The sequence below is a fragment of the Mastigoproctus giganteus genome, chromosome 6 (assembly GCF_048544385.1).
Source record: "Mastigoproctus giganteus isolate SK-2022 chromosome 6, ASM4854438v1, whole genome shotgun sequence".
Taxonomy (NCBI): Eukaryota; Metazoa; Arthropoda; class Arachnida; order Uropygi; family Thelyphonidae; genus Mastigoproctus; species Mastigoproctus giganteus.
The window spans coordinates 1,942,633-2,086,811 of record NC_143580.1 but is presented as its reverse complement, the minus strand read 5'-3'; the positions used below and the strand labels follow the sequence as shown (position 1 = coordinate 2,086,811).

The following is a 144,179-nucleotide window of genomic DNA, read 5'->3' as shown; positions in this document are numbered from 1 at the left end:
AAGGGGGGGGGTAACTGTGATAGCAATAAGTGATTTTTATTAAGCACTGATGTAAGTGATGAAAATAGCAATTGATTTGAGAAGTTATTTGATAGAAATAAGTGATTTGTACTAAGAGACAACTGATGTAAAGCGATGTGTTAACCTGTAAAGGAAGAGAAGCAGCTTTTCCTAAGCAATAGTTGGAATTTATTAATGGTCTATGAGAGATTTGATTAAGGAGAAAGGAAGGTTTGTGTTATCCAACGCAAATTGTGCATACATATGAGGAATATTTGAGAATAGTTGGTGATGTTCTTGAGGTGGTAAATTGTCTTGTATTAGTTCCTTTGTATGTAAATTTAAATTTGGAATTTGTATGTATATAACGTAAATTGTGTTTATACAAGTCTCACAAACAAATGTTATTTATGTAAATTTTGTTATATAAGGTTTAGTAAAGGTTTGATATTTGTGTCATCACCATGCTCTGCTGCCGTATCGCTTTACACAACCTAGAAGTTGGGATTTTCTGAAAATTTCAGTCATTGCGATTGTGTGTCCGCCCGTGACTTCAGTAGGGTGGAAGTCAACAACAAATAATTAAAGAAAGTAAATAAATAAATATAAAATAACGGGCGGGTACAACGTAATTGGTTTTTAAAAAGCATCCACAAAAGAGGTTTTTAATGAATAGAAAGCAAGCGTTCTCCCATATCTAAAAGGCGTAAATGTGGAAGAAAAACAATACTTTAAGAGCGAAGCCATCGTATACTCTCAGGAGAATTGTATGAAAAAATAGGGCATCCAGTGTGCGACAAATAACATCGAAATTCAACTAAGTCCAGAGCTGCTCTCTCAACTATTAAACCAAGTGCAGGAAATTGAAGAAACTGGGTATTGGCAAGTGACTGCCTATTCGGAACCCACTTGTTTCAGAGAAAAACAGAAAAATGCGCTTGCAGCGTTGCCGAGAACGTCATGATTGGACAGTGGAACAATCACGATGCAAAACCAAGAATTATTGATGACACGAATCACGATACTGTTTGTTTTGCACTGCTGTTATGCAGAGAGTGTGGCGAGAACCTCACAACGCAATGGACCGTGCGTGCCTTGTTAAGACAACCCAAGCATTGGAGGTGGTATCATGGTATGGGGAATGTTTTGTTGACAGGGAGTAGAACACAACTCCGCGAGAATTAGAAACATTTTTTTTTGAACGACAGTGCCGCTCTCTAAGTCCTGGATGAATAATGGTAAGCTAAATAAACAACAGAAATAGAAAAAAAAATAAGTAACTGGGGATTACCATTCAACAGAGGATATTAGAAATTTCTATGAATTCCCTGATGAAATCTTCCTTCGTCCTTCCTTTTGAAACGTCATCAGTTAATTTGAGAACGAAGGGATGGAATCTTAGTGTGTTTTTACTTTAACATACGTTTTTGTTTTATTTGTTGTACATGAAAGCTGATTCTTCAAAGTTAAAATCATCGAAAGGGAATATCGCATCAAATCCCTGGTGAAGTAGGAGATGGCTCTATGATCTGGAGTTGTAATATTGAATGCATCGTGCAGTCATGAATTATTGAAACCAAATTGTTCAAAGATAATGACACATCCGTTTTTGACTCTCCTAAAGAGCTATAAAAATGAAGGAAGATTTCGTTCTTTGAATTGGTGAGTGAGAAAAATAAAATCCTTTAGAAGGCGTGCAAAGGATCCAGATGTAGTAAGAGCAGATGCAGTAAAATGATATCGATTCCATCTCTTCAGTGATTGAATTGGTATCGTTTTTAGAGTTAGTCTCTAAGAAGATTGCCTAATTTTCGATCATCCTAATCACTTTTATTTTAACTTTTTTTAAGTGTATAAATTTATAAATATTTTTTAAGTGTATTTATACATTTTTATTTAACGTGATGACTAACTACAGGAAGGTTCAGAAGAATCAGATGCCTTTAATAGAATTAAGTTCTGCTGGCGTCCTTATAATTAGATTGTATTATATAAAGAGGCCTCCGTAGCCGAGTGGGCAGCAGCGGGAGTACAGTAGCACACGCTCTTTGAGTAGACCGGGGTTCAAGCCCCTGACTACTGAATACGGTCGATCTGCCAACCCGCACTGGACCAGCGTGGCAGATTATGGTCCATTTCCCTCACCATGGATTGTTGAGGAGGCTTCCATCCTGCAGTGGGTTGATAATGGCTGCACTTTACTTTTACTATATAAATGGTTACTTACCCCAGAATAAACTCATCCACCGATCTTGAGGGAAGCAAATAATTTAAGATGCTAATGCGTTTATTTCCAAATCTACTACTGGCCCGTTGGAAAAACCAAAACTATATCGTTAAGGTACAGCCGTTCAAAAAAATGCACAAAAAATATTACAGCAGTCGCGCGTTGAGTGGGAAGTTTAAACAGTCATCACCGAATTACGTATCGCAAAATTTTGAAAGGACACTCGCCAAGTCTAGACGTACAGGGTATGACCTTCGTTCTTCTCGTACAGCTCATATATCCACAAGAATATCTATCAGAAGAAGGAGCGTGAAATATATGTCTAAAAAAGGCAAGACGCCACCTATGGACTCGATGAAAATGGACCATTAACACATTACCTTAAAAACACGTTTTCTACTCACACTTCATGCGCACCATTATAAGGAATCTGCCCTTTTGTCGCAATGACTTTTTTTGCAGCCACAGTATAAGGTTACGCAGTGATTACCATTTCAAAAATGGTCCGATTACTTGCTCTCTTCTACAGGGCTGTCCTAAAGTCCATTGCATTTAATACGTTATTCTCAAATATACTTTTACGTTCTCACATATTTTAATAGAACTTCAAATAACTTTAAAACGAGGAAAGTAGAAACTGTTGACTTTACGCAGGCAGAAGAAATTTATATTGCTACATTTTATATAGACATATATATTTATATATGTATAAAAGAAAAGTGTGGGGTACACTTGGCGGCTAGACATTATACACGTAGAGGGGATCGACAGGTAAGAAAATGTACGCCTTTTTGTAGGGAACCGTATATGCCGTGAGTTCAGTGAACTTTCGGTCAACGGTCAACCTTGTCAAATGCCTACACTAGGCATTTTACCTCCAGTGGAGCCATCTCGTAACCCTTTTCCTCAGCAAATAAAAATGTGTTAAGCTCTTCTGTTGAGGCCGGAAGTTTTTGTTTATCCCCTTGAGCAACGATATAACCCTGGTGTACACTGCAGCATAACTGGGAAGCACATCCGTATCCAAAAGAAACGATTCAGAACATGCAGTCCAAGCACGACGTTTTGCCTCATCAGCGGTCGTCCAGAATCACTCTTTAAAGATAGCATAAAAACCTTATATATCTTAAGGTTTAAGGTTTTTGTTGAGATTTTTAAGATGTCTTAAATATCGTAAAACCTTAATACGAAATACAATATCATGTCCCATCTCCCCCCCAGAGCGTTTAAATTTCGGATTTTGGTTCTACCTACATGAGATAAATTATTTTGTAAATCAAAATCAACAATGGGAATTCGAGTAGATGGACAATGGCCAGACTTTAATGAATTACGGCAAGGTGATGTCACTTTTCATATGAGGATTATCCTAGAACAAATTTATCCGCACGTTAGTATTATGTCTGTAAATTGCGTGGTTCTCTGGTCGGCTTGCCTGTTTTCTGGATGAAAGACCCGACTTCAGGGGGGAAATCCTCACTCAACTCACATGAGCGATTAACTCAGCTACGAGCGAAAATCACCCTTGAACATTCCTCGCATTGTTGACTGGATTTGAACCCAAACTTTTTCCACCAGGTATGAGGAAATGATGAATATAAACGCTTCACTACCGCAAGGACACAAGAGGGGCATCGGTCAAGTATGTTGATCAAATAGCGCCACTTGCCGAATGAAGTCAGGAAGCAATCGATGCACTATTTTTCTGCCGGAACCAGGATGTTCAACACTGCAATGCGTGCGCACTGAAAGCTATTTATAAATTAATAATGACCGTCTTCGGCAAATTGAAGCATAAGTGGAATTTTCCTTCGATAGCCCACCATGTTTGCTCTTCTTCTGTTTCATAAGGCGCGAGAAAGTAGATACAGGTGTAATTTATATGGGGAATTCTTCGATGGGTTTAAAGTAATTAGTTTTATATATAGAACAGCATCTCGGGCCAAAGTAAAACGGATTCGAACGTATATGGTGCCTGAAAAATATGGATTCGAACGTATATGGTGCCACAGCCACAACTGCCACACGGGCAGTTGTGACTGTGGCTCTGAAAATGAATATACTGTGCATGCAGACACGATGAATTTGTAACCCCTTCGAGTGAATACGTAGAAGCTTATTTATTTCTTTATTTATGAGCAGAGTGGATGACGCATATCGTTCTGAACTACGACCGCTTTTCTCCGTTATTTGAATCTGATGAAAAAAAAAAAAAGCAGATACCCTTTTACTGTTATTTATTATTTTTGAAATGGTTCACTTCCTTCCGAAAAAATTAGTTTGTCAGATGAAGTACGTATTTCATTAGTTTAGCTGAAATGTGTGCAACCCAAGTGTGTAGTATAATCTCTATAATTACTTTAAAGTTTCCTTTCGCAATGAATTAAAAATCTTACTCGAACTCCATTCCTTACTGTAATATGGAAACGGAGCATGGCTGGTAAAATTACCGTCCTTTCCACACCATCTAGTATAGAGAGTGTGGACAGGACGGTTCGAATCTCGTCGGCGATCTAAAGAATATCTATGGGTATTTTTCACGAAGTGGCTGAGTTAGTCGGCCTCGGGAGAGGGGTAGGAAACACAGTTTTGTGTTCCTGCAACTCGGTATTTTATCCAGTAAACAACAAGCCGACCACAGAAGACAATTTACAGACATATATATTCATATCCACCTATCCTCTAATAGTTTTTCTGGTTCTTTCTTGAATTAATTAAAACTATTCACTTCCACAATAAGGATGGTACTTGTTATTGCTATCAACTACCCGTTGGTTGAAGGTGAAACTTCCACACATGCAGTATATCCTGCAACAATCCTTCCTGAATTTGAAATTATTCTCCTCTTATGTGCAATCTAAGAAAGAGGAAGGAAGCCATCAGCTTTGTTTGTTCGATCCATTCAAAGTTTTGAAAACCTCGATCAGACCACCTTGCGGGTGTGTAGTCTCAAGACGCTGCAATTAGCAGAACTGAAGCCTGCCTTCGTAAGACCACCCTTTCATTTCTTTCCCCAATTTCGTTGCCCTCCTCTGTACCCGTTCCAACAGAACTACATCCTAAAATGCTCTTCTTCGGCCTTCGGTCTCGTATTCAGTACTCAGATTCGACCTAACCAATGCCTTATATTACGAGATAATCACTTGCTTGTCCCGACTAGCAAAGCTCCTGTGCATCATTGACAAAACTCCATGAGCTGTCCTGGAAGCCTGTTTGATACCCTGGGGTTATTTCTACCCATATGCATTACTTTGCATTTTAATATTTCTAGATTTTTTGCCGTAGCATGCCGTCATTACTGACATTAACCACCCTGCCAATCTTTGTGTAATCTGCAAACTTAGACATCAAACTTAATATACCGTCATCAATATCATTAATAAATACTCAAAACAAAAATGGTCCCAGCACAGAACCCTGGGGCTCTCCGCTGATAAAATTAGTCCATGAAGCGTCCATTGATTATCACTTACTGGCTTCTTCCGCTCAAGCATCCCTTTATTTACAGCAGCAACTTTCCCTTAATGCCACATTGCTCCAGTTTGTACAGCAGCGTTGTATATGTGATGGTATCAAAAGACTTCCAGAAATCCAAGTATATGATATCAAAGCTATTTTTTGCATCTAGTTCCTTAGTTACCGTATCATAGTGTCCAATCAAATTTGACACTCTAGATTTCCCTTTGACAAAGCCATGCTGTGATTGCAGTATAATTGTATTCCTGTCTATACGGTCTTGCATTAACCCTTCATTTGTTCTCAACCTCTTAGGTCATAGCCTATTTTGTCATTTCCTGTATTTTTTTTTTTATTAACACAAGGTTCACCCCCTGTACAGCAAGTGGGCTAGAAGGGTATACAGAAATTTTAAAATATACATTATACACTTTTGTACAAATTTTCTGAACTTTACAATATAATTATTGTATAATGAAAACTATTAAATAGATATATACATTTACTAAATGTATTCCCTTTGAATTAACATAGATCTAGATAATTGAAGAGTTAAATACATAGGTTGACTTCTTTATCATTAACTAACATAACAGATTTATTTATTCATTACATTATTGCATTTTATTTGGTCATATCATCAAATTTCTAATAAAAACTGCTCAATTTTCACAGCAATCCTGGTGATTTAGTCCAGATTTGGTCTATAATTTGGCTTCTGTAGCTTTTGTTGACTTCAAACTTTACCGGATCAATGGAGAAGGTGTTGAAGTGTTCAATTCTTCTGTGGTCTATGCTATTTTCTTATATCGTCTCAATTTGTTTGTCAACTACTGCTTAGTTGATAGGCCTATTCTAAGCCAATAAGATATCTGTATGGAACTATGTATAAATCCATTGGTAATATTCCTGCAATGATTTGAAATGGATTGGTGGATAGCGTGCTGTGAACCCGACACAGCCAATAAAATATTTCTTTGTAGTGTTAACAGTTTATTACTTATTAAAAAAAGTGTAACATAGTAACACATAGTAACATAATAACACGAAGACATAGCTGTCCTGGAGTTGATAACCTCGAGGGTATTTTATTAAGCGACTACACAAACTCCATCCATCTGTCTTTGTCACAATGTATAATAAATGCTTGAACGAGGCAACTTTTCTTGTCCTTTGGAAGTCGGCATTGTTAAAATTAATTCCCAAACCTGGTACTCCTTTCTCTGCTAAGGCCTGTCGTCCTATTGCGTTATTGTCCAACTTGGGTAAAACTCTTGAGCGACTTATTGCTGTCCGTCTAGATTGTCTATTTACTGAACGTTCATTAAAATCCTCCGACCAGATTGGCTTTCGTACAGGCCGTGGAACTAAGGAGACCTTGGTTGAACTTCCCTCCAGAGTAAACAACAGCACTTTTAAATATGCTATGGCTATTTTCGTAGATTTCTCTGGAGCCTTTGACTCCCTTTGGTGGGACAGCTTCTTTGCTCGCCTAAGGGCTGCTGGATGCTCCTCACAACTCTACAACTTAACCTGCAACTAATTTCTCCTCCGTTCTGTACAAGTCATTTCTTGAACTCAGCAACTTAGTCGTTCTGTCTCTCGAGGATGCCGACAAGGTTCGGTGCTTGGTCCTCTCGTCTGGGATTTGGTTCTAGATGAGTCGCTTCTCCATTCAACTCCCAATGCTTCTAGAATAGCATACGCCGATGATCTAACCTTATTTGGTAAGTCTCATGCTTCTTTGGAAAGTACTGCCAGTAGCATTATGAATGACCTGTACTCTTGGTCCGCTATTAATATAAACTTACAATTTCTCTTAACAAGACTAAACTTCTTTATCGTAAGGGCAACCTTAACATTTTCAGGCCTCCGATTGTTAAACTTTTTGGTCGTTCTCTCTCTCCATGGTTGTCTCGCATAAATATTTGGATATTATTCTAGATCGTAAGTTAAACTTTCAGAAACATATGTTGCATCTTCATGATAAAATAGCCAAGTATACATCGATGCTTGTCCGTCTTTCGCATCAATCCTGGTGTATTAACCATCATACTATCGAGAGTAGCCTTGTGCAGGCGAAGTTTTTACGGCTGAGGAACATAGAGAAGTTTTTTTCTCTATTAACGTAACTTAAGTTTTATTAACTTCAATTGGCATATTAACTTATTTTCTAGAGCAGCTCTATATTCTTAGATACGATACTTAGTTTAAATTTTAACGTAGTTAGAGATTTTGAAGGATATTAATTGGTATCGGTGGGTAAATGTATCCAATCCACGTGTTTTACAAATTTTGCAGAGCCGACGAACCGGAAGTTTTCTAGCTATAGGTAGCCGTTTTATTGACCAATTGTTATATTAAATTATTTTCTGTAAGTAGCTTATAGATCTAGGCAAGTTCCTTGATTTATTCTGAATTGAGACAGCGAGATTTTGGAAGTTAATTAATACTTAAGTGTCCGTAGATTTACCGTTCGTAATTTGCCGCCATTGTTATGCGACACAACGTTATATCCCGAACTAGAAAGCGTTAGCTTAGTATATAATATTATCAATTCAGTAAAATCTATTAATCTTGTTAAACTTCATTATCAATTAAATTGTACTTTTAATTAAACACACATAACGACTGGAATTATATGAACGTAACATAATTAATTTTTTTTAATTAATACATAACTTGATACGAAACTTACATAAAGAAACTCGAAGATAATACTCGATACTGAAATATATATATACCGTTAAAACTGTGTTGCGATACAAGTTTACGGTTATAATTTTGTACTGAAATTCAAATTTTATTGAAATTAAATCAAAATCTTGACTCAGAACAGAGCAGCAAAGCAAAAGGTTCAAGCTAATGGGAGTGCTTGGGATCAGAGAAAAACTGAGGGGGACAGTTGCCCTCTGAATCATAGCCTTTTAAAATGCACCGCTTGCTTGATGTTTGTGGAACAATCAGGTACGGGACATGATGATGCCAAGCGGGATGTCTTTGTGTGTGAGCGATGCCAGGAGTGTAACGAAATCAGGCAACAACTCAGTCTTGTTATGGGTCTATATGAGAGCTGGAAGGACAGGGTGGATACCCTCGAAGGATCTAAATTGAGGGGCCCATCAAGCTCTCAGCTGCCCACCTCAACGCCAGAGCTTGCACTTGATCATCACGCTACACGGCGGTAACCCCCAAGGCAGAATGCGCTAGTCCCACAGGAACTAGTAGTTGATGGTGACTCTATTGTCAGGGAAACGAGAAACATTCTAGGTAAAAAGAATAGGTGGAACAGGACCAGGGTATGTCTGCCGAGGGCAAAGGTTGATGACATTGTAGAGCGGATAACATCTTTTAAGGGCACAAAGGGTGATATAATTGTACACGTTGGCACTAATGATGTTAAGAGTAGGAGACCGGCAGAATTACTTAACAAGTACAGGTCACTGTTGAAAAAAAGCCGTGAAATAGGGTTGAATTTGAAAGTGTCTGCAATTCTGCCCAGACACGATAGGAGGGAGTATATGATGAGAGCCTTGTCGATCAATTCGGCCCTGGAGGGAATGTGCAAGACTCAAGGGGTAGACTTTTTTTACAGCCTGGTCTGTATTTGTTAACAGAAGGCACTGCTTCTACAGGGATGGGATACACTTAAATAGAAAGAGTGCAAGAATATTTGCTGATGCTATCGAGGCAGTGTTAAGTGGGTCGGAAAACTGCTAGCTTGGGGAGATACAAAGACTAATAGATTAACAGTAGCCACTGGCAGAGGTGAAAGTGATTCTTGCACTGCTTCTATTGGAATGAGCAGCAGCCCGGAAAGCAAAGTAATGGAGATTTCCAAGACTGCTGTTAGTCGTATTGGGACAAGTAAATACATGGGTTGTGTTAGGGTAGCTAAGAATAGGAACAGGTGCATGTATACTTGCGTGTACACCAATGCTAGGAGTTTGGTAAATAAATTTGATGAATTTGAATATTGTTCAGAGCATCAAAGACAGATAGGGTTGGGATATCAGAGACGTGGTGTCACACAGATATAAGGAATGCAGAACTGGAATTTGTGGAGTTCATCTGTACAGGATAGGAAGGGATGAGGGATTATATTATTAGTTAAGAAACACATAAAATCCAAGGAAGTGAATCCAGTCGACATCGCTGGACAGTGCAGAGTCGAGTCAGTTTGGTGTGACATAAGCACTGGGAGATCAAAATTGAGAGTAGGAGTGTGCTATAGGCCGAATGACTGATGAGTATAATAAGAAACTGTACAAGGAAATAGAGTGGGCCAGTAACTCAGAGAGTCTTATAATGGGGGATTTAATTTCCCAGATATTGAATTTGTGGGTTGGTCACTCGCACAATAGCAGGGCTTTTGTGGATTTATTGGATGATTGTTTTCTACATCAGCATGTTCGGGAGGCAACTAGAGGGAGTAATACTGATAATCTTGATCTGATTATCAGTAGTGATTCTTCATACATTAAGAATCTGCAGATAAATGAACCACTAGGTGGCAGTGACCACAGTGGGCTGAAGTGGGATTTACTCAAAGAGGTAACTACCATTAGGGGTAAAGGGAAGGGTTATTGCTTTCGTAAAGGCGACTACGATGGTCTGAGACAGTATTTAAATTCTATACAGTGGGACCAACTGATGATGTTACCAACAGCAAACTCAAAATGGGAAGCATTCAAGGAACTAATCTTGGAAGCTACTAGGCTTTACATACTAACAAAGGAATATTGTTCAAGGTTTAGGCCTAAATGGATGTCAGATGAACTAATGAGACGTGGCAGAGAAGAAAACTGCATGGGATACATATAAATTAATGGGTGATATAGAAGCCTATGATAGATATAAGCTGGTCTGTAACAAAGTCACAAAGGAGATTAGGTAGACAAAGGCAAATTATGAGAAATCTTTGGCAAAAGATCCAAAGAAAAACAGCAACGAGTTCTATAAATATGTAAACTCTAGAAGGAAAGGGATGAATCAGATTGGTCCACTTGATATCGATGGTTCAGCTGTTGATGATCCTGCTCAGGTAGCTAACAAACTAAATGAGTATTTTGCATTTACATTCACCCATGGAGGGGAATGCCAGAGGTGAGTTAAACTCTGGCAGTGAGTGGATGATTTTGTAATAACTGAGAGGAAAGTGCAGGTGAAATTGTTGAAGATAAACATAAAAACGGCACCCGGGGTGAACGGGATCTATCCAGTTATATTAAATGAGGCAGCAAACCATTAGCCATAATTATGAGCTTCTTTGGACTAAGGGGAGGTACCCATGGACTGGAAATGTGAAATGTGACCCCAATTCACAAAGAAGGATCAAAGGGCAACACAAGTAAGTATAAACCTGTTAGTTTAACTTCTATTCCAGGAAAATTAATGGAGGCACTGGTTAAAGAAGCACTGCAGGATCATCTAGACAAGACTTCAATTATAGTTCGGACACAGCATGGTTGGTTTTGTTAAGGGAAAGTTTTGCCTGACCAATTTGTGTGGATACTATGATGTGGTCACAAAGGAACTGGGTGCCAGTAATAACTTTGATATCATATATTTGGATCTTAGAAAGGCCTTTGATGCTGTTGCACATGAAAGACTAATGCACAAATTGGAGCAGTGTGGCATTGGGGGAAACTTTCTGCTATGGATAAAGGGATAGTTGAGTGGGAGAAAAACAGAGAGTGGTAATCATTGGACACTGCTCATCTTGGACTAATATTATTAGTGGAATCCCTCAGGGTTCAGTATTGGATCAATTGTTATTTTATATATTATAAATGATATTGATGATGGTAAATCAAGCTTAATGTCCAAGTTTGCAGAACGCTGCTGCAACAGAATCTAGAAAAGTTGAGCAGATGGGCTGAGATGTGGCAAATGAAGTTTTAACATTGACAAATGTAAAGTACTACATATGGGAAACAGTAACCCCAGAGCAATATATTAAGTCTGTGGTACTACACTGACAGTGGTAGAGAGTGAAAAGAACCTGGGGGTGGTTGTGCAGGCAGATATGTAGTTTTCTGAGCAGTGCAGACGGTCTGCAAGTGTAGCTCATGGTGTTTTGTCAATGATATACAGAAATATTTCTAGCAGGGATAAGGAGGTGATTATTCCCTTGTATAAGGCAATGGTCAGGCCACACCTTTAATACTATATACAGGTCTGGAGGCCTCATTTCAAGAAGGATGTAGAGCTGCTGGAACGAGTACAGAGAAGGGCAACAAGAATAAATGCTTAAATTTTGCAAATTACAGTGTCTGGAGACTAGGCACCGGCGATGTGATGTGATCTGATAGAGGTGTATAAACCCTTGAATGGTTTGAACATGCTCAGTGCTGATGGAATTCTTCCGCTTTCTCAGAATAATCATTTGAGAGGGCATAAATTCAAATTGAGGAAAGCCAGATGTAGGATAGATGTGCGGAAGTTTGCCTTTAGCCAGCGGGTGGTTGGTTGGTTGGTAGAACAGACTACCATCCTTTATTGTGGAAGTTGACAGCCTAAATAAATTTAAGGTTGAGCTGGACAGGTACTTGGAACGAACGGAGGGGTGAAATGGCGGCATGTTTTTTTTTTTTTTTTTTTTTGGCTGATGCTGCATAAACTTGCTTTCTTGCATCATATGCCTCTACTAATGCTAATGCTAATACCCTTCGTCTTTTGTACAAAGTGGTGTTTGTTCCGATTTGTACCTATGGCGCTGGTGCCGGGTGTTGGCATACTAAGAAGATTTCCATCCAAAAGGAACTCTCCTCTATCCAAAGACGTATGCTCTTAATGATGAGTCGTACCTGTCGCACTGTCTCGACAGCTGCGCTCCAGGTTTTAAACGGTTGCCTACCTCTGGATCTCCAAATCGCTTATCGAGGTTTTTGCTATTACCTTAGTCATGACATTCCAGTTGACTTTTTAGGCTTCACTGATAATATCCACTGCGATCCTAAAACCGAAAAAACTCGTTGCTGGAACCACCTGGTTCAACTCTGGCAAGATCGGTGCTCTTCTTCTTCAAAAGGTATGGTCACAAGAAAATGTATTCCATCTGTGTCCTTTGCTTTACAAAAGTCTATTCTAAAATGGTTCAGTCGGAGTCTCCGCACTCTTTTTTTTTTTTTTTTTTCTAACTGGCCGTGGTTCCCTTCGTGCTAAACTTGCTATGTTTAACCTGTCTGATTCATCCCTCTGTAACTGTGGCAGCCCAGAAGACTGGCAGCATGTTCTTTTCACCTGTCCATATCACTTGGATCTTCGTCAGCCTCTGTCTACTCTGTGTCAACCATTCTCCCCAGGCAATGAGTCTCCTCTCTTGGACTCCAAAGAAAAATTTCATCTCCTGAAAGATTTTGCACATGCAGCCTTTGCCAGACTTGGACAAATCATCAGTAGTGTCCCAAGTTCTGGAACTACTCCTATTCCAGCTCTACCTCCAGTCCAGATCAACATCTCTATCATCGCCATCTCGTGATACCACCACCATCGTCACTACCACCATTTTTTTTTTTTTGGTCAAGTACCATCTTCGATTTGGACCGTTGGTTAACAAACGTGTATGACGCCGAGTCACATCCCTGACTTCTTGACTTCTATTTCCTGCTAACCTCAGGCTGGTTCCTGAGGGGGGGGCGGTCTGCATCCTTACACTGGTGCAGGATGATTTTTTATTTATTTTTTATTTTTTTCCCATTTTATTAATTTATTTTTATCTTTATTTTCACTGAATTTTATTTAATTTTTTTATTTATTTTTATCTTAAATTTTTTCGATTATTTTTTATTATTATTATATTTTTTAAATTTATTGTTAAAATGAACTTTATTTGCTCATACTTTGAATGATTTCGACATTCAGTACGTGACACTCGAGGTTTGCTGCGGTTCGCGCTCAGTTGTGGCCCGCCTCTTCGCTGCGTAGACGGGTATCAGGACGCACCACCTTGCTTGTTGAGTAGGATTTTATGATTTATGCAGTCAAAAACTTTGGATATGTCTAGAAACAGTACTCCTACATAGTGACCCTTTTCAAGGCAGTCCGTGATCCTAGAGCAGAAGTCAAAAATTGCCAGGTCAGTGGATCTTTTCGATTACTGTTGTTGATGGATAAGGTGATTGACTTCCAGGAAGCCCATGAGTCTGCCATGAAGAATTTTTTCGAATAATTTTGCAAAAACTGAGAGTAGAGCTAATGGACGAAAATTGTTGATAGATTTGAAGTGTTCCCCCTTAGGAACAGGAACAATGACTACTTTTTTTCAATTGAGACGGGAATTTAACAAATTGAAAGGAAAGATTGTAAATAAACTTCAGTGGTGTTAGAATTGCGTTAAGGACCTTCTTCAACAGAGCAAGAGATATTTCATCAAAGGCAGGGGCTCCCTTTACTTTTAATTGATGTCCTGCTTCTTGATCTGAGAGCGGAGCGAGAAAAAAAGAGCCCCTCATTGAGTGCTTGCCAGATTCTCTCGTTGCATTATCTCTAGAGTCAAATTCAAATTCGTCTTTAAAAAGGTTATTCACACTTGAGATAAAGTGATTACAGAAGACTGCGGCTTTTTCCTGATCACCTGAAATGAGTACCTCGTTCTCAACTACATCTACGATGCAGCTCTGATTTCGTTTTCCTTCCAGGTAGCAGCTTGTCCAAGACTGTCCACTTTTCTTTGCTTGTAATGATGCCTTTAAGTTGGGAACTATAATATTTCCTTTTCTTCGACCGAATACTGTCTGTGACTTTGTTTCTGTACGTTGTGGGTTTGTTTTTATCTGCCTCCCTTCGTGTTGCTCTAGCAGTTCTTGCAAGTTTGTCCCTTTTCTTTAGCGTGTTACAAATTTTGTTTGAGATGAATGGGCATAATTTCCGTCTTGGCCTAGTGGTCTTTTTATTCCCTTGGCTCCTGATGTATGACGCGCATTTTTCGTAACTATTTAGGATATGCTCAAAGAAGAAGTTCGTCGCAATTTCAGGATCATCTGTAGCAATCACCCCATCCTACGAAGACTGCTGGAGATCATAACAGAGCCGATTGAGAGAGCCTGGAGTGACAGAACTGTAAGTGTGCATAATCTCTTCCAGAATTTCTTCATTTTAAATTTCCATTAGGATGGGGCGATGATCAGAAATGGCTGCATCCAGTACTGCATAGGTCAGTGAGCATTCCCCAATTGCGAAGTCAAGAAGGGAACTGTGGGACTTTCCCATTCTAGTCGGGATAATTCCGTAAGTCAGAAGAGAGAAAACATTGGAAGAAATGACATCTATGAGGTCTTCCACTTGAGGGGAAGAGCTTTGAAGTATGTTAATATTGAAGTCTCCCATCAGTAGAAGACCTAAGGGATTTGCTTTTGAATTGACATAGAATATTGTCAAGAGTTACAAAGAAGCTGTTGAATGAAGCTGAGGGAGGTCAGTATAGACACCCAATCACCAGATAGACAATGCGGATAAAAGGGATTTCACAAGCTTAATCAGGCAGATTTGTGATAGGAAAGGCAGAGCATCGCAGATGATTGTGAATGTAAATAACAACTCCACCTCTTTAGAATCACATCTGCAACTGTGAAAGAGAGCATAGTCTTGAAATCGGATTGAAACTTCAGGAGAGAAATAGGTTTCTCAGTAAAAACCATCAGGTCTGGATGGAGATTCCATGATGTCAGTTGAGCAAGGATTTCATTATTATGTTTTACAAGAGTGCGTGCGTTCATATAGAATACAGTAATTGCATATTTTGATGCTGTAGTAAGGCATAAGTTGTTTGGCTTAATTGTTCGCAAGTGGCATAGCAGAAAGGTGTTTTTTCAAGAGTTAGAGTCATTCAAATTCTGGTAGGATGAAGAGATAGATGAATCATTTATAGAAGTTCTTCCCAGTCGGGATTCCAGAATATCTTAAAAAGGCACGAATTATCATTCACGTTGACTAGTTTCGATAGCTAGGTCACTAGCTGATGACCTAGTACCTGGAAGAGAGGGGCATCCATAGAAAGGCCGAATAAATGGCTCCCTCAGGCCAACAGTGATCCTCTAGTAATAGATCAAAGTCCGGGTTTGACGCTGAATATTGAAAGAGCTGTACATATCGTGTTTGGAATTCATTTTTATTATTTTTACTTCTATCTGCAGTTGAGTTCTGATATGCTGCTCTACTTCTGTACCGCACAGTTGGGGTTCGAGTCGCGAGACGAAAATAACCTTGGTTGAACTTTTAGTTCTAGGGACTGCTCTGATTCAAGATTTGGTAGCTGTTCCCACAACAGTAGGAATCTGTCGATGTCTTCCTGTCTGATTAGAAGCAGATTGATTCCGTTGTCCTCTGGCGTGATCTGCCTGCCTCCTGGAGGAAATGACATCTCCTAGGAGTGGAGTGACAGATCGATTGCCATATTTACACGCTTTCTGAGATTGACTAGTAACCGGAGCATATACTGGAGGATATGGAGGTTGCTTTACAATAGATGCGTAAGTGGCTTCTGCTATAGGAGTAGGAGTCTGTTGAAATGTGGGATTTTCCATGGATTTCGCCATCATGGATTTTTGAGAGGCCATCATGGATTTTTGAGTGTCCAGGGTTTGAAAAAATCATTTTCGTGGCCATCTCATTTGGCTTTTCAACTTGTGAGACTTCGTGGTTAAGAAGGTGAGAGAAGGATTATCAGAGCAATTTGTCTGCTCTGATACCACGTCGTGAGGTATGACCTCGGATAGCCCACTCTGTTGAGTGCCAATTGACGATGAGGTGAAACACTGAGATTCACTGTCGGAAAGTCTAAAGAGATCCGTTGGGCTTGATCCTGAGTTATTTTAATTTTTCGTCTGCTTGTAATTTATGCAACACAATAGCTGCCTGTGACATCTTTTTCCAGTTTACCGTTGACAAATGTATGCATTTTATGCAGCACACAAGCCCGCATTCAGCATTGCATTGGAGGAAGTCTTTGCATTTCTTTTTACACATATGGCAAATAATTTGCACTTGTATTGCTATTGTAATTAACAGTAAAAACGATAAATTTCTTTTTATATTAAAATGAAAATTTAAAATGCAAAATATAAAATATGCAATATTCAAACCAATATTATTGCTATCTGAACTAATTTTGCAGTAAAAGTATCAGAGAATTGGTTGAAATACTTTAGAATTCTACAATCCTAATTTGAACTACACGCCACAGAGTGGTAACGTCCAGAGTGGACACTCCCATAGACGACAATGGCAATTCCGGCTACATGTTAAAATCGCATAGACAGTAGAGGCCCCACTTTCGGAACACAGAAACAGGCCGGAACATTGTGAAGAAATTAGCGATGTTCCTCGAGTATTTTCTAAAGCTTTATTATTGCGTTGAACGATATATCAATTCGCAGATTATTAGTATATAATTTTCATAATTTATTGTTACTCCAATCCAAAAATAAGAACACTAAGAACGGCCGACGATTAGCAAACCATAACATAAGTAAAGGTTTCGGCAAAAAGAGGTCAGCGATTACAGCGGCCGTGTGGTAACGTGCCGTGTTGCTATTTTCTCTTTCCGCGGTTCGAATCCCACGCTTTCCTCACCTGGTATTTTCTTTCCCCACTTGTTAATATTGAATGATATGGAATTAAAATCTAAAGAAGGATTATCAAATAAACGTGTGGAACAGCTTACCCGAATTCTGTAGACAGTGAAGGCTTGAGACTAAAGTGTCCTTTAGATTTTTACTTCCATGTGCTCCCTCGCCCTCCTCTTCAAAATTAATTTACCTTAAGTTTCGGTATTTATTCTGTATTCTCAGTTAATTTACCGTTTTTATTCTGTACGCTGTATTCTATATTAATTTTCACTATTTATTTTGTATTCTGTTTTAATTTTTGTCCCGCTTTTTTTGTCCTCACCTCTCTATAACCCGAGATGGTCCTCCTGGTTTCTAAATTTAAATTACGCTACATTTTCCGAAATCTCGCCTTAATCAAAAATCATAGGGGGCGCATAAGTCGTTGCATAGCGTCAACTTCGAAGCCTACATTCGGCCAATTATTTCGAGAAGACGAAGCGGTAAGTAGGCCTTTCGTCTAACTTTTCTTTCTTTAAAATTAGGCTGTCGATAGCGACGTAGTTTTAAACAAAATTAGCCACGTTTACCGTTTTTGAATTTTGAGTATTGCATTCACCACTCAAATATGTTATTCTTTGGTTACATGTTTAGCTGATGACGAGGCGCATAGAAACAGTTGCTATCATTCTACTTATTATTTTCAACTTGGGAGGCGTTTGTTAATCAAAAAAGACTAATTAGGTTTTATTTCTTTTTTTTTTTTATTATTTTTAATGTGATCGCTTCCATTTTGGTTAATTTAATATTCATAGATTCATATCTTTACATATTCAGTTTTTTTTTTCTTTTTTTTTGCATATTACCGTACTACTACATTATAACAATTATAACTTTCGCGTTATAATAATTTACATCGCGTTATTACCAGATAGTGATATTTCTGCATGCGGAATTTTGGATGTTATAGCATTTTTCCCTATTTCACATAAATGAGTATTTTTCATCTACGTTCACACATGAGGAATTCTGTAGGGAAGTAGAAGATAGAAGCTTATTTAAGTCTAACGGGGAGCTTAATGATTTTGTAATAACTGAGAGCAAAGCGGAGGTGAAATTGTTGAAGTTAAACAAAAGAAAGACATCTGGGTTGGATGGGATCTACCAGTTATATTGAAAGAGGCAGCAAAGGAAGTAAGCAAATCCTTAGCCATAATTATGAGAGCTTCCTTGGACTAGAGGGAAGTTCCCACGGACTGCAGATGCAAATGTAACCCCAATTCGCAAAGGGGGATCAAAGGATGGCACGAGTAATTACAGACCAGTTAGTTTAACTTCTATTCCGCGGAAAATAATGGAGTCACTGGCTAAAGAAGCAATGCAGGACCAGGATCATGCATAGGTTTGTTAAGGGAAAGTCTTATCTGTCAAATTTGATTGGACACTACGATGTAATTACAAAGGAACTGGATGCAGTCAAAAATTAATTTTGATATCATATCATACTTGGATTTCAGGAAAGCGTTTGATACTGTTGCATATGGAAGACTGCTGTACAAATTGGTGCAGTGTGGTATTAAGGGCAAGTTGCTGCTACGGATAAATGAACGGTTGTGTGCAGAGAGTGGTAATCAATGGGCACTGCTCTTCGTGGACCACTGCTATTAGTGGAGTTCCCCAGGGTTCGGTGTTGGGCCCATTGAGCAGGTCATGGGGTGTTGTCAGTGATATACAGGAATTTTGTTAGTAGTGAAAAGAAGGTGTTGTCCCTTTCTATAAGACAATGGTCATGCCATGCCTTGAGCACTGCTTACAGGTCTGGAGGCCTTATTTTAGGAATAATGTAGAGTTCCTTGAGCGAGTACAGAGAAGGGCTACAAGATTGGTGAGGGGGAACGAAGGGGTTCTCTTATCTTACAAGGATTTCATATAATCCTCTTTATTTACACTAATTTTGTTTCCAAAGATTTCTTTATAAAGAAGCGAGTGGCAAGCCATTTGATTTCTTTATGGAGTTAGTTCGAAAATTATTTCTCTTAGTTTATTTTATTTCTCTATGTGGTTTGGGTTAGCAGCAGCCGTGATGGGTGGGAAATTTAAAAAGGCATAACTTCAAGACAACTCAATTAATTACCGTAAAACTTTGAAAGGTAACTCACCAATTTTTTTTCCGGACATGTTGTGACCTTTCTTCTTCATGTACCGCTTGTATATTCACAAGAATATCTGTGAGAAGTAGGAACTTGAAATAAATGCTGAACGAGGCAATGAGCTACCTACCGACTCGATGAAAGGCCATCCATTGACCTTTACCTTTAAAATATGTGTTGTACTCGTATTGTTATCCGTACCATTATATTCTCCTTCTGTGGCCTTCAGTAACTGAAGGAAGTGTCTTGTTGCGTCTCGTCTCAGCAGTATTCCGATTACCAGCCCTCTTATAGAGGGTGATCATAAAGTCCATATGTTATTCTCAAATATGCTTTTATGCTCTCGCATATTTTAATACATTTTTGGGGGAAATGTTACTACTATATTATTATTATTATTATTATCATTATTACGTTCTTCAGAATTTGTATTCGCACAAAAAATTTCAAAAAATTTGGTTGAAGCTGTTGAAGTTAGCGATGAACTTTCATGGAAACGGGCATCCATGTGAGGCAGCTTGCAGGACGGTTTTGTCTCTGCTTCCAATTATTATAATTTAATAATTATAATTATTATATTATAAGCATTCTTATAATATAATAATTATTATGAGAACAGTGAGCAGAATCCACCTAAGGTCGTGCTATGGTCATTAATTTCATCGGATCAGTTAAATGCTAAATTCTTCCACATTCAATTGACAATGGACTGGATGAGATGCAGAAATGGTATGGAAACTCGGAGCTCCTATTTGATAAAATGCGACAATGCATTTCGGAAATTCTATAAAAAGAGATTTCTTAGCTGCTGAAGATCTGCAAATAGACAGGCACCAGGGAGTGTTTTTTTTTGTTTTTTTTTTTCATGATGTGCAATCTTCAACGTGGAAGACAATCTCAAACGAACATGTAACTTTTAATTAAATTATATCCAGTAACTGCAGCAATGTCTGGAGACACAAGAGCATCACGATAGCTATATATCCCCATCATTTATGAATACACAAATGTTTTCGTATGTGAGAAGTAAAGTTTGTGGTGATTTTGAGTGGAAAGCTGAATATGAAAATTTCATGGGACGTACGGTATTAGGACGACAGGAAATATATTTATTCTGTTTATTATATGAATTGCATATTTATTATGAATTATGCCCATAGCGTGACATATAGTGGATTCTGCTTACTGTTCTAATAATAATGGAAGCAGACACAAATCCGTCTTGCAAGCAGCCTCACGTGGATGCCTGTCTCTATCAGAAAGTTCATCGTCAACTGCTGATTAAACAACTTCAGCTGTAATTAATACGAATTATACGAAGGCCTCCTTAGCTGAGTGGTCAGGAGTGAGAGTACAATAACACGTTCTTCAAGTAGATTGAGGGTCAAGCCCCTTACTGTTAAATACTTTCGATCTGCCAACCCGCACTGGGCCAGCTTTTCAGATTATGGTACATTCTGCCAACATGAATTGGAGGCCGCTGTCCTGCAGTGGATTGACAATGGCTGCAGATTTATTATTATTATCATGAATATTCATGATATATGGTTCTGTGGAGAAAGTGATCTGTGTCCATCAAAATTGGAGTCGAGAGAGGTCTTCTATAGAAGAGTTTTATAGTCAAGTTAGAGATTCACAATAATAATAAACTAGTAATAATTTATCCGGTAAATCAATTTAGAAAATCGATAATCTGAAATTATATTTAAATTATTGTAAAAATGGTAGGATTTAGATGCTAAAAAAGTAAAAATAACCTGAGTTTTGCCTACAACAGAATATCTCATTTACCTAACAAATGCACGAATTTGTCACATTGAATACATTCCATTTTTTAGAATGTGTCATTTGTTTCTTTAAATTCGTTTTGCAATCTTAGTATTGTTTGTTTTGTTGGTTTTCTCAATGTTCTGCCAAGTTGCCCTTAGCGGAACATTAGGCCGTTAGCATAAAAACAAGTGCCTTAAAATTTGTAACGCAAGTGTTTTGTGTCCGCCCATAGCTTCACCAGGGTGGAACACACTTCCATACAAGGAGAGTAGAAAATATTGGCTTTATACAGCCGGGAGTTTTAAAAATATATTTATTTCCATATAAAATAACAGCGTGGGCCACAATTGGAGGTTAACCATTATAGTCAGGTTAGAGATCACAATAATAATAAACTATAATCGGTAGACGTATAAGTAGAGGCGATCACAGACGTGTCACAAAGAAACTAAGAGAACGGACGGCAACATACATGCTGTCATTGCTCAGAATAGGGAGTTTTCGGCCACCCTGTACACTGTGCATTTTATTTCCAGTGGAGCCACCTTGTGACACATTTCTCAAGTCAGCCGATGTGTGTTACGCTCTTCTGTTAAGGTCGGATGGTTTTGTTTATCCACTTGAGAAACGAGGAAACTCTGGTGTAGACTCCAGGATAACCTGGTGAAGCGCATCCGTATCCATAGGACACGATTCCTAACACAGTCCAAGCACTGCGTTCTCGCCTCATCAACGGTCCTCCGGAATCACCCTGAAAGTAGCATAAAAACCTTAAATATCCTCGTTCTTAACACAAAATACAATATCATGTCTCATCACACTACCATTTTTGAATTTTGGTTCTACATGCCAAAGATAAACTGATTTCTAAACAAAAATCAACAGTGAAGGGTTGTAGACGAACAATGTTCATGGTCCGACTTGGATAAATAGACGTGCCATCCACAAGCGGACATCTTTTCACATTTCATATTAGTAATATCCCAGATTTATTTCCAGAACACATTGATCCACCCATGAGTATTATGTCTGTACATTGCGTGTGTTCTTTAGTTGGGTTATCTGTTTTGATGGTTAAAAAAAAACAAAAGAACTCGGGATTGAGGGAGGAAAAGAAAAACATACTATTAATATTACTTATTATATTTTAGTTTGAAATAATTAATTTTATTTTCAAAAATTTAATTGATCCGAGTAAGTGAGTATTTCATTATTTTAGTTTATTTTAATTTTTGCGATAAATGTGGGAGACCCAATTATTGTATAGCATAATTTTTATAATTAGTACAAAAGTTTCCTTTCCCAGTACCCATTTTTAAAGGGTTGCGAAACTTGTTTGAACCACCAGAAGCGCGTTCAGTGTTTATAGAATTCGTCAAAGTAACTTGTTCTTTGTCTTGACTCGCCCTCGTGGATAGCAAAGTTGGTATAAACACCATCCTTCCCACCTTGGATGGAAAAGTTCGGAGTTCGAATCTCATCAATGGCGTGAGGAATATTTATGGGTCTTTTTCATAACGCGGCTGTGTTAGTCGGTCTCAGCGAGGGTAGCATGGCTTTTTTCTCCCAGAAACTCGGGTTTTTCGTACAGAAAACAGCAAACCGACCAAGAACACGAGCAATTTACAGACATATTATATGCGGCGCAATATGGATTAAGTTGCTGATGCGCCTAAAACCCTACAACAACTAATCAGCGTCATGACTCCTTGTACGGAATAACTTAAGCATCCACTCTTGCACACTACTCACACAAACCTACACCAATCATATTTTTTGCACTTTTCAGTGGATTCTGTTGTTCAGAGCGACACGAAGTGGAGTTGAACAGCCGTTCCATGGGCCACCCTTTACACATACAGGCATATTCCCGCCTATTCCTTCATATTCCTTTATCCATATAAGGCATATTTCTTCATACAATAACCGAAGCCTGACTAAGAGAGGATGTGGATGCAATTTGTATCAATTATGTCACCAACTAAGACTTCCTAGAGGAGTTGTCGTTAAAGGACGGATACTTCTGCTGACAAAAGTGAATGAGGCAAGTCTAATGAGGAGTTTCCTACCAACGCTTTATTTATTTACTCCTACCCGTGAGAGATCAAAAGTGATGGAATATTATTTGTAGTTCGATATTACTCAGTTCACCCTAAGGTCAGAATAACCAATTACGCCTAGGAATGTGTTCTCCTATCATAAACTTTCTCATTTCCTCGTTACACTGACATTAATTTTGTTACAAAAACCCTGAGCTACCCTCATTTTTAATCACATACGAGTATGAATAAGGCCCTCGCTGTAGTACAGTGGTTATAATCACCGTTCTTCCACATCGTGTCGAAAAAGCTCGACTTGTGATCCCGACACAAGCAATTATTATCAGCTTTTCCGTGGCTCAGTTGGTCAGCCTCCGAAAAGGATTCGAAGGTAAGATTTTTGATCCCGAAAACTGTTTTTGTTCATCTAGCAAACAGCAAACTGACAGAAAATTCATCCAATTACGGACACAGTATATCAGCACCTCATAGCCTTAGTTGCTTTGGTGCTTATCGCATTTATCTCAATATTGTACGCAGAAGTAACGAAAAAAACCGCTATCATTTTACCTGGCAGGCATCTTTTCCTCCTTCTGGCAGCCCTGCACATAGTTGGTGGCTTCTAATTGCTCCTGGTAATTCTGGGAACGAAATCCGGCTGTAAGAATTGTTGCAATCTTTATTTGAAACTACTGGAAGGGTTACTTCTTGCAGCACTTTGCTGCTCATGCCACCTGGGGGGAAAAGGAAAGTGATTGAAAGAGTGTCATGGTCACGGAACAGCTGTTACAAATAATTATCTTTATAAACAGGTCTCTGTTATCCCTCCTGCACACACACACACTCACACCAAATTTTAAAATCCCCCTTGATTCCCTCTTTATATTCTCCCTTAGCGAAAAGTATCCCTCCTGAAAGCCCCAACATGAGTAATAACCTTACCACATTTGTACGTTTTTGCACAGTCCAATGATGTCATTCGCGGTGCAGCAGCACCCCTGTGCAACTACTGAAGTTTCGGTGAAAGCTGAGTAGTTGTACAGGGTGCTGGCGAAGTTTCTGTGAATACTGTTCATTGTACACTGACTTGGGTTATTGTAGAACGAACTAGACGTGTAAATTGCACAATGGTAAAAGTACTTCTGGCAAATTCAACGAAATCGTTCTAAGATGGTGTCCGCTTCTGTGCTGTTAAATCGGTGGAAAGGTAAGCGATCTGTTGACTACGAAATCCAACTTTCTACAATATTAATTTGAGGCAGTTCCATAACAACAAATGGCAGACAGCACAGAAACGTATTTGTGGAAATGTGGCTTTATGGAACATTTATCAGGAATGCATTTAACCGTTGTAAAATGTCAGTCCCGGTTCGTCCTTAAAATGTATTTGGTGTTGTCTCTTGTCGGGAGACAACATCAAATATATAATAAAATATATAATATTCTCTCGTCACTGATGAGAGGCTGCACGGGCAGAGTACCTGCTGGCACCACCTACCGAAGGATGTGTCGCCCCAGCCTGTGACTTTCACGTTCCGACCAGTTAAGTTCGTTGTAGCCATTTTTGGAGTGGGCAGACAAATGGGCTTGATCCTGTTGGTGTATTGGACGTTGTCTTTGAGGCGTATCAGTGCGATGTCGAAATAGAATTGTCCGTCGTTGTACCTTTCGTGCTGCTTTATGCTCTGTACCTCGTAAGCAGTGCCATCTTGAAGAGTGTGTGCTCCTAAACGCACCACAAAACGAGAGGGATTTCTGGAAAAAGGAAAACATCAGTTAGTAAATATCCATCGGCAAAGAAAGAATGCGCAGATCCACAGCAGGATACTGTCTGATTCAATTTGTTTAATTAACAAACATTCACATCACGAGGGAGGTAAATTCTGAGGACAGCGGGTGGACACTTCAACACGCGCATAATAAACTATAAATCGCTGCATTCATGGTAAGATAAAGAAGAAACAAACAAGCTGATCTCTGTAATAAAACATGGTTTCGCTTCGCGCTCGCTCATTCCTTTTGAATTAATTCCCTAGCTAGGTGCTGCATTGCCCACTTGCGCTTTTCTTTTTAATCTTCCGATGCCTCTTCCTATTTTTGTTGGATCACCAAAATGCCAAAATGTCATTACATCTTCAGCGATTTCAGATTAAATTTTATTCTCAGAAAAAAAAAAAAAAAATCGGATCAAGCCAAATCAGAAGAGTAGAGAAGGTGAAGAAAAGGTACACGTGCTGGCCAGAAACTGTGACTCATCCATGTTAGATTACAATTGTGCTGTAATTGAACAATGATGAGAGAGAGAGAGAGAGAGAGAGAGAGACAGAGATGCTAGTCAGCGAAAGTCTCATTATCCCAGATGTGTTCGTTGACCGATATGTTGCTCAATGAGATCAGGAGACCTAAGGCGACCCGGTGAAAGTATGGCCAAGGAAGAATTTCATAGCACATAGTCACTGTCGAGATATTGGAGGGTCGTATGTGGGAGGCAATTTTCTTCTGAAAACAGTTTCTTTTCTCTATAAAGGCAAATTCACTTGTTTTAGAACAGTTTCGACAGAATGAATGGATTTACAAGGTAGCGCCCATACCACGATTCGTGGTACTAGTCCGAGGATGATGCAGCCTGTTGAAGGCTGGATTGCCTCTATCTCCGGCATGGTTTTTTCTTCTGGAAACTCAGTTTTTTTTTTTTTTTCGGAAAACAGCAAATCAGCCACAGAACATTCAGTTTACAGACATATATATGACCTAACACCGTGAAACAACCAACCAACAGAAACCAAAGACCAGCGGTTTACCCTGTTGACCATCTATCTTCTGACAACCCAATGATCAGACCCCTTTTAAAATCCCTAAAAAATAAGGTAAAGTGCAGCCAATATCAACCCACTGCAGGATGGAAGCCTTCTCAACAATTCATGCTGAGGGAAATGGACCATAATCTGCCACGCTGGTCCATTGCGGGTTGGCAGATCGACCGTATTCAGCAGTCAGAGGTTTGAACTCCGGTCTACTCAAAGAGCGTGTGCTACTGCACTCCCGCTCCTAACCACTAAACTGTACCTAAAGTTGCCGTTCGCGTGTTAAAGACATTGCACACTCTTATTGAGATCGACCTGCTAATTCGTTACATCCACGGCACCATTAAGCAAGAAAAGTTTCGTGTAAATTCGTCCGTTCCTTTTACGTAGAGCAATTGTAATGACGAACAGAACAGCTGAAATTTTTTTTTTTTTTTCATTGTTGTAAATTTTGGGAAATGGAAAGTTTGACAATCTACAGCGACCGAGAATCTTTCAAAGGCTGAGAACGGCGAGAACCCTGCCCAGTCAGACCATGAACAATTGCTTCATGAGGCACTTACTAACAGCTGTTCCTACAATGAACTAACAGCTGTTCCTACATGAACCTAGGCTGTTCTGAGTCCTTCGGACAGCCTAGGTTCATTGTAGCATGGACTCAATGAGTTGTCAAAATGATACCCCGGATGCTGGCCCATGTTTACTCAATTGCTTCATACAGTTGTAATAAATTGGATGGTTCCGGATCTCGGACAGGAAAATAGGGTTATGTTTGTACCATGAAAGTGAAGGGTGGAAACAAGGAGGATTAAGAACAAGAGCCTGGACTCATCAGACTGCATGAGTCCGATGAATTCCGGTTTTGTAATTTGCGGTTTTCAGTAGCGATGGAAGATTGCACGTATAGAGTAAAGTTCAAGTGCTACAAGAAAGTACTGCAGCCATTCTGACGGATACCGACGTTGCAGGTTATTGGAGGAGTGCTGTGCCGTATTTTCGAGGCATGATCATAACCACGTGAACCCAGAGGATGGCCCTGTGAACGCCACAGGTATCTTACTGTCGTTGGGTTTCAGATAAACCAAGCAAAGTTGCATGTTTATTCCTGCGGACGTTCAAAATGATAATGAAAGCATCCACCGAGCACAAAACCCGGTAATTTTAGGGGCATAAAGAAGATGTCCGTCGTCTGCACTGGAGAGCGCTAAATCGCCGGATGTTATTCCTGTTGAGCATTTGTGAGATGTCGTATTCGTCAGAATAATCATCTGATCCGCATACTTCATTCTAGTAATTGAGAAGAGTTTTGTTACACGACTGGTCCAGTAATATTCACCTTTCTACACTTATTGACTCCTTGGCATGTCGTTGTGGGGCAGAGGTTCAAGGCAATGACAGTACAACATGATATTAGCTAAAGTGGCCAAGCAGTCTCAAATGTGCATATAAGCGTCGAGCTTGGGGTGCACTTTGTAATCTGGTGAGCAGAAAATGAATAAATATCACCTCTGGCTTGTAGTTGTGAAGGGTGTTGTGCATGCGTGCGCCTGTGTGAAAATATATTTTAAAAATAACAAAAAATAAAATAATATAAAATAGAGCGCCTTATAAAGTGCACTTACATCGTGGATCGATCACCAAAACAGTGCGCAGCTGTGAGGACATACTTTTTACCAATGAGAACACCCCCACACTCTATTTGTCTGCTTCCCACTGTCAGAATAGCCGCCTGAAATGAACAAATAATAAATAAATAAAATAATAATAATAAATAAATATAATAATAGTAACAGATAAATAAATAAAAATAAAGCATTAAAAATTTATATTTAATGATATTTGTAGCCAAATGATTCTGTTCGTAATAATTTTGTTGTGAAACTAGAGTCAGCAGTGTTACAACAAATGTAGTGTGACAGTAGAGTCTGCAGTATCACAGCGTTGGCGATGAAGTGCATGGGCACAGTAGCACCAACGTTGGACCAACATGTGGAAATTTGTCGCCTGGAATGATGAATTCCATTTCCAACTCTGTCATGCTGATGGGAGTATACGCAGTTGGAGAAAGTAACATGACCCCATGGCACAACTGGTAAACGGTTGGTGTTCGGCAGGATGTGGGTGGCGGTGTTGTGGTTTCGGCCTGTTTTCCTGGCATTCTTAGATTCGGGTGCGTCTTTTGAACCTTTTAGCACATCGACAACTTTGGCCATATTGCGCCGTGTGTAATATGTCTGTAAATTGTGTTCTGTGGTCGATTTGCTGTGTTTCTGTTTTCCCCTGTTTTCCCTCCAGAAAAGCGAGAGTTTCCGGGAGAGAAAATCATGCTGTCTTCTTCTAAGCCTCGTTGTGGGGAAAACACACAAGTTCCCTGAGTCCTTCACCATTGATAAACGGGTCAATGGGGACTCCTACTTTTTTGTCACCGCTGACCAAGTACACCCCTTCACAGTGTATCCAGAGAATTCTGACGTCTATTAAAACAGAATGCGCCATGCGATGAGGCCCTGTAGTTTACTAACTTGTTTTCAAGAACCTCATAATGAATTGTCCGTTTTCCCATGGTCGCTTGGCCAATCCAGCCGCTCCGACTCAATTGAGCATATTAGGGACCTCCGGGAAAAGGACATTCGATGCTACGACCATTTCCCTTACAATGTGCGGCATTACCGGACATTGTGTGCAATGTTAGATAGAATTAACACTGGACGCCCAGAAACATCCTGTGGAGTCTATGCCAAGACGTGTCTCGATGCTTTTCTGGCTAAAGGTGGCCCTAGAACCCATTGGTGGGTTCTGCTAATGCATTTCCAAACAATAAATATTTATTAAAGACTTGACTCTCCACACAACTGTCCCGTTTCGATTTGAACTAAAATGAGACTTACCATCCAAGGCCATGAGTAAGGGACTGCATTTTGGCCACCAACTACGAAAGCCTGGTCAACATGAGAACCTGGAAAGAGAGAAAACGCAAAATTATTGATTTAATTTTGAAAAATGTTATTGATCTTAGTGTGCTCATATATGCCAAATTAAGTAGAGAGTAGAAAGAGAGAGGATGAGCCTCCTGATACATTTACTGTCCAAATTTTCTAGAAAAACCTAGAATCTCAGAATTCTCGCTTCTATTTCGGAATGAGATCGAATAAATAGTATCCGCATATCAATCGTTTCTGCGGGGTCTTCAGACCTCAAAACCAGCTAGCAGAGATCGGGACACCGTACCTTCTCAATTAAGATTGTGTTGACCGTGTATCCTTCTTGACGACTAGCTCTGGTGTTAAAGCGTAAAACCAACCAAAAGGCGCAGTCGGGAACATGCCGCCCATTACTGTCTCTGAAAGTAAAGAGAAACAGGCGATTTCATTGAACGCCCCTCTGAGAGAGAAAAATCATATCTAAACGTGCTCAAGCTAAACCTTCCCAAGGAAACAAAGGGTGGTCATGTGCCACCCGACGAAGTTAGCCCTGATCTGTACATAAATAAAAATGCCACATCAAATGCCTTTGGGTGCCGAACTGGGAAATATCCAGACTACCAAGTGCAAAACGGCCAATCGAAACAGTTTGAACAAGAAGAAAACCACTTCACACCGTACTAGTCTCGAAGCTTCGGCCTTTCAATCAGGTTGGTTCAGCATCCAGACTCCTCCAGAAGTCTGTTTGTCCGGCGTTTGGCCCTAGACACGTCAGCACAACTCGTCACAGATATACTGCTTGAGGAATTTCAGTTAGGCTTAAATATTCAGAGGATGAACACTCGAGGCACATCGTATGCTTCTTTTCGCGTCTATTGTGATAGAAGTCAGTTTGAAGGATTGGAACCTGCACCAAATGGCCCATCGGAACCTCATCAGGCCATTTTATGAAGCACGAAGCAGCAAAGAAAGTGATATCCTTAAATTCCCCTGAGATGTGTCCACAACAGTCCAGACTCTTCTCTTCCAACACGCAGTATGACTGATGACTTTTGAGGTTATGATGGACATCATGGCGAAATCCAATCTTACTTACATTTTGAGGCTCTAAAACGGTGTTTACAGGTCGGTCGCTAGTTAGAACACCGGACCGAACCTATTGGTAACTCTTTAGGAGGCTTCCAGATCAGCTAGTGTATAATCTTGCTACCTCTACTCTATCAGATAGTAACTGGAGGGAGTCCGAGTAGTGTGTATACGGAGGGCATTATCGAGGTCACATTATGTCAAGGATCTGGGTATACTCTTACCATGTGTACGCCATATCCAAAAATTTCATTACTTCATACAGCATTTCCCCCCCTCCACACTTTTTCTTACTATTGAATACACCATGAATTATCAAACTAATAGAGTATCTGCGAAAATATCTAAAACTCCCAAACACTTCCTAGTCCTTTCAGAAATATACGTTGTCTCAGTTCCAATCTCAATGATTGTCCATTTCCACTTGCAGTTTTCCAAACTCCATGTACTTTTTCTGACAGAAACTCAGTTATCGGTTGATTCAACTACTGCTCACCTCAGTTGCCCAAATTATTCGCTGTATGGTTCCTTTCGCCTGAAAGGTGGTACTTGGGCATATGTCCGTTCCGATATTCCCTGTCAGAGACTTGGTAATTTGGAATCTCCTCTTTTCGATCTTCTCTGGCTTAAAATCTATCTCTCTGTACCTCATTCTGTCAAATTCATCTGTTATCTCTACCGTTCTCCCAACTCCACTAATCACTTGGAGCTCTTTGACTTCCTCTATTTGCAACTTGAATTTCTCCAGTCCAACTTCCCTAACAGTGAGGTAATTTGCTTGGTGATTTTACTGTTCACAACTCCAGCTGGCTTCTATTTTCTAGTCACACCGACCCAGCTGGTCGAAATGCTAAGGTTTCTGCAATTACTAATGACCTTGCACAGATTGTTCATTTACCTACAAGAATACCAGACAATTATAATCATACAGCCAATACGCTTGATCTTTTTCCTTACAAAAAACTCTTCTAAGTACGCGGTCGAAGTGAATGGTCCTTTAGGCGCCTAAGATCACAACTTTGTGATTGACCTTCTCCAATGAAGCCTTTATCTCATGCCTATTCCCAACCTCGCGTTGTTTGGCATTAGAAGAATGCAAAATGGGATGACCTGCGAGATTTCTTTTCTTATTTTGCTTGGTCAGATTACTGTTTCACAACTGATGTCAACGTTTGCTCAGATCGTGTCAGTGAATTATTCTTGCAGGAATGGATTCCTTTATCCCATACTCCACTTTAAAATCTCGTCCTTTATCTAAACCTTTGTTTTCCAATAAATGTGCTAAGGCTGTTCAAGAGAAGAATGTTGCATATCGTAATTGTATTGTTTCTAATTGTTTCATTTTCTGCCTACACCAAAGCTCGCAACAATTTTAAACCAGTTATTAATTAGTCCAAACTAGTGCTGGTGTCTCCCTAGATTTTGAGCAGGCTAAGAGTAGAAAATTTGCTTCTGGTCCTAATGGTGGCCGAGCATTATGGTCTCTTAACAAAAGTTATTGGCCGCAACTTTTTCCCATCTCTGCTTTCACCTCTGTCAAAACCAGATGGTTCTGTTTTCACTTCAGCCAAGGATAAAGCTGACCTGCTAGCATCCCAATTTGATTCCAACTGATGTATTACTGATCTTGGTAAAACACCTTCCATCACACTAACACAATCTATTCAAAGCCTCCCGTGGTCTTCCGTCAAAAGGATGTCAGAAGGATTTTGACGAATCTTGATGCTAAGAAATCTCGAGGTCCTGTTGGTATTTCTCCACTTGTGCTCAAAACCTGTGATCCTGAGCTTACTCCTCTTCTTTTCCGCCATTTTCACTTTCTTATTCCAAAGGTGTTTTTCCTTCAGATTGGAAATTTGCTCATATCCAGCCAGTTCCTAAAAAGGGTGAAAATCCCTCCCATCCAATTATAGTCCCATTCCAATTATTTCTACTCTTTCTCAAGTAATGAAGAAACCAATTAACCGCCAACTCTTAAACTACTTAGAAACCTTCCGTCTGATCAACAATCGCCAGATGGATTCAGTGTCGATCGACTGGTGATATTCTGGCTTATGTTACCCATTTATTGACTAATTCAATGGAAAGGTTCGGTGAAACACAAGTAGTTGCTCTTGACATCTCAAAGGCTTTCGATTGTATTTGGAATAAAGGTCTTCTAAACAAGCTTCCATCTTATGGTTTGCCAACTGTTTTTTTGTAATTCATTATCCAGTTTTCTCTCTGTTCGCTCACTGAGGATGATTGTAGATGGCTCTCTGTCTTCTAACTTCTCCATTAATGTGGTGTCCTCCAAGGTTCAGTTCTTTCCCCCACTCTTTTGCCTCTTGTATATTAATGACCTTCTTTCAACGGAAATCGTATCCATAGTTATGCTGATGATAGCGCATTGCATTCCACTTTACATTTTGAAAAACCTTGCCTTACTCAATCAGCTTCAACTTCTCGAATATACGGTACCAATTCCTTAAATGCCGATCTCCAGTGGGGCAAAGACAACTTAGTTGATTTTAATCCTTCTAAAACTCAGTCTTGTCTTATATCTCGCAAAAAGGATTCTTCTGCTCCTCTGTTTATCTTTGGTGACACTCCGATTCCTTATCAAGATGGTACATCTCTTTTGGGGTTTACCCTGACTTCTAATCTGTCTTGGCACAAGCACATTACAAATATTGCTTCCTCTGCATCTAAAAAACTTGGTTTTCTCTTTCGCTCTCGGCGTTACTTTTCTTCCAAACAGCTGCTCACTCTGTATAAATCGCAAATCCGCCCTGCCATGGAATATTGTTCCCACATCTGGGGTGGTGCCCCCAAAACCTCTCTCAGGCTTCTTGATTCCATTCAGAAGAGGGCAGTTAGGTTAATTAATGACGTGTCTAACAGAGTCTCTCCACTCGCTTTCTCATAGACGCACTGTTTCTGCTGCATGCCTCTTCTACAGATACTTCCATGGGCACTGTTCTTCTGAATTGACTTCTATAATTCCTGCTCTCTCTTTCAAAACAGTCCGAACACGTGCCACCACCAGCCAACATTCATTTACTATCCAACTTCAAACTCACAGAACCAACTTTTCATCTTCCTCATTTATTCATTCAACTGCCGTTTTCTCAACCTGCAACCCAAGCACGGTACAAAATTCTATAGGTTCTAATACCTGTTATGTTTGGGATTTTCATAAAAAAAAAAAAAAAAAAAAAACACAGACTGACTAGACCAAAAATAAGGGGAAGCCTTTCCATAGAAGCCAATCAGAGGACGCTCTTCACTCACTCAATCTGAGCAGTTCGCTCAACCATGCCGCTCAGCCATGTTTATGTACGTATAAATGACTTCTATGTTTGCTGTCTAAGTTATAATGTGCAAATGTATAGTGGCACCTTCCTAGCTGTAGGCTGTTCAGGGGTGAGGCGTACGCAGAGGCGGATTTAACGGCGGGCGCACTGGGCGCGCGCCCTGGGTCCCGACTTCTGAAGGGCCCACGCAAACCCCAACAAATTAGTTGAACATATTAGTTCAACTAATAGTTGTACTAATATGTTCAACTATTAGTTCAAAACTTTGTGATTATTATTATGCTATTTTTAATTCTATTATACATATATTATATTCAAATTTTATTGGAAATAAAACATTAATAATACATAATATTTTTTATTTATTTTAAAAAATGGTTAACATGTATTTTTATGTTCCCTGTCTCTCTCTTTTTTTTAAGGGACCCAATATTTTCTTCTGCGCCCGGGGCCTCAACCGACCTTAATCCGCTCCTGGGCGTACGCAATAAATTGAATAATAATAATAATAATAATAATAACCAATACGACGCATTTTAGAATGATTTGCGCCGGGGAATTATGGAAATTCCTCCGCGTAATTTAATTCCTCGCGGGGAATTATGGAAATAGGTGGGCCATATGGAAATTTCGGCTTCCCCCTGCACCCAGATGGCGGCAGCTCTCAGTATCCAACGTCTTCCTGCCATCAATCACGAGAGAAGAGTCGTCCTTGCCATCAAAATGATGGTGGGCATTATTTCAGTACTAGATTTCTGGGCTAACTGCGGATGGAGTATCCCGATCCCAAGCCTTAGGGCTGGGCTAATCCAATCCTTCAGGCCATTCCAAACCCGATAAAGTTATCTGATCGCTTCTTACCGGTGCAAATGCTGCAGGACATATACACTCCTTGGACGAAGACCTCTACAAGCTCGCAGTCGATAAGAAATATAGGCAGAAAGTTCTCGGTCGACTTCCATCCCAGGATTATGTCACAGGAAATTAGAACCTGCTCCCGAGGACCTATCCATCATTACCATGGATCAATCACTCCAGTGTTCAAACCTTTCTGGAGTCATAATGCTCTTGTTGTTTTTTTTTTACCATCTTTGTTTATTGCATTGTGTTATTTCTTTTATGTAAACCCCTGGCTTGTAGCCGTGAAGGGAGTTATAAAAGGCAATGTACCTTCTGTATATAATAAAGAGTTCTTCTAAATATTTAAACTATTTTATATTTGAATGACAAGGCGATGGTGTTTAATCAGAAAAGATGCTCTCACTGCTATGAATAATAATAATTATTCATAGCAGTGAGAAACTATGAAACTAGAAATCGCTACCAAAAACAATAAACTTCCCGTGTATAAATTGTATTATTTATCGACTCGACGTATACCACGAGTCAGGAAAAAATTATTCCAGGCCCAGCTCATTTGTATAATTTGTCTTAATAAGGAAGAAACGGTAGTAAATGCGCTGGAGATCTTTAATTCTCGTAGTAAAATAAACATATTTTATTTTATTCAGTTTAGCTTTATAAGGCTCGTGAACGGCCATCATGGCTGGGAGGGTGATTATACCCTACTTGTATTTTAATATTGCAGTATGTTACCACAATTATTAATAAAATTACAATTACTTCAATTATTCAAAGGCAAAAGCTGCCTTTATTTAAGCGATCAGCGCAATACTGACATGAAAGCCGATTAATTTATACAGAAACGGAAAATGACCCCCCAAATCCGACTTTGGATGGAACTCATGATTCTGACCAGAGGTTAGCTTAAAAAAATGTGAATAACACTCAGAACCATAAGAAAATCAGAAATATCAAGACTCGTAAGAAAATCAGAAATTATATCATTAATTATTAAGATATAATAAAACAAACGATGTAATAAATTTAAAACTAATACACTGGATTACTATGATTATTACAGGCTTCGTGTTAATCTATTGTAATCCTAGCGATAGATCACTTTAATAATAATCCTAATAAGGGGTGAATGCATCCCAAACGTCGTGGAGAAAATATTATAAGCTGAGTACTGAAAACGTGGAGATACTTACTAGATGGACGTTGGCTTGGCTGCCCACCACCAGGTCTGGGACGAATTCCACACTCTGCACAAAAACATAACAAAAACATGTTTGAGCACAACGAATTATGGTAAATTATGCAAATAAACGCATTAAAAGACAGTTATTTACAGAAACGCATGGCGCAGCTACTTATATCAGACTTCCCCCATCTCTTCCGATCCTTTTTTCCAATAATATAAGAAATAACGTGCAGACTTGAGAAAGTTAGCAGTCTTGAAGATTCCGCTTTTTAGAAAAAGTCATCGGGCATAGAAAAACAAAGAAATATGAAATGCAGAGCCGCAAAAAACCTGAAGCAACTTTCCTGCAAATGTTAAAAATGCCAGTTCCCTAAAAGGGTGTCCTCGCGGGTAGCAATGTTCATAGGAACGCCGTACGATGGAAAAGACCAGAGTTTGAATACTGGATGACGGCAGGAATTTTTATGGGTTTCTTCTGCAACGTGGCTGAGTTAGTCGGTCTCAAGCATGGTTTTTTCTCCCGAAAACTCAAGATTTTCGTCCAGGAAACAGAAAACCACGGAGCAGCATGGCCTTAGAAGACGATGCTCCTAAAATCCCACAATAACAACTACAACTAAAACGATTCAAAAAACTAGGGATCGAACAGATTTCAATGGAATTAAAATTGCTTTTCAACCAACTCCTGGATCTTTATGAAGTAAAGGAAATGTGCTACCAAAGCAGAAATATGTTGGTTGAATGTACGAGGCTCAAAATTGTACTAAATTGAAAATGTAAATATTGTACTTCGTCACTTTGATTGTAGATACTTTGTTGTTTTATAATTGTAAAAATGTTCTCAATGTAATTGTAACTAGTCTTATAAACACGTAATGAATGTCGACAGCTTATTATTTTATCACTCTTTCCACCTTATGATTTATTTATTTTTCCATCCAGCGAGGTAATGGTCCCTGGTGCATGGAATAGTTGTTATGGTCGAGGAACTGTCTTACTGTCCCACAGATGTTCAGGATTGCGGCTTTCTGGAGTTCCCTCTAAGCGTTTTCTGGAGTTCCCTCTAAGCGTTTTCTGGGAGGCCTATTGTTGCTAGGTTGTAATGGATGCTCTTTGGCACCATGCCAGTGGTTGACACGGTCATCGGGGCAGTCATTACTCGTTCCGTATGCCTTCCTGCCTTAGGTGTGTGTACTTTCTGATCTTTTCTTCTTAGATTTTATTATTTTTGAAGAAGATGCGAAGTTGAGAGGGTGGTAAATGATTAGCACCAAGCAATACTCCTTCAGGATGACTTGGACAGACTTCAAGGGTGGTCAGAAAAGCCACAGCTGTGAATGCAGCCAAATGCAAGATCTTTACACTTAAAGAAGTAGCAACCCCAAAATAACTTGCGCTTTCCTGGGCTGCAACTGAAACCGATACGAGCGGAAACAATGTTCTCCTTTCGATGATTTATCGAACATTTTATTATGAAGGTAGCGAAGTCATAATCCATCTTTATACTGTAAATGGCGTGTAAGACTGTATTTGGAATACTGTACTGTGTTCAGGTATGGAAACTGCACCTAAAGAAAGACATTGGGTTTCTTCTTAAAAGGATTTCAGAGCAACATACTTGGTGAACTCGGCAAAAGGATATCCATATGAGGAAGCGCTTCCAATATATGGGCTACAGATTTGGGCTATGTGGGCTTGGGAACCATGCGCCATAGATGTAATCTGGCTGAGGTCTATGAGCCTCTGAGAGGAGACAGTAAAATGAATGCGGGGAAAATTTTAAATGTTTTAAATGATTTCGGAACTAGGGGCCATAAAGTTAAATTAACGAAGGGTTTTACACTGGATTGCAGAAAGTTTTATTTTAGCTAACGAGTTGTAAATCGCTGAAATTAGTTGCTTTCGTGGGTTGTTGATCTGATAGCTTGTAAAGGTTCAAAGGCCAGATGGATAGCCTCGTCGCTCAAGGAATAACTTGAGCGATCTACGTGACTAGGGAGTCAAAGGGGTAGTTTATTTTATTAATTATTTATGATTATTATTTGTAATTAAATAATTAATTACTTTTAGCTTCACACGATCTGAGAAAACATTAGGATCGCTAAGATTTAAAACAATGATTCCACCAGTGAAAAGAGAAATGTTAATCAAGCTGGTAATCCAGCTCCATTAACTTTAGGGTTAATTAGGGTCTTTGCAATACAGTGGAAGAGAGTTAGCAAAAGATTGAACTGTGTAGTACGAAAGGTGAAAATTGCGTCCACGTCATTTTCTAATAAAATCTCTCGGAGTTGTCTTAGCATTGACCTGCACTTCAAATAAAAAACTTCCTGCGAAGGAGTGTGTTTCTCTTTATTTGAAATGCTATCCTTTTGCCATACGACCGTTTTAATTAAGTATAAAAACAACATCTCAAATCATTGGAGACAAAAAATACCAAAGAGGGTTGACAATTTCTTGAGTCAAGAATTCGCTGCCTGAAACTGAAGAATCGTTATTTGTTATTTGGTTTTTAGGAGCATTAGCAACTAAGGCCATATTGCTCCGTGAATATGCGGTGGTCATTTCTGACCTTTCCGCATCCTCCGTATTTGGTGGTGACGGGCTCGAACCCCGGTCTAATCAAGAAGCGTGTGTTATGCACTGCTGCTCCTTCCCACCTGGCTACGGAGGCGCCCTGAAGAATCTAAACTGTGCCAATCTCAGAGGTGCTAAATGGCGCAAAAGTTTAACACTCAAGTCATTTAGAGCAAAAGCTTTTAGCCATACAATGGCGCAAAAACGGCACTGTAAATCTGCCATCATAAATGCAATTATGATACCATAAATATTTGCATTTTTACAATTTCTGTTTCAAAGGTGATCGCAGCGAAATAATAATTTCTTTTTCTTTTTATCCGGGTCCGTTTATGCAATTCTGGTTTGTCCACTGATAATGGAGGTTTCCTAACTATCGAAGATACACACGCCTCCGTGTTTCAGCTATTATCTCTTAGAAGTCTTCCAGTTTTACAGATATGTATTGGCAGTAACGTATTCCGTAGAAGTAGGGACATACCTTGTGTAGAGACGGTGGCACGCATCCAAGTAGTTGCAATTGCTGACGTCATCATAAAAAACCACGTGGTCTTCATCTTCTGTCCTGTAAAAAAAAAGTTCACACCAGTACTCAACGGCAGTTTCGATAACGAGCTATTACTATTATTATTATTAAGCCTTAACCCCAACAGGATAATAGGGCTAGAGAGATTTATTGAAACGGCTACATGTGAAAATGCCATTTCTCTGTCATAACTATAACTACAAGTTCACCATACACAGCCCTCGTGGGTAGCACAGTTGGTAGACCTGCCGTCCACCCACACGCAATTTGCAGACAATATACACGGAGTAATATGGCGTTAGTTGCTAATGTTCTTAAAACACAATAACGACAACATCACCATACACCTAGGGTGTATGGTGATGTTGTCGCAAAATTTATGATTTATGACGATTTATGTCGCCTGATTTATGACGCAAAAAAACGTCATAAATCAGGCCTCCGTACTCTATAAACGTACGTCTCACCGAGCAAACAGTCCTACCGAACGATGGACTGACAGAAGATATCGTTCAACTGGGTACTCACTAATCAAATCAGGGTAAACTCGCTCAGTGAACCTGTTGAAAGGATTCTTCTGCAAGTAGCTCATATTAAGAAAATATCCTTGAAAAAAAAGGCTGGCTCCTTAAATTTTAATGCAATCAATGTGATGTGACAAAAGTATTATTATTATTATTTTAGGGTTGCCCGTAATTGAATACATTAACCCGTATTTGTGTCTGTTAATTGCGTGTGTTCTCTGGTCGATTTGCCTGTTTTGCTGGACGAAATAACCCCCGTTTGTGGGGAGAAAAACGTTGCTATCTACGCCTGAGACCGACGAACTCAGCCACGGAGTGAAAAAAGCCAATTAAAGTTCCTCGCGTCATCGACCGGATTCGAACAGTGACAAAAGTATGCTGGAGCTGGAGCATCCTGGAGCACAAAAATACTGCGAGCCAAAAAAAAATATATCCTCTCGTAACGCAGGCACGTTACTGTTGTCGCTAAAATCAAGGCAAGAATTTACATAGATTTAATCAACCTTTAAAAGAGGAAACCCAGTAAAGGAGCAGATGGAGTGTTAAGGGTTAGGTCTGCTGCTACAGAACCCGAAGAAGAGAAAAGACCTGATGCCCAAGTGCTGATTAACATCGCAGATTAATAAAGAGTTGCTCTCGTCTATCAGTAGATAAAGGCAAACTGAAAATCAAAGCTGTTGCCACGCTTGATTAGTGTGATGGCCGCGTCTTATTCATAATGTACAAAGCTGGGGAAGGTTATTTTAATGCAACGTCGAGACATTCAAGAAGATGCTTTAGGCAACCCGTGGCTTCAAGTATGAGGATATCGCAATCCCTTTTCCATTCGAATGATACGAAACATTTTCCATGCGAAAAAACATTCTTCCTGACTTTGGTCATGACACAATTCGTGAAAATTTTCTGTATTTCGTGAGTCAGCAAAGTATTGCACTTTTACTATACAAAAATGGGCAGCTGAATCTTCAAGTACAATTCGAAACGTGTTCTCAGTGCACACACACACACACACCACTCGCAAGCACCTACGTTCAGTTACTTACCTCACACTAAGGTTCAAAGCTTCTACATAAGCGATCACGTCGATTCACCTTCGAATACCTTTCGTGATGCACGTTAAGTACTTTATAGCTTATCCGGATGTATCCCCCCGCCCTATCAGGCTAATCAGAAGTTTCCCATTGGAGAAGTCTTGGCAGGTTTTTTGGCGTCTTGTTAAGAACGTGGCACGCAGCCCCCTCAGAAGACTTTCCTGTTGCCTAATAGAAAATTGCCATATTCCTTCGAAAACAGGAAGATTTGAACACATTAAGAAAGATCTGGAGATAACATCTGATGATTTCGAATTTAGAAAATAATTCTGCACTAACTTTGTTACTTGAACAAGCATGAGATTTTACTGCATTCAAAGGGAAGCTTCAAGCGTTCTACCTAATTAATAAGGAAAAAGAAAAAAACTTGCGAGCAAAGGTTTGGACGTAAAAAATGCTCTTCAGGTATCAATAACCACTTATCTTAAATATTAATATATAACTTCTCCCAATATCTCTCTTAATCTAAATCCTTATACCCCAATGTACGCCGCCATGAGGCAAACTTCCAAACTTTGTTTCCGAAGAAGATTTGTGGTTATTGTTTAAAACAGAATGATTGCACGCTTCGGATGACTTCTTCAATGTGGGAAAAAATTTAGTACCCATGGAAATCATTTTAATGTTTCGTAGAAATCATTGGTAATCAGAAGTGTTAAGCCCTTCCGGACTTCTGGAGAGATGGGGTAGCGCCACAGACTTGTGACCTCTCAGAGCGTTCGTCGCAACAACTGGAAGTGCGCGAAGAACAGCCTGAAAGAAACAAAATCCATCACTCCATCTGGAGTGATGGATTTTGTTGCTTTCAGGCTGTTGAAATGTACACCTTGACACGTTCACTTTATTTTATCCTTTATCGCATTCATTTCCAGGGACTTTGTATGTAAAGAAATTCACATGAATACAATTTTCTCACTATCTCTGAAGAACGACTTTATCATAAGTTACGTTTAAATCATGAGCATAGTTTTTTTTTTTTTTTCATATTATTACATTGAGGAATAGTATAAACAAAATCAAATGAGATTCCTCGAGTTTTTCATCCATCAAAACAAACAAACCAACCGTACAATACACGCAATTCATAAAACAGCGCATGGACGCCTCCTGGCATTACTTAAACTGGCGAAAAGTTAAAACAGTTAACCTACAGGCACGGCCTTCTTGCACATTTTGATGACGTGTTCAATCACGCGCAAAACACAAAAGCAGTCCTAAAAGAAAAATGATGCCCTGGATACACATTCACATGAAAACAAGACAAAGATAAACAAATTTTGAGGTACTTCCACATAAAAAGACAGCTGTACAGATTGGAGCAGTGTGGCAGTAAGAGAAAATTGCTACGCTGGATAAATGGATGGTTTTGATTGCGAGAAGACAAAGTGGTTATCAACGGACACTGCTCTTCATGGACTAATGTTATTAGCGATTCCCACGTTTCAGTGCTGCGCCAATTGTTGTTTTCTATATTTATTAATGATATTGATGAGAGTATATCGAGCTTCATGTCTAAATTTGCATATGACACGAAAGTTTCAGGGTGATTAATCAGAATAATCAACGTATGCGACCGCAACAATATCTAGAAAAATTAGGCAGGTGTGCTGAGAAATGGCAGTTGAAGTTTAAAACCAAAACATTCATGGTATTGCTTATGGGTAGCAGTAATTACAGAGTAACTTATCAATGGTGTGATACTACACTCGGGGTAATGGAAAATGAAAAAGACCCGGGGGTAATTGTGCAGTCAGACATGATGTTCTTCGAGTAGCAGACAGGCAGCCAGCACAGCTCATGGGGTTTTGTCAATGATATACACTGAATTATGACCACACTATGAAAACTGAATGTGATCCGTTGACTACGTGAGGTACGAGAGTGCGCAGTTAGTCGACCTACGTAGCATAGATAAGGCGTCAGTGGTTCAGTAGGTAGTAAAATTTCGAGGGTGATGGCTAAAAGGAAGGATTTATCGGACTTTGATAAGAGACAGATTGTGGGTGCTCGACGAGCTCGTGCCTCAATTTCCCAAACGGCTGAACTGGTGGAGTGTTCGACACCCGCCGTAGTTAAAGTGTACCAGGACTGGCGGTTGATGTTAGAGGTGAGCTCCGGGTCCGACAACTCGTACAGGCGAACAGGGGCAGCACTGTTTAAGAGTTGACAATCCAATACAACATGGGCCAACCAGGAACAATATTTGGCATGACCATGCGTCGCACGCTCTCACGTTTGGGCTATACCAGCAGACGACCCCTACGGCATCCTCTCCTAACCAAGGTTCATCGGCGTAAAAGACTCGCTTGGTGCAAAACGCATGCAAGTCTGACGTTAGAAGGCTGGAAGATGTGCTGGTCGGATGAGTCACGTTATTTACTCCACACCATGGATGGTCGTGTACGGGTTTGGCGTCAACAACATGAGACTCTTGATCCATCATGCATGGTATCAAAAGTGGAAGCCGGTGGAGGCGGTTGTATGGTGTGGGGCATGTTTCACTGGCAGGAACTTGCCAGTATAGCGGAGACCACTATCGTCAATTGCTTGCTGACTATGTACACTCCTCTATGTTATACTTTTTCCCGAATGGCGATGGTGTCTTCCAAGATGACAATGCGTGTTTTGCAGGAATGGTTTGAGGAACACAGTTCTGACTTCCAGCATATCGATTGGCCTCCGAACTGCCCCGATATCAATCCCATAGAGCACTTGTGGGATACTATGGAAAGGCATATCAGGAGTCTGGATACACCAATCACCTCCATACCTGCATTGCTGACCACATTGCACACAGCTTGGTTGACCATACTCCCGAACATTTTCGACATCTTGTTGAATCAATGCCATGTCGGATAGCTGCTGTACTGAGGGCAAAAGGAGGACCTACGAAGTATTAGGTAGGTGGTCATAATTCAGTGATCACTCAGTGTACATCAACTTTGCGATAAGTAGATGATAAGGCAATAGCTAGACCACATCTTGAATACTTCACGTGTCTGGAAGCGTCATTTTAAGAAATATAGGGATCTCTTGGAATGGGTGCAAAGAACAGTAATCAGATTAGTCAAGAACGGAAAGGAGTAATCTTACCAAGAAAGATTTCGGTTCTGCAAATTCAGTGCTTGGAAACTAGACACACGTTAGGAGACCTGATTGGGGTGTTTAAGCGTTATAAAGAATTGGGTAAACTGAATGCTGATTGTATCCTTCCTCTTACTCAGTTTACGCACGTGAGGAGACATAAATCAAACTGAGGAAGGAAGGAAGGATGGTTGCAGATCGATAAGCGCGAAATTCGTCCTCAGGCGAGGTGTAGGTTGGTTGTTGGAACAAACTTTCATCTGGTGTTGTGAAAGTGGGTTATTTGACTAACTCCAAGATAAAACTAGATGAAACTGTTAGAAGGGATGGACAGGTGATATGGAAATTGTTTTTTTTTTTTTTTTTTTTGCTAACGTTCTACAAGCTTTGCTCCTTACATTATTTGCCACTACTAATACTAATACCAATTTTGTCTCTGGGTCTCCTTAAAGAAAAGCCCTTTAAAAGGCCCTATTTAAAAGACCTTTAAATACATTTCTTGGAATGGGTGCAAAATAGTTGAAGTCTGATACAGTATTTAGAGGTTTAAATGTGTGGAATGCTCGCGCCAAGTTTTGGCAGCGTTAGTTAAGTCTGGATGATTCGTTAAGCGAGATCGAAAATAAAAACAAAATGGGTAATTACAATTACAGGCAACTCTCGGTTTACGAACGTTCGACTTACGAACATTCGCTATAACGAACGTCACAATCACTTAAAATTTCTTAAACTCACCAATAGATAGAGTTCCTTATAAAACGAAATGCCAAACGTATAGTGAACAGAATTGTAAGATTTAAATAAATAAACTTTTACAAAATGTCTTTATTACAATAATTATCAGGAAGTTGTTGGATTGGGCAATAAAATGGACCTCGGCCTTGATGCGACTGAGAAGCTTTTGGACTCGCATTTTGAAGAATTAACAACCAGTGAAATAATTGAAATAGAGACACATCTAAATTCCGAAGTATCAGAAGAACCTGATATTCCACAGCCTCCCAAATGGCTGCAGCTTTTAAATCAATTTTTGAGGGGTTGGCAATCATTGAAGAAGAAGACGCAAATATGGAAAGAATTGAAAAAGTGAAAAGAGTCATTTATGAGTGTCTACTACATTGAGATTTTTGAAGAAAAAAAGAATCTAACTGTGAAATCTTCTATAAAAACATATTTTTAAAAAGTGGAAAACCCAGCTAATTCTTCATTATCAGACTCCCTTCCATCTACCTCATCTGCACCTCGTGTCACTTATGTGGAAAATATTAAGCTCTGATGAAGATATTCACGAATAAAAGTTGAATACATATGTATGTACAGTACATATATTATGTTAGTACTGTACTCATTTTATTTATTTCTATTTTATAACTCTTTATGTTTTTAATTAAAATTAACGAATACGATATCTTGTTTTTTTATTCTTTTTTATTTAATTTTACATTAGGTACGAATGTAAACATCGAATGATCTATACTATAGACCATTCGATGTTTTGTACACGGTTTTAATGCTTTATACGTATCGTATAAAGCATTAAAGCTGCTAATTTATAAAAACTGAGGAATGTGAGATGCACAAACCGAACAAAACACGTATAACGAACAACGTCTTGGAACGGAACTCGTTCATAAACCGAGAGTTGCCCGAGAAGTTTTTCCTTATTTGTTTCCAAGAAAGATCCGGCAATAACTTATGGAACCTGTTCTGATACATCCTCGACACTCCTAGGACTCGTTTACTTATCCCGAGAAGAATGAACTCTTTTTCTTTTTTTAATCTTTTTGCGATTTTTATTTTCTTATATTTTTAAATAAATCGAGTATTTGTAATAATTCGCAAAAAGGGACTTTAAAAAATCCCTCATTTTAAAGAGCGAATGGATGTGCCTTCTGTCTCTTGCTACCAGAACGATTCTTTCATTAATAAATTGCGTGGCTGCCTCCCTTTCTTCTTACGGTATTAACCCTGAAGATGAAATGTGAAATGGCTTTACTTGTCACGAAACATTTCCAGTAAGACGGGCCAGGGTCGCTGCTAGAAATGCGCTTGTGCCGACACACCTTGAAATAAAGGGATCCCACGAAGTGCGTCGATTTCACTCTCGCTTTCAAAATAATCTCCATCCAACGTCAAGGGGATGTTTACTGGAGTTTGACTTCCGTTTTTGCTAATCATATTGCGAATCTCGACCGCGTTGAGTTATTCAGTCATTAGCCAACAGCACTTTGACGTTTCGTTCTGCGTTTGTGTTCGTCCAGGCACAAGAACAGATTTTTCCCACTTTGTATGAATATCTGTTCCTCCGTTATGGATATGTGGAAAGCAGAAGGGAGAAGACGGAGAGTGGTTATCAGTGTGCAGTTGACTCTGCTCTTCAAGGACTAATGTTATTTGCGATCCCCCAGGGCTTGGCCCCCATTTATCCTACGCAGATTTTGAAGGAGGATTTATCTTTATTTCGAAGAGCAATTAATATATTTTAGGATGGCGCATCTTTCACGATCGTTCTCTTAATCCATTGGGAAGTGTGAGAAAGAGTACACAATTGACTTATTCCGACAAAATTTCTGAAAAACTGTTGATTTGTCAGCTGAAATTGTCGACCTGATTACAGCCCTTCGGCAGAAGTCGCTTTGAACGACGCAATTAAGAAATCCATATTGAAATGCGCGTTGGGAATAATCGTTAATTTTAGAGGGCATTCGATAATCTGCGATGGGATGGCATCTTTAAAAGGTTAAAGTCTTCCATTTGCGCTTTTAATTAAACATTTTAGGGATTATATCGAGAACAGAAAGCCTTTGTGAGAACTAAGTTTATAAAGATCGGAATGACTCGAGGTTTTCCAGGGCGGTAGGCCCTTTGGACCTCATCTCTCGAATGAGGTCCAAATGATATGGAAGATATTTTAAATGAATTAGAAGAGCGATATTAAGCATTGATTACGCCGGACTAGGAACGCGCTATTGAAAGCATTGATTACTTCGTACGAAATGCGCAAGTATTTACACAGTAAATGCACTGCTCGTAAAACAGGCATTTCTGTTGCTGGAGGGAAAATCAAGTGAATATAGATGTAGTGAAGTGACAAGCCGCAGAGTGTCAGTCGTTTACCAAAAGAAGGAAGCTGGAAGTTATATTAGATTATCGTTTCGCTAACGTATAGGTAAGTGCAAAAGCATCAGTTTTAATCGTAGCCATCTACCGGAGTAGTTAAATTAATTAATTAAATTGGCAACGTTTTTATTATCTCTCATATTGTGAATACCTTCACAACGAGTTACCATGGTATTGTACTACCTCGAATAACTAACGCTTCACTAGTGGAGAAGACTACTGTTCAAAACTTGTTGGCTTCTCTTCGGTAGGTGGGCAGGTACCCTGGTGTTGCAATAGTGACAAAGTGTGAAGGCATTCACAATATGAGATACAATCAAAACGAAGCCAATTTAATTAATTAAATTAACTACTTTGGTAGATGGCTACGATTAAAATTGATGATTTTGCGCTGACCTATACGTTAGCCATTCCACCTCGTAGCATGAGGTCTTTGACCTTAAATGTTTTATAATCTATTATCGTTTCGCTTAAGTGTGTTTAACTGCCAGGTACTGGTCGGAGGAAAAAATATACAGGTCCTTCGAAAACCTACAAACAACTTCATGAATATGTTTTTATCGTGCAACACTCATGAAAGCGGTAACTGACGATACAAAAGTGAAAGTACTCGTTTCCCCTCTTTGGTGTCTTTCGAAAACAATTTAATTTCAATGTCGAACGAAGCTTAAGGGAAAAATGTCCCGCAGACATAACAGCCTGGATATCTTCTATCAGAATGCTTGTAGCATCCGTAATAAGCTTGAAACTATAGAAGAGCTTTTACTCTCACTCAATCATGATGTACTTCGCATAACAGAAACTTGGCTTGACGGTAATGAAGAAGATTTTCCATTGGCAGTTTCGGCTGGTTATAATGTGATTCTTTGCTCCCGACAGGACAAAAGAGGGGACGGAGTGGGACTCTCCTATAAAACATAAATGCTCGTAACTAAGAATTTGAAAAGCCATTCCAGTAAGTTCGAATTTCTAATTGCGTCATGCCAATTTAAATCGGCCGGCATTGACATTGCAGTTAACTAACACCCCCCCCCCCCGGGACCTGATGCTGAAACCATGGATGATAACAAATTGGCTCATTAATGGGCTTCATCCTTCGCCAAGGCAAATCTCCGCAAATGTATTTTGCGCAGATTTCAAATTATCCTCTCAACTTGTGCATCTTCAGTCCAGATTTCTAAATAACCATCATCCGTTAGGAATCCATCTAATTAATAATCTCCCGACGCTGGGGTGACAATCATTTTGATCTTGTGCTATTATCAAGCGACTGTGAACTTGATTGAACAGCAGAAACGGCCTTTAAAATCTGATCATATGCCAATTTTAATTAAATTGTCTTTTCCGGCTGTAAACTACTACGTCTCGACTCGGGTCCACACTAAGGTAATAACAAGCCCGAAATTAATCAACATTAGTAAATGCCTTGAAGCAGCTACTGAAATTCGTTGGAATGCACCTGAGCAGTGTAATAGTCAACTTGCCTTGGATCTGTTAACCAGCTGGTTCGTCACAATTTCTAACTTTTCAGCCTCCAAGAAAATATGGATCTCGGAACGCACGAGAGGATGGTGGACCCCTGAGCTCAGCAACAGCTTTAAGCTTAAACAACAACTCTACAAACAATGGAAAAGGACAGGACAAATTCCAGACGCACTACATGTTCCAACGTACGAGCAAGCTTCAAGCGCCTCAAGTCTCAAGCCATAAGACATCACGTTGAAGTAGCACTTTTTAAGGGCGCCCCATCATACCCACAGAAACATTGTGATCTCTCTTCGGAGCTCGATCCCGATTTCTGGATGGACTTTATTGCGATTTCAGCGAGGTCACCATGAGTCCAGTGATATTCCCATATGTAATGATGATGATCTCAGAGATGCACTTGCAACCATCTTAATCACAAGACATATCTGCGACTATTCAATTGTGTGCAACTGGTACTTCAGGGATTGACAAAGTTCCACAGTTTTTCATTAAATGTTTGAGCCCATATCTAATTGATCCCTCTTAACAATTTTAATACCATATTAAAAAAATGGAGAAATTTTCCCTCCAATATGGAATATGTATTCTGTTAGGCCACTACCAAACGTTTCCCAGTCACCTGAAGCCAAGCACTTTAGACTCATCTCTCGCTCCTCGTTTTTACTAAAGCTGCTTGAGAAAACAGTACTGAAAACACCTATCACGCGCATCCTCCCCCAACAGGCCTCAGCAAATTCGTTATACTTTGCATGATAGAGCAACAATTAGTAATCTGCTTATGACCCGCTAATGCTATCCTTGGATCGTTTGAGAAGAAAGAAGAAATTGTTATCTCATATCTGGCTCTACAAGCGGCGTTCGATAGTGTCAACATCTCAACCTTGCTTGAGCTCCTTCAAAATTACTATCATATCACAGGCCAAGTATTGAAGTTTCTGACATCTCATCTTTCGAGTCTGCGTGGTAGCACAGTGGTATCGTCACCGTCCTTTTCCACCTGATGTGGGGACATCAGGTGGAAAAGGCCAGCGTTCGAATCTCGTCGATGAGGCGAGGAACTTTAGTGGGCTTTTTTCACTCCGTGGCTGAGTTAGTCGGTCTCAGGCGTAGATAGCAAGGTATTTTCCCCCAAAAAAACTGGGGTTTTTTCGTCCAGCAAAACAGGCAAATCGACCTGAGAACACACGAAATTTACAGTCATAATACATATATTATTATTATTAAATCCGTTTATTAAAAAAAAATAGCAAGTGTTTGCTTTCACCCCTTATACACTGCCGACCGGCTAGAAGGGTGTACAAAATGCAAGAATTGCAATTATATACAATATAAGAAGGGTGTACAAAAAGCAAAAATTACAATTATTTACAGTATTTACAATATAAGAAGAGTGTACAAAAATCAACGAATACAATTATTTACAATATTGTTTACAAATTCACTCATTGTCAAGATTATAGTTGAAGTAAGCTGTGCGTTTTTGAGAGAGGCTCTTCACTCTGTACTGCTTGCTTACTTTCGGAGTATTTCACAGGGTGGTCTGTTGTCAATGAATTGAAAAGGTTCACTGCGTTGTTTGGGAAGAAATTCTTCAAACAGCACAGGTTGCACAGTATAGAATGCAACGGCAGGTAGGGATTGTCATTACTGCGTCCAGCACGTGGAGTAGAAATCACCGGTAAGCATCTGAGAAAGAATATTCCTGGATGCAATGTGAACTCTCCAGGGAGTGATATTTAAGTTGGTTGGCATATAAAACAGCCCTGGAGTCAGATGGTGAATGCGCTGCCCGTGACCCTGTTCATCCAATCCATCGCATTACCCAGTACTCGACTGCCAGGAATCTGTTTACATACGACGTCGAGGCAGAAGACCAGATTGGTGATGCATACACGTGATCACAATAGGTTGTAGGCACCGCTGGACGTATCCACCGACTACACTGACGTGCAGTAACCCCGTCAGCTCTTGTCGAATTGCCCACATCGCCGAGAAAATGTTACTTTTCATGTTAGATATGCTACAAGGCTGTCGATCAGGACGGAGACTCGCTGATTAGTCAGGTGAGTTTGTTCAGCTTCTTTAGATGTTATGTATAATTTGAGGTCGTCTGCATACGATGAGAAATCAGTATACCTTGCGAGGAAGGGTTCAAGGGCGGCGGCGAACGGTACACAGGACAGGACATCTCCCTGTGGTACTCCTCTCGTTATAATGCACTCCTGTTGGAAGGATTTATAGCTAATGATGAGTTGTCTTGGTGTAAGGATGCGGTTGATGGTTTTTAGCAGGCTTCCAGTAATGCCAAAGTACTTTTCCAGAATGTAGATGACAGCGGGAATTGAGAGCCTATCATAAGCAGATGAAATATCCAGGAAGCTGACGTCTAGCTGAGATTTACTGTTGAGAGCAGTTTGAATTTTAAATAGGGTGTCCAGTAGGTTCGTATATGTAGATCTTTTGGGGATCACGGTATGCAGATGTTTCGGTCTATGAGAGAAGCATTGGTCGATCAGTGCTAATAAGATAGCTTTCTCAAACACTTTTAATAGAGAGCAACCCACTGAGATCGGTCTCAAGTCCTTAGGTTCCTTTGGGTTTCTTCTTTTGGGTATGGGTTGTACCCTGTAGTGATTCCACATTGTCGGGATTGATCCGGACTTCAATATGCGATTAAAGATTACAAGAAGGGGCTCCACAATGAAGGCGCTACGCACTTTAACCATGAAGAGAAGGAAGCCGTCAGGACCAATTGTAGATTTATTAGGAAGTCTATTGATGGTATTTATAAGGTGTTGTTTTGTTAGCGTTATAGTTGAAAGGGGCTGTCTGGAGTGCATGATGAAATCACTTAGGTTTGGGGTTTTTGGGTCTAATGGCAACTCATTGAAAGTCACAGATACCCATTCCTGAAATACCTTCTCATCGATATGGAAATCTTTGTTGCATTTGGATGTAATACGTTTCGAGCGGTTTATTCTGTTGAGTGCCAGCTGCCGGATTGCATTTCGTTTACATTTGAGGAAGGTTGCCCGCTCTTTCTTGTACATCTGGTAGTCAGCTGAGTTATGGTACTTTTTCCATATTCTGAATGCTTTTTGTTTCCTCTTGAATGCTACATGGACTTCGGCATTGAACCATGTATTGGATCTATCAGAGAGTTTTAATTGTTTGGAAGCTCCTTGGGAGGCAATTTCAAGTAGCTGGTTGGCCAGGTTAGATAAAGCAAAGTCTATTGATTCTTGCTGAAGATCCTTCCAGTGTATTTCTATGAGACGTGCAAGGATGATCTCTGGGTTTAAATATTTGATGGAGAATACTGTTTTGGTAATCTTCTCGTTCCTGAGAGCTTCACCAGCGTTTGAGTTTACAGTGACGTTGAACTCAAACGTGATGGGAGAGTGATCAAAGAGGAAGCTGTGGTGTTCAGTGGTCCGACCTAGGTGTGGGAGATTGTGGAATAATAGATCCAGCATCTGGTTTCCCCTGGTAGGAGGTATAGTTTGGTAAAAGAAGCCAAATGTGCCAATGGCTGATATGAGATCCTCAGTGGCCTCATCATGTCTAGGCGTAGGCATGTTGAAATTGCCTATAATGAAGGTGGGGATATTGGGGGCTAGGTTGGCTGCTATCCATGCTATGAGTTTATTTCGTGAATCTTCTGTGTGGTCAGGGGGTAGATATACAAGACAAATTTGGAGTTGTATGGCATCCTTTCTTAATGTGGCACATAGGGCTTCGAATTTATCTGATGTGGTCACCTGAAATCTGGACTGCTGCAAACTGAATGAGTACAGTAACGCAACACCTCCACCGCGTCTGCTATCCCTGGAATTGTGGAGGCTGAGGTAATCATCAAGAGGCTGACCTATGACATCCAGTTGCCTTCCGTGAGATAACCAGGTTTCAGTAAAGCAAATGAACTGATATTCAGCTAGTAACATGATGGTTTGTACGGGGTGTAGTTTATTGCTGATACTGCGTACATTTTGGTAGAAGCATTTAAGGGGAGTTATTGAGACAGTTTGGCATGAGGCTGACGTTGGTTGCTATCCCTGTGATATTGTCGATGTTGTGCGGTAGGATGCGGAAGATGTCCGTTCTTTGTACATTTTTATTAGAGTTCCTGGCGGCCAGATGCTGGTATCTAGCACTTTTAGTTCATCCTGTTTTTCACAAGTAATTGTGAATGAAGAATAGGAGGGATATCTTGTTTTCACAGGTTTCACAGCCACCTTGATCCCTATTTGTTCCTCAAAGAATTTAGATATATTTGCATCGGTTGTGGACGGTCCAAGTCTCGATATGAAGAGTTTCGATTTTGTTTGGATGGATGTTATATTGTATATTTTCTCCAATACGTTGGATTGGTTGACTGGTTTGGCTTTGTTGGGGTATGCTGGTGATGTTTCTTGAGTGGGATATATAGACAGCTATATATGGATATATATAAGAGATTACGGGGTGGCCCTAATAATATAATTAGAATTAGAGCCCCTTCTTCAGAATAGAACCATCAAAAATGTCCATAGGAAAGCAGACGTACACTAGGCAAATAGAAGCAGGCGTGCCACAAGGGGGAGTCCAGTCTGACATTCTTTTCACAGCTATAATTAACCCGCTAATACACAACAGAACAGATATGTTGTCATATGCGGATGGCTTAAAGCTATTGACAAAGGTGAAATCAGCCGATGAAGCAAAAGACACTAAAGTAACCATCAACAAGACTTTATCAGAAATGCAGCAGTACCTCACGAGATTGGACTTGCAAGTTAACCTTGAAAAATCCGCGATCATGGTCTTCTCACTTATGCGCACATCAAGCATAATGCAGCCGGCGATTGACGGAGACTTGATCCCCTGCTTCGAAAAGCAAAAGGATTTTGGTGCGATATTTGATCGATAATTAAGATTCCATCATCATGTAGAAGAATTCTGTACTAAATTCAACAGGAAACGGTGGGTTGCCAAGCAGCACTTGTTATATGAGGACATCTGTGGGCATGTGTTGTGTCTTACGCAAGCAGCTCCCAAATGTTAGTTCATCTCCGCCATGGTTTTTTGTGATGATATACAAGACTCTGTACAATGGCCAGAAATGATTCTAGTGATATGGTCGCGTACTGTGTGTTGTTGTTGTTTAGCTGTTTCTGTCCGATCTGCTACCAGGAAGACTGCTTCCCAGTACCCGTCCACGCCACGAGGAGGCGGGCCCAACTGTACTCGTACTAAACTAAGTGTAATATTTCCGGCACCCATAGGCAAGTCCTATTGGGTGCAGCAGTCTCCTATAAACACGTAACGTAATGAATACCACAAAGATTTACCGCATCCACTGCAGAAAGTGTAATAGCAATGGATCCTACCAGTTCCCGTACCCAGGAAGCCCAAATCTGGGTTTAAAATCCCGTCTCTGATGAACTGGAGACCAGCGAATCCTGCCCCCTAAGGGACTCGCAAAAAAAAAAAAAAAAACCTGTTCCCAAAGGACTAGCATAATTAACAATTTTAGGAAAGAAAAAAAATTATAAATAATAATATATTAATAGACTAAATATTATTACGTTTCAGAAAAAAATAAAATTTATAAAATAAAAAAATATATAAAAAAATAAAAATAAAAACAATAAGTAAAGAATAGCAAAAATAATAATAATAAATTTAATTAGATAAAACGTTAAATAATAATTATTATTTAAAAAAGGAAATAATAATCAAAGAAAAGAAAGAAAGAAAAAATTAGCTTTGTTGAGGTGAGAAGTGAGCTCAGCAATCCACGTCGTCTGTTGAAAACCTGCGTTTCAATTCAACCTATCCACGACGGGTATCTATCGTGGATAGATTGAATTGAAGAAGACGAGCGTTCAAAGAACCGTGGCCAGTTAGAATGTATGATGTAACAAGGCTTGGGTAGAACCACAACTGATTACTTTTTGAGGTAGTGAATTTAACATCAGATATAAAACATCTGGTCACTGCTCCTTTGGTCGAGGAATTCCATCTCACTCGACATCTTTTATTAAGCTCAGTCCAACATTTCGCTTTTTCATTCTTTGGATCGGCAGTGGGATCATAGGTCATATGGAAAAAGTTAGAGGATGTCCTTTACGAATATAGTAAACAAAACCTTTGTACATAAGATACAAATCCAGAGGTAATAAGCCTGCGATGGCTTGCAAAGATAAGGTTGAAACTGTTCTACAAGTTCTCAGGAGGGCTAGCAAGAAGGTCCGTTGGACACTGTCTACTTTGGTTTGAACTGTAATAAGTTTGGTTCTGTGAAACTATATGCTGGCTGCATATGTAACGATTAGAATAAACACTGTGTAGTATAAAATTCTGAGGGTTCCTTTTTTAAACCCCAGTCCTGCCGAGAAATTTAGAATAACATGGCCGCAAAATTTTTTCACTTTTTTTTGGAAAGATTCTGGATGTGTGGTAAGAATCACAATGTTTAATCAAAAATAATACCAAGATGCTTCTGAGTGGTAACAAGTCGCAGAGATATTCCATTAAACTTGACAACCGGAGGTCTATTATGGTCAAGTTTTCAGTGAAATATCATCATCTTAGTTTTAAATGGTGACACTCTTAATTTATTTTTCAGAGTCCAGTCCAGCAAGTTATGGAGTACAGAGTTAGCCCGTTGCTCCAATTGGGACGTGGAGTTACCATGTACTAATATGGAGAGATCGTCGGCAAAGGTAATCATTTGCACATCGGCCATGTTGGAGGGAGAAGGCAGCCCCAATCATCAAGGATGGAGTTTCACACAAGAGGGCCAAGAATGGAACCTTGGGGACATCCTCGAGAAACAGCTTTAGATACCGACTGATGTTTGGTTTGGATGTAGGCAGTACGTTCAGAAAAGTAACTTTTGAACAAAAGGAAGAGATGTCTAGAACAACGAGCGATTCTAAGGTGCCGTAAGACACTTTCCCACTTGTTACATATTCATAACACAAATACTATAATATATTCAGGGATATTCATGTATTGTTGTGGCGGACCCCAGTGTTCTCCCCATTAGCCGCTGTTGTACTTCTTGTTTTGAAGCTTTAGCCTTGGAATTTGAAAATAATATAAATAAAGCAAGAAAGAAGAGGAGAAGCCCAACTCGCTTCTCCAACCTCCACGCTAACCTCCATAGCAAATTACAGTTATTCCCATGTTTCAGAATTTTATTGAAGGCGAGACTGTGCAACGTCTCTGGGCCATACCTTCAAAGATACTTCTTCAGCTCTTCAACACCTGTCTGAGTGAGTGCAACTTTCCATCACATTGGAAGCATACTAACCTGAGGCTCTTACCTAAGGTTCCCACAGGTACCTCCAAGCATACTGCCGATTGTGCTGCTTCCCATTCTCAGTAAGGTTTTTGAGAGACTGCTGCTCTCCCGCTTCCAACCCCGATATGAAGCCAATGGTTTGGCATCCTCGCTTCAATTCGGATTCAAACAAGGGCGCTCCACAATTGATGCTCTATCTAAAACCCCCAAATCGGCAGAACAGTCGGATGCAACTTATGTATTGGCAATCTTCATTGACTTCAAAGGAGCTTTTGACACAGTGTGGTGGCCGGGCGTTCTTCAGAGGGACAGAGTCTCTAACTGTACCTGGAATTTCTACCACTGCCTCAAACGCTACTTCTCTAACCGCAAGGTCAGCATCAAAACAAAATATCACTGCATCACCCGACATCTAACCGGAGGCCGTCCCCAGGGCCCCATCTTGGGGCCAGCTGTCTGGAATATGATACTCAAAGACTGACTCCTGAGGGACCACCCACACGCTATTCAGCTTTCTTATGCCGACGACACGGTTATCATCGTCGAGGGGCCCCACCCACGCCACCATAGACACCCAGGCTGCAGTCGTTCTCTCTGCTCTGTCTGTATGGATCACGGAAAATAAACTCTCTGTCTCCACTGAGAAGAGCAAAACTCTCCTATTGAAAGGCAAACTGGACTTCTCCCGACCTCTTACCATACGTTTTAATAGCCGCCCACTGAAAAACTAACAATCGGTGAAGTACCCAAGAGTAATTTTGGACGACCGAAGAACTTTCATCTCCCATATCCAACCTATCAAAGGAAAGATAAAAAATGACATCACTATGTTAGCACGCTTTACCCGCAAGGACTGGAGTCTTAAAGGACCAACTCAACGTCTTCTATATGCAGCAGTATTCATACCAATTAGTATTAGTAATGGCCGCATGGTGCAAGAAAGCCTATAAGGAATAAAACAATGATAAAAAAAATTAAAATAAATAAATAATAATAATTGATAAAAGAAAAGGATGCTCCCTGTACCTGCGGAGAACCTGAAGACTGGCACCACGTGCACTCATGCAATGTATACTAGGCCTAAGAACCCAACTACTCCTAGACCTCTACACTAAATCACTTCGGCCAGAAACCAAGTTATTGGAATAAGGTCTTTCGAGGTCTTTCGTCGAGGGCAACGAGGTCTTTCGTCGTCACTGGCAACACCTGCAACTCCCTAACACTACTCCTGTATAATCTCCTCCTCACAGCAACTGATACCCAGCACCGGAAACTTCCAGTCAGGAAACTGCAAATTGTGGCCAGCCCTGTCGACGCCGCTCCGTGATTCTTCATTGTGACGATCCCTGACTCTTTAAGTTGAACTTTACGTGTTCTCTTCTCTCTACCCACAGTCCTTCTATAGGACTCCCACAACTGCACCTAGTACTTTTCCTGCTCCGTTTTGCCTTGGGGATGCCTACGCTCTGACATCCCCGCTGTCTTCCCTGTCTTCCACTTTCCTGTCTCTTCTCTGCTCTTTCCTTAGCCTTCCCCACTCTCGCTCCTACAGGAGTGTGGACGGCCCGTCCGATGTCTTTTAACTCCCTGGTCCGGCTCCTCGTGCCAGTGGACGGATGCTGGGAGTCTCCTTCCTGGTGATCGCGCCTCCCAGTAACGAAGAGGCCAGTCAAACAACACGCTACTCGCCCAACCCACACTGACTGGCTTTGCAATGTTAAAAGAGTACTTAACGCGGATTTGAGTGAAACCACGGGATCCGCATAACAATAACACTACGTCCACTATTTCCAAAAGCATATCAACAGCTGCAGTGCGATGGGGTGTGGCGTTATCATCCATAAACAAGAACTCGGGGCTAATGGCACCTCGGAACAGACGCATGGGGAAGGATTACCTCAGTACAGTAGAGTGCACCGGTTACAGTATCGTCTTTCAGTATCTGGAGTTGTGTTCATTCTTTATGGAGCAGACCTCAACTGCCGCAACGCATCTAAGACGGATTTTTGCAGGCGAATTTTGGCTATTGAAGTGGGTCACATGGAAATTCCGGCTTCCCCCTGCACAAAGGACCACCCAGATGGCAGCAGCTCTAAACATCAGACGTCTTCCTGCCATTATCCATGAAAGAAGATTCGTCTTTTCTGTAAAAATGATGGTTGGCATTATTTCGGAACCTGACTTCTGGGCTAACTGCGGTTGGAGGATCCCAGTCCCAAGCCTTCGGGCCAATCCAGTCCTCCAGGCCACCCCAAACCGGTTAAAGTTATCCGATCGCTTCTTACCCGTGAAACTTTTCGAAAGGAGCCTTGAGCCTGATCCTTTCTGTCACTGCGGAGCATCTGAGACATGGCAGCACGTTCTCTTTGAATGTAATGATTATTCGAATGAAAGACAGGTACTGCTGAGTAAAATAAACAATCTCTCAGAAAATAATGTACATTTGCTCATCGAAAATTCTGATGTCTTCACTACATTTCAACAGTTCTCTGCGGCAGTTTTCAAAACTTGCGGCTAGAAACTCTACTGCGGGGTCATAATGATCCAGATTAACTCACTTTTGGGAAGAACACATCGGAAGATAGCCATCGACGCAACAGGAAATGACAGGTAGACCCCTTTGTCCTCTAAGTGATGCTGGACGGCTCACTGAGAAGCTTTGTGTATAAACGGGCCTAAATTATTAGGAAGCTAACCTTGAAGAATTGTAAATAATTGCTTATCCGTACAGTTAAGAATACCCATACTTCTGTGCACCCGAACACACTTCTCTCTTATGAAATCTTTCTTTAAAAAAAATAATAAATAAATAAAATAAGATCTTCTCCCCATAAGAAGAATTCTGCAATAATCTGAAATGCCATCAAGCCAATTGAACACAAAAAACTCCAATTTCTGCTCTCTGACTGATGTAATGCTACACGTATAGAAAATTTATAGCTACACGTATAGAAAAACCTTCTGCAAGGACGCTAGTGTTTCTGCGAGTGCTTTAATGCATGCTGGGAACTTCCTCTCCTGTCTAAAGCTCAGGAATACCATGTGAACTATCTACATGGAAATCGCCTCGAGGAACTTCTATAGCCCTACTCTACAAGCTCAGATTCTACCGGGGAAGAAATTAAATGAGACTACATATTTCCTGAACAGTTAGACTACTGGACAGTCTTTACCATTGTATAAAACAGAAATACATGTAACTATTGGTAAGTAACAACTTATGTTGCTGTAAAACCGACTGTGTAAATAATTTTTTTTTTTTTTTTTTTTGCGGGCTCTAGGCCTGGACAGCCTGTGAGTGGGATAGCGGGCACCCACTGGTATTGCACTACCTCCAGTGGGTGCGGGATTTCGTGCACTTTGGCATGTAAAAGGTTTAAAAAAAAATAAAAAACCCAGGCCTGGCTACTCGCGCCTGGGGACAGGCACCAGACAGCAGCTGCACAGGTGTTGGCTGCTCCTTTGCAGAGGTCCTACATTCAATACAGATCCACTAGGTGGAGATGGGCTATGCCTAGGGGCCACCCTTGATACCAGGACACACACACACGTATTTTGTACTGTGTTTCCTCAACTGTAATGTAGACAAAATATATGTTATGGTAATTATATATGAGAATGAAAATGTACATAAAATTGTATTATATAATATCGGTGTAAATACACCATAGTTAACCAATATATTTGAGCTACGATTGTAGCGTAGAAGGCATCGTTTTAATTGTATCTCATAATGTGGTTGCCTTCACAACAAGATAGCTACTGCTTCTCTAGTAGAGAATTACTTCAAATAAATAACGCTTCTCTAGTAGAGAAGGCTACTGTTATTTATTTTCAGCGGTACCACTAAAAGCGGTCATGGCTTTTAGCCGTGAAGGGTATTGTGTACGGCATGTGCGTTTTGTATGCAATAAAGAGTTCTTCTTCTTCTTCTTCTTCTTCTTCATTCAAGATAACGCCTCCCCAGACGAGGACACCTCGACCGCCATATCGATCCCTTTCAGTGATGTTTCCGGGGTGATACCGTGTGCCAACCTCTCGCAGTTCAGCTGACGTCCAGAATCGCTGCTAAGACTGAATCTATTCACATCAGTAAAGAGCACCTTAAGTAAAGATTTTGTGGTTGTAACCATTAGAAATACTGTTGGTCCTTAAGTTTTGCACACCAGTGTACAAATAGTACTTATAAATGCACATATTCGGGTCCCCGATTCATATTGGAGCTACCCGAGAACGAATTCATCTGCCCATGTGTGTTACGTCCGTAAACTGCGTAAGTTCTGTGATCGGTTAACCTGGTTTTTTTTTTTTTGTTTTGTTTTTGAACGAAAAACCTGAGTTTACAGCAGGGAAAACCGTACTGTCCACTCCTCAGCCCAACTAACTCTTTCTTCGTTTTTCTTTCAGGCAACGCGTCGCTGATTGCTGGAACAAGTTGCCTCCGCACGTAGTTGAAGCTGACACTTGTAAGAAATTCAAAGCTGAACTGATAGTTATCTAAGTGAGGAAGAAGTTCATAATTTGTACTTTCTGGTCTGTTATTTTTTGAACGATGCAACAAAAGTCTGCCTTCCTTGCACTATATGGCTGTACTGTTACTCACCCAGCCAAAGAGCAAAAAAAAAAAAACACCTTCTGAAGTTCCTTGTGTTATTGACTAATACGAACCCAGTGTTTTCCAGACAGTGTGGAGAGGACAGAAATTAAAACCACTGTCCTATCCGCGCGGACGACTTTTAAAGGAAGAAAATTATTGTTCAATGGCACCATTATAAGATAAACGAGTAAGTCTGTTGAAGGATTAACATTTTTTTAAATTTTTGTAGGTGCCTCCACCTACAAAAATTTCAAAGAACTGAATCTGATTTGTCACAAAAAATTCGTCATGGAAGTAATTACATCATCAGCGGCTTCCGCCAGAGACGCTTCTCATGCTCGCACCACTAGTCTGTGCCGACCACTCAGTAGTAGTGTGATTGGAGCGCGTGACGCATTTTTCGTGGCGGGTACAATATCTCGAGTGCTAGTGAACCGATTTACAACGCCATTCCTTTGAATTTCGTCGAACTGCATTAGAAAAAAAATACAATTAAAAAACCTGTGTGTGTACCAAAGATGCTTTATTTTATCCATTAAGAGCCACCTTGGAACAGGTTAGCGAAATCCAAGCCAATAGCTAATTACGCATTTTACTGTAGCCATTTGTTGAATAGTATGACGTCAAAATCCTGGAGTTACTACTGCAGGATGGTGACGTAATTGCAATCATACTTCCTGCAGTTACTTACAGGAAGTATGATGGAAACAATACAAATATTTGTAAACAATTTATTTTTTCGTCTCGCATTTTCGTTACATTCCATTATTAGATGCGCTATAGATGTTTTTACATCAATGATTTTAGAAAATATGAAATTGAGACATTTATATCCGTTGCAATGGCAAGTATACGTCTCTTTAGTTATCATTAATCCATTTAGGTTCCCCCAAGGATGTTTCACATAAAACCATCCACCATGCGTGCACGGCCGACGCCACCGTTAGATATCTAACGGTGGCGTCGGCTCGGCACACGCTCCTATTTTTTTTTTTTTTTTTTAAGTGGTTCAATGACCAAAATGGTTAGTTTAATGGTATGGCCCTCAAGTAAATTTTGGGCGGAATCTCTTGCGGTGAAGAAAGTAGTGCAATTCTAAGGAAACTCGTAATGAAATGCTTTCACAATACGACATTAACGCATTACATTGCAAACTTGCTTTGACACTTTGTGCGTCAAAATGAGGTTTTACCCGACTTTTACAATAATTTTATTTTCATTTTAACCCTCTTACAATTAAGTGAAATAAAATAAATTTGAACTGATTGTCACATGTATTTAGAAATAAGGGTGAGTGATCAGCCAAACATACCTTCTTCACTTCAAGACAGATTTCAAAGAGAGTCTTCAAGGCAGAATTCCACGATGGCCAGAAAAGTGGCAACTAAGTTTTAATGCAGCAACGTTGCGATTCCAATATTCTCTTAGACCTTGATCGAAACCAAAAATAAAATTAGGGCTTCCTCGCATCATATCACAAATATTAAGGTTATATTCTGAATCCCTTCACGGGTGGCACTGCCATAATTGTTTATAAGATTACTTAAAATTACTGAGATTATGCAAGACGCAGTATAACTGGGCACATGCTAATACTCTTGCATATACATAATCACTGATCTTAGTGGTCAGCTTCATTCTCACGGTTGCATTGTTTCTTTTCTTCTGAAAAGATCGATGGAGTACTGTTTGAGGTCATCAGCTGGGTTGTCCAGGCTTTCGCTTATTCGCTATATAAGAAGATCAAAAGATTGGAGTATTAGAAGATTAATTTTCTTATTTGCATTGTAAAGCCTCCTTGTTCCCGTTCGTTACCACTGATTTATCTTCCTGGTCCATTTCTAACCCTATTCTGTGATGCAACCAGCAATTTGCATTTATAATATGCTTATAGGGAGAATGAACCATCAACTTGTTTAACATTGAGCTTATCTTAAACGAATGTCCTTAACTGAACATTAAAATGTTAAAATTAAAATAACTGAACATTAAAATTTTCCTCCTTAACTGAACATTAAAATGTTCAGTTAAGGAGGAAAATATTCTGATAATAAAACTTTCTATGTTCGCCATTTCTGGCAGACCATTTACTTATCTTGATGAATATCCTGACATATCTGCTGCTGCTGCTACATTGACAGCACCAGCCATTTCGCTACTTCGTCATTGCTTCATGTTTAAAATCAGCAAAGGACTCACTCGCAAATTTTGTTATTGCAAATGTATCGCTATGGACTCGTAGGGTTTCAGGCGCAATAGTTGCTTACACCACATTTCTCCGTATATATTAGGTTTGTAAATTGTGTTCTGGAGTGGGCTTGCCTGTTTTCTGGGCAAAAACTCGAATTTGCAGGAGGATAACCTTGCTACCCTCCTCTGAGGCAGACTAACTCAGCTACGTTGTCAATAATATCCATAAAAGTTCCTCGCGTCATTTACTGGATTCAAACTGAAGTTTTTTCCACATGATGTGTTGAGGACTGTAATTATACCAAATGTGCTACCAAAGAGGGCCTTCATGATGGTCGTCAGAGTTGCAAAGAGGACCGGAGTCAGCTGACGATGGTCCATATTCTGGTCAACCATTTGCAGCAATTAATTCCGAAACAATTAGAAAACATAAAATTAAAGTGTCTGAACTTGTCTGAACTTGAAAAGGTACATAGAATTTCCCATGGATGCATTTTAGCAATTATTCACGAGCATTTTGGAATGTCCAAAGTTTGTGTAAGATGAGTTCTCAGAAGGCGGTCCATTCGTGATAAGCATCAGAGGGTGGGGGTTGAGTCATTGAAAGAGAATTTAAAATTAATTCTTGCTAATCTTATAGACTTTTATTCCGTTTAATGACTGGTGATGAAATTGTGCTGCATCTTTACGATCCTGAATTCAAGTTGCAATAGCGAACAAGTGCAGGTTGCTACAAAACAAAAGCAGAACTTTAATTCTAGTTAACAATAAAAATACAATGATCAGTATCAAAAATCAAATCGTTGAAGTACTTATAAATGGATATTATATATCACGTGTGTTCGATGAGATATTGAGAGAAAGATGAAGTTTATTTTCAACAGTGTAATCATACTTCTTTCGCCTCATCATTCCATCGAAATCGCTGGCTGCTTTCTCCTAGTCGATCTGCTGCCTTCAGACACTTTTTGCGAGCAGGAGCCCGCCTCATCAATGCACTCCTTTGAGGTCACTATGTTCCGCGAATGTCGGTGTTTTCCGCTATCCACTGGAGAAATTCAGTTACTCTGGTGTATACCCCGGGGTAACCGGGCTGGGCGCATTGGTACCCAAAAGAAACGATTCCGATCAGAGTCCAGCCACCTTCTTCTCTCACCACCAGAGGACCTCCAGAATCTCCCTGCAAAAGAAGCGCAAAACCCAAATGAAACTATTAATGTGTTCACTCAGCAAATTATCAAATTGTGCATTACATTAAACTTCCCTTTGGATAGGTACGGTTGAAGTGGGAGAACCTTTTAAGGAGTAAAGCCTTTATTGGGTTATATACAATCATACAATCATACGGTTGTATGATTCGAAAACGTAATGCAATTAATTTAAATGCTGGTTACTGCGTTTCAATTGTGCACCACCCTCTAAAAAGGTATCCGGACACGCGTTGGTTTCACACTGATGTCACTTTAACTCACTTCACAATTAGAATATGCCGTTCACCGCTCAGGTGTTCGAGTTCCCTTTGGATGCTATGACACACTCCGTCCGTGTTCTTGGCTAGTCTTTCTACCAACGAATCGCAGCGGATTTATCCCTTCATTTCTTCTATAGAACGGTTAGGATTTCAGTTATCGATTTGGGATGTGTTAGTGTGGCCCTTGTCCGATGGTACATTTCAACCCTATACGTATTCCACACGGTTTAAATCGGTGGGTGGTCTGTGCTGGCCATTCAAAGTTTATGCATTCATGTCCACGAACATTCTGTTCCAGAATGTTCGTGGACATGAATGCATAAAGTCTTGTTGATGCAATCACGGGTGTGCACCAATGTGCTGCCACAACGCAACGAGAATGGAATTGATCAAAAGATTACAGGAGGCATTGGTGCTCATAACTCTTCGGTAAAGCACCAATGACGTTTGTGCGGGGAACCATAGTTATACAATGGCAGACAGTCCCACACGATAACTGACCTCCCTCGAATGTCACTGGCGGGACAATGCGCTCTTGCTGCACGCGTATTTGAGCATCGTCCAAACCGCCTATCTAATCGGAGCAGGCTATGGCGATCATCACCCAACAGAGCCAATTTTCACTATTCCATAGTCCAATTTCAGCGTTCATTGCACCATGTAGGCAAGGCTGCTGATTGCATTTGGTGTTTTGGCTTAAGCGCCACCGCTTTCCGATTAAAACTGATTCCCCATAATTCGTTTCTTTAGAGAACTGAAATAAAATCAGTTCGGTAATTAAGGAGGGATTAAGGGAAACAGAGGCCTGGATAAAATTATAAGTGAAGGTGAAGGAGATAAAATGGGGGGGGGACGATAGTTTTCTGAAAGTTCATTTCGCTTCTACGTAGTTTCCCTTCTTTTTTGCAAGCTTTTAACATCGTTTAATTTTCACTCGAATTTTCTCCAGTTATAAATTCCTTTTTGTTTTTGCTCAAGGAACCGCATTCTTTTTCGACCTGGGATTTTTGCATTAATGATGCTATTTCAGAGACCGTTGATAATTGCGGGTAGAAAGAAAGTACACTCCATCACTGCCAACATCCTGCAGAAGTTCCTAAGGCTATTTCAGACTGTTCAATTGAGGTGGGGCTCTTATCGTTTGTTTTTGTGCCAGTTCCTTAGCTGAGAAGAAAGAAAGAAAGAGGGTGCTACCTGAGGCCTCTGTATTACCCTTTAACCGGTTTTAATTATTGCGTTTCATCTAAAGTTGCGTTTTGTGAGCAACTCTGATCAATTCGCGTTGAGTACAGTTTACCATCAGTTGCGTTTCCTATTTTATAAACTAGTTCAGTTTTAACAGTATTAATTTGGAGAATGCTCCAAATTAATACTGTTAAAAAATTATATTCAATTGCAAAATTGAATATAATTTTTTGTATTGAGTATCTGAGTAATTGAGTATCTCTCTCTCTCTCTCTCTCTCTCTCTCTCTCTCTCTCTCTCTCTCTCTCTCTCTCTCTCTCTTAGAATTGCTCTTCTTCCAAACAGCTGCTCACTCTGTATAAATCGCAAATCCGCCCTGCCATGGAATATTGTTCCCACCATTTATTTTTTTATCTGAGGTGGTGCCCCCAAAATCTCTCTCAGGCTTCATCTCTAACAGAGTCCCTCCACTCGCTGTTTCATAGACGTACTGTTTCTGCTGCATGACTTTTCTACATTTACTTCCATGGGCACTATTCTTCTCAATGGGCTTCTATACTTCCCGCTCTCTCTCTCTCTCTCTCTCTCTCTCTCTCTCTCTCTCTCTCTCTCTCTCTCTCTCTCTCTCTGTCTCTCTCTCTCTCTCTCTCTCTCTCTCGTTCAAAGCAGTCCGAACAAGTGCCGCAACCAGTCTGCGTCCTTTTACTGTCGAACTTCAAACTCGCAGAACCAACTTTTCCCCTTTCTCATTTATTCCCTGAACTTCAGTTATCTGCAACAACCCCCTTCGTTATAAATTCCGAAAATTGCACCCACAGAAATTGAAGTCCAAAATCTTCTTTCACCTTCTCAACCATAACTCCGTGCTCGTACTAAACACGTTCCAATGTCTTTTGTTTCAGGTTTTCATAAACAAAAAAAAAAGGAATGTCGATTGTTCTGTATATCGAGGAGGCTCTGCCTACTGTTACTCCAGACTCGTTGGAACGAGTGTGGATCTAAATGGGGCATGCAGGATACTGACCGCATTACTGGCGAAAGTCACGTAGAGATGCACTAACAGCATCGCAGAATCTTTTAGTTTTCAGGTATAAATTCCGTTTTCGATTTTATTTTAAACTGAAAAAGAAACACAAATTTATGTTTTTTGAATGGTAAGCTACTTTTGCATTACGCTGTATATGGTAACAGGGATGATTGGATCCGATGTAAAATCCGTCGTCTGTGTGAGCTAAATAAACATGCGGAGAGCGTTGGGAAATATCTAAATACTGTATTTATAGGCGTGGGCAGGGCCAGATTTCGCAATTTTTTTTTAACGTGGTCGATCACTTAGAATCACACGCTTAGGATTGTTACGTGTCCTGTAATTCGGCTGGTGATAAGGCTTCAGCAATATAGGTACAACGGGAGTTCATGAAAGAATGGCTAAACATCGGTGTATAATTGTCAAATTAAAATGCAACCCAATATTCAACTCAATAAAATTACCAAAACGCTTCGTCTCACAGAAGCACTGGGTTGCTCACAACTTTTATCCTTGAACGAACAAATCAGCAAAATCTTTAAACCCCGACGCTTTATCTGGCTGCCTTAGCTCCTGCACAACTGGTACCGTGCTTGAACTCAATATTCACGCATCTTCAACGCTTTTGCGAATCGATCTGCACTCCGTAGACCAGCCCATATTGCTGAGGAAACTCTTAGAAAATTGAGATGAATTTAGGTCCTATTTGATGCAGATCTGCTTTGATATTATGAATACGTCTCTCTTTAAAAAGATTTGACGCAATTTAATATTACAAAATAATCACGCGTTCTTCTCTTAAAAATCCCATGTTACCCACCCCGCTTACAGATTCTGCACTGTTTTTGGAATACAAGTGTTCAGTAATAATAAGTAAGAACATAACTGATTTCTAGTATAGAAATAGGTAATAAAAATTAATAAGTAGGTTAGTGCAAATGCATCATCTTAACATAGCTATCTACCAAAGTAGTTAAATTACTTAATTAAATCGGCATCGTTTTGGTTATATCTCATATTGGGGCTGCTTTCACAAAGAGCTGCCATGGTATTGTACTACCTGGAATAAATAACCCTTCTTCAGTGGAGAAGACTACTGTTATTTATTCTCAGCGGATACCACTACCCAGACTGCACCGTTTCAAAGCTTGTTAGCTGCTCTTCGGTGAGCAGGTACCCTGGTAAAGTGTATTGATGTCTAACGGCACCAGAGGTTTCCCCCATCTCCACGTTGCTTTCATTGTAGGTGTACCAGTTCACTGGAAAGGCCAGAGATTTAAAAGTGTGTGGATTTTGTATGTGTAGTGTTGTGTATCGTTGTTCATCTGGCCGTTTAGCCGCTGGCCCCTACTGAGGCCCAACGTTGATCACACTTGGCCTCGTGGAGGCAGATCAGGTACACAGAATGAAATTTTACTCTGGCAGGCCCTGCCACCTAGTTTCAATTTGGACGAAGTTAAGTTTTTGCAGTTTGTGTTCGGTTATCCGCTGGCGTATTAGGCAGAGTAGGGGTGGAGACTGAAGGCTGGGGGGAAAGACAGAAGTATGGGGACGATAGAGAAGGGGACCCTAGGATTTTCAGTGAGGCAGGCGCCCGTGCTCCACCAGGAGAAGAATAAGGGTTGGCAGGGGAGGAGAGGAGACAAGACTGTCTCCTCCCCTCCAGGGGAAGGCGAGTAAAGGTACCAGGCAAGAGAGCCAGGTACAGATCATCATCAGGCATTGACAGTTGAAAGCACGTGAGCGTCCAAGCGATCTGAACCGGATCTTCTTTGGTGTTATTTTTCAATGTAGGAGTCAGATCCCAGTCGCAAGGTCAAACAGGAGCAGTCTCGTCCTATATTTGGTCATGTAACCTGTTCAGGTTGCCTATTGTGCATGTTATGAGGATGCAGACTTCGGTCCTGGTGATATCATTTTCTTAGTTCGTGCGTTGGTCATTTGGTTTAGTCATCCAGCTAATGGTCCAGTGTGAATAATTTGTATCCTGTTCATGTCAAGTCCTGTGTCAGTTTGTCTCTGGTTCAGACGTAGCTCTTCCTGGTTCGCAGTTCCCTCGTGAACAAGGCTAAATGATGGTCATGTTCGTGGTTGTGGACTATTTGGTACAGTTTTCTTGTGTGTTCCGGTATTCTTCAGTCCTAGTTCTGAGATTCATCATCAGCTTCCGGGTGCTGTGCATGGTTTTCTATAAGCGCTCGCCTTCTAGCAAAGAGTTTCTGTGCAAAGATGGTAAGGGCTTTGTATTCATGTTCCGAGTCGAGAAGATGCTGTTCCATGTTCTGCGGGAAGTAGGCGATACCAGTGGTGAGCATGCATCGCAAGTCCTCATAGTGGTCACAGTCATACATGAGATGTTGCCATGTCTCCTCGCAGCCACAGAGGCAACGGGGATCCTCAGTGATTTGGAAGCTAGATAGTTTTGCATTAAATGGCCTGTGCCCTGTGAGCAGAAAGGTGACGTGAAGCCCCGGTTGGAATCAACTCGGGGGTTTTGGAAATACTCTGTTTACGCTAGGGAGGAACTTCTTGGTGATTTCCCCTTTAGTGGATTCTGTCCACCGATCCTGCCATTCCTGTCGGAGCTGGTCGAGCAGTCTGGTTTTTTCAAGCTTCCTGTTGTTGACGAGATCCAACGTAAAATTCAGGATAGTACACGGTATTTCTTTTGCCATATTATATGTCAGGGCGTATCTGATGATTTCCAAGTCCAGCAGGAGGACTCCGGCCAGAACCTGAAGTGCGTGCGTGCTGACTGTGGAATCATCTCGTGTGATTGTCAAAATTATTGACCGCTGGATACTGTCTAAGGTTCTTCTATTTACCACTGTGGTTACCTTTTTGTACCAAACTGGTGAAGCATATGCGATAACCTGGATGAAGGTAGAATTGTAGTAGAGGGACAGGGTCCGCTTGTTTAGCCCCCAGTCCCTCCTGGTCATTCTTGCGATCAATGTAGACTATTTCCGTATTTTTTGTTTAATGTACTTTAGATGGGGCTGGAAAGACAGATTTTTGACAGATGATTCAGAGATATTTGATTTCTGTTGCAAGTTTTATTGTGGTGCCTTGGATTTTCATTTGCGGTAGTCTGGCAAGGTCGAGTGTGCCCTTCAGGAGTACCGAGCAGGTCTTACTTGGCGAAATCCCCAGGCAGTGGATTGTAGCCCAGTTTTGCAAAATTCCTATCGCGTGGTTGGCTTTTTCTTCGATCTGGGCTCGTGAGTCAGCAGCAACAGTTATTATCAAATCATCGGCGAAGGCTTGGGCGCCGACTTCGCCAATATCAAGGGCCAGAAATTCATCTAAAATCATATTCCATAATAGGGGTCCTAGGACATAGCCCTGCGGGCACCCCTGTGGATTTGTCTGGTTATCTTCCTATACGGTGCATGTACTTCGATCGTTCTCTGTGTTAGGTAACTCCTGATTGTGTTATACAGGTTTAGGGGCACTCCAGCCCGCCTAAGTCTCGCGAGGACGCTCGGCCACCAGATGGCATCAAATGCCCCCGCGAAGTCAATACTGATAACAAGAAAATATTTGGTAGTGGAGGCTTCTACTTTATCCAGCAGTGTCTTGAGAGCTTCGATCGTGGATAGGCCAGGTTTGAATCCAAATTGCTTTGTGTTTGTTAGGTTTGCCCCTTTGTAATAGTGGAGTAGCCTCTTGTGCAGTATTCTCTCGAATAGTTTGCTTACAACTGGGAGTAAGGCGATCGGACGGTAAGACTCTGGCTTTTTCTGGCTGCTTTGATGGATTTTTCAATTTAAGTTTGATGTTGGCAATTTTCCAGTCATTAGGAAAGGTTCCTTCTTGGAGGCACGTGATATATAGCGTGAGTAACGGATCCAGGGTGTATTCCACCATTTTCTTCACAATTTCCGGTTCAATTAGGTCTGGGCCAGGGCATTTTTTGCTTCTGATTTGCATGGCTGCCGCATCCACAATGAAGAATGTTTCTTGTTGGTCAGTGAAGTATGAGTCATTTTCTTGACAGATCTGCAGTTGTTCCGGGAGGGTAGGAGTTACCTGTTCCAGGAAGATGGTGTTTAGGATATTGGTCACCGAGTCATCCCACGTAGTGGTCAGGGACCGCAGCGGGGTCATTGTTGCTTCTGCGACTTCTCCTCTGGGGGTGTCTGTTAGTGACTGCTTTATAAACAACTCCCCATGGGTTAGCGTTCCCTGCTGTGGAAACAAGATTTTCCCAAGTTTTGCGTTTGGTGTTCTTTATTAATTTTGTGTATCGATTCCTTGCGTCTTTATACCTGTCCCTCATGGCCGCGACCTGAGCGACCATCCAAGATCGCCGAGCCCGTTGGAAGTCCTTTCGTCGTCTCATTACTTCATTTCTCAGGTTTTCAATGTCGGGAGTCCACCAGGGCATGGCGCCTGGCTTTGGGATTTTTCTTTTCATTGCCAATTCGCTAACTTTTGTGATTATTTCAGTTACTTTTCTTTGCAGGTCATTTTCCTCTCTGGATCGGCTCGCAGTCTGGTAGTGCTCCCCAACCTCAGCAGTGAGTTAGTTTTTCCTTGAAAGTTTCCCAATTTGCCTTATTAACTGCGAAGCAGTTTAGTGATGTTTTTGTCATCGGGGTTCTACTGAGTTGGTTCTGTATCTGGTATGTAATCACTCTGTGGTCGGGCGTGATCCAGGAGTCTTGGACTGTCCAGTGTTTAATGTATCGGGCGACGTTCGCAGTTGCGAGTAATACATCTATTGTGGCCTCCCACAGAGTGTTACAGAAAGTTGGCAGTTAGTGTAGCAAGTTGAGGATCTCTAATGTAGTGTTTGCCAAGTGATCTTCTAGGATCTGACTATTTCTATTGTTTGGGGTCATGCTGTGCCAGGCCGGGGAGCGGCAGTTTACATCTGCCCCGATGATGATTCTCTGATTCGGCAATGTGTCCAAGAGGGTCTGGAGACATCTAGTTGCGAGGGTTATATCCTCCCTTGGCCTGCAGTACAGGGACACCACCACAAAGAAAGCGTCCAATGGGGAGATAATATGAGCACAAGCAACCCAGACCGTGCATAGTTGAGATATTCGCCTTACTGTAATGGCTGGGTTTCGGATAATGATGGCCACCCAGGGGATATCTTCATCAGTTTGGACGATCTTGTAATTGGCTAGATAATCTCGTACTTTTTTTTTAACATGCGTGTATGGTTCCCGAAGGATCAGTATGTCTGTTTTCCACGTTGGCTTTCTTTCGAAGTTGCTCAACCAGTGCTCGAGCTCGTTGTATTGATTTGCATGATTTTGAGCAGGGCTGTATTGTAGTGTTTAGGCCTAGTCCCCATAATTTATTCTTTGTTGGAAAAGACTCTTTGTTTTGAGGTAGTTACGGCATTTTGGGTCTCTGATTGAGTGGTTATGCTCCAGCTTGAGTGCTTTGCAGTTTTCGTTACGCAGGTCGGTAGTTTAGCCCTGTTCGGACAGTTCTTATATTCATGCCCTTTTTCTGAGCAGTGGCCACAGGTGGCAGCAACCTGGGTGCATGTATGGGAGGTGTGGCCATACCGACAGCATCTATAGCATTTGGGCACGGCCATGCGCTCCCGGAAGCTATGACTTCCCCATACTATGTAGATCCTGGATTGATGTTTCAGTGTTTGCCAGCCGGCCGGCCCAATCTTGACAACTCAATTTTTGTTAGTCCCGGTCTTCGATTTCGTTGAGTACTTCGGCTGTACCACAGCCTGAGGTTCCTGATCTGGCGATGTTCCTGACAGGTTCCTGGTATATATTTCTTGTATTAGGATTTGTGGGATGACTTCTTTGTCTACATTAAAGATAATAATTGATGGTCCTTTCCGATTTGGTGGCTCTGCAGTCAGATCCATGGTAGTTATCTTGGTGTTGGTCAAGATATTCTCCATGTCTGGTGTTGCAATAGTGACAACCCAGTTATGAAGTATAACTTCCCAATATGAGAGATACCTCAAACGGTGCAGTCTGGGTGGTGGTATCTGCTGAGAATAAATAACAACAGTCTTCTCCATTGGTGAAGTGTTATTTATTCGAGTTAGTACAATACCATAGCAACTCGTTTGAAGGCAGTCACAATATGAGATATAACCAAAACGATGCCAATTCGATTAATTAATTTAACTACTTTGGTAGATAGCTATGCTAAAATTATGCATTTGCACTAACCTGCACATTAGTCATTCTACCTGGTAGCATGAGGCCTTTGCCCTTAAATACTTTATAGTAATAAAAATTAATAATAAATATAATATTTTAGAGACCTCGCTAATTATGGTTTTCAACATGCAAAAGCTTCATTAGGTGCGTGGGGCGAAATGGTGTCGTACCTGACAAGCGTCCTTTCCTCCTTCCAATAGCCCCGCACAGATGAGGTCTCGGGTGATACCTCGTGGAAAGCTGGCCAACGACAACTGGCTGTAAGAGTCGTTGCATTCTTTGTTAGAAACCACGGGAATGGATACCTCTTGCAAGGTTTTGCTGCTCAAGCCACCTGAGAAGAGATATATATATCGGTGTTAATGTTCTATACAAACCAAATTCAATTTAAGCAGGAAATTCATCATCACAGAATCAAAATATTGAAATCATTCGACCTAAAATGATTTAAACTCCCAATTTCCCAATATTTCCACAAAAACTATTACAGTTCGTTTCTAATGGAAATAAATTTAGTTTAAGATGGTGTGACCAGCTAAAAGCATATTCAGTAAAGAACTGTGGAGCCATTGCTTCCATATCGATTTATACACACGGTCGGCTCTATGCCACTTTACCAAGGAATCATTTGCACAACTTAAATTTTGAAGTCAGTTTCGTGCCAACTGATCTGAAACGTCCCTGTTCGAATCTACCTCTAGATTTGATCTACCATGCGACACGTGGCAAGTAACGTGGCTTCTTTAAATTGTTATTATTAACATGATTTTATTTCCACATCAGTGGCCCCCCCCGAACAACTTGGTTCGGGGTTAAGAGTGCACATTATGCAAATTAAAGTTGATTACATTGATTAGAATTACAATAAATCAAAACAGATTGAAAATATAAAACAAAACAAAAAAGAAAAAAAAAAATACAACAGTAAATCCAGGGAAGCCTTGGCAGGGAAATCCTTCCACATAATGATTATAGTTCCTGTTTATAGACTTCTTCCAGGGTGTTCTGTCTTGTCGAGCTGCAGAAAGACGAGGCATTAATTCCCAGGGAGTTATACATTCCGATTTTAGTTCAGTACGTGTATAGTTGGACCTGCCTCCTCGTGGCGTGAACGTGTACTGGGAAGCAGCCTTCCTCGTGATCGCTGCTTTCTGGTAGCAAAGCCAGAAACAGCTAAACAACACACACACACACACTGCGAAACCATGACACTACACTCATTTCTGGCCATTGTACAGAGTCTTGTATATCATCACAGAGAACCATGGTGGAGATGAAGTAACATTTAGGGTCCACCTTGCGTAACACACAACACATGTCCACAAGCCACAGACGATCTGCGCGGATAGCACAGTGGTATCGTCCCGTCCTCCCCACATCGGATGGAAAAGGCCCGGGTTCGAATCCCGTCGATGACGCGAGAAATTTTACTGGACTTTTTTCGCTCCGTGGCTAAGTTAGTCGGGCTGAGGCGTAGATAGCGAGGTTCGCCCTACTCCAGAAACTGGCTTTTTTTTTTGTTCAGAAAACAGGCAATTCGACCAGAGGACACACGCAATTTACCGACAAAATAAATGAATGGGTAGATGTAATCATTTACGGGGGGATCTAATATCATAATAAAAAAAAAATAAATAAGCCGCAGATGGCTCCTGGAAGGTCAATTCAAATCCGCCTCGTATTACTGTAGGTTTTAACAAACTCTGTAAATCAAGTGTGGCCTAGTTTACAGAATCCGTTAAAACCAGCAGTAATACGAGGCGGATTTGAACTGACGTTCCAGGAGCCGCCCTAACAATAACGCGTGTCCACATGTCCTTAGATAATCTTGCAGTTCAAACAGTACCATCTGGTTTTCATGGGCGACTGCCTCAATGTTTGCTGGATCAGCGTGCGGCTAACTGAGTTCGCCCGATTTCATTCACGAATTTCAGACCGGCTAATTATCAGCACAGTCCGGTCCTTAATCGACTCGTCGTTGAGGCCTATATAGCCAATGAACGAGATTAGAAGAAAAAATCAAATTCAAATTAGCTCCACCTACCGAACGAAAGGTCGCCCCATCCGGTTAGTGTCGGCCGGGAACCGTCGAATTGCTTCTTAGCCATGTCAGCAGTCGGCAGACACACGTGGCTCACCTTGTCGGTGTACTGGACGGCATCCCTGAGACGGATCACTGCGATGTCGTAGTACTGCTGCCTGCTGCTGTACCGCTCGTGCGCTTTTATACTCTCGATGGCGTAGTCCGTACCCACGTCGAAGGTGTGCACTCCTAAACGGATCACAAAACGAGACGGGTTCCTGAAACGAGACAAAATTTAGTTATCCTTCAAACTCGGTGAATCTAAACGAAACGTCGTCCCCGATTGGGCCATGAAATATTTAATTCCGATGAGATCCGCGAAACCATTGGGGCCACGCAGATTTATTAGCTTTATTACGTTATGTGAGATGGGGACTGTCTGGGGTTCTTCTGGGGTAATTTGCAAGCGACAACACGCGCATCGGGGGATCAATTCGATATCGTTAATTATTGCAAATTATTAAATTCGTAAATGTTTAATAATAAACAAATTAATAATAAATAAATTAATAATAAATGTTTAATAATAAATAAATTAATAATAAATAAATTAATAAATTAATAATAAATGTTTAATAATAAACAAATTAATAATAAATAAATTAATAAATTAATAATAAATGTTTAATAATAAACAAATTAATAATAAATAAATTAATAAATTAATAATAAATGTTTAATAATAAACAAATTAATAATAAATAAATTAATAAATTAATAATAAATGTTTAATAATAAACAAATTAATAATAAATAAAAGAGATATTACGTTGCGTGTTGTATTCAAATAAAATTTGTTAGAAGACGAAATGCACGACGCATAATTTCTTATGGGTTTGGGCAATTAATTATGTAATATCGGTGGAGATGCACCCCAGTTTACCCATAAATTTGAACTACGTGTGTAGTGTCAAAGGCATCGTTTTAATTGTATCCCATAATGCGCGTGCCTTCACAACGAGATAGCTTCTATTGCACTATTTCAAATAAATAACGCTTCTCTAGTAGAGAAGACTGCTGTTATTTATTTTCAGAGGATACCACCACCCAGACGATCGTTTCGAAGCTGTTTGGTTTCATCATCAGTGAGTGGGCAGGCACCCTGGTAATGCAACGTGCCATCACAGTTGCGAAGTTGGGAAGGCACCCACAATATGAGATGCAATTAAAACGATGCCTTTGACACTACACACGCAGTTCAAATTTATGAGTAAACTGTGGTGTAGCTACACCGATATTATATTGTAAATAAAATTTGTGTACGACGCAGTTCAAACAGCTAAATTGAACGTGTTTATCATGGCACATTCTGACGATGAGAATTTAGAATTAATTCTCGAAACGTAAATTCATTTATATTTAAAATACGGCGGAATGTTTTCGAAGCTGAAAGGAGCACCAGTCACGCGCCCTGCAGATGCCACGGCGAAGGAACATTTGTAAAGTAACTCACGTGTTGGATCCATCCGGAAAGCAGTGGGCAGCTGTGAGGAGGTACTTCGGGCTGATGAGAGATGCTCCGCACACGAAGCGATTGCGCCTTCTTCCGGCCCTCATCACTGCGGCCTGCAACAGAAACACTTTCTACACTCTCGGGAAAAAAAAAATAAAAAAAAAAAACAAGCAAGAAACAGAGGAACAAGTTTCCCCGTGCCCCATCATCCACCCAGTTACGAAGAGGTACTCACCATCCACGGCCAGGAATGAGGGACTGCCTCTTTGCCACCTACCACTGTTATTTGGAACACGAATTCACCTGCAAGAAGAACGGAAGAGGAATAAATAAATGCAATTCGTGCGCAGTGAATCTGTGAGGAGAGTTAGTTGTTGTAGTAGTAATGGAGGCTTGTTATGCAAGAAAGCAAGCGTATGTAGCATCAGCCAAAAAAAAAAAAAAAATTCACACATCCATTCTCTTTAAAAGTTTCTCCAGTTCCTCCTTAAATTTATTTAAGCTATCAACTCCCACAACGAAAGATAAAACTTTGTTCCAGCAATTAACCACCACTGGCTAAAGGCAAATTTCCGCACATCTATTCTACATCTGTCTTTCCTTAATTTGAATTTATGCCCCCTTAGGTTCGTAATCTGAACAAATGGAAGGATCCCATCAGAATTCAGAGTGCTCAACCCATTCAAGGCCTTATACACCTCAATCAGATCATCGCGCAGGTGCCTAGTCTCCAGCCACTGCAATTTGCAAAACTTAAGCCTCTGTTGGTAAGAGGATCTCTCCATTTCCTTCACCAATCTTGTTGCCCTTCTCTGTACACGCTCAAGCAAATCTACATCCTTCCTAAAATGAGGCTTCTGGACCTGTACGCAGTACTCAAGGCGTGGCCTGATCATTGCCTTATACAGAGGGACAATCACCTCCTTATCCTTGCTCGCAAAATTCAAGATTATCATTGACAAGACCCCATGACCTACTCTGGCAGCCTGTCTGCACGGCTGAGAAAACTTCATATCTCACTGCACAATGAGAATGAAAGAGACCTGTGGGTACCCAGGTCTCTTTAATTCTCCACTACCCTGAGGGTCGCAACACATAGTGGTACATTTCTCTCGGGTTACTGCTACCCATATGCAGTACTTTGCATTTGTCAAGGTTAAACTTCAGCTGCCACTTCTCAGCCCATCTGTCCAACTTTTCCAGATTCTGTTGCAGCAGCACACTTATTATTAACAACATTGCCAACCTTTGTATCATCACAAAGTTGGACATTAGGCCTGATATTATCTTCATAAAAGGTATTTAAAACCCCAAACTAACTTTACCTACGTTTCCTTTTCTTCCGTTAGACGCCGTGTTAAGAAAATTCCTAAATCTCAATATTCTCATTATCTTCACTCAGTTGAAACCGTACTTACTAGGAATTTCAATTCGAGACCATTCTGGTCCTATCTCAAACAGCTATCGAGATCTCCTAAAATTCCTATGCTAATTAATGATTCAAATAACTGTCCTGTTGGCAATGCTAATATGTTTGCTACGCAAAAGTGCGTAACAAACATATAACCTTGCTGTTCGGAAGAACTTTGTTCTTCCGAACAGCAAGGTTATATGTTTGAATAGAATATGTTGAATAGAACGTTGCTGTTCGGAAGAACTTTGTTCTTCCGAACAGCAACGTTCTATTCAAGAACAAGAACGTTGCTTCCGAACAAGATCGTTGCTGTTCGGAAGAACTTTGTTCTTCCGAACAGCAACGTTCTATTCCCTGTTATCCGTTTGAATGTAATAGTAATGACAGTTTTGATAGATTACTTCTCACTACTGATGGCGTCCAGTCAGCCATTTCCCGGCTTAAATATTTCGCTTCTCCTGGTGCCGAGACTCTCCCTGCTCTTTTCTTCAAGAAAAGTAGTTCGTCTTTAGCTCCAGTTCTTACAAATCTCTTCAATTACTGTCTTTTTCATGGCTATTACCCTTCTTCGTTCAAAGAGCCCCAAATCATCCCGATTTATAAAAAAAACAGGGTGATAAAGCAAAGCATAATACTTACCGACCTATTACTATACCGAATAGAATTGCGAAAATTTCGAACTCCTACTTTATAAATATCTTAGTTCCTATCTTCACCCTTTTATCAATAATCATCAGTATGCTATTCTTCCCAGGAATTCAACTGTTTCAAACCTTGCCTTGTTTTATCATTTCCTACAAACTAATTTGGACAAAGGAAATCAAATTGATTCGCTTTTCCTTGGTATTTCACACGCATTTGACTCTGTTCACATCGATCTTTTGCTGTCATCTTATGGTCTACGATCCCCTTTACTAGATTTTCTTGATTCACTGCTTAGATAGTAAACTATCCGTAATAATTGATGGTGCTTCATCAACTCCGTTTACTCTTTCGCAAGGTGTTCCTCAAGGTTCACCATTGGATCCGGTCTTCTTTATTGTTTATACTAATGGTTTGTCAACTTTATTGTTTATACTAATGGTTTGTCAACTTTATTGTTTATACTAATGGTTTGTCAACTTTATTTCAGTCTACTAATGTTGAGTGGCAACTCTGTGCAGATGATATTAAACTTTACAAAGTTGTTTGTTCTTCAACTGACAGCGATGAACGCCAGTTCTGTCTTGATCCACTCTCACTTTGGCTCAATAAAAATAACTTGTTTCTGAACTCGTTAAAATGTAAATTATGTCGCTTTCACTCGAATCGTGTAGTTAGACCATTCATCCTTACTGATTATTATATTGGAAACTGTTTAATTGCAAGTACTGATACGTTCAAGGATTTAGGTGTCCTATTTCGATCTGACCTTCATCCCTCTTCCCACATTGATCACGTAATATCTCACACTTCTAAACTTCTTGGATTAATCAAGCGTTCTTCCTCTGTTTTCAAGAGTGGCAAAGTTATAATTCTTCTCTACAAGCAGTTTCCACTTCCCATTTTTGATTCTTATTTCGTCCCCACATATCTTTCTCACTCACAGACTTTAGAGAATTCAAATTAAATTCATTAAATTCTTACGCTATCGAAATGACACCGTCGAAATTATGGAGCTCTTTGTCGCTTCACAATCATTCCTCTTCACTCTAGACGACAACTCCATGGGTCTCTTTTTGTCTACAATGTCATAAACTCAGTTATGGATTCTCCATCTCTTCTTGCACAAATACCTTTCTCTACACCCCGTTTGAATTCTCGTTATAAAACTAAATCTCACTGCCTGTCCGTCCCTCGTCCTCATCACTTGCTTGGTAGTCCTCTGTTTCGTTTCCTTCAGGTATTCAATAATTACAACATTGATTTTACTCTTAATCCATCTATCTATAAGAATTTGCTCCTTACTCTGTTTTCTTAATGTAAATTTTGTATATATTTTAATTCTAGTTTATATTGGTTATTACTGTTTTGTATTTTATGTAATTTCTAGCGTTCTTACCTTTATTTAGGGTCTGGTGCCCTGTGTGTGAGAAACATGTATATAAATAAATAAATACACCATCATCAATGTCATTAATAAAAACAGAGAACAACAATGAACCCAACACTGAACGCTGGGGAACTCTAATAACATTAGTCCACGATGAGCAGTGTCCACTGATGACCACTCTCTGTCTTCTCCCACTCAACCATCCATTTATCCATTGCAGCAACTTGCCTCCAATGCCACACTGCTCCAATTTGTGCAGCAGTCTTCCACGAGCAACAGTTGTGTGCTTTTGATGTGTCGTCATAAATACCGAAACGTCAGCAGTCAGAGAGGCTGTGAACTGGACGTGAAGTGCCTCCATCTGGCTGCACTAAATGGCAGCGTGTCGTTCCAGTATTAAATGGGCTTCATGTGCTTCCATCTGATGCGAATCTCTGCAAAAGGATTTTTATTTTCTGTAAAAATCTTTTTTAGGGAATTATTTTATAGACTAATGAAGTCTCTTCAACCGGAGATTGCAAACAAGCCCAGGGTTCCGCGAATGAAGATTACAATCTTCTTCACTTTCAGTGGAACAGAACCAAGAATTTTTTTATATAAAATTGATTAGCGCGCTATTAATGAATAAAAACTTAAATAAATTTTCATTCTTTGCACTTTCATCTCTTGAACTGAGAGGATCGGTCATCGTGGGTTGCGGTGGAGCGGATTGTAACGACATGAAGAAATTTTGTATATTTATAAAGACGCGATATTTTTGCCAATTATTTTTATTTATATTTTTAAGTTTTAGAAGAAAAAGAAACATATTTTAAAGAAAAATGCGTTTTTAATTTTTACAACAATAAACACAAAGACACGATCCTTTTGAAAAATAAATGCGGGCATTTTTAAATTCAATGTTTCTTCAAAAAAAAAAAAACAAAACATGTAACCTGAATTAAAAACTGGCAGAGTAGCAAAAGGAGATGATAACATTTAGGAAGAGTAGCCAATAATTATTATAAGAAAGTTTTTATTCCCTCGTCAAGAAAGAGAAAGTTTTTTCAACGAAAGTTTGCTCATACTCCGCACGAAAAAAATGGAATTGGAGCCATATGTAGTGGTCCCCACATTTTCTCCCTTTAGCGATACTTTTTACTATTGGTAAGGGAGTTATAACGCTTCACCTTCAATTTCTCCCAAAACACACAGAAGAAATATTTGTTTCCCAACTCAACTAAAGGAGAAATAACCCGGAAATTCCTACCAACAGTAGACAAAGTCTTTCCGAAACATTCATCCTGGCTCTCCCTGGCCTTCACACCACTTATCTTCTCACAGGACATGGTCCCTTCAATTGAAAACTCTAGGCTCTTGATATCATCGAGCATTCGCTTTGCCAGTGGGAACTCCCAGAAACTTTGGAACACATAATGTACGACTGTGAGATTTACAAATTTCTCAAGTCCTATCTAAAAACTAAGAACAAGAGCACTTCATCCTTGACTCGGAAGACGAGTATGTCTCATTCTCAAAATTTTTTCAAGATATATTCACAAGGCTAAGAAACCATCCGTCGAACTAGATTTAGACTATCTACTCTGGCAAAACCAACCTGCAATCAGACACAAGACGAAGAAACCTTCTTTCGACCTTGATCCACGTGCAAACCCGTTTGGGGTAGGATAAACTAGTACCTCTTCCGGAAGACGATACGTTTCAAACCCCTTCCTTGGTAGAATTAACTTCAAACCCTGCTGACACCTTCGGGTGTGGAATGACGTTGCACCTGTTTGCTAGAAGATGGGTCAGGTGCTACAAACGCCTTCGGGTGTTAAATACTATATGGCACCCTTTTGTAGGGTAACTCTAACCGTGCAACTTTTTTTTCTTCCCTTGGCTCTGGGTGAGTGGGAACCCCAGGCCACGGGGTTCCAACTTTCATTCCCTCCCTACCTCTCTCTCATCCGGAGAACGCCTTCTTTCCACTTTAAGTTCCACCACTTTACTGTCCCGATCGCTTAGTTCCTTTTTTTTTTTTAATTGGTGTCTGTCAGGAAGCTCAGGCGACCCAGGCGGAGGCCAGCATAATGGGTAGCCTGGCTCACCTCCCAGTAGTGTTCGCTGGCAACGCAGGGTCCCACTAGAAGCCTTGTAACCAAGAAAGCCAGAGATACAACAACAACAACAGAACGTAACACAACTCTGACGCAAACCAGACATTATATTCATATTCATATGTTAAAACTAGCGGATCCCAGGGTTCCCCTCATTGGCCGCTCGTAAATGTCTTGTGGTGAAGCCAACGCAAATGCCGACCATGCAAGGCGACCAGGATCAAATTGCATCTTGCCACACTTACAGAGGTCAAGACTCTGTAAGTTCAATTGAGAAGAAATAGAAAGGGTATATATAAAAGTTAGGTAAAGTACGGGTAATGGATGGGATTAAGTAAATACTGTAGAAAAGAGAAGGATCAGAGAGGGACCCATCATGAAATAGAAGTTAGCAGAATGTCCAAAGGAAAAGTGGCAGTATAGAAATTGGAAGTTGTCTTCCTGTCACTTCTTAAAATTCTGAAGAAATGAAATTGTTTACAGAGTATATTTCTATCATATAAAAGAGCAGAAGTCAAAGAGAGTGGCGGTAGTCGATTGTCCCCTCCACAAACTCTGAAGAAATGAAGTAAAGTAGTGTATAGCATGTAATTACATCAAATAAAAGCAGGAGGCAGAGTCCAAACATATCTTCAAACCTTGAAGAGATGCAACTATTTACAAATGAAAAGTTGCAACTATTTACATCATTTGGAAAGAGTATATATGACATCGGGAGTTGGTTTCCAGACACATCTTCAAGCTTTGAAGAAAAGCAATAATTTACAACATAATTTACAGCTCATATTTAATTTACCATTACGTAGTAATTAATACTAACAAACAAGACATCAAACCACCATAAGACTGTACAAAACCATAAAACTGTACAAAAATGTAAAGTTAAACAGACAATTCAGTTACCTCAATAAACTTCAGATGTAGACAATTCAGTTACCTCAATAAACTTCAGATGTAAGTAATTAACACATAGCAGTTAACTGAAGTAAAAAGGTAATAAAGAGGTTTAGCTAACAAACATCATATGAATTCAATTAATACCTCACACAAGACCAACAATCGTGGTCAAACGATTAACCCAGCCAGAGCTAGCATCATCATCATCAAGTTAGCAATATTATGCCAAAAACATCTGCCAAAACAACTAAAGAAAAGCTGATTGTAACACCTAGCAAATATATCAACTGTATAACACATAGCAAAAACCCTCGGCTTCCAAAGCGAAAGTTCGCCAAGTTCCCATAAGTTCCAGTAGGTGAAAGTTCATAGGAACCCGAGTTAGAATTGTTATAAAGACCCTCAATCAACAATATAAATACATAATATACAAAAAGTAACAAGGTATCACAAGATCTCGAAGGATCAATTCAATACCTCATCAAAAGTCCTATAATCGACGTCCGTATGTGAAAGTTCGAGAGGGAGATGAGTACCAATATGTTCAGAGTTAATATTGTAAGCAGCAGCAATGACTTCCAGTAGCCGCGAAAGTTCCTGCGCACCGAGAGATTCATTAGATCAGCATAGTAATCACATATGTAATTTAATAAAATTTTCCCTCGTGTAATTCCAAGGATGACTTTTTTCACAAACAATTCACCATATGCATATCAAGATGCTTGTTGGAAATACTCTCTTCTTTTGAAAGCACGATTGGCAAAAGTATTGAATTTTACAAAGACAGTTTGAGAAACAGCCAACACCGTTTTATTGCCGTGAGAAAAGTCATCAACATGATCCTCTAAGTCCACCCGCAGGTCACTGTAAGATGAATAGTGATACGCCTTAAGTGAGGTACTACACTTAAGGTGCCGACCGGGCTAGCCGAGTGGGTAAAGTACCTGCCGGGCAACCCAAAGGTCGCGGGTTCGATTCTCGCCTCGGGCTTGGATCAAAGTACTGCAAAAACCTTGGGAGGTGCAATATGGCCACAGAAGCCGATGCGCCAACAACTACCAAATCAAAAAAAAAAAAAAAAAAAAAAACACTTAAGGTGGTAGAAAATGACAAACACCTGGGAGTAATTGTGCAGTCAGATATGAAGTTTTCTGAGCAATGCAGACAGGCTGCCAGGGCAGGTCATGGGGTGTTGTCAATGATATATAGGAATTTTGCTAGCAGGGAAAAGGAGGCGATTCTCCCTCTGTATAAGGCAATGGTCAGGCCACGCCTTGAGTACTGCGTACAGGTCTGGAGGCCTCATTTTAGGAAGGATGTCGATTTGTTTGGTTGAGCGTGTATAGAGAAGGGCAACAAGATTGGTGAGGGTAATGAAGGGATCCCCTTACCAGGAGAGGCTGAAGTTCTGCAAATTGCAGCGGCTGGAGACTAGGCACCTGCGAGGTGATGTGATTGAGGTGTATAAGGCCTTGAATGGGTTGAGCACGCTGAATTCTGATAGCATTCTTCCACTTGTTCAGATTACGAACCTAAGGGGGCATAAATTAAAATTGAGGAAGGACAGAAGTAGAATAGATGTGCGGAAATTTGTCTTTAACCAGCTGGTGATTAATTGCTGGAACAAACTTCCATCTGTCGTTGTGGAAGTTGATAGGTTAAATAAATTTAAGGAGGAACTGGACAAATATTTAGAGGGGATTGTTTTGTAATTTTTTTTTTTGGTTGATGCTGCATACACTTGCTTTCTTGAATCACATGCCACTACTACTACAACTACTACAAGATGTGATCTACAGTTTCTTCTTCACCACAATGACATCATGGCGAATTTACCAGTATAAATTTATACAGTTTGCTTTTTAAACTACCATGACCGGTAATTACAAAGGTGGTATGACGGCTCGGGCATAGCCAGAGGGAATCTTTCTTGAAAAACTCCCTAACAACAGGAAAACAACCTTTAGTGATCATATCGACATCACTTGCAGTCCAATCCGATTGCCATTTATTGACAAAAAATATCCGAAGCCTTTTCTTTTCTTGTATTTGGCTATTCTTCAAGTTAAGACGATGCCACCAATTTTCGCAGGAATTTGTCTCCTATGATGATAAACTAAATAGCTAAATTGCGCCTGGTACTGTATTGTAAATTTACCAAGGAGCACTCGAAGAGCTGCAGTAGAAGTGGTTTTGCAAGCTGTGGACATCAGCAGCATGGCTGCTCTCTGCGTTTTTTGCAATTGCTTAATTATTATCACTTTATCAGATCTATAGCCCCAGGCACTGGCCTTATAGGTTAAAATTGCCAAAAATATATATATAGTTATAATCTTAAGGTTCCACTCTTCAAACCCCATTCTTTACGCGTGATTTGTCGTAATTTGGCGAAAAGAACCTTGCATTTGTCCTTGACATATTTTACGTGCGGTAAGAAACTCCTTCGATCGTCCAAAGTATGCCCAAATATTTCACTGTAGCACTATATTTGACTACCTTATCATTATATTTAATGACAGGAGGACGTCCAGGATCCAACTTTCCCTTTAGAAGCATTTGATGCGTCTTCGTAATAGAGACCTGAAGTTTGTGAATTTTTGCCCAGTGCTATAAATCAGCTAGTACAAGAATTGCAGTATCGTTTAAAGTTTTCCTCGAGTTACCTTTAATCAGAAGTACAAGGTCATCTGTTTAAGGAGTCATGCTTATACCTTGAAAACTCTTTCGCAGCCGTATATCGAAAACCATGTTCCAACACAGGGGACCCAAAATGGACCACTGTGGACATCCTCTTCGGACCTTGTAATTTCTTCAAATTCATTACTAACACTTTTAAAGCGATCGGAGAAGTAACTCCTTAACACATTATAGAGAGGTACAGACACCTGGGCCTCCCGGAACCTCTCCAGGGCACTTGACCACCAAAGTGCGTCAAGGGGCCCGTTTGAAGTCCACGAAGAGACCCAGTAGATATTTTGTATCTGTATTGTCACAACGCTCAAGTAATTCGTGAACAGCATCCTCTGTCCCACGCCCTTTCACAAAACCAAATTGACAGTGGGATGAGAGACCTCTTGAGTTATATGCCTTAGTAAATCTACCAGCTATTAATTTTCAAAGACTTTACCCATTACGGGCAGCAGAGCAATAGGTCTGTAGGACAGGGAGTCATTGGCTGGTATATCTGGTCTTTTTAAAAGTATTTTCAAGACAGCCCTTTTCCACATCTTAGGGAACAGACCTGCACGAAGGCATGAATTGGACACTGTAACAATTGTCCATGGGATAATTTTCCACGCACACTTCAAGACCTCAACTTCAAGTCACACACTACGTTGGGTTATGGGCAACTATTTAGGGACAAATCAAACAGAAAAGAAGAACGGTCTTTAAAGAGAATAACATGTTTTTTTAAACCGAAATTCCGCCTCCCCATTTCAAAGAAAAAAAAAAAAAGAATTAGAATGGTCCAATTAAATTTACGAGAATTGAAACTTGTGATTGCGTGAATGGTCATTTACCATTCTTCTGCGTCTTTGGCCACTTTGATCGATTCAGTATTTGTCTTATCGAACTCATTTTCAGCCTCGTTTTGATTCAATATTTTTTCTTTTGTTTTTTTTCTTTTCCCCCCCTTTCATTCCGCTTTACCTTGTTTGTGGGGACAGGTCCTACGCGAAGAATTTGCCAGTGAGTGGGGTCGTATATCATTCGCAGTATATTTTTTCACTCTTCACCTTGCACTTTCAAATTTTTAATAAAGTCGAAAACGAGATTTTCAAGAGATGATTTATTTATCAGCGTCATATATTAGAGATACGCTTTCACCATGTGTGGTATGCAAATAGACCAATAAAACACATCGAGGAGTATTAAAGTTAGAAAAAAATTTCGAAGAGAAAATACTCACCTTCGTCTGCCCCATCCGATGGTCGAACTCCACATCCTGAAAAAAATATTCCAAACATTAAATTGAATATTAGCAGTCATCACTTCTACACTGCTCGACAAAATGTTTTGTTGTGAACAGTGTCACCGAAGGCAAATATTTGATATAATAGTTATCTTGGCATGCAAATTCCGAGTATCAATCGAAATCGATCTACCACCTTACAGAGCCACATATTATGCAAATTATTCACGGCGACAAAAACACAGGCTGCGACCTCATCACTTAATTCCCATTTTTGGGCTTCTCAGCGGGACAGCCCAATCTCCAGTCCTCAGGATGGCAGATCATCGTCGTTCAGACGATTCTTTTGAGATGGTGGTCCGTTTTTGACCTGAAACCGGACAATCGCAGGCGCAGCTGCCACTTTGTCTTAATATGTCACGCAGTGTTGTCTCGGCACTACGAAAACAGTTTCAGGAGAACTATTAAAAGAAGAGCTGGTCAAGGCTCTTGTAATACACTCTGACACAAGAGATGGACTGGAATCGAAAGCAAATGATAGTTTTGTTAATGGTTTTGATTTTGTTTGAAGAAAAAAAGGTATGAGTAACCATATTTGGGTTGCCTTGATATAGATCAACCGATAGAACTGGTTAGGACTGGGAATTTCCCAGTCCTAACCAGTTCTATGTCTGTACTAATCCATACACATTGTATGGATTAGTACAGACATACAATTTGTGGTTTCTTGAAGTTCTTGAAAGACTGACTATTATAAAGCAGTTGTGGGGTTCTTAGCGAACCGTTAACTTTGTATGTACTAAGAGTTAACTTTGTATGGTACTTTACGAAGGAAGCCAGTACAGCTATAAAGCTGTTGTGTCAAGGAGTTTAATGATAAAGGTAATTGTGTTGGTATTGTAGTGGTCTGTGTTAAGTTGGCGGTACATGTTGGATCTAGACCGAGGTTACATGATGGTTCTACCTCGAAATGCAAAAGTATAATTTTATTGTGTATAGTTGTTCTTTAAATCGAAGTTAAGATGTAAACAAGTGCAAATTTTAATTAATTCGTATATAGTCATACAAAAGAAGTATTTTTAGCTAAGCTCCCTGATTCAAATGAGCTATTTAACTTTGATGTATACCCCGATGAGCCAAAACATTACGACCAGCGAGTTGTTATGCAAATCGAAGCAACTACACGTGAACTACTGCGCGTGCGCGGATCAGAACACGTTACAAAAAACAGCTGATACTGAGCTCCGTTAATCAGTGTTACTCTTGTTCTTCAGATGGGAAAGGCAGCGGACTTAAGCGAGTTTGAGAAAGGCCAAATTGTAATGGCCAGACAGCTGGGTCACAGCATACTCGAAACGGCATGGCTGGTGTGATGCCCACGGTCAGCCGTGGTTAGTACCTACCGAAAGTGGTCCGAGGAGGAAAAACCCACGAACCGCCGTCGAGGTGTTTGACGACCACGGCTCATCGATGCTCGAGGTGAGCAATGGCTCTCCCGGATGGTACTTGGAAACACAAGGGCGACTGTGGCGCAACTCGCCGGTAATTGGAATCCTAGTGACGGGAGTAATGTGTCACAACACACAGTATATCGAACCCTGCTCAAAATGGTGCTGCGTAGCCGCAGGCCACTCCGAGTGTCCATGCTAACCACGGTTCACTGGCGACGTGGTTTGCACGGATTGGGCACGCGAGCATCGAAACTGGATGTTTAGTGATTGGTAGAATGTCGTCTGGTCCGATGAATCACGTTTTCTGTTGCACCAGGAGAATGGCCGGGTACGTGTGCGTCGTTTACCTGGGGAAGTGATGGCGCCTGGATGCACCATGGGACGAAAACAAGCCAGTTGCGGCGGTGTGATGCTGGGATACCCTGGGTCCGGTCATCCATGTGCCGGGCACTCTGACATATACCGCCTACCGAAACATCAGAGGTCGCTTCAGAAGCGCTGTTTTCAATTCGTGGTGAATTTTGCTATTGTGTGAATTATTGCTTTTTTCTGTGAAATACGCAGTTTTTTGCGAATAGTGTTGATAAGTTAAATAGCCCTCAGTTGGTGCGGTATTGAAGGTCCATTCGAAGATAAGTATATTTCTTTATTTTCCCCTTATTGATTATTGTTAGGCCTACCAAGCTTGCAATAATTATCTGCTGGGATCGCAAATATGGCTGCCTTCGTAAATGGCCTCCCTCCGATAAAATGTGTCTTAAACGTTGCAGTTTCATCAATGGTGAGATTTTTTTTTGATGTTTTTTTTTATTTGGGAGATTTATTCGAGATCTTGTACGTTACTTATTTGGAGCCTTTGTCTATGGGTAGGGTCACCATACCGTCATAGACAAGTCATTGGGGAAGCTGAATTTATATCCCTTCGAGCCACGTGCATGATGAACTGACACCAGGGTGAAACAGCCAAGGAATTAACCCTCACAATTGAGTCTACCTGAAGTGACAATCTCTATGACAACATACAGATGTATCCATCTGACGTGACAATCTCATTCTACACATGAATAAAGTAACTGGACCTGACCTGGAAGTGACCAACTAAAAAAAAAATAAAAATAATAAAAAAGAAACTCACACTGTGACAACCCAATTAGACAACCTCATCCAGCACAGGCATTTGACAACCTGATCAAGACAACAAGACTACTATGCAAAGGCTCAGAGAAATGACTGCAGCCCATTGCTGCCACCTAGCCATATGTCGATCTGGGCTGGTAGCCTTGACCAGCCTGCTTTCACTCCAATTCCTTGGCATGGGGGGGGGAGATGGCTCGCTGTCTACTCCTCCTGCCATCCCCCTTTCCCTCTGGTGGGGCATGGGCATGCCCCACTGACTGCAGGGGCCATCTACCCTATCGGACCCTTACTTCTCTTTCTTCCCTCCAGCCTTCAGTCTCCCTACCCTTCTCTTTGACTAGACACCGCGAAAGCCCCACGCATCCAAATTTAAATTAGCACCAAAATTAATGCCCGCCCCATTAGGCCTCTAGAACTTGTCATTTTAGCGTACAACCCCATGGTAATTTCGGGGAACAAACCCCACAGACTATCTCGTAATAGCGATTTTGCAATTATGCCACCGCCATTATCTTTTTTTTTCTCTAGGACCCAGCCGCTGAAATCCAAGGAAATTAGGCGGCGGGACCTGCCAGAGTATAATAAATTGCAAGGTACACCTGGCCAGCCTCCTCGTTGGCATAGTACGGACAACGTCGGGTCCCATCAGGGGCTCGACGGCCAATAGGCCAGAAGAACAATGGGCACAACATACTACACAACACATGATCCACACACTTTTATATCTCTGGCCTTGACAGAGTACTGTCCCTCGATACAGCGAACACTGGCGGAGATGGGAGAAATTCCTGGTGCCGTTTGACCCTCAACATACTTTGTACCTAAACATCATCATCAGAACAAAAATTAGCCGCCTTCTGGCTCGCACGTGCTGTTTATCACTCCGTGAAAATGTGTCTGGATTATGCGTTTTAAGTTAAGTATGCCTGAAATCTAAGAAGAGCGACTCAGTGAGACCAAACTCCCGCTGCATACGTAACCATAGGCAGAAACACCACTTTATAATATAGAAACAAAGTTTTATGAGACACACCCCAATCTGCTCTTGATACTCTTATAATATAACCGGCAAATTTCCTGATCTTGCTATGAAGATGTGTTATATGCGCATAATAAGACAACTTGTGATCAATAATGAACCCCAAGTATTTAGTTTCAGAAACCATAGTCAACTGTCTCCCATTTAATTTTAATTTGCGGCGGTCGTCCCAAATTACGTTTTGTTTTAAAAAGCATCATTTTGGTCTTTTGGGGGCCAATGGTAAGCTTCAATCCTTGTGCCCAGGAATTAATATCGTTTATTACACGGTTTGCATTTTGCTCCAAATCATGTCGTGATCGACCTGCCACAATTAATGCGACGTCATCAGCAAAATCTATCACGTGACAATTTACTTGTGGTCGAACCAGCCAGTTCTGTAGCACCAAATTCCAAATTGAAGGACCTAATACAGAGCCCTGAGGGCAACCTCGCGTGATTTGTCTTTGAAGGAGAAAATGTTTAGACCTTACAGTCACATATCTCTCAGAAAAATAACTCCTGAACAGACTGTATAACTGCTTAGAACACTCAGCACGACACAGTTGAGAAAGAGCTGCCTCCCACCATACTGAGTCGAACGCACCTTCAAAATCTATATATATAGCAAGTTCATATTTTGAATCAGAGTTTGAAATGTATGTATGAAAGTCCAGAAGAGCATCCTCGCACGATTTCCTCGGTGTAAAACCATACTGATTAGGTGTAATCATGTCATGGCTTTCTAACAATTCTTGTAAACGTATTGCCATTAACCTCTCTAACACTTTCCCCAGATTAGCCAACAAAGCAATTGGACGGTACGACTTAGGCTCAATTAAAGGTTTCCCAGGCTTCCTAATTAGCCTCAATAAAGCAATCTTCCATTTCAATGGAAACAGTCCTTCCTCTAAGCACTTATTATATAACAGAAGAAACATGTTAGGTATCAACTTGAAAAGCCTCACTATAAATGCATTCACAATTAAATCTACTTCTGGACATTTTGCGAAATTTGGTTTCTTTAACACCCCTGCCAGTTCATCTATTGTAAATGCCATGGTATTGTCTCCAGCTACATAAAACTGATTTTTCTACGCAGTTCGGATTGGCACTGTGAGTCAAAGATGGGATTATCATCCGAGAACAGCCTGGTCAATATTGCATCTACTGAATCCTCCCAGCCAATAGTCTCAATAGAATCTTCTTGAATTGTATTAAATACCTCCAAAATTCTTAGTTTATCTCTTGACATCTTATATAACAACCCCCCCGGGATCATTCCTCCCCGATTCTTTTCCAAACAATCGCCTGGTTTCTCTCTCTCTTCCAAGTCGTCATGGTTCTCTTGTAATTATTTTTAAGAGATATGTAATTGTTGTGCAATCTAACTACCTCAGAATGACCCCAGTTCCGATGCCGCTGGTACTGTCTCCTAGCTCGATATACAGACCGTCGTAAGACAGTCAGTTCGTTTGTCCACCATGGGCAGGATTTTATTTTAATTACCTTCTTCCTACCTAACTTATATGCCGCTCTTACCTTTGAATCCTCTATAGTATTAGCTAAATTATATTGCAGATTCGCAGATTATCTGTTGTTGTTTATTGGAGGGAAAGTCCCGAAGAACAGGTGCTAATTTACATAGACCAATCAAACGATTTCCATGAAAACCGAACAATGTGCGTCATCCGATCTTGAGTACCAGTTAAATCCGGCACGTTCTTCACTTAAAACAATATGACTCGATGATCCCTTGATGTCCAATCAGGCATTACCTGCCACTCAGAAGAGTGCCAGCAATCCCGCACCAGAACGGTGCCAGCTGATCCTACCCTATAAGAGGTTTGCGGCAGTAACCCGCACTCTTAGTGCCAGCAGTTCCGCGCTAGAATGGTGCCAGCGGTGTTACCCTTAAAGGATTACAAGTTGTCAGGGCAGTGTCCTCTAGCAGAGAAGGAGCTAACCCACGCCAGTCTGATTCAGGCCTTGGGCAGCATGATCCAATGTTGTTCTCATTTCAGCAATCTTGGCTCGCTTCAGTGCCAATATTTCTTGCGCATACGCAGTTAGTGCCCTGTACGTGTTTTCATCGAGCAGCAGCGAGGACTCTTGATTACGTGGGTACCTTTGAATTGCGGTAACAAATTTGATTGTACTGTTGTCATAGGCAGGGCACTCATATTTGTATGAGATGCCCCCAGGACTCTTCTTCCCCACAATGGCACCACGGGTCTCTTTCAATCCCCATAGCTATGAGTTCCTGACGGAAGGGGCCATGTCCAGTGATAATAAACGTCATGTGCAGACCAGGTGAGAACCAGGGAGAGGGCTCTGGGTGAGTATGGTTTATAGTTGGGAGGAATTGCCTCGTGATGTCTACTTTCTGCGTGGTTTCCCAGCTCTGTTGCCATATCGCTTGTAGGTGTTGGGTGATTCTCCTCTTCTCTATCTTGGGGTCATTTGAAGATCCAGCTGGAGATTTACTATTTCATCTGGTGGTCCTTTCCTAAGGTGGTAATATAGGCCTCGCCTGACTACTTCTAGGTAGAGTGGCTGACAACCTGTTAGAACTTGCAAGGCAGAGGTGCTAACAGTGCGGCACACCCTACTAATTGAGAGCAGCATGAACTTTAGAATTGTATCCAGCTTCTGTTTATTTTTTGTTAGTGTAGCTTGTCTGTACCAGTTGGAGGCACCGTAGCAAACTATCGGGACATATACTGCTTTGTATATGAGGGTCAGAGCTTTGTGCTTCAGGCCCCAGTCCCCTCTGCTCACCCTCCTGATCATGGCGGCATACTTCCGGATTTTGGTGGCTAGATATTTCAGGTGGTTATGGAAAATAAGACCTGAGTCAATGTAAGTACCTAAGTATTTAACCTCTGTGTACAGTCGGATGGGGGTGAAGTTTAATTTCATCGTAGGTGGTCTTCTAATTTGTAGTCTGCCCTTGAGGAGAATGGATTTTGTTTTTTCTGCCGAGATGGTAAGGTTGTGCAAGGCTGCCCAGTTCTGGAGCTTCATAAGCGCCGCATTTGCAATAATTTCCAAGGACGACCTAGTGTCCGCACGCGGCAACAGGACAAGGTCGTTCCCCCCCCCCAAGGTCCAAGCCCAGGAACTCATCCAAGGCAATAGACCAGAGAAACGGGCCAAGCACAGAGCCCTGCGGACAGCTCCGGTGGATGAATCTGGTAACTGTCTGATATTTGTTAGTAACTCGTACTTTTCTGTTGGTTAGGTAAGACTTCAAACTGCTATATAGATTTGTCTGCGTGGGTAGCACAGTGGTATCGTCACCGTCTTCCCCACACCGGGTGGAAAAGGCCCGGGTTCGAATCCCGTCGATGACGCGAGGATGTTTAGTGGGCTTTTTTCACTCCGTGGCTGAGTTAGTCGGTCTCAGGCGTAGATAGCAAGGTTTTTCCCCTCAGAAACTGGGGTTTTTTCGTCCAGCAAAACAGGCAAATCGACCAGAGAACACACGAAATTTACAGACATGAATAAGGGTTAATGTAATCGTTTACGGGTAACCCTAATATAGTAATTTGATTTTTTTTTTGTTATATAGATTTGCAGAAACATTTGATTGCCGAAGTCTCCGAAGAACGCTGCTCCACCACAGGCGGTCGAAAGCTCCAGCAAAGTCCACCAATATAGCAAGAGAGTACTTGAAAGCTGAGTGCGTTGCTTGGGTGATTAGATTGTTGATAGCGTCTTCAGTGCTGCAGCCTGTTTTAAAGCCATATTGTTTTTCTGAGGAGAGTTGGTGTTCCTCGTAGCAGGCAGAAAGTCGAAACAAGAGTAGACGCTCCAGTAGTTTGGCCATCACGGAGAGTGTGGCAATCGGGCGATATGAGGCTGGGTTCTGTGGTGACTTGTCCGAGTTTTTCAGAATTAGTTTTAAGGTTGCAGTCTTCCATGAAGCTGAGAAGATGCCCTCTGCCAGGTACTTATTCAGAAGGCTTAGAAGTATAGCTGGGCATGCCTCAGTGAATTTTTTGAGAACTTCTACCTGCAGCAGGTCTGCATCTGGTGTTTTTCCGTCTTTCATCTTATTAATTTCCAGGTCCATCTCAAAACCGGTGAGCGGGGACTCCACCGTTGCTGTGTGGTATTTTAAATTCTGGTTGATAATTAGTTGCATCAAGGGTGCCTCTTCAACAGGATAAATGGTATTAAGAATGTTATTTATAGTGTCCTCCCAAGTATAGGTGCAAATACCGTCTATTTTCAGTGTTGTATCAAGTACCTCACCACGCGGTAATTTATTAGTTACAATTTTGAAACAATGCCCCAGGGGTTCTCATTCCCGGATGTAGACACAAGAGTTTGCCACGATTGCTTTTTGTTTTTGCGAATTTCTTTAGTATATTTATTCCTGACTGCGCAGTAAACTTCCCTGGCTGCAGTAATGGGGGAACATCGTCGCCCTTGCCCTTTGGAACATTTTCCTAGCATGGTGGACCCTTCTTCTTAGGTCGTCTAGCTGGTGGTTCCACCAAGGGACAGCATACCTGTAGGGCCTTCTGTGTGGAATGGAAAAGTCGCAGATTCTTCTGGTAGTAGCGGTAATGCTTTTCACACAGTCATCCGGAGTTAGTGTGTCAGGGAGTGGAATATCTTCAGGGAGTCTTTCGGACAGTTCAGTCCGAAAGCGCTGCCAGTCAGCCTTCTTGACGTTATAACGTATGACATCTCTGGGGACTGGAGGGGGTACGTTCCAGAGAGCGAACCAGGGAGAATGATATCGCTCTGTGGTCCGACGTAGTACAGGATTCTTGAACAGTCCATCTGGCGAGCTTGACAGCAATATCTGGAGTCGCCGCTGTAACGTCAATGTTGCTTTCCCAGAGGGGGCCACTGTAGGTGTGGAGATGACCAGGGCGGTTTATAACTTGAAGTCCTGTTGTGAGGAAGAAATCTTCGAGTCGTGCACCATTCCTTTGAGCAGACCAGTCAGGTGTGTGATTGTGTCAAAGCACAGATCAGCAATTTGCGTCCATGACTAGCAACAACCGCGCCCCCCCCCCCCGAAAGAAGTTGGAGAGCTGTCTGGACAATTGAGATTGCTGGGTCAATATCTTCTCCAGGATGGGCCCAGCGGATTCGGCCCAACCAGGGGTCCATAGGCTAAAATAACCAGAAGAACAACGCTACACGACATTTTGTGCATTATGGCCATAGAAGCTGATGCGCCAACAACAAACTAAACGATCCAAGACCCGCACACTTTTAAATCTCTGGCATTTACAGCGTACTGTAACACTTCACAACGTAAACTACGCGGAGATGGGGGAAACCCCTGGTGCTGCTTGACCCTAAACCCACACACACACACACACACACACACACACACACCACTGCCACTGCCACTGCCACTGCCTCCGGGATGAGAAACACCCACAGTGGTTACAGATGCCATGACCACACGTTGCTTTCTTCAAATGCGATACGCACGTGCAATAAGGGGAATGCAACGGCATACACATTCCAACCGAATATACTTCGAAACGACATTTTCAAATCGGTAGACAGCGAGGCATCATCGATGTTGTACCGATATTAAATACTAAATTCTGAGAACTCCTCGCCCCTAAAGAAGTGTGGTGGTGAGGAAATGCACGTACCTGCAAGCCTCAAGTTGGCTACTGAAGTCAAGCTGGAGCCCGTAGGAGAAGAAGAAGAAGAAGGAGAAGGTGAAACGGGGCAGCACACAAAGGGTACGTCTCCTTCCCAATTACAAGGTGTTTCTCGGGGTAAAGTTGTCCACCTTCGGCACTCAGTGACCTTCCTACATCGCCCTTCTGACCCGTTCCTCGTAGTGCAGATTGCTTCCTCCTGACGAATGCTTATTCCTACAGGATATCGAACTGGCCGGTAGAATCCATCTGAAAGAGAAACGGAGTGATCACGCAACAGACAGACCGAGTCCTGATAATGCAGGAAGAGAATTATCGGAAAGATGTGAGGTAAAATTTTTTTAATTTAAGACCAGCAACAGTATATATGGTCTATATAACATATTTACTTAATTCAACCGGAAGAATTTCATTATAATTATCATAATGTCAGACGTTTTGAATAAATTCGATACAACCTGTTGCGTAATTGGACTGTATTGGATGCACTGCCCAACTGGTGGACATTTTATGTTCACTGTTCTTCTGAAAATATCTGGAAGTACGTGGCACTTTCTTTTCCCTGATTGGAAATGACACGTGCGTTCAAAACTGTTTTAATTAACGAGGCTAACTTAAAAAAAAAAAAAGCTCGAGTCAAGAAGTTCTAATTTCGAATCATTTTTAAAAATTATTACATCGATGCCCGGAGATCTTTCAAAACAATTTTTTCATTGTAATTTTTAGCATTAATACTAAATTAGATTTTAAAATAAGATTGTGCTGCAGAGGACTACAAACCTCAAACTCATTCGATTTTTTTTTTTTTTTTTTCAAATATCCGAACTTTGACAAACAACATGCGCACCATTCGTGCTTTTATTTGTAGGATTTAGTTCTCGTCGCTGAAACTAAATATTTTGGCTTTTGCGGCTCTCGCAGACATTTTCTCAGGTATGCCCCACCTGGGCTTGCTACTTGAAATTCTAAAACGCTGATGGAACTGATATTAGGGTGACATTCGAGGGACGTGGACCTAATTTCGGCAATGTCCGGTCGGTCAACGACAGCGAAATCCTCTTCTTGCATCTTCACGATCGTGAGGCTATAAGTAACCCTGGGCGCAACCCCAATGCGCAAGTTGTGAAATACGTTCAAGTGTATATGTCCAGTCGTGTATGCGGGGACATTGTCGAGGTCACGTTATATCAAGGAGAAGGAGATGCTTGCCGTGTGTACACAATATATAAGAATTTCATTACTTCACACAGCATGTATCCCCACCTTTTCTTACTACTGAATACATCATGAATTGTCAAACTAATAGAGCAAACTTATCTGCGAAAAGATCTAAACCTCCCAAACACTTCCTACTTCATTTCCCAAATATACGTGGTCTCAGTTCCAATATCAATGATGTCCATTTCTGCTTACAATCTGCCAAACCCCACGAATTTTTTTGACAGAATCCCAATTATCAATTAATTCAACCACTGCCTAACACAGTTGTCCGAATTATTCGCTGTATGATTCCTTTCCCTTCAAAGGTGGTACTTGTGCATATGTGAGCTCTGATATTCCCTTTCAGAGACTTGGTAATTGAATCTCCTCTTTTCGATCTTCTCTGACTTAAAATCTGTCTACCTCATTCTGTCGAATTCATCCGTTGCCTCTATCGTGCTCCTAACTCCACTAATCACTTGGAACCATTTGACTTCCTCTCTTACAGACTTGACTTTCTTCGGATAATTTTAAAGTTCACAACTCCAGCTGGCTTCCGAGTTTTAGTCACACAGGCCCAGCTGGTCGAGATGCTGAGGCTTTTCCAATTACTAATAACCTCGCACAGATTGTTCATTTAACAACAAGAATACCAAATAATCTTCACCACGCAGACAACACTCTTGGTCTTTTTCTCACAAAACTCTTCTAAGTACACGGTCAAAGTGAATAGTCCACTCAACTTGACCGTATACTTAGAAGGTACCTCAGATAAAACTTGGTGATGGGCTTTTCTCCAATGAAACCTTTTCTTGCTGCCATTCTCAACCTCGTGTTGTTTGGCATTACAAGAATGCAAAATGGGATGATCTCTGGGATTTCTTTTCTTCTTTTTCTTGGTGGAATTACTGTTTCAAATCTTCTCATTTCAACGTTTGCTCAGATCGCGCTTAGTGAATTTATTCTTGTAGGGGTGAAATGCTTTATTCCACACTCCACCTTAAAATCTCATCCTTTATCTATACCTTGGTTTTCCAATAAATGTGCTAAGACTGTTCAAGATGAGAATGTTGCATGTCTTAATTGGCTTGTATCCAAATCTCCAGTTCATTTTCTGCCTACATCAAAGCTTCAACAGTTGTAAATCAAATAGATATTTATTTAAAGTATACCCAGTATAAAATAAAATAAAATAAAATTTATTTTATTTTATTTTATTAAAATTTATTTTATACTGGGTATACTTTAAATAAATATCTATTTGTTAAACTATAGACCCCAGTACTCCAGGCCCATTTGTCACTAGTTGTAAATCAGTTACTAATCAGTCCGAACTATATTTCAAGTCGGATAAAAGTATAAAACTTGCTTTTTATCCAAATGATAACCAAGCATTCTGGTGACCTGTTAAAGCTATTGGCAACGTTTGCCCCTCTACCTCTGTTCCCTCTTCTATCAAGACCAGATGGTTGTATTCTCAATTTAGCGTAAGCTAAAGCTGACCTGTTAGCATCGTACTTCTAACTCATGTATTGGTGATCGCAGTAACCACTTCCTGCCATTCCCAGTGCACTATATTCAATGCCTCCTCTAGTCTGCCGTCAAAAGAATTTTCAGCAATCTTGATGCTAAGAAAGTTCCAGGTCCTGTTAGTATTTTTCCGTTTTTTTCTCAAAACCTGTGCTCCTGAGCTTACTCCTGTTCAAGAATCACCTTTTTTCACTTCCTTATTCCAAAGGTGTTTTTCCTTCTGCTTGAAAATTTGCTCATATCCAGCCAGTTCCTAAACAGGATTGTAATCTCTCCGTTCTAATTATCGTTCCATTGCACTTATTTCTACTCCTTCTAAAGCAATAGAGAAATCAATGAACGGCCAAATCTTAAACTATCTACAAACCTTCCATTTGATCAATGATCGCCAGTAGGGATTCCAGCAGTGTCTAACAACTGGTGATATTCTGGCTTATGTTACCCCTCAATGGATAAATTCAAAGGAAAAGTTTGATGAAACTGAAGCAGTTGTAATGGCAGTTGTAACAGAAGTAATGGTAGGTGTCTCTGTCTTCACCTACGAGAATGGCCTCTGTCTTCTCCATTAATGCTAGTGATGCATAAGGTTCGGTTCTTTCTCCCACTCATTTCCTCTTATATGTTAATCACCTTCTTCTCCAAGTATTTCTCCAGTTGAATTGGAGAAATACTTGGAAATCAGCATTCAAGGAAATAACTTAATTAATTCCTTGAATTTTGACAGGACTGAGTTTTAGAAGGATTGAAATCAACTTAGTTGATTTTAATCCTATTAAAACTCAGTCCTGTCTTACATCTCGCAAAGAAGATTCTTCTGGTCCTATGCTTATCTTTGGTGACACTCCGATTTCTAGGCAAAATGATATATCTCTTTTGGGGATTACACTGATTTCTAATTTCTTTTGGCAAAAGCACATTACAAATATTGCTTCCTCTGCATCTAAAAAACTTGGATTTCTCTTTCACTCTCGGCGTTTCCTTTCTTCCAAACAGCTGCTCACTCTGTAGAAATCAAAAATCCGCCCTAACACTGAATATTGTTTCCACATCTGGAGCGGTGCCCCCAAAGAGGGCAGTTAGGGTAAATAATGACCTCCTCTCTCTCTCTCTCTCTCTCTCTCTCTCTCTCTCTCTCTCTCTCTCTCTCTCTATCATAGATATTCTGTTTCTGCTGCATGCCTTTTGTACAGATTTTTTTTTTATGTAAACCCCAAACACGAGAGGTATTAGAACCTGTAGTACTTAGTACCGTGCTTGGGTTGGAGGTTGAGAAGACGAAAGAAGATATTTCTTGACATTGGACTTGAACTTCTGTAGATTGTAATTTTCAGGAAATACGTATGAAGGAAGGTTGTTCCAGAAAACGGCAGTTGAATGAATAAATGAGGAAGATGAAAAGTTGGTTCTGTGGGTTTGAAGTTGGACAGTAAATGGACGTTGGTAGAACGTGTTCGGACTGTTTTGAAAGAGAGAGAGTGGGAATTATAGAAGCCAATTCAGAAGAACAGTGCACATGGAAATATCTATAGAAGAGGCATGCAGCAGAAACAGTATGGCTATGAGAAAGCGAGTGCAGAGACTGTGTTAGAGATGTATCATTAATTATTAGGAAAACGTACAGTGTTCTTGACGTTCAGTGCATTTGAACCAACGTGGCCCGTATTACTATGAACGTTATACAAATTCAGATATAAACGAGAAATTTACAGCGACATAAACATACTTTTACCTGCTATAAAAGTAATAACGCAAACCGACGCGAATATCGATTTGAAGCAACGTTTTGGCCAATGTCGCAAACTCGTATATTGATAATCGTGTTAATTTCGAAGAATTCCTTAAATCAAATAAATGCCAATCAGAATAAGAATATCTAAAGATTTTGAGGTCCGGTATTAAACGACCACTGCAAGGGATGCAGAACTTTTTTTGTGGGGGAGTACAACGTCTACAGAATGGATAGACAAGACAGGATAGGAAGGGGGGAGGGGTTATGCTATTAGTTAAGAAACACATAAAAACCAAGGAAGTGAAGCCAGTCGACATCGCTGGACAGTGCAGTGTCGAGTCAGTTTGGTGTGACATAAGCATTGGGAGATCAAAATTGAGAGTAGGAGTGTGCTATAGGCCTAAAGACTCTGATGAGTATAATACGAAACTGTACAGGGAAATAGAGTGGGCCAGTAAATCAGACAGTCTTATAATGGGGGATTTTAATTTCCCAGATATTGACTGGAATTTGTGGGTTGGTCACTCGCACTCTAGAAAAGCTTTTGTGGATTTATTGGATGATTGTTTTCTACACCAGCATGTTCGGGAGGCAATGAGAGGGAGTAATACTCTTGATTTGATTATCAGCAGTGATTCTTCATGCATAAGAATCTGCAGATAAATGAACCACTAGGTGGCAGTGATCACAGTGTGCTGAAGTGGGAATTACTCAAAGAGGTAACTACCATTAGGGGTAAAGGGAAGGGTTATTGCTTCCGTAAAGGCGACTACGATGGACTGGGACAGTATTTAAATTCTATACAGTGGGACCAACTGATGATGTTACCAACAGCAAATTCAAAATGGGAAGCATTCAAAGAACTTATCTTGGAAGCTACTAGGCTTTACATACCAACTAAGAAATATTGTTCAAGGTTTAGGCCAAAATGGATGTCAGATGAACTAATGAGGCATATGGCAGAGAAGAAAAATGCATGGGATACTTACAAATTAACACATGACACAGAAGCCTATGATAGATACAAGTTGATATGCAACCAAGTTACAAAGGAGGTTAGGCAGGCGAAGGCAGATTACGAGAAATCCTTGGCAAGGGATGCAAAGAAAAACAGCAAAGAGTTCTTTACTTATGTAAACTCTAGAAGGAAGGGGATGAATCAGATTCGTCCACTTGATATTGATGGGTCAACTGTTGATGATCCTGCTCAGGTAGCTAACAAACTAAATGAATATTTTGCATCGACATTCACACATGAGGAGTTATTCAGCAAGGGGGATGCTAGAGGTGTATTCAACTCTAGCAGTAAGCTACAGAATCTTGAAATAACTGGGGGTAAAGTGGAGGAGAAACTGTTGAAGATAAACACAAGAAAGGCACCCGGGGTGGATGGGATCTATCCAGTTATATTAAAGGAGGCAGCAAAGGAAGTAAGCAAACCCTTAGCCATAATTATGAGTACTTCCCCTGAGTCCTTTGACTCAGGGGAGGTACCCATAGACTGGAATTGTGCAAATGTGACCCCAATTCACAAAGGAGGATCAAAGGCTGACAAACGTAATTATAGACCTGTGAGCTTAACTTCTGTTTCAGGAAATTTAATGGAGGCACTGGTTAAAGAAGCACTGTAGGATCATTTAGACAAGACTTCAGTTATAGCTCGGACACAGCATGGCTTTGTTAAGGGGAAGTCTTGCTTGACCAATTTGATTGGATACTATGATGCAGTCACAAAAGAACTGAAGGCAGGGAATAGCTTTGATATTATATACTTGGATCTTAGAAAGTCTTTTGATACTGTTGCACATGGAAGACTGCTACACAAATTGGAGCAGTGTGACATTGGAGGCAAATTGCTGCTATGGATAAAGGGGTGGTTGAGGGGGAGAAGACAGAGAGTGGTAATAAATGGACACTGCTCATCGTGGACTAATGTTATTAGTGGAGTCCCTCAGGGCTCAGTGTTGGGTCCATTATTGTTTTCTGTATTTATAAATAATATTGATTATGGAATATCAAGCTTAATGTCCAAGTTTGCAGACGATACAAAAGTAGGCAGGGTTGTCAAGGACACTACTGACACTATGCTGCTGTAACAGGATCTGGAAAGGTTGAGCAGATGGGCTGAGACGTGGCAAATGAAGTTTAACATTGACAAATGTAAAGTACTACACATGGGAAACAGCAACCCCAGAGCAACGTATCAACTCTGTGGTACTACACTGACAGTGGTAGAGAATGAAAGGGACTTGGGGGTGGTTGTGCAGGCAGATATGAAGTTCTCTGAGCAGTGAAGACGGGCTGCAAGAGTAGCTCATGGAGTATTGTCAATGATATACAGGAATTTTTCCAGCAGGGATAAGGAGGTGATTATTCCCTTGTATAAGGCAATGGTCAGGCCACACCTAGAGTACTGTATACAGGTCTGGAGGCCTCATTTCAAGAAGGATGTAGAGCTGCTGGAACGAGTACAGAGAAGGGCAACAAGATTAGTGAATGGAACAAAGGGGTGCTCTTACGAAGAAAGGTTTAAGTTTTGCAAATTACAGTGTCTGGAGACTAGGCACCACCGAGGTGATCTGATAGAGATGTATTAAGCCTTGAATGGTTTGAACATGCTCAATGCTGATGGGATTCTTCCTCTCGCTCAGAATAATCACCTGAGAGGGCATAAATTCAAATTGAGGAAAGACAGAGATGTAGGATAGACGTGCGGAAATTTGCCTTTAGCCAACGGGTGGTTGGTTGGTTGGTGGAACAGACTTCCATCCCTTGTAGTGGAGGTTGATAGCCTAAATAAGTTTAAGGCTCAGCTGGACAAGTATTTTGAACGAACAGTGTGGTGAAGTGGGTTTTTTTTTTTTTTTTTTGGCTGATGCTGCATAATCTTGCTTTCTTGCATCAAATGCCTCTACTAATGCTAATACTAATGCTAATTTCTTAAACGCAAGATAGAAGAGAAATTTATGGATAATTACAATCCTCGGATTTTAAGAGTGTGACTTAATATTAAGTCAAATACTTCAGTAGATACTACACGTAATGGAAGGAGAATCGATGGAGTGTTCACTCGGGAATTAAAATCATGAACCAGAGCTGTAATGCTCGATACGTTCTACGTTGACCTCAACCCGATACGCAGAACACTTCCGTACGATACTTTCCAGCAATTAAAACGAAAAAATCGAAAATCTTACATTACAGTAAAAAAATAGTTAAAAATCGATTGAACACAATTAAAAATTAATTAAAAGAATATTTAACGAAAACATTTCGTTATTTTTTTCGTGAAATTCTTTGAATTAATTTTTAATCGCATTAAATTGATTTTTAATTTATTGTTTATCGTTAAATAAATTCAATTTATTGTTTATTTTTACTGTAATGTAAGACTTTCGATTTTTTCGTTTTAATTGCTGGACAGCATCGTACGGAAGTCTGATATTCTACGCATTATATTGAGGTAAACTTCTCTTATTATTTTACAAACATTATTACGATGAAAAATTCCATTCATTGTACTGAAATTATTTTTTTTCAATAAAAATAATGCAGCAATACTTTTTTTATTTATTTCGCTGTACCAGTTTCATAATGAGTTCCTTCTGAGTACAGTCGTTTTTAACAGCTGCCGCTGTGACGTTATCAGTGACACTATCAGTCTCAAAGTAGAGCGGCACCATCTCATTATGTACCTGCTACATAATTTCGGGTTTGTTTTTTTTTTTGCACTTTCTTATTTCTCTGGTTGTTTCCATACCTTCCAATTATTGTCCCCCTGCATCTATCTCTACTTTTTCCAAAGTGATGGAGAAATCCGTCAACTTCCACCTTATGAATGATCGCCAATATCAGCATCGATCCACTGGTGATGCCTATGTTACCGACTGTGAACAAATGCAATGGAAAAACAGCTTTCCATGATATTTCCAACGCCTTTGTTCGTGTTTCGAACAAAGTCTTCTAAACAAGCCCCCATTCTAACTGGTGATAGTATTACGGCGTTTTCTTTTCTGTTTTTGTCACAACAACTGCGGTTCCCCACGGTGTCATTCTTTCTCCCGCTCTTTTCCTCTTGTACATTAATGACCTTCTTCTGTTACTGCAAATACTGTCCATACGTTTGCTGATGATAGCACATTGCATTCCACCTTCGAGTTTGAGAAACCTTGTCCTGTGCAAACAGCTTCAACTTCTCGAATATTCACCGCTAATTCCTGAAATGTGATCTCCAGGTAATTGTTCAATGTGGCAAAGATATCTTAACTTCAATCCTTCTAAAACCGAGTCATGTCTTATATCTCGCAAAAAGGATTCTTCTGCTCCTATTCCGAACAACTTATCTTTCTCCTTTCTAAGTCTAAATCGCTAAAATGTCTCTTGTTTCCTAAACCACTCTCTGTTGTTTTTATTTATTATTTTTTCATTAGATTAATCTGAATTTGTTATTACCTGACACCAACAACATACTTTAACACGGTTGTAATAGTTTTGTAAAATATTTAGGATAGCCTATAAAATTTCATAAGAAAACAACGCAGAAACTTAAAACGTTACTAGAAATATAAACTGATTGCGAGTAAAGGTCTACATATATCTTTACAACAAACCACCATTATTTTGTCTCGTCATTCCAACCCCTCATCGTCAATTGTTTTAATCTGTAAAACTGTTTTAATCCCGCAACATGATTCTAATTCCGTGTTCCCCGTTGCTTTGTAATTTATATCTCCCTTTGTAAATATTGTTGTTCAGGGGCGAAGTTTCTAATTTCAAATGAATTAAATTAAACATTGAATATTACTTCTCCAGGATCCATCCTCAATATAAATTTTTGGAACTTGGCTCAGAGGTTCGAAGTAAACTGAGATACCAGTTTTCCTGGGACACGTCATGTTATAAATCATACAGTACAGCAGGAGTTCGTGTCAGTTCGATGCAAGACAATTCTTTATACGATAGTTCGGTGCACATCAATTCGCTGTATGCGACAACTCAGTTAACATTTCGGAGTATGTGACAATTTGGTGAAAGACAAGTGGCGGCCATGAAACTTTGCTGATGCTCCAATTCGGAGAATTCTTTCACGAAACTATCAACAGCTATCTTTCACGAAATTGTAACATACAGCTAATTGTCATACACCGAATTGATGTGGACGCAAACAGCATTACTAACAAAATATGAGACTCTCTTTGGATTAAGGGGAAGTCCCCGTGGACTGAAGAAGTGCGAGCGTTTCGCAGTTCATAAAAAAAATTGCAAATCTGTTAGTTTAACTTCTGTTCCAGAGAAAATAACGGAGTCGTTCTTTAAAGAAGTAATGCAGGACCATCTAGACAAGAGCGCAGTTATACTGCAGTCACACAATGGGTTAGTCAAAGGGCGATGTTGTCTGACCAATTTTATTGGATACTACGATGTGGTCACAAAGGAACCGGCTGCAAAAAAAATAAATTTAATATCATATACTTGGATGTCAGGAAAGCTTCTGATGCTGTTGCACATGGAAGACTGCTTTACAAACTGGAGCAGAATGGTATTAAGGGCAAGTTACTGCAATGAATAAAGGGATGATTGAGTGGGAGAAGACAGAGTGGTAACCAATGGACACAGCTCTACAGGAACTAATGTTATTAGTAGAATCAGACGGGGATCAATTCTGGTCAAGCTGTTGTTTTCTCTATTGATTGGTGATATTGATGAGGGTATATCAGGCTTAATATCTAAGTTTACAGATGATACAAAGGATGCAGATGTTCCAAACCGTACAATTTATAACATATTTAAGATTTAATCCTATAATATAACTGTTAGCCGCATCTCTTTCCAGCATGCACAACAGGTTTTGATAGCATCGGCAAGCAGGACTCTGACAGCAGGTAAGAATTTAATTTTTATCTGTGCGTATTCGTGTGCATTTACCTTAATCTACAATACAACTTTGTATAATCCTATAATGTAATTTTAATTATATTATATAGGATTATACTATAATATAATTAAACCTTGGATTTAAAAATCGAAGCTAAATTTTAGTTTTAAGGATTTTTGGGCTATAAGCTTAATAAACTGTATTATTAATCTCACGTGGTAGATGAGTGGTTATTAGAACAATTAAACTTCTATCTGTTGTGGAAGTGGGTAGATTAATAGATTCAAGGAAGAACTGGACATTCAACTGGAGGGGATGGAAGTGCAACATTTTTTTCTTCTTTTGGCTGATGCTGTTTAAACTTGTTTTTTGCATCATTTGTTGCTACTAATACTATAATACTAATACTAAAATAACACATGCACTCGTGCAAATAGTCACGCACAATCCATAATTTGGCAAAGGGACTCACCTGACGCTGGTCTGCAAGGAGATGTGCAAACAGTCATCAGCATTAACTTCAGTACAACGAAATACGTGATCTTCATGTTTTCGTAGTCCTGTAAAAAAATTTTAAGCTGTAATACACGCAATTTAACGACGCTGGCGCCTCATAGTCCTAAGCTTCGGCTCAAAACAAAGAAAAAAAAAAAAAAGGAAAACTATGGCGAGTTTGTCCTCTTAATTTGGAAATAGTCGCGTTTGTTATTGAATTAAACTTCGCTGATGGCCATAAAATGAAGTCTGGCAGCCCATTTAATGGAGGAGAATAACTGTGGATCCCACCTTTCATTACATCACCCACCACTACGCAGCAAGGGATCGCTCACAACCCGCCTTCCTTACGAAACCGAGGAAAACGAGAATGAATTATGTCGTCTTCGAGTAAACAGAGCAACCCTGACCTCCCTCGTCTTTTTAAATACGTCGCTTTCGCAGAAGAATCGATTCGACACGATCACCCTCCATCTCTCGTCTTACCGTAAGGGAAACCTCCACAAGAGCAAGCAGATCGACTTCGACTGCGAATAGTTGCGAACGACAAAAGTTGTGTGGTCATTTGCTAAACTGGATGTCTCCGGTTAGAGGCCCTCATTACTTATCTCATTTCAGCTGACGTCACAAGCGAGCTTTGGAGTGCCTCAGGTAGGAATGACGGAGGAACAAACCTTGCTCGGAGCAAAAATAAAATTGAAGTTGCTCCTCGCTCGGCAATGCAGTAAAAAAAATCAGAACTTCGCCAACTCTTTTCTGTTGACAATTAAAAGAGAAAATCCCACTCTGGAGCGTCAAATAGTCAAGCAGCAAATAAGATCTTAGCGACAGCTACAGACAAATTTTATAAATCGTGGAACAATAGAAGTGATGCTTAAAAACAATCCGATCAGAAAAATTCGACCTTTGAACAAGCTTGGATTCCCGTCGAGAGATGATCTTCATAAAAGTATTCTGTTTGTCTGTAACCCATGTTAAAAGTATAGTCCATAACCAGAAGAGCCGTTAAAAGATTGTGCAACGTCGGTTAAAAAGAGAGAGAGAGAGAGAGAGAGAGAGAGAGAGAGAGAGAGAGAGAGAGAGAGATTGTGTACTCCCAACCACACCGAGTAAACCACAATTTTGATTCATTTAAAGGTGGGACTAATAAGTGTCACGCGCCTTCTTTCGATAACGATTGATGAGAAGTGTCACTCGGGTCTCAATTTTGTTCAAGGGAGCTCGGGAGAAGTTGCGAAACTGCTTCACCTTCACTCTCTTTCACTCTTTTCGTATATGTGGTTGATTTTTCTCCGCTGTTCTCAGTAAAGGCTGCGTCGCTTGAAAAAAATCCGAACTGGAAGTCTTCCTACGCTAGATGAGCAGTCAGTTACTTAACAACGTATTAGAGGTACCTCAGTTGGAGTCATTAAAATGTAATTAGGTTAATTAAATCCGTTTACTGTAGGGAGAATCTCTTCTACAGAGTTCGCAAATATGAGAAAATTGGACTCTAGCAAGAGAGAAAGATCTACGAAATCATCGTTGTTTTTTTTTTCCATTAGTTTGGAGACGAATGCAAAACTCCAGTGCTACTGGTGTAAAATTGTATTAAATATGCAGTAAATGCATTAAAAATACACTAAAAATTGGGAAAATTTTACTTTAAAAGAGTTTAAAAGATACGGATTTTTAAAGTTAAAATGTCCTTTTCTGACCTTGCTGCTGACTGTCTCGATATTTACAATGACTGAGTGGCCCTCGAATAGTAAAGTCATCATCCGCTTCCTTCTGGAACGGCGCAACCTGGCGCATCAACATAGCATTGGTCCGCACCTTTTAAACACTCCTCTTTAAAGTAAAAGTTTCACAATTTTTGGAATGGGTTTCGACACTGGGCAGGATAGCCCACAAAACGATCGCTAATCTGAGACCGCTCCCCTCGGTTTTCTAATCTTTATCACCGCGGATGCCTTCAGAAAAATGAATCTTTAAGGTATCTGCGACGATGGACTTCCATGCTTTTCAAGAGATCTTCTCAGTTGAAGTAACACCCAAACAAGTCCAGAAACAAATTCTGTCGAAGGCTGGCTGATATCTAAAAATGTGAAAAAAGCTAAAATATTATTATATTAGGGTAAGTTACCTAATATTAGTATATTAGGTAACTTGGTAATTTCTTACATATACCCACATATATGTATTGTGTCTGTAAATTGTGTGTTCTCTGGTCGATTTTCCTGTTTTGCTTGACGAAAAAACGAAGTTTCTGTGTGGGGGGGGGGGAAACCTCGCTATATACGCCTAAGACCGACTAACTCAGTCACGGAGTGAAAAACCCCATTAAAGTTCCACGCGTCATCGACGGGATTCGAACCAGGGTGTTTTCCCTCAGGTGTGGGGACAGTAATGATACCACTGTGCTACTCTCGAAATGTGAAGTCCGGATTTGTTGTCAACAGCTGTTTATATCTCAAAGGTCTTATATCTCTTTAGGAAATATTTTACATAAGGATAGAGAGGTTACCGGCGAAGTCACGCTGAGTTAACAGAGGAGCAGATTGATCCTCCGTAACTCAACGTAACTTTGAACTATAACTGCAATTGGACGATACTATTTTTCAGCTTGTTGTTTTTTAAGTTATTATTTACCTGGGATGGGAATTGCAAATGTAAGGATCTCCTGACGAAAGAAACAAAAGAGAATCTATGAAAAAAGCGGTTTTAGGATATGAGATGGGAAATCCACTGATCAATTGTAACTAGAAGGAGGAAGGAGAAATGGAGAAGGGGATGTGGTCCCAGGAGCAAAAGGCATGGGAGTAAAGAACTCCCAAAGGAGTGCCATAAGAGGCCCACATGGCACGTATTAATCCTATTCCAGAAGGGGTTTACACTTTATCCCACCCTAACGGAAATTACTCAGAAGGAGTTATTCGTATTCCATCCTGGCTGGGATTTGCAAATAGGGTCTGTCAAACACTGTGTGGATAGCGAACTAAATGTCCATGCTGCACTCCAGAGGATTGCCAGCAGGAGGGGTTTTGCAAGAGATGATCCCACACTCTGATCGAAGGTTCAGCAAGTTTCATCATGAGGTGGGTAGTAAGCATTTTTATTTTAAAGTTTTTGCTTTTCTTTGTTTTTCTGTCGAAAGTACAGGCGTTTTTGTATTCTGTTTATTCTTAATTAAACCCAAAATTAAAGTTTCTTCCCAATGTGGAGGGTGTCTTTATTTTTCAAATAATATCAGTTATTTATCATATATTGTATAATTAGCTAAATAAAATTAAGCACAAGAAGATCCAGGACGTCACTATCCACTGATGACATCTGTACCGCCCTCAACCTATGCTTATCAAGCAGCATCTTCACCTTTGAGAATTCAATCTACCAGCAGGTACATGGCACTGCTATGGGTGCCCCTGTTAGTTCCGTAGTAGCCAACATCGCTATGGAAGGTCTGGAGGAGCAGATACACCCACCTACACCTATTACGACATGGTTCAGATATGTTGACGATATTTTTACTGTAATACCACGTGGCTCTGAAACAGCACTACTGGAATACCTCAACTCCCTATCTAATTGCTTCAAGTTTACTATAGAGTTAGAGGTCAACGATGCGCTCCCGTTCCTGGATGTCTTAATGCATCGCGTAGGCCCACATCTAGAGACTTCAGTATACCGCAAACCTATGTGGTGCGGACAATTCACCAACTACAGATCCGGCCACGCACCAAGTCATCTCAATAGCTCTGCCCGCACCCTATCCTCCAGGGCTTGGAGCCATTCCAGCACTGATGCAATTAGGCGTAACGAGATCTCCCGTGTGAAGGCGGACCTAACCAAATGTGGTTACCCATCCCATGTGTTAAGCAGGTGCCTATTACAGGCACAAGAACTCACATCCCACCCAAGACCACCGAGCCAAGACGGTATACCGTTCGCCTACATTCCCTATTATCCAGGCGGGTCAGGACGGATCTCGAAGATTCTTAGAAAGTACAACATCAAATGCGTGCAGATACCCTGCAGGGACCTACGTTCACTTGTCTCCAGTGTGAAGACCCCTGTCACACCTCTCTTACACAGCAATGTAGTATATCGCATCACCTGTAGAGACTGTGACAGTTGCTACATAAGAGAAACATCAAGACGTCTCCAAGATCGCCTTACGGAACATGACAGAGCAATCCGGCTTGCCGAAACTGACTAGTCCGCAGTCGCGGAACATTTTTGGGCCACCAACCACGATCTGGATCCCAAACGTGACTTTGAAATAGCAGACCACTCACGACACTTTCGCCACCGCCTATGGCTAGAGTCACTTAACATATTAAACAATCCAAGGCAATAAACCGCCACAAAGGCATACGTCTACATCCCATCCTAGAGACAACCGTTTTAATGCTAGATGATCAGTGGAGCAAAAACAGCGCACGTCCGTGCAACAACAATAACACATGGAAAACGTCCTCATTCAGCTCATTGCACTTATCCGTTGTATTTGTATTTGAATTTCAGTTGATAAAGAGACTCGCTAGTCTCGAAAGCTACTGCTTGTTAATTATTAGTATGTTTTACATTAAACTGGGTTATAATCTATATTTGTTCTCTCAAGAGTGTACTCTCTTGCACTTCGATTTGGGGCTATCTAAAAAACAATGTCATAAATGAACATTTCCTCCAGTGAGTTTGTGTAAGTTACCTTCATTTGGCCTTTCCTCGGAGTGGATATGTATAGCAAGGGTTTCCTCAGGGATCAGTAACAGTTCCTTGTACGCTTCTCATTTTAATGACATTGATGGACTGTAATTTGTCTAAGTTTGCTGACGATTTAAGGACAAGAATGTAGATTTACGGCCAAAACTTGGCCACTTTGCTTAGAAAAACTAAGGTGTGTTGTGCAATTAGTAAGAAAAAGTAACGTGGAATGTTTCCAAATACGAAAGTTTTCATCTGGGGAATAGCAAATGCGTTCGGGGTTGTGGTGCTAAAATTGGTCCATGGCGAAGAAGACTTACTGTGTTGTTGGTCCTGGGGGAAGAACCCGAATTTCGATGTGCGCCCCGTCCTCTAGGCCTTTGTCCACCAGCCAATGTGAAGCCCGTGGCATTCCTGATGCGAAGGGTACGTTGTATACATCCTTTTGTACACAATAAAGATTATATTTATTTATTTATTTATAAATTCCATTAGTTTGGAGACGAATTCAAAATTCGACTGCTACTTGTTTGTTCATTATTTAGTTCATTTCATCTAATTTACTGCTTTTGTTTTTGCAATTAAAAATGACTGTTCGTTGATATACTTAAAATTGTACTGCGAAGCATTTACTTTTGAAGAGCTTAAAAGCTACGGATTTTAAAAGTAAAACGTCCCTTTCTCTTTTACCTTCTGGTCACAGTCGCAATGAACTGTGACTGCGTGATGGCCTCACACTTTGACTCCTCAAAATGTGAGGCCATCACCCAGTTTATAAACCGGATGATGACGTCACGCTGTGATTTCACAAGTTGGTGCAACAAGATTGCCTTGGTCCGTTGCCGATTTTAATGAAATCCAAATTCTCAGGAGAACAGTTTTCGATATTGGGCCGGATAACGCAAAAAGTAAAATAAATAAAATAAAAAAAAACCCGATCGCTAATTGGAGTTCCCTGATGTCGGGGTTTCTAATTTTTATCAATCTTTTATCTTTTAATGGAACCCGATTAATCTTATAACAGAACCCAGTTCCCGGTAAGACGGAATTCTGATTTATTTTTGTCGTAAATGTCTTTTGTTTCTTTTTAACTACACTCAGTGGTCACTGAATTATGACCACCCACATCCGTAATGGACTATGCCGCGTAGAATAAAAAAGCGACTGTGACCCTGTACTCACGAAATACGTTTTATGTGAAAACATCTTTGACGAAAAATCAGAACCGTTTTAAAATCGGGCCGAAGTTATGAATGACGTATTTTTCATTTCGATGTTCACGCCCGCTACTTACTCTACCGATTCGATTATGACTGAGTTCGCGTTATTAGCTTGGTTTTTTTTTTTTTAGGAGCAACTAAGGCCATATTGCTCCGGGATATGCGGTGGTCATTCCCTGACCTTTCCGCATCCTCCATATTTGGTGGTGACGGGCTTGAACGCCGGTCTAATCAAGAAGCGTGTGCTACGCACTGCTGCTCCTTCCCACCGGAGGCGACAGCGTTATTAGCGTCATTTACGAAGTAACGGGCGTGAGCTTATGATCAGGCCCTCTACTTCCTAAATGACGTAATGTTCGTTCAACTTACGTCGTTCATCGGTTTTACTTTAGTCCAAAATAAGGTTTTATGCTCACGCCTGCTACTTACTCTACCAAATCAACGTTAGTGACCGCATTAGCGTCATTTAGGAAGTGGAAGTGACGTAAATTGGGTCATTTCCGCACAATGGGCACAAGACATCACACTGCACAGACGGGGCCCACACACTTTCAAGTCTCTGGCTTGACAGTGTACTGTTCTCGATACAGCGAACACACCTTCCCAAAAAAAAACCCTTCCCATTTCACCCATCCACTCGCTCCAAATGTTTGTCTACTTCTGCCTTGAATCTATTTAAGCTGACAACTTCTACAACAACAGATGGAAATTTGCTCCAGCAATCAACCAGGCAAACTAAAGGCAAACTAAAGGCATGCTAAAGGCAAACTTTCGCACATCTATCCTACAACTGAAGTCTTTCCTCAACTGTCTTTCCTCAATTTGAATCTATGCTCCCTCAGTTAATATAATTCAGTTTGCCGCACAAATAAATTTGATTCAAACATTAAACGAGACGAACATTAAAGAAATCTAAAAATTATTCAACCTCATTTGTAGATAACAATATACCCGGAAAGGAGCCCTGCATTTCTTCCGATGGACAAAAAATACATTCTCTTTTGTGACCATGCTTTGTTTCCAAATATGTACTGCAACCAAGCAACCAAGTATGTACTTTGGCAAATGATATTTAAATATGGCGGAAATGGGAAGGGAAGAATGCCTTAAGATGAGTAATACTGGCTCCACAAACTTGCTAGTAATAATTGCGGCACACTGCGATTTCTGTTAGAGGAGGAACTTTTAATAATTCTTACTGACGTCCTCCAACAACGTGTAGGGAGAAAAGCCAGTAACTATGCGGTGCATAACACCACACGTTGTAACTTTTTCCATGGTGTTTATTTGAAAATAAGTTTGGGCCAGATCACATTTTTTTGAATCTTGTGTTTCAGGTTATGCAGCGTTTAACAAGAGATCGCGGGACTTCAGAAAATCTACTTAATGTTTAGAAAAACCTTGATTTCGAAAGAACTTAAGTCAATAAGACGCACGAAAATGCCACATAACCCTGCGGGACACCACTTTTGTTTAGAAGGCGCTCTGAAGAGAAGTGATCTCTGGCCCAAAGAAGACAAGAGGTGAACACCGCAACCCCTGCCACCCTCTCTGGTTTACACTTACAAACATTGATTCCCTTAGGGGCACGTTTCCGGTCAACTGCCTCCGAATCTACAGTAAACTAAGCATCAACCCCGATAAGTTCTGTGAGGACAAGCTCTACAGAAAGGAATGCCTCAAGAACTCTTACCACCTTTTGAAACTGTGACGATCACCTACTGGACTTTTTGCCTGCTGCATTTTTTTTATATATATTTTTTTATTTTTTATTATTTTTATTTTTTAGTTTTTTTATTATTTTTATTTTTTTTTAAATTCAGATGTTTATTGCTATAAACTTTGTTTTATTTGAAGCGTGTGTAAGTTCAATTATGTAAATATCTCGGGTCGAGCACGCATCTACCCTTGTACATTGTACATGTGGTTCCTCGCACCTCAGTATGTAAATCTCACACCCTCCTGGCACACTGCCGACAAGGGGTGACCCACAGATTCTTGTGGTTAATACACGGATAATACTAATTATAATAATAATTATTATTATTATTATTATTGTACGCGCTATTATTACTCAAAGAATGAACCAAGTGAGGTCCAAATGCTGCTGATTAATACAGTATTTCGAGTGGGTCTACAAAAACTGCATATTTTCTGAAGAAAATATGAAAGTGTTCTGTCTTAAGACTGAGAAGTTATTGGAATCCTCAAATATCAAATTAGGCCCTCACAGGACTGCACACGTAATTATTTTTAAATTATCCTTTCGAAAATATTTTTTTGTCGAAAGTACACGCTTTTTTTTTTTTGGATTCTTAATTAAACCCAACATAAAAATTTCTTTCCACGTGAAGCGTGTCTTTGTGGCTTTATTCTTCCAATGACAAATTACTTACCATATATATTGTATAATTAGCGAAATATGATTAATCGTAAGATGCCACAGCCTAAGTCATCAACTCGTTCTGGGTGTGCATCGTACATACCCTGGAAACATCCCAGTTACATCGGCCACCATTTTATTAAGACGGTTGCACCTCACATAAAGTATCCACAATGTTACTCACGAACGTAAGGAGATTAACTATTTTATTATTAAATTTGTTTGTTTTTATTATTATGAAAACTGTGAAAACGTAGATGTGTGTGCGATTGAAATCATACACAAAAACCGAAGTACCATAAAACTGTCCAGAAATGATTAATTCATGAGCAAAAGGAGCTTTATTTCTTCTTTAATACATGGTGTAGCTTTTATTCCAATATTGATACAAAACTGCGATTGCGGTTTTATAAAGGACTTTGAAACTTTAAAACTGAGGCTGCCACGTGCATTTTGAACAATAAATTGTGCGGTGTGCGTGTGTGCTTCTTTTGCGGTCCCACCTGGTCAGCGACCTTGATTTGGCTTCGGACTCGCGATGGTCAACGGAGTTTCGTGTTGTCCTCGATCCACTTGAGAAACTTCGTCACCCTGGTGTACACCCCCGGGTGGTCGCCTTCGCTACAATCGACCCCAAAGGAGACGATTCCTACCGCTGTCCAGGTTTTGCCTAGTTTCATCATCAGAGGACCTCCGGAGTCACCCTGCAAAGGAAGAAGAAACACCTTCATGAAATGACGCGACACTCCCCTAAAACGTTGAGTTGGATCACGGGACATAGGAAAAAATTAACGAAGCCTTTGCTTACCTATCTAATCAATTTAAGCAAATAGTTGAGAATATAAACTGCTACAGGGTTTTCTTTTCACCTTAATAATCTGCTTAACTACAAAAGTTTTAAAAAACTTCATATTTTATTATTCAACGATTCTCTATCGCATATTAGTCAAGTTTTATATTTCTGCATTAATGAAACGAGGGAGAAGTTTCTAAATAAAACCTCGCTGTCCCCGCCTTGGGTCGACTAACTCAGCCTCGAAGTATAAAAATAAAAAATAAAAAAAATAAAAAACCGATAATAGTACCTCGCGTCATTGACGGGATTCGAACCTGTGTCCCTCCAATTATTGAGTGGAATCGTGGGAGGGGAATTTACCAGGAGGAGCAAATTTTTTGAATAAACTAGGTGATTATTATTTGTAACAAAATGTTAAAGGAAACACTAGGGGAAAAATATTCTACACCCGATGATTACTCACGAATCAGTCGCATTACAGGTCTTCAAATACAAAGGAACCATTGGCAGAAAGTAATTCCTTAGTTGGAAGGTGAAGAAAGGGGTTGCAGTTGTTAAAGGCAAAGGATAGGTTTCAGTTTCAGGAAAGGAGATTATGACAAATTAAGATGCTAAGTAGCCACTATTGACTGGGGGGGGGGGATAGCTCACAGAATACATTTTTTTTTTATCGTATGATGTGAGCAATATAAGAAGCAACCAATTTTTTCCTGCTTCCTTCGTGTATCACGGCCGTGAGGTCCAAAGGGAGAGCACGGTACCATCGTAATATTCAAGCCCGAGACGGAATTCCAACCCGCGACCTTTGGGTTGACAGGCAGACACTTTACCCACCCGGCTAGCCCTGTCGGTGCAGAATACACTAGAATAATCGAATTCCTTTAAAGCTATAATCACATAACCATAACTGCTTAATGCCATTAAGAAAATATCACAATATGTCCAGACGGGTGAATAATGAATTGGCTTTTTAACTTCCGGGGTAATTTTAGAGCAGAAAAGGACAGAATGGGAAGCCTACAGAGACGGAGGTGCTGAAGCCAATGCCAGCTATAAGTTGATCTGTTAGTGTACCACCAAAGAAGGTTAGGGAGGCCACACTAAGTACACCGATGAGTCAAAGCATTATTAACAGCGAGTCGTTATGCAAATCGAAGCAACTGCAGGTGAATACCGCGCGTGCGCGGATCGGGACGGGGTATAAAAAACACCCGATACCGAGCTCCGTTAATCAGTGTTACTCTTGGTCTTCAGATGGGACAGGCAACAGACTTAAAGCGAGTTTGACAAAGGTCAAATTTTAATGGCCACACGACTGGGTCACAGCATATCCGAAACGAAACGGCTGGTGGGATGCTCACGGTCAGCCTTGGTTAGTACCTACGAAAGTTGCCCAAGGAGCGAAATCCCATTAACCGCCGGCGAGGTGTTGAACGACCACGGCTCATCGATGCTCGAGGTGAGCGAAGGCTCTCCCGGATGGGACGTGGCAACAGAAGGGCGACTGTGGCGCAACTCGCCGGATATTAGAATGCTGGTGACGGGAGTACTGTGTCACAACACACAGTACATCCAACCCTGCTGAAAATGGGGTTGCATAGCCGCAGGCCGCTCCGAGTGCCCATGCAAGGAAGACGATAATAGCTATCTACAAAGATGAACCAAACTGAGAAAGCCCAGGCTATAATGACAGATAGCGGAGACACATCCAGCCAAATGCAACACGAAAACTCAATGACCAAATCACACGGATCCAATAAGTACCGAACAATAAGGAACACCACCTACTAGACACGCCCGAGGAGTTCACAGCCCTCAGTCGCTATGCACAATAACTCTTCTCCAGAAGAAAGACGTTAATAGCCATCTACCAAGATGGACCAAACTGAAAAACCCCAGGCTAAAAATGACAGATAGCAGAGACATATCTAGCCGTATAAGCCATATAAGTGCAACACGAAAACTCAATGACCAAAGATGGGACAAACCCCAAACAAGAAACGGACACTGGACTGACACCATAAAACCATGTTACGACTGTTCACTCACGATGTCCTTGACTTTCGAAAGGTGTGCTGCCGCTTAGTACCTCGACAAATATCAGAGGAGGACAAAGCAAAACGCATGCGGATGTGTCTGGAGAACCTGTTGGGATACAGCGACGAAGGAGAGGATTTTCTCGCTCGCATAACCACAGCAGACGAAACGTGGGTTCATCACTTTACCCTGGAAAGCAAACAGGACTCCGTGACCTGGAAACATCCACAATCTCCTGTGCGCAAAAAATTCAGAACTGTTCTCAGTGTCCGAAAAGTCATGACCACAGTGTTCTGGGATCGCCAAGGCGTTCTGTTGGTGGATTTCTTGCCGAAGGGAGGAACAGAACACATGTTGTATTCTGTTCCTGCCTTCGTGTAAACGTTGCACAGCTTTACTGTGCAATGTTGGAAAAACCGAAAGCCAGCATTCGACGCAAACGACCAGGTCTCCTGACAAGCGGCGTAATTTTGTTGCATGACAACGCAGCTCTACACACTGCCCACACCACTCGTGAGTGGTTGCGCCGTAATCGTTGGGAAACTCTGTCGCATCCCCCCCTATAGCCCAGACTTAGCGCCTTCAGACTTCTATTTGCTCGGCCCTCTGAAAAAACACCTTTCAGAAAGCATTTCACCACGGATGAGGAAATTCATCGGGCTGTGCGATGTTGTTTACTGCGTGTAGGCATGGACTTCTTCAGTACTGGTATTGATAAACTGATCCATCGTTGGGAAAAGTGCATCAATAAAACTGGAGACTTTGTGCAGAAGTAGCGCATATTCACTTATTTCTTGGTGTGTAATTTCAACTTCGTATTGTTAAACATCATCATAGAGAAAATGTGTCACCTTACTTAGCGGAAACTCCTCGTATTATTCAGTTTACTAAGCTTGATTTCATCCTCTCTACATCCGGTTGGCTAGAAGGGTGTACGTAGCATTATAGTTGAAAAATACATACGTTAAAAGGACAAAAGATAACATTTGACAATGCGCTTGCGTGAACTTCGAATAGCACTTGTACACACATATTTACAAGAGAGAGAAACCTTACGTTTGAATAGATATACAGATATTAATTAAGTTTACATAAATTCAATCTATTAAATGACAGCCAAAGTCTTGAACTTCAAAGAATTTTATGCAACTGTCGATGGCATGTGATGGACTGGAGGATGCAGTGACTTGATCGTGTTTGTCGTGATTCAATGGAGGTCGGTGCTTCGATGCAAATCTTCCAGGATAATCTTCTTGTACATTGGTGTGCAAAACTTGAAGGACAAACACTATTTCTAAAGGTTACAACCACACAATCTTTACTTAAGGTACTCTTTACTGATGAGAGTAGATTCAGTCTCAGCAGCGATTCTGGACGTCAGCTAATCTGGTGAGAGGTTGGCACACGGTGTCACCCCGCAAACATCACTGAGAGCGATCCATATGGCGGTTGAGGTGTTCTCGTCTGGGGAGGCGTTATCTTGGATGGACGTAGACAACTTCCAGTATCTGGAAGGCGGTTACAGTATCGCCTTCCTGATACCGGAAGGCCGTTACAGTTTCTTCGTTAATACATGGAGTAGCTTTTATTCCAATATTTACACAAAACTGCGATTGCGGTTTTGTTTAAATGTGCACCGGTTACAGTACCGCCTTCCTCATACCGGAAGGCGGTACTGTAACCGGTGCACTCTACTGTATCAGCTATTGATATGCTTTTGGAAAATGAAGACATTGTTCCTATGGATTAGTCTGCGCGTTCTATAGATCTAAATCCCATCGAACACATATGAGACGCTCTGGGGAGACGCCTAGCGGCACGTTCACACCCACCAGAAAATTTTCGCCAGCTGAGAATGCCGCTGACAGATGAATGGACAATTTTATCGCAAGAACTTATCAACAACATTGTTCTAAGTATGGATAGGCGGTGCAAAGCCTGCATCGACATTAGGGGTAGCCATATCTCCTACTGAGGACCACCTCTTCCCTTTGTTCCATCTTTGGCAGTGATGCATCTGTGTCATGGCAGCCAGTACTATGTTGCCATTTTTGAATAAAGTCCCTCTGTACCGTTTTGTTTCAGTTATTGTGTCGGTGTTGTTTCCTTCATCATTTCTGTACCTCACGAGGTTCCTTTCCTATGCTTTTCCCACATCCAGGCCACTCCTATGAGAAGCTACAGGTGAAAACCTGACTAGTCCTTAATTTTTGCACGCCCGTGTATTTCTTCTCATCCAATAGTTCGTTGGGGTTAATTTGCAGGTTGTCGAAATGAAATGTTTGCTGAGAACATATCTGTAAGGCAGACACGGTTGGTAAGAGTCGACTTCGCTCTTTTGGCTGGGTACTTGAGGCTATGATGATTTCTTGAACATTGGGAGAATCAATCCTATTAGTTAACAGTTTGTCAAGAGTGATGAGGTTCTTTCCCAGAAATTTGATCTTCCACAGTCATATTCATGTTTGCATGTAGACTAGATCTAGAGATGGTGAACTGATTCCCATGGATCCCGTTCAACCACCTCAGAACCCAATATTCAATTTCCAGGTAAATATTTATTTATTTTTGCAATATTGAATGGGGCTGAACGTAAATGAAGCAGTGTTTGAATTTGCACATTTTCGAAAGCTGATTTTATGTCAAAGAAGATGATGTCTATCAGTAAAAGATCTCAAAGTATCAGTAAAAGATCTCTTCACTCAGTTTTTCGGTCAGCGTTATACGGACAATGCATGCAAACACATCTCACTAAACAACTGTGGAACGTAAAATATCTAATTAATTAGAAGGGTGACAATTTGAAGTAGTCTTCCTTACATGACAAGCCGCTTTTTTGCTTTTTGCAATTGATGCACAGATTAAATCGTCCGTGATTCCTCTCGGAAGCTCCGGGAGTGACCCAAGTTGCTTGTAAGCATTTTTGCATTTTTGATGGGGAACCACTGAAAGAGTGACTTGTTGCAAGAATTTGCTGGTCGGGCCTCCTGTAATAATCAGAAAGCATTCTTTTTAATTGATACTAATAATCGATTAAAATAATGATCAGTTATTAATATATTCATCTGTACAATTCACAAATTACTTATTTCATACTTAGTTAAAGAATAATAGGAATAAAAATATACAACCTTCTCACGGATCACCATCTTGCCGTATTGAGGACATCTGAATATCCCAATGGCCCGGAGTGCTATGTTGGCAGGAGCATAAGCTCCCTGTATGGCCACTCCGGCCAGACATGTCGAGGGAGAAGAGTGAGACGAAGTGTGGTCCACCGTCGAAGAGAAGGGCTACAACCCTCCCTTCAGATGCAAAATTGAATAAACTGTTTTTAAAGTCGTCCACACAAAAGTAATTCTGATCACTCCTTCAAACTCTCGTCCTGTGGGTGGTTTAATTTTTTGTAAATTTAATGTGATCTGTTGGCAAAGTTTTTCTGATAAAAAAATAATATTTTATTTATTCGGTAATTTAAAATTACTCCAATAACAAATATTCTTCAAAGCAATGGTGAATCTTGAGGAACACCATCTTGAAAAATACTCATTAATAGAATTTAATAAAGGGATCTTCGTTACTTAACTCATTTCGCTCTTATTTTTTTGTCTTTTGTTAAGAGTAATAGGTGAAAGACAGAAATGAAAGTCCTAAACGGACAAGTCCACACAGACAACGTGAACCCTTCGAGACCAGTTGGGGAATCCATAACAACATGCTGAAAAATGAAAGGTAAATCTCTTACCTGCTTCTTTCCTTTTAAAATCATCAACTTAACAACCTTCTAGAAATTGAACAATCAAATAAAACTACTGAAGAGATATACAGACCCTTTTTTTTTTCATTCTCTTTGTTTCCTGTCACCGAATTTCTTCCACAGAAAGGGATGTTTAAGATTAACAAATAGAAGGAAATCTCTTGAATAATGTAAAGGGGAATGTTTCCCTTTTCTGTTATGCCGATTGACAAAATAAGAGCAGAGAATGCACATCAGGTTCTGGTAGCATCGGCAAGCAGGAGTCTGACAGCAGAATGGTCTGATGATGGGTATCGGTAGAATTCCTGAAACGTCACCTTAAATGTATGTGGTTTGGGCTGCAAACTTAATAAACTATATTATTAATTTCACGTGATATAAGAGTCATTATTAACTGTAGTAATTAATCTTCGTTGTTTAATCCGGACGATACACCACTACTTCAGGAAGCCACACTTAAAAGGCATTTTGAGGAAGGCTGTCGGTGATGAAAGTGTTCTGTTGTGTGGGAAAAACAGAATTGTGAGTTACTGACATGAGGGAAGAATGAGTTTAAAAAATAACACCACGATTGGATCTACACAAAGATATGAAAATGAGAAGAAAATAAATAAGGTAGTTGCGCGCCAAAATGAGGAGGTTGTTCTAATTGTGGACTCAGTTCTGGGAGAGTCGCGCTATGTAATGAAGAGTTCCGCTGTGCACTACAGAGGCTGTTTTAGTAGAGTGTAGGAAGGGGGAGGGAGACGTCTTAGAGTTTGTAGAGGGAAAACATCGAAAAACGTAAAGTAAAATGGTACAGTACCTGTTTTGTCATTACTCCTTAAGCAGTAACGTTATTAGAGGAAGATTAGCTTATCTGTCGTCGGGCATGTTCCTGTGCTAGAAGTTGATCCGACCCTCAATAACAGCCAGTCAGATAGTGCCCTGACTTCTAATACTGCTCTGATAATTCCCTTCGGAGTTAAAAAGAACGGTTCCCGAAATAATACAGTAGCGGAAGAGGTACAAGGCAGACCTCAACCAAGAAGAAAGATTTCACCCCAAAAAGAAACCCCACCGTGAAAAGAAGGAACGTAAGTCCACTGAACTGTTACTTAGTGAGTTTTATTGAAAAGGGTGCTTGGAGAAAATTGTAAATTATTTTAAAGTAAGGTTTAATCTGAACAAAAAAAGAGAGAGAAAAGGAAACCTTTAGTATTGAGTTGGTTTATTGGTTGAAGTTTAATTCAAACAAAGAAAACTGATAGTGCTGATTAAGAAAAATATGAGGAAATTATTAATATTGAATTAGCTTATTTACTGTAGTTGCGGAGAGAATTGGAACTGTTAATTCAGAGAAAATATATAGAAACGATAGCATACAAACGGAAATGTATTTATAAAGAATTAACAAACGGAAATGAATATATTAAATGTAAGTGAATACCAGTTAACTTTAAACAGTTTTGTGTAATGAAAAAGACTTTGCTTCGTAATTTTTTGCCATTGACCCTGAAAAAACCTGACAGCTGGCACACACACACACACACACACACACACACACGTTGTCCGCTTTTGAAACAGCAAGAGGAACTCGCAATCACGTACCTGGATATTGAAGCTGCCTTTGACGCCATCAACATGTCGGCGCTCCTCCGCTTACTGGAAGACCACTATCTAATCCAAGGTAATGTCCTCTGGTTCATAGCATCACTCCTCAATGATAGGATACTACAAGTCGATGCTTATGCACAATCACACAAGAAGGCAATTTCTGCTGTTGTTCCGCAAGGAGGAGTCCTATCAGGCTTATTATTTACAGCCATCATTGCGCCTCTTGTCCGTAACAATGAGAAAGTCATCACCTATGCAGACGATATAAAAATTCTAACGCCTATTGCTTCCAACAATCATCTTGAAGCTACAGCAAGCATTAATGACAGTCGTCATCAACGTCTCGCCTTACCTCAAACAGTACGGACTCTCGATCAACCCACAAAAAACAAAACTAATGATGTTCTCTCTCAGACCAACCCCTAAATTAATAGTATTAGTATTAGTAATGGCCGCAGGGCGAAAGAAAGACTATGGCTTATGCTGTACCAGCCAAAAAAAAAAAAAACCCCGAATAAAACAATCATAAAAAATAAAAATTAAAAAAATAAATAATAATAATTAATAAAAGAAAAGGAAATTAATCTATCATCCTATGCGCTTTCCTCATCCGAAGGTACTATCCAGATGATCTTTGAATTTCCCCAAACTGTCGGCCTCTACCACCCATGTAGGCAACTTATTCCAGTAATTTATAACTCGCTGGCTAAAATAAAACTTCCTGCAGTCCAATCTAAACATTTCTCCCGTAACTTGAATTTATGTCCCCTAGTTCTAGCATCATTTATAATCTTGAAATTTTCGTCCTCATTCATTTTACTGATGCCTCTCAGGGCCTTAAACACCTCAATCAAATCTCCTGTAAGGTGTCCAGTTTCCAAACTCTGCAACCCACATATTCGAAGTCTTTCTTCATAAGGACGCCCTTTTGCCGATCTCACCAGGCGAGTTACCCTTCTTTGCACCCTTTCAAGAAGCTCGATGTCTTTCTTTAGGTGCGGTCTCCATACTTGAACACACTATTCCAAGTGTGGTCTAACAAAAGCCTTATATAATGGGATTATCACGTCCCTGTCTCTACTTGCAAAAGTTCGATAGATCATCGAACTTTTAATCACAGCTAATGGATAAAGCAAATGAACATAAAACACCACTATGCCTGGCATTTGTGGATTATGAAAAGGCATTTGACTCCATACAGCATAAGGCAATGTTTCGGGCACGGCAAAGACAAGGTATAGATACCCCATATATTATGATATTGAAGAAATATATGAGAATGCTGCCTCCTTTATTAGACTAGACAAAGACAGTAGGAAATTTAAAATTGAGAAAGGAGTTCGACAAGGAGACAAAATATCTCCGAAGTTGTTTACTGCTGCTCTTGAGGAAGCTTTCAGAAGATTAGACTGGTCGCAGAAAGGAGTCAATGTGAACGGAGAATACCTAAGACATTTACGATTTGCAGACATTGCGGTCATAAGCCACGATCCCAAAGAATTAGAGGAAAATCTTAATCAGTTATGCACAGTTAGTAAGGATTTTGGACTAAAGATGTATATGGCTAAAACAAAAATAATGATGAACAAGTATGCCACAGAAAGGGATATAATGATTGAAGAAGCAGTAATAATGATAAATGGCTGGAAGTGAAGAGAAGAATAAATTTTGGATGGATAGCATTCAGGAAATAGTCACATACTGAGGAGCAATATCACAATTTGTCTGAAACGTAAAATAACGAACCAATGTATACTCCCCACCATGACTTGTAGAAGTTAAACTTGGGCACTCGCCAAAAGAGAAGAGAAGAGAAGCTGAGAGCTACACAGCGAAGAATGGAACGAATTATATTGGGATTCAGACTGTTAGATAAGAAGAGAAACACGTGGATTAGGCAGCAAACTCAAGTAAAGGACATTCTAATCAAACTAAAGAACTAAAATGGTCTTGGGCAGGACACATAGCCCGAAGACATGATGAATAAAAAATGACCTTATGGACTAAGAAAATGACAGAATGGTACCCCGGAGGAGCTAGAAGAAAACCTGGAAAACGACGGCGGAGATGGATAGATGAAATTCATGAGTTTGGGGGTAGTAAATGGATGGCCATTGCACAAAACAGAAGGAACTGGAAAGTTGCTGGAGAGGGCAACAGCGCATTGAAAATGGCTCATGATGATGATGATGATGATGATGATGACCCAAGCCAGAACTTCGGTCAACCCCGATACTCTGCTCGAGGAATCGGAGGCTTCATATCTTAGACTGCTTCCCCCCAAAAGAAAATGCTACCGGAAGTACAGCACCCCGACGCTGACTTGCAGAGGTTTTGCAGCAATAAAACGTACAGGAAAGAAGTGTTAGCAGCTCGCTCCAATCGCAGAATCGTATAAGAAGTTCGTGGGACCTTCACACCACCTGCCAAGTTCTCCTCTGCCACGACAGAATTCGTTTGACAGAAAAGTGCCATTCATGTATATTAGATATTTTTATTGTAAATAAAATGTTTAAATAATAAAATTGTAAACAAGACATTTTTATTGTCAATGTAACCGTACGATGTAACTTGTAAATATAGTTAATACTGCGTAATGTGAGGAAGTGTAATGACATGTGTACATTTTACATTTTTAATTTTACAGTGTGCATTATCCATTATCTATTCTGATGTGAGCATTATCTATTATCTATTCTAATATGAGCTCCTGGCCGTTGATCGTGATGGGACAATTGCACTTCACTTAAATCTATATACGTACATTGTTTCATTTAGTTGCAATATAGATTTTTCTCTCTTTCTCTCTCTCTCTCTCTCTCTCTATTATAGGGAGAAATCCTCCAGATATCAGAGAATTAACAGCTCCCGGAAATTCTCTGATATTTTAACAGTCAGGTATATTGTGGACCTTAGCACTTGAGGGGAGCTGTTGTACTAATACAATAACAACAATTAGCACTTAAGACAATAATAAGGTACGGGGGAAAATAAATAAGTCAAATACTCCTCCAACTCTGCATCCTAAACAAGTTCAGTTGTGTCCTCCGAATTGCACCAATAGAAACTTTGAACTTTCGCGGACTGTCTTTGTTGACGGCTCTTCCCTGCCAGACGGGATACATTGTTGGCCAAGGATATCTTGTTTTCTGCGTGGAAGCATTTACTGACTTGATGGCTACCTAATTTGGGAGGGATTGCATCTCCATGCAAGCTCCCCCTTCAACGCTGATGATCCCAAACTGCTCTCACTTGTCTGGAATTTTAGTATCCTTGATGATGGCCTGGCCAAATATTTCCACAGCGTGGAGCACAATTCTACACTGTAGGAATGTTTAACATCCTTCTTAGCGTTATCTTACTGATGCTGGACTCTTCCGGCTTGGTGTTATAACTATAAGTGGCGGATGGCTATCCGGATACTCTCTGACATCGTTACTGCCTTTCTCCTCTCTTTATTCATCAGGGACCTTTTTCGATCGCACCTTTCTTCAGTCTTTCGTATCCAGGCTCACATTTCACCCGCCTGGGGAGTGCCTTCTCTCTACTTTTATTGTCCAATACTCAGTTCATCGTGCTTTTAGTACACTTGTCCATGCCAGAGTGTGGTCGTCAAGTAAGCTCTCCCATTGCTACTCACACTGAATACTGTTCATATGCCATGGTCCGATGCCGGGAGGATGCTTTAAAGGTGATTGCAGCTCTGAATAACAAACAAGAACAGCATAACAGCCTATTACCTCACACTTATCAAACACCACTCACACACTACTGGACTTTGAAGAGTTGGCATCTCACAGTGGTACAAAAGCGATTTCATCGGTTTAGTATCTCTGTGACAATTACGCAACACAATAGAAGACAAATGTGTGGAAATAATTCTGCCGGTAGGAATAACAGCTGGTTTGTTGATAGAAATGATGATGATGTGATGAGATTGAGACTCAGAAAGACTCAATTGAATTGTCAAACTAATAGAACAAGCTTATCTGCGAAAAGATCTAAACCTCCCAAGGACTTCCTAATTCATTTCACAAATATACGTGGTCTCAATTGAAATATTTCAGTGTACTAGTCAAGGGCATCCGAATAGGATGCCCTTGACTAGTACACTGATATTTTGTGACGCATATTGAATGGTGGCCCGAATATTTTATACAAATGCTCATTTCATTTCAACCGTTTCTATTTTACACGGGGAAAGACTGAAAGCTTCAGAAATACACAGAAGAGAGAAGAGGCAGTAACAGAGTGAGGCGTGCGTTCCCAAAATAAAACTTACGAAGAAGAAAATATGACAATCTGAACAAAATGGACGTCGATGTGCCGAGTTAAACAGTTGCGCGATACAACTCCGATGCGCGCCACTTCTATCCCGAAATACTACTTGGACCATTTCGAAACTTGGATATCATCAGGGCTGCTGAGGGTGCGTTGTGATCAAGCAAGCAGACTCACGTTCAGGAGGACTTTCCACAGCTGAAAATAATTCTTTTGGCTGTGTCAGGATAACCTGAAATGACCCTTTTCTGGGGGTCAACGCTAAAATTTAAGTGTTCATACATACGCTAGCGCTACTTACCGTAAGAAGTTTGACCCCAACCGGCGACTGTAACCGGACGACCGTCGATGTTGGTCTTGTCAAAGGCAGCAGTCGGCAGAGAGATGGATCTTATCTTGTCCGTGTACTGAACCTTCTTGCGAAGAGAAATCACGGCAATATCGTAGTACAGTTCGTCCTCTTTTTTGTACTTTTCGTGTAACTTCACACTTTCGACAGCATATTCGGTACCATCGCTAGTAGTGTGGGCTCCCAAAGTAACCTTTATGTCAGAAACGTCCCTAAAAAACGAAAAAACGTTAATTTCAACCAGTAGGCAATCCCTGCTTAAAACGAGTACTTTAATAGAAGCTTAGCTAGTGGACGTGGCAAAGGTAATCCCATGATGTGTAAATTTCGGTGTACACTTACTTTACAAATCCGAAGCAGTGGGCTGCAGTGAGGAGATGCTTCGGGCTGATGAGAGCGGCCCCACACGTAAAACCATTCCCATTCATCCTGATGCCGGCCTGAAATGAAAACAGCTCCTTCAGGGTGTATCCAAAAAGGTGGAAACTGAATGAACACGAAACCAGACCGAGAGAGGAGGAGGGAGAGAAAAACTAACTGGCATTCACAACCGACACTTCTCGTGCTTTGACACATCTCAACCCACTCGGGGATGGAAATTTTATTTCGTTTTGTTTGACGCTGCATTGACGCCATCAGCGCCATACTTTTCGGTCGCCACGATGGTAATCAATCGACCGAAATATTTTTCCTTTAATTCTGATGCAGGCAGTGAAAGAAAGCACCAGCTGCGATTCCTTTAACACCCCCCTTTTTTGATCCCACATTCAACAGAGAAGAAAGGTTAGATGATACCAACTGCGCCCTACTTTTAAAATTGGCGAACAATAAAATCATTTTTATGTTCTATGGGATCCCAGCAGATTTTGCTCTCCCCACATCCATTCCGATGAAATAACATTTAGAAATACGTACCATCCAAGGCAAGGCATGACGAACTACTTCTGTGCCACCCACTATGTCTTCTGATTTTCCTACAAAAACGTAAAAGAATTTATCTTATTTGTTTTGTACCATTTACACCGAAAGAGTTTGCAAGGAATACGCTGCATCAGCAATCAGTATGAAAATGTCACCAAGCTCGTTCTAATCTGCGAAATCAACTGATCAGCATCAACATGGTTTCTGCAGTGGCAAGTCAGTAGTCACAAATTTGCTTTCTTTCTGGCAATACACCTCTGAAGTTCTTGATAACCACCGTCAAGTTGATGCAGTCTACACAAATGTATCTAAGAAATTTGATAAAATCCCGCACGAACAACTTCTGGAAAAACTTAAACTATATGATATTCGTGACCCTTTGCTCTCATGGCTACGCAGCTATATTACGCATCGTTCCTTGAGCGTTATCATAGATCAAGTGAACTCAGACTGTTTTATACCACTAAGCGGAGTACCACAAGGCTCTCCCTTAGGTCCTCTTCTCTTCATTGTTTTCGTAAATGATCTTTCTTTCATCTACACCTCCAATGTTCAAGTTGCTCTCTATGCAGATGATCTTAAGATCTACTCAGCAGTGAAGGAGATTACCGATTCTCAACAGCTTCAATGTGCTCTCAATAAATTCTCTCTGTGGCTATCTCTGAATGGCGTGTCTGCTAACCCCTCGAAGTGCAAAGTAATCTCTTTCTCTTCCGGCAGATCTCCACAACTAATAAATACGAAGTACATTATTAACTCTGTGATCATCGAAAGGTGTGACCAAGTTGACGACTTGGGGATTCTCTTTTGCAGCAGTGCTAAATTCGATGCCAACCCTGTCCTTAAAATCACCAGCAAAGCATTCAAAACACTGGGATTCATCAAACGGAACACCTACAAGTTCAAAAACTACAGATATGCGGTTATCCTTTACAAAACTATTGTTCTACCAATCCTTGAATTCAGTTCACCCATCTGGAATCCTCACACGAAAACTTTAATTAACAAAATTGAAGCAGTCCAAAAATATTTTATCCGTTACCTTACGTACCGCAATCCTCTATTCTGTCACTCATTGTATTATGAATCGCTGTGTGATTACTTTCATCTGAGTCCTCTGTGCACCAGAAGAGTTACTGCTGACATCACCCTTCTAGCCAAAGTAATCACTGGAACTTATGAAGCATCTGATATCCTTAGCAAAATCAACTTCAATACTCCTTGTAGACAAGTCAGGAATCTTACATCGTTTCGCCTTGACTCTGCCAACACGGACTTTATGAAGTTCAGTCCACTGAACAGAATCACCAAATCACCCTCTCATTGAGAATTCCCAATCACTGATGAACTTCATCCACAAGTTTTCCTCTTCTCTTAAAGTGTAAAGTGACTAGCTTGATCTAATTATTGTATTTATGTGTTTTATTATTTTTCTATTCTCTAACGGATTAATTATTACTTGTTTTAGCGGTAACTTAACTTAATGCAATCGTCTTTTGACCATATGATTTTCATATTTGAATCTATATCAATGTTTATCTTCCTGTTGGATTTCATATTATTGTTATTATGTTTATTGTTCTAATCTCAGATACACTGTTAATGGTTACCTGTTGTCTGTCTTGTTATTAATAAAAATAAAAAAAAAAATCTCCCATCATATCAGAATCGGCGTTTCTAATATGACGGGAGATTCATCTCATTCTCCAATTGCAATGAGGAGTTAACTATTATAATTATTGTATAAATGTCAATACTTTTTAGGTGCATTAATTATTGTGTAAATTAATTATTATGATGAGTTATAATTTTTGCATGATCTGGAGTAAAATTGGATCGGGGATAGATCCTTCTTTGGATTTAGGGCTATCGAAAACACATTGGTCACAAAAGAACATTTCCACCAGTGAGTATGTATAAGTTACCTTCCGTTGGCCTCGAGATGGATAAGTATAGCAAAGGTTTCCTCAAGGTTAAGCATTAGGTCCACTTATGTCTCACTTTAATGATACTGCTGCGGGGCAAGTTGAAATTTCCTGAGTTTGCTGATGATTTAAAGATGAGAAAATAGGTTTACAGTCTAAACTTGGCCATTTTGCTTGGACGCAACTAACACGTGTTCCACAAGTTTTGGATAATGGAACGTGCAATGTTCCCAAATGTGAATGTTTTCACCTGTGGAGTTAAAATTGCTGGTGCTAACAAGCTAGGGGTTGTAGTATTAAAATTGGACCAGGACAAAAAAGATCTACTGTGTTGTAATTCAGTCAGAAACGATATATATTGATCGCAGGGTAAACAAGTGGTTATTAAAAAGTTGGTTTCCTGTCTATGATATATATGAGAATAGGGTGTCGTCATCCCTTTATATAAGACGATGATGAGACCGCAATTAAAATATTGTGGGGCAAGTCAAGAATCCACGCCTGAAGAAAGACAGAACTTCTAGAACGGTTGAAAGAAGGGAAACCAGACTGGAGAAGGATACTATCGATATCCATATTAAAAAACAGAAGACAATCAGTAAAATCAACAAGGGAGATATTATTTGATAGGGGAAAGAGAGAGAGAGAACTAGAGACACGCAGTTCAAATTTTGGGATTTCGAAGTCGCTGGACATGTATTTTTGGCAACGCACGTGGTATGAATGATAGAAATTTATTCTTTTTCTTTTGTCAACATACCTTAAACTGCGTTAACGCAACACGTTAGCAATTTCCTCACCTTATACGATAAAGTAATGTTTCTTATTAAAAATGTACGTTAACGGTAACATCGCCGCTCAAGGAATACGGTGTGGTTACGTACCTTCTTCGGATGAATTGCGGGCATAAGCATCCGTGATCGCCGACGTCAGTACTACCAGCAGCGTGACCTTCATCCTCTTCGTTCTGTAATGAAACAATCGAGACATTATTTTTGCATTCACATTTGGATGCAAAAATCCCTCCGAAATCCTGAGCTGATCGGGAGTAACTTCCAAAAAAGCGAGTGCGAAGTATTCTGGAAGATCGCATCGCATCGCATTGCCGCTGTGACCTCAGAAGTATTCGGTTCTACGGACATCTAAAATTAGAGCGGTGGTTTTCAATGGGGGTGCCGTAACAACATTCCAGGGGTGCCACGTAATTTGGGTATAAGTTACTTAAACTTTTTTTTTTAAATTTATGTATTTATTTCATTACGAAAAGGTGTACAGTATCCATTGAACCGTATCTTTTTAATTTTGTGGCGATCTATAATTGATGTTTATTTAGTACCTCAACATAAAGAATAAAATTATTATATAAGTATATATAATTTGCATTATGAATTGTAATTTTCTTTATAATTATATTATTATAATAACTATCGTATAACGTATACATTTTTTTTAATATTATATATACACAGAGAGAATCGGATTATTAAACGGTCGAAAACCACTGCGTTGGGTATTTCTTTTGGCGCCGTGAAAAAATTACTCGGACACTAAGGGCGCCGTGAACCGAAAAAGTTTGGGAAACTCTGCCCTAGAGGGAGGTCGAACGCTGGACCAAATTGTGTTTAGAGATTAACTGCGCTTCGCTGGTTTCTGTTTGTTCTAAATTTTATAAGGACACGAGGGACATTAGGCGACAATGTGTTCTATTTGAAAACTGTGTTCAATTTTTGCTGTTTTGCTGGACGAAAAACCTACATGAAACGATGCTAATTACCGAAGTCACGAGTGAAAAAACTTAAAAATTTCTCCCCTCTTTAAAGGATTTTAAATCCTATCTGTTCCACAAGCAATGCAATCACTACGCTATAGCGGCAGTCCATGCGTGCTCTTGTAAATTATTTATTTATACTGCACGAGCCTTCAACTGAAACACGAGGAGGTTGGGCGGTGGGAAGTTATTGAGGATCTGTAAATTCCAGGAGAGAAAATTAGTCGGCTGTTCCACGAGAAATGTCGTTCCCAGACAAATATTTCAATGAGTGCAGAATGCGTTATTTAATTTCATCTGCAGAAGTTAGCTCAAGGGAAGAAACATTTCTGGGCTGCAGAACACACCGTAAAAGAGTTATTCTTCTGTGAGAACGGTTGCATTTTTTTTTTTTTTTTCTCGAGACCTCTGATTTTTGGAGTCTAAAAACAAAATCACCAACTGTAAAGTATAAAATACACGTAATTGATAAACACAAAGGCCAAATTTATGCTACTTTTCTGCCTTTCTAGCAGAGATTCCCAACGAGTTTCCAGTTTTCTTCCCTTTCTAGAATGTACTCAATTGGGAAGGAACCGAGGGAGGGACACCTGGTAGAAAGGAAGGATTAAGTGAAGTGTTAATTTTCGTCATTTTAAGCTCTTCTTATTTTTAATTATAGTCAAGTACTCGGTTATTAATTAAGAAAAACATTCGAGCTAAAAACAGTTGCGAACTTCATATTTCGTATTACGGGCTTACCTGATCACCAACTCAGCAATAACCAGGTGGGTTTCTGCTTGGAGTGCAAGTGAGCGATGCGCTTTCGAGCGCTGTTCCTCGACCTATTTAAAGGATGGGGACTTCTCCCCACGAAATCTCATTAAGGGATCCCTCCCCGGTTTAGCAGAAATTATTGAACCATTAATCACTGAAGCAGAAAATGTTAAATGTGGAAAAACATCCTCCAGACAGGAAGTCACTGCAACTTATAAATCAGACGATTTATAGTTTTGATTACCAGACACTACTAGTGATAACAGTAAACTTCCTGCCATCCATAACCCTTTCTGATCATTGAGAAAAAGTCCGACAACAAACGCACCTTTTAACTTTTGAACGAGATGTTCTGTGCCAAGTCATAATTTCCCCGTCGGAATTGGCCCCCCAAGTCATCAGCCCTCATTGCAATATTTTTTATACAATATTCTCTAAGGCATTAATAATGCTTTCTTCTCTACCTACCCAAATTTCCAGAGAGCCCTCTGATAAAAAAGAATTCTGATCTCAACTCTTTTGATCCATTCTTCAGTTTGACTGACATCATTCACAAGGTCCCGACCTCGAAATTGGGAGTCTATAAAATAAGATACATTGCCCCAAAATTCAACAGTCCGAATGAGACAGACAGAAACCGAATTATTTGTGATCACCGATTCAAATTTGCGGAAATTCTTTGCTCCGCATATTTCAGTGTGTCTCGTCTCTTTCCGGCGAACCAGGAAGCAATTTTTGTTTCATAACAGCTGCATAATTCTTTCCCTTCTGCTTATTTTTCTTTTAGGACAGAATAGACCAAAATGCATCGCACGCAGATGAAATTTATTATGACAAACGGGAACTGGTGAGCGAACTAAAGTGGACTGTTGCGCAACATCTCGAACACAAACTAATATTTTGAAATAACGTTTACCATTTGCAGACAACTTCATGCACGCTCACTGTGACCATTGAAAACTGCAAAGTGTTCGAACTTTCATTTTATTTTGTGGCAAACAATGCCTACGTATCTGTTACTGCTGCATGGATTATGATGGTAGAATGAAAAAGAATTTTAAGAAATAATAAATTATATTTGGTTTAGTTATTTGCAGATAGGAAGGAAAGCCTTCAATTCGTGGAAATATCATCTGAGGGGGAACTATAAGGGCTCATCTCGCCTTCAGATATCTGAACCAGTGGGGTTGACAGTTCCACCTGCCCCTTATAGACTGGCCAATTATTCACTACAGAGAGATCGCCTGGCAGGCAGGTTTTAGTTTCTTGCCCTACCAACTCATTCAAAGAATTCAGGATCTGGATGCCAACTATATTAGGCTACAGATAAGATGAAAATTTCTCAACTGGAGTTTCATCTCGTTCTTCTTCTTCTACCACAAAATAAGAAGCCTTAATATGAATTTCAAAATGTGTTCTGACTCTCCCGCAGAAATTTGTCCCGACTATGATAACCAGTTTTGGTTTGTTTTTTGGTGTTTATCTCCTTCACAGAATAACAGTAAGTCCGCGATTTTACGTTCCCCCTATTCTGAATTAGCGCACAATACATTATAGTAATAAAAAGATTCGCCATATGTATATATTGTGTAGAGTGTGTTCGTGTCTAACGGACAGTTAGACACGAAAACACTAACGGCACCAGGGGTTCCCCCCCCCCCACCATCTCCGCGTTGCTTTCATTGTGGGTGTGACATTCACTGTTAAGGCCAGATATTTAAAAGTGCGTGGGCTATGTATATGTGTAGTGTTATGCACCGTTGTTCTTCTGGCCATTTAGCCGCTAGACCCCTGCTGGGGCCCAACGTTGTCCACGCTATGCCTCGTGGAGGCAGACCAGGTACACTAGTATTTAGATATTACTCTGGCAGGTCCTGCCACCTATTTTCCTGATATTTCAGTGGTTAGGACCTAAAAAAAAAAAAAAAAAATTTAAATTTCTCGCTCCGTGGGAGTTAAGAAAATTGAGTAGAAATGCCAAATGAGTTTAGTGGGAACACAATTAAATTTAGTCGTTATTAAATTTTTCAAGTTATGTGGGGTGTACGCTAGCGTATTAGGTAGAGTGTGGGAGGAGACAAAAGCCTGGGAAAAAAGACAGAAATATGTGGACGATAGCGAAGGAGACCTCCAGATAATCAGTGGAACAGGCCCATGCCCTACCAGGCGAAGAGAGGAGTGGCAAGGAGGGGAGGGGACGGAAAAGACTGTCCTCTCCTTTTCCCCTACCGGGGGAGAAGGGGAGGATAGGACCATGCAAGGGTGGTTTGTCACTGTTGAGCTGGTATTTCTTCCTCATCACGTTTGTCTGTTTCCCTTGCACTCGAAGTGGAAGTCCACAGGTTCGCCATCCAGGGGCTGTTTTGCCTACAATGGTGCAGAGCGGCTGTGGGTTATCAGTACAGGTGTGTTCGTGCCATCCAGTACTGGAGGTCTAAACAGTTCTTGTCTTTTTAAGTATGTTCAGTTGTTATTCCTGGTTGTCATATGTAGCGTTCAGTTGTGCTCTGTTGCAGCGAGCATTCTTCTTCTTGCGAAGAGCTCTTGGGCGTAACAGGAGAAAGACAGGTACTCTTGTTTTGTATCCAGTATGTTGTGCTCCCGTCCTCTAGGACAACATAGGATCTTTGTTCTTAGGATGTTGCGGAGGTCGTCATAGAGCTGGCAATTATACATTAGGTGTTTACAGCTCTCCAAACCGCCGCAAACACAGGCAGGGTCCTGTTCAATTCCCAAACGGAAAAGTTTGGCATTGATGGCGCCATGTCCGGTGAGCAAGTATGCCGCATGGAGTCCAGGTGAGAACCAGGTTGGGAACTTAGGGTAGACCCTGCCGACGTCAGTTATAAACTTTCTGGTTATCTCCCCTGTGTAGGAGTTCGTCCACTTGCCACACCTGTAGCAAGTGAGCGTAGAGCCTCTTCTTTTCAGCGGTGCGGTTATTTGCTGGGTCAGTTGCATGTCCGAGACAAGTCCTTGAGGTGCCCTTTTGCCAGGTGGTAAAGTAATCCTTTGCTCACAATCACAAGGTTAAGGGAGAGAACTCCGATCAGGACTTGTAAAGCGTTGGTGCTCATCGTGCTGTAGGGGCGAGAAGTAAATAGTAGAACTGATCTCTGGGTTGAGTCGATGATACGCAGGTTGATTGTGGTAGTAGCCTTGTGATACCATATGCCAGAGGCATATGTGACGATGGGTATGAATATGGCTTTGTAGAAGATACGTAGCGTAGGCCGGCCAAGACCCAGTCCCTTCGAGCCACCATAGCAACGAGGGCAGCGTATTTCGTAATCTTGGTTCGGCTGTACTGTAGGCAGTCTTTGAAGGATAGGTTGTGGTCTAGGATGACCCCTAGATACCTGAGTTGTTTGGAGAATTTGATTGTCTTCTGGTTTATCTTAATTTGAGGAGGCCGTCGTAGGTCCAGATTCCCTTTCAGCAAGGCTGAGTTTTTTTTTCTGCTGTTATTCTCAGTTCATTCTGTATAGCCCAGTTCTGCAGTAGCTCCAAGGTCAGGTTTTCAGATTCTTCCAGTTTTGCCCTTGAGTTCGCCGAGACTGAGTGAATGTCGTCGGCAAATGCCTGAGCGTCCACGTCTCCAAGGTCCGAGACGAGGAAGCTGTTCAAGACGACGTTCCATAGGAATGGTCTCAGGACCGAACCCTATGTGCAGCCCCGGTCGATGTTTCTAGAGATGGTCTTATAGGGATTTTCACTACTATGAATCTGTTGGATAGGTAGTTCTGTAAGATCTGGTAGAGGATGCCGGAAAGATTTGCCGCTCTAAGTCTGGCCAGGACGCTCGGCCACCAAAGTGTGTCGAACGCCCCAGCGAAGTCCACTCCACAGAGATCACCAAGAAGTATTTTCTGTTGCAGTTCTCCGCCTTCCCCAGGAGGTGCTGGTGGGCATCTATGGCAGAATGACCCTGTCTAAAGCCGAACTGGTTGGGCGTTGTTAGTCCCACAATATTGTAGTGATGTTGGAGACGAGCATGTAATAGGCGCTCGAAGAGTTTGCTGACCACGGAGAGCAAGGCTATAGGCCTGTACGAGTCTGGGAGGATAGGCGACTTGGAAGGTTTTTCAGGATAAGTTTGACATTGGCGACCTTCCATGATGTTGGAATGGCTCCTGCCTGGAAGCATTTGTTGCAAAGATTTAGCATCAGGTCATCAGGTTAAAAAAACAGTTCCACTGTCTTTTTAACAATTTCTGTTTCTAGCAGATCTGGCCCTGGGCATTTATTTCCTCTGATAATTGATGCTGCGGCAATTAGCTCCTCCCTGGTGAAAGGCAGTTCCATTGCTTGGTTATTGTAGGTCGGGTTATCCTGGCACATTTTCTTCTGATCGTCAGTCTGCGGTTCGGCCAGTGGTCGAAAGACATATAGTGCATGGAAGGCTTTTGCTAAACTGACATAAGAAAGCAGCAAGTAAATAAGAAGATATGAAGTATATGTCTCCATCCTCACATAGCTAACCATCCAGTTGATCTTTGAATTTATTCCACCTGTCATCCTCAACTACCTGCGAGAACAACTTGTTCCAGCTATCAACAACTCGCAGGCTAAAAGAAAACTTACTACAATCTAATTTAAACTTTAACCCCTGTTATCTGAATTTATGGCGCATAGTTTTGGAATACTTCATAACAGTGAGAATTCCACCTTCATTCATTTTACTAATCCCTCTTGGCCCCTTATAAACCTCAATCAATCGTAATTTTTCCGATCTCACCATTCGAGTTGCCCTCCTTGGACGAATTCGCGAAGCCCAATGTCTTTCTTCAGATTAGGTCTCCAGACTTGAATACAGTATTCCAAATGCGGTCTTACAATTGCCTTATACAGTGGGATTATGACCTCGTATCTCTATAGGAAAACGTTCAATAAATTATCGATAGGTTACCAGGTGCTGCCTGTTTACACTGCTCAGGAAACTTCATATCTGGCGTATTGTATCTCCCAGATACCTGTCTTTCTCTACTGATTTTTAATTCAGCCCAACCAAGTGTATAATTATTTGCGATTTGCTGTTCTCCAAGGGTAAGACCTCGCAGTTTGTTGCGTTATAACTTCGCTGTCACTTTTCGGACCGTTCTTGCAGCCTGTTCAAAATATGTCTGCTCATAATAAAATTACGAGACTTCGATCTTAATGTATATAGTTCGATTAAAATATTGGAAATAATAAAAACGGAAAAAGGAGAAAAGTAATTGCTCACATAAATTACTGAAGTGTTTGTAGCAGATGGATCAAAGAGCGAAATAACAAATAAAAATATTGATGAATAAAAATGAAGCCAATTTATAAAGACACGGAAAAGGGCGTGGGGGGGATAATAAAGCTCATAAAATTTATTCCGTAAATATGAAAAATAAAAATAAATTTATTAAAAAAGAGTGACTTCTCTTTTTCTTTTTTTTTTTTTATAAAAGTGAACGGGTATGCGGTTTGTTGTAGATTTTAGAAGATTGGGGCGACTTAGGCAATATTGCTCTATACGTATAATAAGTCTGTAAATTGGATGTGAGCGATTGTTGTTTGCTTGAAGAAAAATCCCAGTTTCCGAGAAAAACCATGCTACCCTCACCTGAGACCGACTAACTCAGTCACGTTGTGGAAAAGAAGCATAAAATTTCCTCACGTTATCGACGAGATTCGAATTCAGATCTTTTCCACCACGACATTCTCCCTTCACGTGATGTAGAGGGGACGGCGATTGTACTAACCATGTTACCAGTTCACGTCCTCGCGGGTAGAACACTTGGCGATTCTATCAACTATGGTTACTCATGATGGCGCGAACGGGCAACTTGGTGCTAAATTTCTTTCATAAGCTAAACATACTGATATTGTACCCATATCTATCTCACTCTGGTGAGGATATTACTACTGCAATCTCCATCATCCAGGAAGCACTCCATCTCCTCCCAGGTGGGCGGTTGCTGATAGGCATGGATGCTAACTGTCGCTCAGCACTCTGGCACAGCCCAACTCCAGACAGAACACCAACCAGAAATGGTACAAGACTTGAAGATTACATAATTTCGTCTGGTCTGCGGATCCTGAATCGTCCAGGTCACCTCTCCACCTTCAGCAGTTCCCTCTGGGAGAGCACAATTGATGTCACTATAGCAACAACTGACATTCAAAGTAAACTGATCAACTGGGCTGTTCAAGGGTCATGGACAACATCAGACCACAGAGCAATCACCTTCTCCCTCGTTCGTTCTGTGGACCGTGCACCACCAATTCCTAGAGACATAGTGAGATACAACACCAAAAAAGCAGTTTGAGGCCGATTCCAAGAGGAATTGGTCAAGTTTTTTCCAGAAGACATTCCACTACATATTACACTCACACCTGAAGAAAGCGTTACCAAGGTAACAGCTGCCATCAGGAGTGCCTGTGATGCTTCCATCCCGCGTAGAAGACAATACAGGTACGCGGTCCCCTGGTGGAACACAAATTTGCGAGATCTGAGAATAAGAGTCCACCTAGCCAGGAAGACATTTCAACGAGCCCGTGTACACCTTCCCCCGAGAGAAGTAGCTGCAGCACGAGAGGCTTACAGTGTGATAAGAAATGAATATTCCAAAGAAATACGCAGATGTAAGAAGGAGTCATGGCAAACTCTAGTTTCCACAGTGGGAAATGGCGATCCATGGGGCATTGTATTTCGGATCATTACAAACAGGCTACCCAGAGGTGAAGTTTTGGAAACCACACTCAGGCCGGATGGAACCTCGACATACTCTTGGTCTGATTCTCTCAACAACATACTGGACAATATCTACCCAACTGATGACTTGGCACCGACACTGAAGCAACAAGAAATCATTGACAGGAACAGGGCATACATATCAGATACTAGTGAACCGCTCTTCACATCCCTGGAAATGAATTTGGCCCTGGCCAAAACGAAGGAGGGTAAAACCCCAGGCTTGGATTTGCTAGAAGTTGACGTAGTAAAAAAGTTCGCAGAACACTATCCTCCTATAACTCTCTTAAGTTTATTTAATAGATGCCTAGCTGAAGGAACATTTCCTGACTTCTGGAAAATTTCAACACTCAAGTTAATCCAAAAACACCCGAAAAAACCACCTCAAGTACCGACTTCTTACAGACCAATAGCCCTGCTTCCTGTTTTGGCCAAACTCCAAGAACGTCTTTTGCTCTCCCGTCTCACCGACTACTACAAAAAGCAACAATTTCCATCTCCGCATCAATTTGGTTTTAAAACGGGCTGCGGTACAGAAGATGCTATCCACAGATTAATCTCTCTAGCTACCCAGACAGAATCTAAATACTCTCTAGCCATAATGGTGGACTTTGCGGGGCCTTCGATCGACTATGGTGGCCCAGCATACTTCAAAGATTTCGGCAGGCCAAGACGTCCAGCAGTCTATATAACAGTATAAAGTCCTATCTCAGCAATAGAACAGTGCATGTAACCAACAAATACCAAACAGTCACCAGGAATATACTGCGAGGCTGTCCTCAGGGCTCTGTTCCTGGGCCATTTCTTTGGTCCATTGTCTTGGATGAGTTCCTGGGGATGGATCTCGGCGAGGTCAAGCCCCTGGCCTTTGCTGATGATCTCGGACTGGTTATTCATTCTGGTACAAGAGCCACATTGGAAGTACAAGCCAACTTTGCACTGGGAAAACTACAAGACTGGGCTGCCATGCACAAATTAACAATCTCCAGTGAAAAAACAAAGTCAATCCTTCTAAAAGGAAAGCTCCAAATCCGACGGCCACCAGTGATGAAAATTAACAACACCCCAATCCGTCTCTACACAGAAATCAAGTATCTGGGCCTGTATCTAGACGCAAACTTATCCTTCTACCCCCACTTAAAATACCTGTCAGCTAAAATCCGAAAATACACTGCAATGAAAAGGCGGATTAGCAGAGCGGACTGGGGCCTAAAGAATAAAGCTCTATCATTAATATATAAGTAATTGCCACCAGTAATTGCCAACCCAGTAATTGCCTTTTCACACCAGATGGAGTCTCCATCTGGTGTGAAAAGGCAATCCTGGAAAGGAACAAGCGCAAGCTTGATTCCATTCAAAGGTTTATGTTATTATCGGTTACCAGGGCGTGCTGTACTGTCAGTACCCCTGCATTACAAGTCAATGCAGGATACATACCTCTCTATCTGGAAGTTGTCAAGAGGGGTCTCTTCCAGCTTGAGTTGGGATTCCCTTCTTCCGCCTGAAGAAGGGAATCCCAACTCAATTGTTAAACCTGCAATTGAACCATGCAAATGACCCTAAGAAGGAAAGAAGAAAAATTGCAGACCACCTACAAAACCTCTGGCAAGAAACATGGGACACAACCCCTAAAGGAGCAATCACCAAAAGGTTTATTCCCTCAATTAGTCGGACTTCCCCAAAGCCTCCTCCCTGATACTCGCCTGGATTGCAAGTCACCTTCCTGCTTACAGGCCATGGACCGTTCCAGCAAAAATTAACAGCCATGGGAATAGAAAATAACCCATATTGCCACTGTGGTGAAGAGGAGTCCTGGGAACACTTTATGTACGAGTGTCTCACTTACGACAACGCCAGACTTCAATTCCTCACAGAGATTAAAGGAAACCCCCGCAATCAGGAGTCAACTTTACTTCAAGAAGAGGCCACATACCTAGCCTTAACACGCTACGCCCAGGCTGTTTTCAATTGTAGAAGAGCAAGACTTGCGAAACTCAGGGCAGAACAGAATAACGTGCCACCCCTGCGATCCCCTACTGGGATAGGATAATGCAATTTACCCTGGGTGCAGGATACTCACAGGAGCACCTGCTCCTGTAATTTTCAACTCCCTTCTCCATCCTCTTCCTTATAGTGGACTGCCTTCCCTCTTTGGTCCACTCCAACTACTGTTCCCCACTTTTGACCTCTTCTTCTTCTCTTACTCCCCCCCCATATGCTCTCTTATCTTTTTATTTTATTTATTTTTATTTTTTTTTTTTTACAGCCTCAACTTTTTTTTTTATTTTCACTCTTCGTTTTTTATTATTTTTTTTATTTTTTTATTTTATTTTTTTTTTATTTTTTTTTATTTTATTATAATTTTTTTATTATTTTTTTTTTATTTTACTTTATTTTTTTTATTTTTTAATTATTATTTTTTTTTATGGCTTCTGTTAGGTAGCTTAGGCAACCCTGGCAGAGGCAGCCAGAGTATAATGGGCAGCCTGGCTCACCTCACAGTTGTTGTGGCGGGCAACGTGGAGTCCCAGTAGGGGCCCCGCGGCCAAGCAGCCAGACACAACAACAGAACAAAGCACAATACTACAAAAGCCTACAGGAGTCAGATTTCCGATAAAATGAAGAAAAATGATCCAACCCAGTAATTGCAACTGAAAGCCAAATGTCCTGTTCTGCAATGTTTTTAAATTCATAACTGTTCTGCAATTTTTTTAAATCATAACTAAAATTCCTAGCTTGTTAATATCTATATAAAATCTACTGTGTACATATACTTTTATATCATTCCCTTTGTATTTTTAGCTGCCCCTAGCCATGTGCTGTGATGGGCTTGCTGTATTTGCAATAAATGAATATTTATTTATTACCAGACATTACACTTTTTTTCTGGCTGTGCAGTAGTTCTGCATTTCATCACAGAGTACATATGGTGCAGATGTGGGAAACCACCGGTGGCGCCTGAACCTAAATACTATGCCACTATGTACCCATATCTACAAGAGATATGGCAAATGACTGGGACACCACAGCAAAGGGGGCCATCACAAAACGATTGCTTTCATCTGTAAGTACAACTCAACCAGAACCTCCACTCTGGTTTTCGCCTGGACTCCATGTGACCTTCATCATCACCCGGCATGAATCCTTCAAACAAAAACGGACGGCCTTGGGAATCGAGAATGATCCACGTCGCCATTGCGACGAAGAGGAGGCTTAGGGGGGGGCACCTCATGTACAAGTGCCCGGCTACGACATCACGCTTAAATTCCTCACCACAATACAGAGAAACCCGAACAATCAAGAATTCACTCTGCTACTTGAGGAAGTATAAGGAATTAACCGCCTACGCGCAGCAAACATTTGCAATTAAGCAAGTTAAGATTGCAGGACTGAAGAGCCCAAGAACTAAACGAGACCAGCGTGGGATAACTGTCTCCCCCCTAGAATAACACAGACATGAACATGGTAACCCGAATAGGGTAAGATTTATTGCAGGCACCATCCGAGATGCTGGATGCTGGGACTCCTCGGAGTGCGGGATTTAAAAGTTATTGCAGACCCGAAAAGGGTAGGATATACTGAGGCACCGCTGCGGGATTGCTGGCACTCACCAGAGTGTGGTATCTACAAGTATTATGTTGTTATTTGGTTTTTAGGAGCATTAGCAACTAAGGCCATATTGCTCCGGGAATATGCGGTGGTCATTCCCTTGACCTTTCCGCATCCTCCGTATTTGGTGGTGACGGGCTCGAACCCCGGTCTAATCAAGAAGCGTGTGCTACGCACTGCTGCTCCTGCCCACCTGGCTACGGAGACGCACACGTATTATGCCAATGGCAATTAAGTCCTCTGTGACTTTTAAATCCCTTACTTCGCCTAAACTAGGATGGATTAAATCTCCCCTATCAATCCACCCAAATTCATTCCCCTTTCAATCCTCTCTTCTTCTGTACCCCTCTCTTCTTGTTCTCCATTTCTTGTTTTTTTTTGTTTTTTATTTTGTCTCCGTCAGGAAGCTCAGGCAACCCTGGCGGAGGTCGGCCAGAGTATAATGAGCAGCCTGGCTCACCTCCCAGGGTGGTGGCGAGCAACGTGCGGTTCTCCTAGGGGCCCTTCGGCCAAGCAGCCACAGACGGAAAAACAGAACAGTCTGTCACAAACCACACAGCCACTACACTTTTTCTGGCTTTTATAGATTCTGTTAATTCTTCACAAAATACTATGGCGGAGATGTGGGAGACCACCGGTGGCGCCTTCCACAGACCACTATGCCACTCTGTACCCATAAATCTGTGATTTGTGGACATTGTGCTCAGGCAGGGCATATTTTTAGTGACTGCCAAAATAAAGATTTAACTCCGAAATATATTAATTGTAAAATCAGGGGCAGGAGTTGTGAACACTCTGTAAGGGCACAGTGCTCCGAGTATCTAAGAGCTCTGGATATTTCCAGAGCTCTTAGGTACTCGGGGCACTGTGAATAATAATAGTGTAGATGAACAGTGATATTAAAACAATGTAATGATGTTACAGTTTATGCAATCAAATGGACAAAAATCTAGAAGAGTAATGGATGAGGCCAGAGTGATAAGATAAAAGGATAGATGTTTTGTGTTTACAGGAACCATATGCTGGGTTCTTTGCAGGCTCATGCAAGGTTTTTCGGTAACATCCAAAATAATTCATTCCCTGAATGCGAACCCTAAAACAGCTTTTATTGCTTTTAATAAAAAAAAATTAAACGTTACTGTAATACCTAGTTTATGTTTTGAGTTTGCCACATGCATACATATTAATACTCTTGCTGTTTCTGCTGTTTCTTTCTATGTTGGCTCCCTATACTCCCCCCCCCCCTCCAACTGCTGACATAGGTTCTGGTATGCAATACTTAGAGAAATTAATGGCGTTTGTGACTAATAGTAATGTTATCATTACTACTGATTAAAATGCTAAGTCTCGAATGTGCTATTCTAATTGTGGTGATAGTAGGGGAGCACAGCTGGAGAATTTCGTGCTGGGTCATAATTTAAATTTATTAAATTTAGCTGATAAGCCTTTTACATTTTATAACATTCATGGCAGCTTTATTTACTCAACAATTGCATCGGAAGATTTGCTATTGGGATGTTAAGACAAATTATACTAATAGTAATCATAGGTCTATAGTGTTTAATTTAAATATTTATTCTAGTCAATTAATAAAACCCGTTATGGAAAATTATGCAAGATTTGAATATAAAAAAGTAAATTGGAGAAACTTTTGTCACAATTAAATTGTAATTTTGGATCTGAATCTGTACAGAGTTTAAATGGAGTTAATGCCAATGAATATGTG

The 144,179-nt window shown here is 40.6% G+C and overlaps 3 protein-coding genes across 6 annotated transcripts; all 3 read right to left on the bottom strand.

Moving 5' to 3' along the window:
• Positions 1-21,500: 21,500 nt before the first annotated feature.
• LOC150083794 (clotting factor B-like) lies at positions 21,501-40,061 on the bottom strand. Of its 2 annotated transcripts, XM_090374885.1 has the most exons (8): positions 40,016-40,061; positions 38,404-38,487; positions 35,353-35,406; positions 28,884-28,951; positions 27,618-27,724; positions 24,690-24,946; positions 23,762-23,925; positions 21,501-21,903 (listed from the first exon to the last, which is right to left on the bottom strand). In XM_090374885.1, exons 2-8 carry the CDS (start codon positions 38,477-38,479, stop codon positions 21,745-21,747), a joined length of 885 nt encoding a protein of 294 aa, XP_090231011.1. In that variant the 5' UTR covers positions 38,480-38,487; positions 40,016-40,061; the 3' UTR covers positions 21,501-21,744. The 2 variants fall into 2 exon arrangements, with proteins under 2 accessions (XP_090231011.1, XP_090231012.1); XM_090374886.1 differs by lacking the exon at positions 35,353-35,406.
• Positions 40,062-62,645: 22,584 nt separating this feature from the next.
• Positions 62,646-106,219, bottom strand: LOC150083793 (clotting factor G beta subunit-like). 3 transcript variants are annotated; one of them, XM_090374882.1, is made up of 9 exons: positions 106,132-106,219; positions 105,623-105,710; positions 94,805-95,065; positions 85,563-85,598; positions 75,446-75,513; positions 75,211-75,323; positions 73,719-73,975; positions 71,845-72,008; positions 62,646-63,013 (listed from the first exon to the last, which is right to left on the bottom strand). In XM_090374882.1, the coding sequence occupies exons 2-9, from the start codon at positions 105,696-105,698 to the stop codon at positions 62,846-62,848; spliced, it is 1,143 nt and encodes a 380-aa protein (XP_090231008.1). In that variant the 5' UTR covers positions 105,699-105,710; positions 106,132-106,219; the 3' UTR covers positions 62,646-62,845. The 3 variants fall into 3 exon arrangements, with proteins under 3 accessions (XP_090231008.1, XP_090231010.1, XP_090231009.1); XM_090374884.1 differs by lacking the exon at positions 106,132-106,219 and adding an exon at positions 105,956-106,001; XM_090374883.1 differs by lacking the exon at positions 106,132-106,219 and having other exon boundaries at positions 105,623-105,946.
• A 1,396-nt stretch (positions 106,220-107,615) lies between these two features.
• On the bottom strand, positions 107,616-130,694 carry LOC150083792 (clotting factor G beta subunit-like). Its single transcript, XM_090375346.1, has 5 exons — positions 130,481-130,694; positions 127,666-127,724; positions 127,093-127,190; positions 126,703-126,962; positions 107,616-107,722 (listed from the first exon to the last, which is right to left on the bottom strand). Exons 1-5 carry the CDS (start codon positions 130,692-130,694, stop codon positions 107,616-107,618), a joined length of 738 nt encoding a protein of 245 aa, XP_090231472.1.
• Positions 130,695-144,179: the final 13,485 nt, after the last annotated feature.

Excerpts from the sequence above, each read along its gene's own strand:
- LOC150083793 (XM_090374882.1), bottom strand. The coding sequence starts at position 105,698 with ATGAAGATCACGTATTTCGTTGTACTGAAGTTAATGCTGATGACTGTT. Across the intron at positions 95,066-105,622 it reads TCCTTGCAGACCAGCGTCAG|ATGGATTCTACCGGCCAGTT; the intron begins GTGAGTCCCTTT and ends TTTCTCTTTCAG. Across the intron at positions 75,324-75,445 it reads CTCATTCCTGGCCGTGGATG|GCCGCAGTGATGAGGGCCGG; the intron begins GTGAGTACCTCT and ends TTTCTGTTGCAG.
- LOC150083792 (XM_090375346.1), bottom strand. The coding sequence starts at position 130,694 with ATGCGATGCGATCTTCCAGAATACTTCGCACTCGCTTTTTTGGAAGTT. Across the intron at positions 126,963-127,092 it reads CACTGCTTCGGATTTGTAAA|GGACGTTTCTGACATAAAGG; the intron begins GTAAGTGTACAC and ends TTCGTTTTTTAG. Across the intron at positions 107,723-126,702 it reads TTGGGGTCAAACTTCTTACG|ATATCAGCCAGCCTTCGACA; the intron begins GTAAGTAGCGCT and ends TCACATTTTTAG.
- LOC150083794 (XM_090374885.1), bottom strand. The coding sequence starts at position 38,479 with ATGAAGACCACGTGGTTTTTTATGATGACGTCAGCAATTGCAACTACT. Across the intron at positions 35,407-38,403 it reads TGCCACCGTCTCTACACAAG|AGTGTGGAATTCGTCCCAGA; the intron begins GTATGTCCCTAC and ends GTTTTTGTGCAG. Across the intron at positions 23,926-24,689 it reads CTGGGGCGACACATCCTTCG|GTGGCATGAGCAGCAAAGTG; the intron begins GTAGGTGGTGCC and ends TTTTCCCCCCAG.